General features: G+C 44.2%; 2 protein-coding genes across 4 annotated transcripts; one reads left to right on the top strand and one right to left on the bottom strand.

Moving 5' to 3' along the window:
* Window positions 1-62,833: 62,833 nt before the first annotated feature.
* MORF4L1 (mortality factor 4 like 1) lies at window positions 62,834-80,482 on the top strand. 3 transcript variants are annotated; one of them, XM_065906491.1, is made up of 13 exons: window positions 62,834-62,959; window positions 67,042-67,088; window positions 68,931-68,998; window positions 71,527-71,640; window positions 72,884-72,970; window positions 73,341-73,421; window positions 74,978-75,003; window positions 75,462-75,550; window positions 76,542-76,643; window positions 77,715-77,803; window positions 78,287-78,459; window positions 78,722-78,806; window positions 79,738-80,482. In XM_065906491.1, the coding sequence occupies exons 1-13, from the start codon at window positions 62,920-62,922 to the stop codon at window positions 79,820-79,822; spliced, it is 1,086 nt and encodes a 361-aa protein (XP_065762563.1). In that variant the 5' UTR covers window positions 62,834-62,919; the 3' UTR covers window positions 79,823-80,482. The 3 variants fall into 3 exon arrangements, with proteins under 3 accessions (XP_065762563.1, XP_065762562.1, XP_065762564.1); XM_065906490.1 differs by having other exon boundaries at window positions 62,841-62,959; window positions 71,524-71,640; XM_065906492.1 differs by lacking the exon at window positions 71,527-71,640 and having other exon boundaries at window positions 62,847-62,959.
* Window positions 80,483-87,325: 6,843 nt separating this feature from the next.
* On the bottom strand, window positions 87,326-108,381 carry CTSH (cathepsin H). The gene is made up of 12 exons (XM_065906493.1): window positions 108,224-108,381; window positions 104,098-104,129; window positions 103,331-103,436; window positions 102,007-102,077; window positions 101,257-101,361; window positions 98,704-98,790; window positions 97,870-97,925; window positions 95,896-95,977; window positions 94,286-94,354; window positions 90,482-90,588; window positions 88,482-88,607; window positions 87,326-87,770 (listed from the first exon to the last, which is right to left on the bottom strand). Exons 1-12 carry the CDS (start codon window positions 108,312-108,314, stop codon window positions 87,695-87,697), a joined length of 1,008 nt encoding a protein of 335 aa, XP_065762565.1. The 5' UTR covers window positions 108,315-108,381; the 3' UTR covers window positions 87,326-87,694.
* Window positions 108,382-126,366: the final 17,985 nt, after the last annotated feature.

A 126,366-nucleotide genomic window follows, 5' to 3' on the forward strand; every position in this document is an offset into this window, starting at 1 on the left:
GCAGAAATAAATTGCAAACACAACCAACTTTAAAGAAGCCAATTGCAAAAGGTAAATTTCCCTCACACCCTTAAGGGAAAAAAATCCAAACTGCCATAGGACAATATGCTCAGCATCCCTAATTATTACAGGAGAAATGCCAGTCAAAATGACAACAAGAAATCAAATCCAACCTGTCAGAATTACCATCCCCACAAGTCTGCCACAATACATGCGGGAGAGAGCTGGGTAGTGATGGAACCTACTTGACACAGTCAGTGGGAATGGAGATTGCCAACACCCCTAGAAAGTACAGTCTCCTCATGCTAGAAAAAGACCTTCAGAAAAACTAAGCCTAGAATCTGACATACCCCTAAGTGGGCTTATATCCAAAAAACCACCACTCAAAAAGACACATGCACCCCAACATTCACTGCAGCCCTACTTACAACAGCAAAACACAGACCCAGGAAAATGTGCACTGACAGATTGAAGCTAAAAAAGACGCAGCACATGCAGACAATGGACCATGAGAAACCGCCGCTGAAATTATGGAACTGTGCCCCCGGTTGCCACAGGGATGGACCCTGAAGAATCTTACACCAACCAAGTCAGCCAGTCAAGGAAAAACAATAGTATCCTGTCTCCCTTCTGTACTAAATGAGAAAAAGCAAAGGAACTAATTTACAACACAAAAGAGACTCTGAGAACTCAAACACAAAGTCCCCCTCTGCAAAAAAAAAAAATGAAGGCCAGGGATGAATTAGAAATTCGTGGCTAACATATACACTGGAATATGTATCTTTAATAGATAATCCACAAGGACTATCTCCTACCTACCCTCCTTCCTTCCACATATACAAAGAAATCCGTATCTCTAACATATACACAGAAATCTGTATCTGTAATAGAAAATCCACAAAGATTATTTTCTTCCTTCCTCATATACACATAAACCAGTATCTTCAATAGATAATCCACAAGGAGTATCTCCTCCCTCCCACATAAACACAAAATCTGCATCTCTAACATATACACAGAAATCTGTATCTGTAATAGACAATTTACAAGGATTATCCCCTTCCTTCATTCTTGGCACATTTACAGAGAAATTTGTATATCTAACAGATACTCCACAAACACCTGATGGTCAGCACAGGGAACTTTCCTTGAAATTCTGCAATAACCTCTAGGGCAAAACAATCCAAAAAAGAACAGATATGTTGTATATAATCACATGTCATAACAGAATCAGGTGGTTGTATACTGATGGCAAGCAAAAATGGCAAATCAACTCTATTCCCATATAGTATTATCATTAGATTAAAGAAGAGGAAAGAAAAGCAATGCCTAGTTAATTTCCTCCCACCTCCCCGACTTGTGCTGCTATCCCATCCCTGAAGTCTTGGAACCCTGACGGCCCTGGAGTGGTGTCAGACAGCTGGGCAGGGTGTCCTTAACTGAATACTGTCTGGTTTGCTCTGACTGGGACCAGACACCCAAAGTGTGGTCGACCATCTGGCCTCAAACCCTGGAAAAGTAACCTAGACTCCAGGTCTATTGGTGCTGGGATCCCCAGTTCAAGCCTCCTTCCTGAGCATGCAGTCTCCTAGGCACCTCAGCAGGGAGCGGTGCCCCAGGTAAGCATGAGTCTGGAGGGGAGGGGTGAAGCTTCAAGGGGAAGAAGTAGTAAGACACAGGCCCTTGGGTGTTTGCTCAGGCACCTTCCACTCTAATTCACCGTCCAGGAAGCCGTCTTTCCCTGACTCTGGTTGCACACGGAACCCGAGTTGGACATGAAGAAGTACTGCCGCCTTGTGGACATTTTCTCTAACTACAACTTGACCAGTGGCATCTCCAATTCACAAGGCGCAAGGGGCTGTTAATGATAGCTGCCGCCAGAAAAGGCCCTACGGTAGATATTGCAGACATAAATTCTAAACACAACTGACTTTCAAGAAGCCAATTGTGACAGGTAAATTTTCCTCACACCCTTTAAAGAAAAAAAAGGGAAGAACACCAAATGGTCACGGGAAAAGATACTCAACATCCCTATTTATTACAGGAGGAATACCAATCAAAATGACAACAAGCAATCAAATTCCATCTGAAAGAATGGTTATCCTAACTGTATGCAAACTGTAAATGGGGGAGAGAGCTGAGAGATGATGGAATCCCCCTTCACACTCCATGGGAGTGGATATTGGCAACAGGCTCTAGAAAGGACAGCCTCCACAGGCAACGATGAAAAATTTCAAGAGAGCTAAGCCTAGGATTTTAATATCCACACCTGGGCCTATGTTACAAAAAACCATCATTCAAATGACACATGTACCCCAACATTCACTGCAGTGCTACTTCCAATAGCCAAGATACAGACCAAAGAAATATTCCATCGACAGATTAAATCTTGAAGAAAGATGGTACATATATACAATGGGCTATTACTCAGACTTGAAAAAACCCCATGAAATTATCCCAATGGTTCCCACAAGGAGGAACCTTGGAGGATCATAAACTAAGAAAGTCAGCAACAGAGGAAGAAAATAGCAGATGCTTTCCCTTATAGGCAAAAAAAAAAAAAAAAAAGAGATCCACAGGAAGTATTATTTTACGATATAAAAAGAGACTCTGAGATTCAGACACAAAGAATTAAAAAAAAAAAAAAGAACGGGCCAGGTATGAATCAGGAGGTCAGTACTAACATATGGACAGAAATCTGTAGTTGTAATAGATAATCCTTCCTTTCTTTCTACAGAGGCACTAAGTTCTGTATCTCTAACGTACCCACAGAAATATGTATCTGTGCCAGGTAATCTACAAGGTTTGTATTCTGCCTTTTTTCCTTCCTACCATAGACATATAGACAGAAACATTTATCTCTAACATATACATAGAAATCTGTAGCTGTAATAGATAATCCACAAGATCTATACCTCTAATAAATGTCCCACAGGGATCTGATGTTCAGTACTGAAAACTTTACTCGAACTTGTTCAATAACCTCTATGGCAAAAGAATACAAAAAAGTATAAGTATGCTGTGTGCGTATGTCATAACTCAATCTGTTGTACACTATTGACAAGCCCCAAAGGCAAACCAACTATACTTCAAAATAGCATCGGCATGAGAGTAAAGAAAATAACAGGAATGAAAAGTAAAGCCTAGTTTACTCCCACTGACCTCCATAATTTGGGATAGTATTCGATCCCTGGAACCTGGGTGGTGCTGAGTCCCATGGCTGGACTGGGACCAGCAGAGTGCCCTTCATGAGACATCTCTTAAACCTGTTTTGCCTGGTTTCCCTGGCTGTGACCAGAATCCAGAGTGCACCCAAAGGATGGTGGCCTGACCCTTAGGTCTAGGGGACCAAGGTGAAGTCACCAAGTATTCAGGGCCCCTTGTGCTGGCGACCCCAGCTGAAGCCTCCCTCCTGAGAGCGCAGCCTCCTTGGCCCCACAGCAGGGAGCCGTGCCCCAGGCTGGGATGAGTCGGGGGGGGGGGGGGGGCGTGGTGGTGGAGCTTTTGGGGAAGAAATAGTGAGACTTAGGCCCTTGGGAGTTTGCTCAGGCACAGTCCAGTCTAATTCGGAGCTCAGGAAGCCCACTTTCCCCAAGGCTCTGGGGAATCACAGTTGAGCACAAATAAGTGCTGCCTCCTTGTGGACAGTTTCTGTAACTACATGTTGGTCATGATTGCTTCCCAGCACCTCAGTTCATAAGACCCATGTGGCTCTCAATGAAAGATGCCCTCAGGGAAAGCCCTGCGGCCAGTATTGTAGAAATAAATTCCAAACATAACCGACTGTCAAGAAGCCAACTGGAACAGATAAAATGTGCCTCACACCCTTTAAGGAAAAAAATATAAAAGACCCAAATCGCCCAGGACAAGACGCTCAACCTATGATTACCATAGGAATCCCAATCATAAATGACAAGAAGTGATCAATTACCATCTGACAGAATGGCCACTCTTGACTGTATGCAAACAGTAAATGGGGGAGAGAGCCGGGAGATGATGGAACACCCCGACATGTTCTGTGGGAATGGACGCTGGCAACAGCCCCTAGAAAAGACAGCCTCCACAGACAACAATGAAAAACTTCAAAAGCACTAAGTCTAGGATTTTGATACCCACACTTGAGCCTATATTACAAAAAACCCATCATTCAAATGACACATGTACCCCAACGTTTACTGCAGTGCTACTCCCAAAAGCCAAGACAGACCAAAGAAACGTTCAACTGAAAGATTAAATCTTAAAGAAATGTGGTACATATATACTTTAGGCTCTTACTCAGACATGAAAAACCGCCATGAAATTATGAAATTAGGCCACTGATCCAAACAAGGCTGGATGTTAGAGGATCATATATTTAGTGTAGTCAGCAACATAGTAAAAACATAGCAGACAATGTCCCTTCTCCACAGAAATAAGACATACAGGGGAAGCAAATTACCACACAACAGGAGACCCTAAGATTCAAACACAACTTTTGGGGGAAAAAGAAAAAGGGAGGGCCAGGTATGAATTAGGAGGTCAGTACTAATGTGTACACAGAAATCAGTATCTATAATACATAATCCACAAGAGTTCTCCTTCCTTCCTTCCTTCCACTGAAATCTGTATCTCTAACATACCCACAGAAATATTTGCTAGGTAATTCATAAGGATCATCTCCTGTCTTTCTCCTTACTTTTCTTTCTTCTTTCCCGCCAAGCACGTATACAAAGAAATATGTATCTCTAACATATACATAGAAATCTGTAGCTGTAATAGATAATCCAAAAGGACTATCTCCTTATTTCTTGCATATATACAAAATAAATCTGTATCTCTAATAAATACTCCACAAAGATTTGATCACTGAGAAATTTACTCCACCTTGTTCAATAACCTCTATGACAAAAAAAAAATGTTAAGTACAAACATGCTACATGTATATATCATAACTAGTCCATAGTACACAGCAGACAAGCACAAAACTGCAAATCAACTATATTTCAACATACCATTGGCTTGAGATTAAAGGAAAGAAAAGTAATGCCTAGTTTATTCCCGCCAGCCTCCCTGACTTGGGATGCTCTCTGACCCCTGGAACCTGAGTAGGCCTGAGTCCCAGAGCTGGAGTAGGGTGGGGCGGACACAGCCGCGCAGGGTGTCCTGCATTGAGACGCCTCTTAAACCTGTACTGTCTGGTTTTATCTGGCTGGGACCAGAATCCCTAGTGAACCCCAACGATGGTGGCCTGACCCTCTGGCCTCGAGGACTAGAGTCAAGTCACCAAGTATCCAGGGCCCTGGCCCTGGGACCCCAGCTGAGGGCTCCTTACTGAGAGCGCAGCCTCCTAGGCATCTCAGCAGGGAGCGGTGCCCCAGGTAGGCATGAGTCTGGAGGGGAGGAGTAAAGCTTTATGGAGAAGAAGTAGTGCTTTTTAAGCCCTTGGGTGTTTGCTCAGGCACATTCCACTCTAATTCACAGCCCAGGAAGCCAACTACTCCTAAAACTCTGGTTTTTTCTACCTGAGTTGTGTATGAAGACTTGCTGCCGCCTTGTGGTCATTTCCTGTAACTGCAGCTTGACCACTGACGCTGACCGGCATCTCCACTCCAATTCACAAGACTTCGAGGGCTGTTACCCACAACCGCCCTCAGGAAAGGTCCTGCAGCACGTTTTGCAGAAATAAATTCCAGAAACAGCCAACTTTCATGAAGCCAACGGCAACAGGTAAATTTTCCTCACACCCTTTAAAGGTAAAAAAGAGGGGAAAAAAAAAAAACGCAAACGGCCACAGGACAAGCTCAGCATCCCTAATTATTACAGGAGAAATGCTAATCAAAATGACAAGAAGAAATCACATCCCATCTGACAGAAATGCTATCTGGTCTGCAAACAGTTCATGGGGGAGAGAGCCCGGATATGATGGATTATCTCTACAGGTGTCCGTGGGAATAGACACTGGAAACAGCCCCTTGAAGGGACAGCCTCCACAGGCCAGAACAAAAAATTTCGAGAGAGTTAAACCTAAGATTTTAACACCAACAGCTGGCCTATATTGTGAAAACACATCATTCAAAATGACACACACATGTACCCCAACATTCACTGCAGTGCTACTTCCAATAGTCAAGAGGCAGACCCAAGAAGTAGTCCATCTACAGATAGAATTTTAAAGAAATGTGATACATATATATGGGCTATTACTCAGACATTAAAAAAACCACTAAAATTATAAAATTATGCCAATTTTCCCCACAAGGATAGACCTTCAAGGATCATATGCTAAGTGAAGTCAGCAACAGTGAAGAAAATAGCAGATGATATCCTTTCTAAGCAAAACAAAAGAAAGATACAGGGGAAGTAATTTTTACAGCACAAAGAGAGACTCTGAGATTCAAACACAAATGTATATCTGATTTAGATAATCCGCAAAGATTATCTCCTGACTTCCTTCCACGCACAGAGTCACAGAAATATTTTCCTCCAATATACATAGAAATCTGTCGCTGTAATAGATATTCCACAAGGACCTGATGTTCAGCACAGAGAACTTTACTCAACCTTGTTCAATATACTATGTCAAAAGAATAAAAAAGAGTACAAGTATGCCTTAGGTATGTTTCATAACTTAATCAGTTGGCTGGACACGGAGAAGTACAAAACTGCAAGTCGGCTATACTTCAAAAGAGCATCGGCGTGAGAGTAAAGAAACGAAAGGGAAAGAAAAGCAATGGCTACTTTACTCCCTCCAGCCTCCCTGACTTGGGCTGCTCTCCCATTCCTGGCGCCTGGGCAGGCGTGGGTCTGATGTCTGAACTGGGTTGGGGTCCAGGCACCCAGGTTATGACAATGAAAATGTTAATAGAGACGGGGTAACCTTATGATTTTTGCCCCACTAGGGGGAGCCTGGTGGGCTGCCGTCTATGGGGTCGCACAGAGTCGGACACAACTGAAGTGACTCAGCAGCAGCAAGTACAATAGCCAAGACAGGGAAGCAAGCTAATTATGAATGGAAACAGAGGAAGGGGCACATGTACACAATGCAATATTTCCAACCATGAATAAGAAAGAAATAATGCCAAGTCCAGCTTCAGTAAAGAAAGTAGAGAGAATCATCCCAAGTGAAGGGAGACAAGGACAGACAAGTATCCTATGATGTCATTTCCAGGTATAAACTGAAGATGGATACAAATGAGCTTATTGCCCGAGACACAGCCTTGCAGACTTAGAAAGGAAACTTCTGGTCAGCAAGATATAAAGATGTAGCGCATGGAGGAATGAGTTGCTTCAGACTAATGTATGCACACTACTACTGATAAAATAAGTGACCAGGACCCACCGTGTAACACAAGGAAACTTACTCCATGCTCTGCAATAACCTGTAAAGAAAACATCCCAACAAATCATATACACATCAATGTGGAAGTGAAACAAGTTGTAGTAGAAAGAAACGGAAAAAACAAACCACCCACAAGATTGTAATTCACTGTATACTCCAGTTCAAATGATGGGATGAAAACAGAAACAACAAAAAATACATTCTGACTCTGTTCTCCTCAGGACATACTGACCCGGGCTGGTGTGATATCCCTGGACCCTGACTGGTTTGGTTCCCAAGGCTGGAGTGTTCTGGGGCTGAGGGAGCTGGGAGCATGTAGCTGGAAGTGTGCCTCCAAAAAAGACCTTCTAAAAGGACCTGGTTAGGGACCATCTGGAGAGCCCCCAACCTCCAGGTACATTCGGGATAAATTAAGAGACTGGAATTAACATATTAATATACATCAGTTAATAAAAAGTACCTACTGAATAGCATAGAGAAGTTTATTGAACACACTGTAATCACCTATATGCAGAAAAGAACGCTAGACTGAATAGATAAATGCTTATGTATAACTAAATCGAGTTCCTATACACCTGAAACATACACAATATCAGAATGATATAGGAAATAGGAATAACAAGGAAATTAGAGGGTGCGGAAGAAGAGTGCGCCATGAAGTGCTGCCACCGTGTGGCCATTTTCGGTAACAACACTATGAAGAGGTATGAAGAGTTGTGAGAGCAGAAGTCGCTCAGTCCGTCTTTGCGACCCCACAGACTATACAGTCCATGGAATTCTCCAGGCCAGAATACTGGAGTGGGTTGCCTTTCCCTTCTCCAAGGGGTTTTCCCAACCCAGGCATCGAACCCAGGTGTCCCGCACTGCAGGTGAATTCTTTACCAGCTGAGCCACAAGGGAAGCCCAAGAATACTGGAGTGGGTGGCCTATCCCTTCCAGAGCATCTTCCCGACCCAGGAATCGAACCGGGGCCTCCTGCATAGCAGGTGGATTCTTTACCAACTGAGGTATGAGGGAAGCCCATGAAGAGTTGTGCTGCTGCTGCTGCTAAGTCGCTTCAGTCATGTCCTACTCTGTGCGACCCCATAGATGGCAGCCCACCAGGCTCCCCCATCCCTGGGATTCTCCAGGCAAGAACACTGGAGGGGGTTGCCGTTTCCTTCTCCAGTGCGTGAAAGTGAAAAGTGAAAGTGAAGTCGCTCAGTCGTGTCCGACTCCTAGCGACCCCATGGACTAGGCTCCTCCGTCCATGGGATTTTCCAGGCAAGAGAACTGGAGCGGGGTGCCATCGCCTTCTCCAGAAGAGTTGTGCTGCTGGGCATTTAATATTCACAAGGATCCAGGTGGGTAGTAAAAAAACAGTTGCCCTCAGGAAATGTCCTAGAGGTTATCACTGAAAAAGAATCCAAAACAAGGCAGGCATTAAAAAAAAAGCCTATTTTAAGATGTAAGTTTAAGTCACACCCTTTAAAAAAAACTTATGAAACAATGTCAACATTGCTAAACATTAAAGAAAAGCAAATATACACTATACCCAGATATCACATCACACTGGTCAGAATAACTATTGCCAAAATCTGCACAAACGATAATTGCGGGAGAGGATGTGGAGACCAAGGAAACACTCTTCCACCCGTGCTTGAGATGCAGATTGGTAATAGCCATTATGAAGGCTCTGTGAGGGTTGCTTCAACCATGAGGAGAATGAAATGAGAAAACTCCTTCACACTCTACAGAAAATAAACCCCCAATAATATAAACACCTAAATGCAAAGATGGATACTATGAAATGATTGAGGAAAAAATATAAACAGAATATGATTTTGACATACATGCAGCAAACTCTTTGTGGATCCACCTCTTAAAATAGTGGAAAATAAATCACAAATCAGAAAATGGGGCCAAATTAACCATAAAAGCGTTTGTGTGTCAAAGGAAACCCCAAACAAGAGAGAAGGACAACCCTCAAAATAGGAAGAAATATTTGCAAAGAAAGATACCCACTAGGGATTCCTTTCTAAAACACAGAAACAGCTCGAGCAACTCAATATCAAAAATAAGTACAATCCAAGAAAGAAATGGACCAAAGATCAAAACGGTATTTATCCAAGGAAGGCCTACAGATTGCACTCGGGCACGTTAAAATGTGCTCAGCATCACTAATTATTAGAAAAATGCAAATCAAAGTCCTATGAGCTAAGCACTCACATTGGTCAGAATGGCCATCTCAAATCATCTTAAGGAATAAATGCTGGGACTTCATTGGTGGTCCGGTGAATGAGCCTGCCAATGCTGGGGACACGAATTCGATCCCTGGTCTGGGAAGATGCCACGTACACGGGGCAAAATAAGCCCACGTGCCACAACTGTTGAGCCTGTGCCCTAGAGCCCTTGATCCACAACTACTGATCCCTCACGATGCAACTACTGAAGCCTGGAGCTCTAGAGCTCACGTTCTGCAATGAGAAGCCTGCCCAGTGGAACTATCGAGAGTAGCCCCCGCTTGCTGCAGACAGAGGAAGCCTGCGCTCAGCAACCGAGACCCAGTGCAACCAAAGATAAATAAGTAAAACTATTTTTTTTTTAAAGAATAAATGCTAGAAAAGATGTGGAAACAAGAGACCCCCCCCTACACTGATGATAACATATGAAGGTTCATTTAAAAACATAGAAGTACTTTAGGACCCAGCAATCCCATGCCTGGGCATACATCTGGAGTAATTCCAAAATCTGAAAGACAGGGGTACCCCTGCAATCTTGGCCCCACAAGGTACAATAGCCAAGTCTGAGAAGCAAGCTAATTGTAGAAAATACAGATGAATGGATACAGTTGGGGTGCATTTACAAAATGTAATATTTCTCAACCATAAAGAAGTAGGAAATAATGCCAAGTCCAGCCATAGAAAAGAAAGTAGAGATGATCATTCCAAATGAAGTAAAGGAGACAGGGAGAGGCAGTATCATAAGATATCACTTCTAGGTGTAATCTAAAAATATATACAAATGAACTTCTTTCCCAAAGAAACACAACCTCTCAGACTTTGGGAAGAAATTTCTAGTAAGCAAGAAAGAACAATGTGGGTCAGGGAGAAATGAGCTGCTTCAGATCAACATATGCACACTGCTATTTGTAAAATAAGTCACCACGACCCACTGTGCGACACAAGGAAACTTATGCAACTCTGTAAAATAACCCGCATGGGAAAATACCCCTCCAAACAACATATATACATCTATGGAGAAGTGGATCAAGTTGCATTCGATTGAAAAAGAAAAAACAAAGGTCCCACAAGAAAATAATTCACCAATATAATGCAAGTCAAATTATAGGATAAAAACATTTAAAGAAAATGTCTGCTCCCCTCAGGCCACCATGACATGGACTGGTGTCACATCCCTGGAGCCTCATTGCCTTGGGTTCCTGGCCTGGAGTGTCCTGGGACTGAGGGAGCTGGGAGCACGTAGCAGGCAGTGTGCCTACAAAATGGACCTGGAGTGCCTCTTGCCCCCTGCAGAGACCCCAACCTCCAGATATAGGCCAGATAAATTAAGAGTTTGGAATTAACATGTACACGTTGATACATATAAAAAAGATGATCCACAGTAACTACTAAAATGCAGAGAGAGGTTTACTGAATACACTCTAATCACCTAAATGCGAAAAAGAACCCAAAAGAGAGTAGATAAACGTCTATATAGAACTGAATCGGGATCCTGTACACCAGAAACACAAAAGATCAGAAATCCACTCTATTCCAATGTCAAGTAACAAGGAAATTATAGGGAAAAAAATAGAACGAAGAGTGTGGTATGAAGTGCTGCCACCTTGCGGCCATTATCTGTAACAACACCATGAAGAACTGCGCTGCCGGATATTCAATATTCACAAGGATCCAGGGGCTGGAAGCAAAAAACATATGCCCTCGAAGATGTCTTAGGAGTGGTCATCGAAAAAGAATTCAAAACGAGGCAAGCATTTATGAAGCCAACTTCAAGAGGTAAGTTTAATTCACACCCTTTAAAAAATCACAAGGAAAGATGTCAATATCAGTAAATATTAGAGAAACGCAAATCTAAACTACAGCTAGGTATCACATCACACCGGTCAGAATGGCCACTGCAAACACTCTACAAACAATAAGTGTGGAGAGGCTGTGGAGACCTGGGAACCCTCCTGCACTCTCCTTCCCAATGTCATAGGTACATACAGTAGGAGGAACAGGAGGAGGTTCACTTGAAAAATAACACAGAAGTAATTTAGGACCCAGCAAGCCAATACCTGGGAAAAATTCAGGGAAAATCTAAAATTTAAAAGACAAGGGTAACCCTAGATCTTGGTCCCACTAGCCAAGACAAAGAAGCAAGCTAATTGTAGTAGGGCAAATGAAAGGATACAGAAGATGGGGAATTCTGCAACTATCTTCCAACATGAAATAATAGGAAATTACGGGGGAAAAAAGAAGAGTGAGGCATAAAGAAGCGCTGCTCCTCTGTGGCCTTTTTCTGTAACAAACCATGGAAAGCAGTGGTGCTGGGTATTTAGTATTTACAAGGATCAAGGGGGCTGTACGTAAAAAAACACATGTCCTCAAGGAATATCCTAGGAGTTATCACCGAAAAAGAATTCAAAACAAGGCAGGCATTTAAGTGGTCAATTTCAGGTAGTGGTTTAACTCACACCGTTTTTAAAAAATCACATGAAAAGATGTCAGATCTCTAAATATTAGAAAAATGCAAATCTAAATTATAATGAGGTATTTCTTCACATGGTTCACAATCATCATTGTCCAAAAGTCAACAAACAATAAATGCGAGAGAAAGTGTGGGGGAAAGGGAACCGTCCTACACTTTTCATGAAAAGGTAAATTAGTAAAAGTGACTGTGGAGAATGGTGTGCAGGTTTTATAAGAAGTGATAATGAGAATGCAACTACAATACTCCCTGATGCATACACAAAAGTACACTCCAAATTAAAGACCTAAAGAAAAGGACGGATACAGCGAAACTCTTGAGGAAAAGAGCAGAACACATTTTGACAAAAAATGCAGCAAGTCCTTTCTTGACCCACCTCTTAGAATCATGGAAATTAAAACCAAAATAAATAAATGGAACCTAATTCCCCTTAAAAGTATTGGCACAACAGAGGACACCAGAAACACAGCAGACAAACCTCATAATGGAAATAATATTTGCAAAGACACTCACAAGGAATTTACCGACAAGATGTACAACCAGTTTATGCACCTCAACATCAATGAAAAAACCCAATGAAATAGGGGCACAAGATTTAAGTGGACATTTCCCCAAAGAAGACATAGAGGTGGCCATGAAGCACATGAAAAGATGCTGAGCATCCATAAATATTAGAGACCTGTGGGTCAGAGGTACAATGTGGTATCGCCTCACAAGGGTCAGAATGGTCAGCATCAAAAAATCTACAACAATAAACGCTGGAGAGGGTATGGAAGAAAAAGAACCCTTCTCCCTGTTGGTGGGAATGAAAGTCAGTAAATGCATGAAGGAGAAAAGAAGAAAGGTTCATTAAAAACTAAGAAGTACCACGGGACCGGGCAATCCCATTCTTTGGCACAGATTCAGAGAAAACCGTTATTTTTAAAGACAGCTGCATGCTATGTTTATGGCAGCGCCTTGTACAACAGCCAAGACATGGAAGCAACTACATGGATGAGGACAGATGAATGGATAAACAAGAGGGGGTACGCACACACAGTACCACGTTACTCATCACACTAAGGGGGACATCATGCCATGTCCAGCAACAAGGAAGGAAGTAGAGACGATCATACTAAGTGACATGCTGCTGCTGCTAAGTCACTGCAGTCGTGCCCGACTCTGTGCGACCCCATAGACAGCAGCCCACCAGGCTCCCGCTTCCCTGGGATTCTCCAGGCATGAGGCAAAGACAACTATCATGTGATATCACTTAGTGCTGAATTCTAACAATGGATGCAAATGAACTGCTTTAACAAACAGAAACGCCTCACAACATAGCAAAGCGCCTTATAGTTACCAAAAGGGAAAGGTGGTGGGCAGAGAGAAATGAGCTGATGGAGACCAACATTCACACATTCACACACTACTCTATAAATAAGCAACGAGGACCCCTACTCAGCACTGCATAATAAACCATATGGGAAGAGAGCCCGAAAAATGACATGTACCCGTCTCTGCATAAGTGAACCATGTTGCCGTCCACCTAAAACAAAAACAAATAAACAGACCCTACAACATGGTAAGTCACCTACATACCAATACAAAATATGAATTACAAAGAGTGAATGTCAGCTCTATTTCCCTCAGGCCTTGGCTGCAGTCACATCCCTGAAGCCTGGGCAGGCTTGGTTCCCGAGGATGGACTGTCATGGGGCTGACGGAGCTGGGGAGTGTGCCAGCCAATGAGCCCTGCCCCATGGCCCTGGTGAGCCTGTTCCCCTCTGCATCAGCCCACAAGCTCCAGATGCAGTGAAACTATACCTACTGCACCCAAAGGATGTGGAGCCTCTGGGATGGAAGAGTTTTGAAAAGGCATGGGCTCCATGTCTCCTGGTGTTGGGGTTCCCACCTCCAGCCTCCTTCCTTAGGGTCACCCCACCTATGGACGAAAGCACTCTCCCTAGAGTGGTGTTGCAGCAACTGGGATGTGTCCGGGGGACAGGGGTAAGGAAGGAAGAAGGAATGGGACACAAGCCTTGGGTGTTTCTTTTGGCACTTTCAGCCCTGACTGACAATCCAGGAACAGGACTTTCCCCAAGGCTCTGGTTCCCCCAGTAACCAGAGCTGGGCATAAAGACATGCCGCCACCTTGTGGCCATTTCCCATAACAACAACTCTGAAACCGTTGCTCGTGGCGACTTAATGTTCAAAATGTTTGCAGGACTGTAAGTAAGACACCCTGAAGGAGTCTTTTGGGCCTAGAAAAGAAAACAACAGTCTCAAAGGCCCTTGTTGAATCATCTAACTTTGGAGAAAACAAAACAGAACTTTAGGTCCCGTGCTGATACTCCAGGCCGGTTACATCTGTCTGCGACTTATCACCCCCTCTCCAGAAACCTTCCACCCCCACACCTGCCCAGAAGACTTATCAGCCCCTGCCCAACTACAAATGCCATCTCAAATAAAAAAATACCCAAAGCATCCCGCCTGATTAACGTTTCCATTATCGCTTCCACAAACCTCCCTATAAATATGGAGCCTCCCTGATCCCTCTCGGCACTCAGCCTGGTTGTTAGGCCGACTGTCGCCCCTCCTTGCCTGAATAAAGGTAACCTACTTCTGTTGAGGTCGTCTTTCCTTTTCTGCCTCGGCCCGAACTATACCTTACAACCCCCCTCAAGAAATGTCCTAGGCAAGATCATAGGAAAATATCCAAAATACGGCAGGCATTCAAGAAGCCAGTTTCAGTAAGTAAGTTTAACTGACACTGTTTAAAAAAAACAAAACAAAACACATGATAAGCTGTCAACGTCACCAAATGTGAGAGAAATGCAAATCAAAACTTCAATGAGGTGTCACCTCCCACAGGTCAGAATGGCCATAGGCAGAAACTCTACAAACAATAAATGCTGGAGAGGGTGTAGAGCAAAGGGAACCCTCCTACACTGATTAAGGGAATTGAAATTGGAAACAGCCACTGTGGAAGACACTGGGCAGATTCCTCTGCAATGAAAATGAGAATGCAATTAGATGACTCCCTAACACCGTACACAAAAATAAACTGCAAATAGATTAAAGGTCTAAATAAAAGGACATATACTATGAAACTCATAAGGAAAAAAGCAGAATACACTTTGACATAATATGGAGCAAGTTCTTTTCTCATCTACCTCTTAGAATCAGGACAAATAAAAATAAACAAATGGGACCTAATAAATGTTAAAAGCATTTGCACAACAAATGATACCACCAGTGGTAGAAAAGGACAATCCTCAGAATGGAAAAAATTCTAGCAAACGAAGATCAATCAGTTCAGTCGCTCAGTTGTGTCCAACTCTTTGCGACCTCATGGACTGCAGCACACCAGGCTTCCCTGTCCTTCACCAACTTCTGGAGCTTGCTCAAACTCATGTCCATTGAGTCAGTGATGCAATCCAATCACCTCATCCTCTGTCATCCCCTTCTCCTCCTGCCTTCAATCTTTGCCAGTATCAGGGTCTTTTCCAATGAGTCAGTTCTTTGCAACAGGTGGCCAAAGTATTAGAGTTTTAGCTTCAGCATCAGTCCTTCCCAATGAATGTTCGGACTGATTTTCTTTAGGATTGACTGGTTGGATCTCCTTGCAGTCCAAAGGACTCTCAAGAGTCTTCTCCAACACCACAGTTCAAGAGCATAAATTCTTTGGTGCTCAGCTTTCTTTTTTTTTTTTTTTTTCAGCTTTCTTTATAGTCCAACTCTCGCATCCATACATGACTACTGGAAAAACCATAACTTTGACTAGATAGACCTTTGCTGGCAAATTAATGTCTCTACTTTTTAATACTCTGTCTAGGTTGGTCATAGCTTTTCTTCCAAGGAGTAAGAGTCTTGTAATTTCATGGCTGCAGTGATTTTGGAGCCCAAAAAATAAAGTCTGTCACTGTTTCCATTGTTTCCCCATCTATTTGCCATGAAGTGATGGAACTGAATGTCACAATCTTAGTTTTCTGAATGTTGAGTTTTAAGTCAACTTTTTCACTCTCTTTCACTTTCATCAAGAGGCTCTTTAGTTCTTCTTCGCTTTCTGCTATAAGGGTGCTGTCATCTGCATTTCTGAGGTTATTGATATTTCTCCCAGCAATCTTGATTCCAGCTTGTGCTTCCTCCAGCCCAACATTTCACATGATGTACTCTGCACATAAGTTAAATAGGCAGGTTGATAATATAAAGCCTTGACATACTCCTTTTCCGATTTTGGAACCAGTCTGTAGTTCCATGCCCAGTTTTAACTGTTGCTTCTTGATCTGCATACAGATTTCTCAGGAGGCAGGTCAGTTGGTCTGGGATTCCCATCTCTTGAAGAATTTTCCGTAGTTTGTTGTGATCCACACAGTCAAAGGCTTTGGCGTAGTCAATGAAGCAGAAGTAAATGTTTTTCTGGAACTAGTCTCAGAAAACTGGAATGTAGTCAATAAAGCAAAAGTAGATATTTTTCTGCAAACGAAGACACCCACAGGGAATTTATCTCCAACACATACAAAGAATTTGTGCATCACAGTATCAAAAAACAAACAATCCAATAAAAAATTGCCAAAGATCTAAATGCACATTTCTCCAAAGAAGGCATAGAAATGGCCATAAAACGCAAGAAAAGATGCTCAGCCTCACTAGTTCTTAGAGAAAGGCAAATCAATTGTCCGATGAGGTATCACCTCATATCAATCAGAATAACCACCTCAAAAAATCTATAATAAAATTTGCAGAAGTTGTGGAAAGAAGAAAACCCTGCCAGGGAAATGTAAATGGGTACATCCACTAGGGAGAACCTTATGGAGGTTCTTTAAAAAACAAAACATAGAAGTATGAAGTGACCCAGAAATTCCATGCCTAGATGCAGATCTGGAAAAAACCAAAATTTTAAAAAATAACTGCAACCGAACGATCATGGCAGCACTAGGTACATTAACCAAGACAGGGAAGCAACTTAAGTGTGGAAGGACAGATGGATGGATACAGAAGATGCGGTGCATATATACAATGTAATATTACTCACAAATTAGCAAGATGAAATAATGCCATTTTAGGGAAGAAAACTCGAGGTGATCATACTAAGTGAAGTAAGTGAAACAGGAAAGACAGCATAGGGTATCATTTTGGTGGAATCAAAATGGATAAAAATGAACTTTTTACAAAAGACAAACAGCCTCACAGACTTGGAAAAGAATCTCATGGGTATCAAAAAAGAAAGTTGAGAGGAGGCAGGGAGCAATTAGCTGGTTCAGATTAATAGACACACCATGAAACAGGTGCTGAAGGTCTCTTAATAGTCAGAAGTCCAACAAGGCTATAGATGACACCTGACTCAAGAAATGTCGTGCAGTAAATCATTGGAGAGGAATTCCAAACAGAGCCACCTTTCAAAAAGCCAGTTTCAAGAAGTAAACTGTACTCACAAGGTGTAAAATAATACAAGCACATGGAATGATACTCCACATCAGTAATTATAAAATCAATGCCAATCAAAACTGCAATGAGAAAAAAAAAAAAAAAAAAAAAAAACTGCAATGAGGTATCACCACACACTGGTCACAATGGTCATCATTGAAAAGATCTACAAAGAATAAATACTGCAGAGGATATACAGAAAAGGGAATCCTCCTACAGTCTCGGTGGGAGTGTAAATGGTGAAACCACTGTGGAAAACAGCATGGAGGTTCCTTGAAACACTAAACAGAGAGCTATCATATGACCCTGAAATCCCACTCCCAAGCTTAAATCTGCAAAAATTCAGCATTCGAAATGACACGTGCCCCTCGATTTTCAGAGTAGCACTATTTACAGTAGCCGAGACATAGAACCCACCAAAATGTCCACTGAAGAAAAATGAAGACTACGTGATACAACCATACAATTGAATACTGCTCAGCCATAAAAGAGAAAAAATGATGACATTTGCGGCAGTGTGGATGGCCTGAAGAATTTTCATACTAAGTGAGGTAAGTCAGAGACAACCAGCATATCATATACAAGTGGCATCTGTAAATCCATACAGATGAGCTAATGTACAAAGCAGAAACAGACTCACAGACTGAGAAAACCAAATTATGATCATCAAAAGAGAGCTAGAAGGGGGGGTAAATTAAGAGTTTCAGATTAATACATACACACTAATATTTATCAAATTGATAATCAAATAGGACTTACTGAATACAATCAGGAACTCTACTGAAAAAAAACAGTAATAACCTATATGAGAAAAAAATGGAAAAAGAGTAGATATACCTCTACTGTCCTGCTGATCCTGCTCACATTGCCAACAGTCTCACCATATCTGTGTTTGTTGAACACCGTTCGTTGAGCCCATGGTAGGCAAGGCATGAGAGGGGAGCTGCAAGAAGACACGAGGAGCTGTAGAAACTGCAGACACATTTATTCTCTCCTGGTGAATGCAGCAGCCATAACTTAACCTAGTATAACCGCAAGGGCTTTCCAGATGGAGTTATACATGCTTACAGAACAAAAGTATCTCGTGGTCAAGCGAGTACCTCGTGAGGCACATGCCCAGGTTTATAAGTGATCTCAGCTGTTACATAATTACTATTTACAAAACGTGGAGCCCAGAGCAAGAGGCTGTGGGGTGAGAGAGCCTGAGCACACCATCTTGGCTAATTTGCTGTCTCCCTTTCCCTAGAAAGAAAGAAAGCTGCTCAGTAGTGTCTGACTCTTTGTGACCCCATGGACTGTAACCCACCAGGCTTCTCTGTTCATGGACTTTTCCAGGCAAGAATACTGGAGTGGGTTGCCATTTCCTTCTCCATACATATATGTAAATCAAATTAAGTTCCTGTACATATAAAATCAACAAAACAATGGAAATCAACTATACTCCAATATAAAATAAAAATTAAATCACAAATTAAACTACCTGAGCTTGGTGGAGGGAAAACCAGACAGAGGTATCTCTATGAATTAGATAAAGGATATGCTGTGATATTAATATGACACCTCCAAAGGTTTTCTCTCAGAACAAAGGGTAGCAACCCACTCAAAGGTGCCTGAGCTCATGTGAATGCGACAAGGTGAAAGTAGAAAAAGGACCACAGGTTAATCAGGCAACACCCTCAATTCAGACGTTGGGAATCCCTGAGGGACACACTGCAGGTAAAGAGCAGATATGTAACCCATGTGGATGGGGTGAGACCCACACAATCCCCAGACCCCGCGCCTGGGGACACACTTCAGCACTCTCCAAGGTGACACCACCTCCCCAGACCCAGGACCTGGGGTCCCACGACCCTTGGTTAGGACCCCAGGTCTCTGCTGGTTGGGCTCCTAAGGTGGAAATGAGTGGGTTCCTGTAACCCCCTGGGATGGTAGAAAGAAGTGTAGGGTTGGTCTCCTCTCCCCACACTTGTCCTGAGAAGTCCTTGTCTCCTCCCTTTGGTTCTGTGTGATAGTAACAGTTTTTACAGCTGTCAATAATGTTGAACACACTACCTTGGTTCTGGCAGGCTTGGTCCTTTCTTGTTCCACTGAGGCATTGAGAAAACACGCCAGACGCAGGGCTGGGAGACGAGGGGCAGTCGACTGGAAGGAGATCACAGCAGCAACGTCACCTGCTGCCCATTGACTTTTTGCCTGATCCGTGTGCCCTGCAATCAATTCACAGGTGAACCTGCCTCCCTTCCCACCATGCTCGTGCTGGAAAATGGAATAATTTCCAGGTAGCCACCTGAGGAGTCTCCAGGAGCCCCAGGAAGAGTGAACCTCACAAGGGTAAAGAGGCAAACAGACCCAGGCCTGTATAAAGCGAATACCATGAAATATTAATTCCTGAACACAAGCGAAGCTCTCATTATTCGTCCCTTTTTCTTAGCTTTGTTTGTGGTCTCCCCGCACACTTGATCCTGACCCATGCAGATGGGGTGAGACTCACACAGTGCCCAGACCCCCCAACTGGGGTCACACGTCCCCTTGGTCAGGACACCATGGCTGTGGTCAGCCGGCCCCTAATATGCAAACAAGCCAGGACACTGGGACCTCTGGGGACCCCAGAATGAAATGTAGAATCAATCTCCTCTCCCCACAATTGTCCCTGAGAAGTCAGGCTCCTCCTGTTTTCACTTTGATTCTGTGTGATTTTTGCTGGTTTGAAAGTTCATGTTAGAGGTGAACACACTACCTCGGCTCTGGCAGGCTCCCTCTTTCTTGTCCCGCTGAGGTGCTGAGAAAACAGCAGAGCTGGGCCGAGAGACGCGGGGCAGCTCTGTTCTCTTCGGAGGAGTCGGCTGGAAGGAGACCAGAGCAGCAACCTCACCTGCTGCCCATTGACTTTATGCCCGATCCCAGTGCCCTGGAACCAATTCACCAGGTGAACCTGCCTCCCTACTCAGCCTGAATGTGCTGGAAAATTGGAATAATTACCAGGTAGCCACCTGAGGGGTCTCCAGGAGCCCCAGGGAGGTGAACCCGGCAGGGGACAGACTAGGAGCCCTACAGCACTGACCCCGGGAGGGCCATGGAACCCCACTCAGAGGAGAGCACGGTTACCCAGAGAAGCCCACCTCAGCCCCAGAGCCCAGACATCTGAGCACTGACGTTCAGACGCAGGCACAGAGTTTTCCAGGACAGAGGCCAGGCCAGGTCTCTACCCGGGGCTCCATGTTCTAGTGCACAGAGTACAAGGTCAGGTCTAAATGTTCTCATCGCAGAAAGCACATGGTCTCATCTAAACATTATCAGCGTAGACAGGACTTAGGTCTAAATCTACCACATAGACAGAACTTGGTCAGGTTCAGACTAGTCTAGGGCTGTTCTCCCAGGAGGCACAGGTCACACACATGCAGGGTCTCTCAGCCTTGTACAGGGGGCTCACCCTCGGGTGGGAACTAGGATGTACATTTCTTGAAGGAGAAATCATCACTGGGCTCCACACTTTACCCACATCAGGAAACTGAAAGGATCTGGTGTCATTAAACTTTCAACAGACAAAACGATAACATTACCAATTTCTGTGGCCACGTGATGGTCAGGATCCAGGGGAGATCCAGGAACTTCTCAGAGTGCAGCCCAGTGTCCTGTAAAGACAGACAGGAAGTGGCCTGATTCCAGCATCCCAGGCTTCCAGGAGGAGGTGACCACACTGGAAGCCTTCTGAAAAAGGATATTTTTTATCAGAATAAAAATATATTGTTGAAATTGCAAGCATACTAATCATTATTTGCAAACTTAAAATATTCTTAAAAGCTTGGCACTTTGATCTTTGAGATTTCCATTGTTTCCTTTGATTTTCTAAGTAGGAGCAAGGATCACTTCAAACTACTTTCTTCTAATTCTGTTATTTGTTATTACATGAATAAAAGGTCACACTTAAAAAGAAATAAAAGAAAATTCCTGCAAACAGTGACTCAATGAGCACACGAGCTGCAGGTACTTTTTATTCTCACAGTTTTTCTCCATGAAGAAAACAGAAAACATAGACCCCCTGATTTTTTGCTTTTCTATTCAAACTGAGCTAGATTGAAATTGATATTCATATCAACAAGTAACAGTTTTTGAGGTCTGAAATGTCACACCAGGGCAACAGGATCTGGAGAAAAGGGAATGCTCCTAGGCTGCTGGAGGGAAAGCACATCTGAAAAATAAAGCTAACGTTCAATTTGGATTTAATTATGACAATATGTGCTTCCATGGAGTATGAATAGCAGACAACATGTGAAATCAAATTTGATATCTCAGCTGTAAGAGTGAAGGTTTCCAGTCAGATCCACAGCTGGTGTGCACAAATTCTTTTAGAATACATGTATCTTTTCGAATTATAGCCTTGTCTGGATGTATCGCTAGAAGTGGGATTGCTGGATCATATGGTAACTTTTAGTTCTTTTGAGGAATTGCCATACTCTTCGCTACAGTGACTGCACCAATTTACAGTCCCAGCAACAGTGTAGGAGGGTTCCCTTTTCTCCACACCCTCTGCAACACTTGTTATTTGAAGAGTTTTAAATGATGGCCATTATGACCAGTTTGAGGTGGTACCTCATTGAAGTTTTGATTTGCATTTCTTAAATAATTAACAATGAGGAGCATTCAGGATGAATCTTTAATTTTCAGATGTGCAAAATAAATTAGGTTTGACATCTCAACAATTTTTTCACAGATAAGGATTTATTACATATTTATTTTCTTCTTAGTCTAACTATAGGGACATGCATTATCATGTTAATCAAGGTAATGAGCTCGGTTATGCATCTTTAAGCAGTTATAAAGATATGCATTTGTGTAATGATGTTTTAAATTGATTTAAACTTCAAATATTTGTATCAATGATATGTGGACTCTCTTTTTTCATTAAAACTGGTGCATTTTAATGAAGAATAGTTGTTTCATGTTGTTGTATTAGTTCCAGGTGTATACCAAAGGGATTCAGTTAGATAAATTACATGTGTATTGTATAATATACATTATATTTATTATATATAAACATATTTAACACATATATATAAAACACACCTACATACATGCTCTCAGATTACTAGGCTGTTACAAATATTGAGTCCCCTCTGCTATACAGGAGGGCCTTGTTTGTCTTTGCTGTGTCTTCACTTAATGAGCTAATCTCTATATCCATCCATGTTGCTGAAATGGCATTATTTCATTTTTACGAGTGAGTAACATTCCATTATATATTCTATGGTATATGGACTCTTGATTCAGGCCTTACAGATGTTACAGACAGACCTGTTACCATGAACATCCTCTCATGGTGAGGGCTAAACCACAATTCCCCAGGAGAAACTTACATGATGGTCTGGGCCTCCTGGAAGAATTCATCTGACATGGAGCGCTCCCCGGTCACCTTAACAGAGCGTCACACTGCCCCTTCCACCTGCCCAGATGGACTTCTCCAAATGGGCTACTTTCCAGCTCCTTCAACACAGTAATCTCTTCACTTTGCAGTTCCCAAATTCCTAATAATGCAAGACAGGCGCACTTTAAGGGGAGAATAGAAGGCTTTGGTGGGGCTAACAGCTTCACAAATGACTTATTCTCCATGAGAATTTAACATCGACAAGATGAAGTACAGCAGAACTCTTTTTTAAGTTGCTCATTCAAAAAGAAAACCCTTGTTTTGAAGGGCAGAGGGAGGTTTTGATAAAGCTTTTTAATGAAAACTAAAAGAAAAAAAGAAAACCCTCTGTAATGGGGTCTTAGGGCCCGTTGGACCACACGATATTGCTACCAGAACAATGTTGCTCCTGAAATAGCTACAGACAGTGACAAGAAGGGGCTTCCCTTGTGGTTCAGCTGGTAAAGAATCCGCCTGCAATGCAGGAGACCTGGGTTCGATCCCTGGGTTGGGAAGATCCTCTGAAGAAGGGAAAGGCTACCCACTCCAGTATTCTGGCCTGGAGAATTCCATGGACTGTATATAATCCATGGGGTTGCAAAGAGTTGGACACAATTGAGCAACTTTCAGTGACAAGAGAGGTTAAAGAAACCTTTGCCAACCAGAGTCATCTTGGAAAATCTTGGTGACAAAATGGGCTTAGTGCCCTTAGCTGGGTAAGGTTTAGTGTGAGGTGGATTAATTGGCTAGTCTTGACTAATAGGTTCTTGGAAAGCAAAAAGTATAAGAGTTAAGCTGTTTTATGTGATTCTCAAAATTCTCATCTAAATCCATTATTTGATAGAATCTTCTATTTTTAAAAATTTCCCATTTTTATTTCACTTATTTTTATTCCTTGTTTTTGTAGATAGCCATCAACAATTTTTAAGTTGAAGTATAGTTTATTTACAATACTATTTTGGGATATACAAAATAATGATTCAATATTTTTATAGATTATACTCCATTTAAAAGTATTACAAATAAAGGCTATATTTCTTTGTGCTAAACAATATATCCTTATGGCTTATTGATTTTATACATAGTCATTTCTATCTCTTAATCCCCTTCACCTATCTTGCCCCTTCTACCATCCTATCCCCACTGGTAAACACTAGTTCTCTATGTCTGTGAGTCTGTTTCCATTTCATAGATAAGTTCACTGGTGTCATACTTTAGATTTCACATATAAGTGATATTATATGGTATTGCTCTTTGTCTTTCTGACTTGCATCACTTACTATGATAATCTCTAGGATTATATTGCTGAAAAGGCCATTATGTTAATTGCCTTTATAGCTAATTAGATATATATTTCATATATGAAAACCTAGGTATGTATTTTAAATACGAAATCCTAGGTATATATTTCATATATGAAAACACAGGTATATATTTCATATATGAAACTATACATATATTTGCAGAGTACACTCATTTGCAATTGTTCTGTAACCAAAAGCATGAAAATTTTACTATAATTCATAATGATGTGAAAATTTAACTATAACTCATAATTCGTACAACTTGGGCTTAGTAAAATATGAGTTTTGCCAACCCTTCCGGGGCAATAGTTCTCAAACTTCAGTTTGCTTCAGTGCCTCAGATTCACCTGGAGGGTTTATTAACTAAAATTTTCAGGTGGCAGTTCCAGAACTTCTGATTTAGAAGTTTTGCAAATACCAGGCCAGGGGCCATAATGAAAATCATTACTGTGCCTTTTAAGTAATGCTTTTAGAGACTTAAGATAATCCTTCTAACTCTAAAACACTCTCTTACATCTTAATATGTACAAAAGACTTAACTTGAAACTAGTAGATTGCTGCTGCTGCTAAATCGCTTCAGTCGTGTCCGACCCTGTGCAACTCCATAGACGGCAGCCCACCAGGCTCCTCTGTCCCTGGGATTCTCCAGGCAAGAACACTGGAGTGGGTTGCCATTTCCTTCTCCAATGCATGCATGCACGCTAAGGCGCTTCAGTTGGGTCCAACTCTGTGCGACCCCATGGACAGTGGCCCACCAGGTTCCTCTGTCCACGGGATTCTCCTGTCAAGAACACCAGGGTGGGTTGTCATTTCCTTCTCCAAGAAGATTGCCAAATGATTCCTATTTATAGAGCACTGTGAACTGAAATCACTATGTAGGCATCAAAACTAATGAAAATAAAATGTTTTGTCAGAGAACATTGACAGAAGCATCTTAAGTAAAAAAAAAAAAATTATATTTAGATTAATTGCCTTGACTTCACTGATAAATTCTTTTTAAAGCATAACTTAAAAGAGTGAAACTACCTAATGTGATTTTTAAAAATCTCATTAAAATCAGTATCTTGATGGCATCTATTTTTAAAAATTTCCCATTTTCATTTTGCTATTTCACTGAGTAGTATTCAATATATATTTCATATACGAAGATAGATGTATATATTTCATATATGGCAATATAGGTACATGTGTATTATGTGAAAATATTAGTATATATCCCTTATATGATAATATAGATATATATCTCATATATAAAAATAAAGGCATATATGTCACACATAAAGTAAGGTATCTATTTTTACATCATAAAATTAAAAATTTTCAAAGAATTAAAGCCTTAATTGTGTGAATCACAGCAAACTGTGGAAAATTCTTAAAAAGAGAGGAATACCAGACCACCTTACCTGCTTCCAGAGAAGCTTGTATGTAGGTCAAGAAACAATAGTTAGAACCAGACAGGCACAACGGACTAGTTCAAAATTGGGAAAGGAGTACGTCAAGACTATATATTGTGATTCCACTTATTTAACTTACATGCAGAGTACATCAAGTGAAATGTCAGGTGGATGAAATACAAGCTGGAATCAAGATGCTGGGAGAAATATCTACAACCTCAGATATGGAGATGACACCACCCTAAAGGCAGAAAGCAAATAGTCTATGCTGCAAGGTAGTATTGGCAAGATGTTAAAGAAAATGGAAAGAAAGCAGTGCCTATTGTATCATGTCCAACCTCCCTGACGTGGGATGCTGTCCCATCCCTAGAGGCTGAGCAGGCTGGGTCCCACTGCTGAACTCAGGTGGGGTGGACACAGCCCGGCAGGGTACCCTTCACTGAACACTTCTGAAAGGTCTACTGTGTGCTCTGTCTGCCTAGGACAAGAGTCCCGCCTAGCATCAAGGGCCCGAGGAATTTCAAGGCAAAATTCAGCTAGCCTCAACCTCCCCTGGTGCTGAGGGTCTAAGCCTCCTTCCTGAGAGTGCAGCCTCCTGGTACCTTAAGCACCCTGGGCAGTGAACTGTGAACCCTAAAGGGATTAGTCTGGACCCCGTGTTTGTGTGATGCTTTAGGGGGAAAAGCAGTGTGTTGGAGTCCTTTAATGGACCGGGACCTGGCGGTTCGGAGCTGACAATAAGAAAGTGAAAAAGTCGCTCCTCCCCGGCCCGGCTGCGGCGGCGGCGCGCCTTGCGCTCGCTCGGCGCTCGGCTGGGGCGGCCTGGCCCACAATGAATGGCCGCCGCGGCTACCGCTGCTGCTGAGGCGGAGGCCGCGGAGGCCGTGGAGGCGGAGGCCGAGGCCCCGGCGCAGGGGGGCGCGCCCCGGGCCCAGGCCCGGCCTCAGCTGCCGCTGCGGAGCCCGCCGGGAGCGCCCGGAGCGCGGCCACGGCGCAGGCCCCGCAGGGTCTCCAAGCACCTCTCAGCAACCCCAGCCCAGTAAAAAAAATTTAAAAAAACAAAAAAACAAACAAAAAAAAGAAAGTGAAAAAGAGAGCGGGAGGGATGGAGGGAGGGACAGATGAAAGAAAGAAAAGAAAGACAGACATGGGGACCCAAGCTCTGATGGAGCAAATGTGCTTTAATGATTTTTCTGTGAGTATATATAGGCTGTAGTACAAGAAATTTCTTTCGATAATGATAAAGATTAGAAAACCAAATGTACAGTAACCGTTACCAAGGGAACAAAGGATAGTAATGGCCACAAGGTCAGGAGACAATCCACATCTCAAGAAAAAGGGGGCGAGACCGAGCAGTTTGTAAAGAGAATGTTTACTAAAGGAGACCCAAGCCCGTCTCACACAACGACCTCAGTCCCGAGAGCTGCTTGCAGTTCCACTGGCTTCTAGCAGAAGCTGATAAGGAACAGAGGATTTATGAGAAACGGCTCGTAGGAATCCTCCCGCTAAACATTCCCTGACAGTAGTGAGACTCAAGCCCCTTCCGGTTTGCTCAGGCACATTCCTCTCCATCTCACAGCCCCGGAAGCAAACATGCCCTAAGGCTCTGGTTGCCCCCAGTCACCGAGCTGAGCCTGGAAAGTGCTGCCGCCTTGTGGACATTTCCTGGAACTACAACTTGGTCATTCTTGCTCACAGGCACCTCAATTCCCAAGGCCTGGGGATCTGTGAATGACAGTTGCCGTCAGGAAACGTCCTACAGCCGGCGCCGGAGAGATACATTCCAAACACAGCCGACTTTCAGGAAGCCAGTTCCCAAAGCTAAATTGTCCTCACACTCTTTAAGGAAAAAAAAGGAAACACAAACCCAAACCTCCCCCACCAAACAAGATGCTCAACATTCCTAATTGCTGTAGAAATGCCAATCGAAAAGATGATGGGAAATCAAATCCCACCACTCACAATGGCCAACGTCACAAATTTGCAACAATAAATATGGGATGGAGTCTGGGGGACAAAGAATTGCCCTTAGCTCTAGGTGGGAATATACATTGGCAGCACCCAGTATCATGGTCAATCTCCAAATGCCTGAAAAAATTGATCAAGTCCTAAGCCAAGGATCAGACATTCCCCCACTTTAGCCTGTATCCTGAGAAGGCCATCGATCAAAAGGCACAAGCACCCCAACAAACCTCCAGCACGACTTCCAGTAGCTGAGACACACAGTCACCAAAATCTCCAAGAAGGTAAAGCTTAAACAAGAAGTGTACATTTATATGGCAGACTATTTCTCACTTATTAAAAATCACCACTGAAATTAGGGAATTATGACACTGGGAGCCACAGGGATGGACCTTAAAGGATAATGCCCTAAGGGAAGTCAGGCAGGCAGAGGAAATCTATGGTATGTGATACACTTGCCAGGAAAAATAAAAATAGACATCAGTTCAGTTCAGTTGCTCAGTCGTGTCCGACTATTTTCGACCCCATGAATCACAGCACGCCAGGCCTCCCTGTCCATCACAAACTCCTGGAGTTTACTCAAACTCATGTCCATGAGTCGGTGATGCCATCCAGCCATCTCATCCTCTGTCGTCCCCTTCTCCTCCTGCCCCCAATCCCTCCCAGCATCAGGGTCTTTACCAATGAGTCAACTCGTCGCATGAGGTGGCCAAAGCATTGGAGTTTCAGCCTCAGGATCAGTCCTTCCAAATAACACCCAGGACTGATCTCCTTGCAGTCCAAGGGACTCTCAAGAGTCTTCTCCAACACCACAGTTCAAAAGCATCAATTTTTCGGTGCTCAACTTTCTTCACAGTCCAACTCTCACATCCATACATGACCACTGGAAAAACCATAGCCTTGACCAGACGGACCTTTGTTGGCAAAGTAATGTCTCTGCTTTTTAATATGCTACCTAGGTTGGTCATAACTTTCCTTCCAAGGAGTTAGCGTCTTTTAATTTCATGGCTGCAGTCACCACCTGCAGTGATTTTTAAGCCCCCAAAAATAGTCTGACACTGTTTCCACTGTCTCCCCATCTATTTCCCATGAGGTGATGGGACCGGATGCCATGATCTTAGTTTTCTGAATGTTGAACTTTAAGCCAACTTTTCACTCTCCTCTTTCACCTTCATCAAGAGGCTCTTTAGTTCCTCTTCGCTTTCTGCCATAAGGGTGGTGTCAACTGCATATCTGAGCTTATTGATATTTCTCCCGGCAATCTTGATTCTAGCTTGTGCTTCTTCCAGCCCAGGATTTTTCATGATGTACTCTGCATATAAGTTAAATAAGCAGGGTGACATTACAGAGCCTTGATGTACTCCTTTTCCTATTTGGAACCAGTCTGTTGTTCCATGTCCAGTTCTAACTGTTGCTTCCTGACCTGCACACAGGTTTCTTAAGAGGCAGGTCAGATGGTCTGGTATGCCCATATCTTTCAGAATTTTCCACAGTTTATTGTGATCCACACAGTCAAAGACTTTGGCATAGTCAATAAAGCAGAAATAGATGATGTTTTTCTGGAACTCTCTTGCTTTTTCGATGATCCAGCAGATGTTGGCAATTTGATCTCTGGTTCCTCTGCCTTTTCTAAAACCAGCTTGAACATCTGGAAGTTCTCGGTTCACATATTGTTGAAGTCTGGCTTGGAGAATTTTGAGCATTACTTTACTAGTGTGGGAGATGAGTGCAATTGTACGGTAGTTTGAGCATTTCTTTCGGAATGAAATGGAATGAAAACTGACCTTTTCCAGTCCTGTGGCCACTGCTGAGTTCTCCAAATTTGCTGGCATATTGAGTGCAGCACTTTAACAGCATCATCTTTCAGGATGTGAAATAGCTCAACTGGAATTCCATCACCTCCACTAGCTTTGTTCATAGTGATGCTTTCTAAGGTCCACTTGACTTCACATTCCAGGATGTCTGGCTCTAGGTGAGTGATCACACCATCGTGATTATCTGGGTTGTGAAGATCTTTTAGTACAGTTCTGTGTATTCTTGCCACCTCTTTTTAATATCTTCTGCTTCTGTTAGGTCCATACCATTTCTGTCCTTTATCGAACCCATCTTTGCAAGAAATGTTCCCTTGGTATCTCTGATTTCCTTGAAGAGATCTCTCATCTTTCCTATTTTGTTGTTTTCCTCTATTTCTTCGCATTGATCGCTGAGGAAGGCTTTCTTATCTCTCCTTGCTATTTTTTGGAATTCTGCATTCAAATGGGAATATCTTTCCTTTTCTCCTTTGCTTCTCTTCACAGCTATTGGTAAGGCCTCCTCAGACAACCATTTTGTCTTTTTGCATTTCTTTTCCATGGGGATGGTCTTGATCCCTGTCTCCTGTACAATGTCACAAACCTCCATCCATAGTTCATCAGGCAAGTCAAAGAAGGCTCTGAGTATTCCAAGTCAAACAAAGGGTTCCAGAAACAAAGAATTGAAGAGCCTGAAATGAATTAGGAGGTAGAAGCCTACAATAGACAAGAAATCTATATTTGTAATAGATAATCCACAAGGATTATTCTCTTCCTTCCTACTACATATACACAGAAATATGTATCTCTAATTTACACAAAGAAATCATTTTCTCTAAGAGATAATTCACAAAAATGATCTACTACCTTCCTTCTTGGTATCACAGAAGTGTATCTGAGATAGACATTCCCCAAGGACCTGATGCTCAGCACTTCGCTTGAACTTCTATGGCAAAGGTCCAAAAAAAAAAAAAAAAAAAAAAAAAAATAGAGATACCCCATAGATATGTAATACTGAATCAGACACCTGAACACTGGCAACAATCACAACACTGAAAATCAACTATTCTGCAAAGAAGCATCAGCAAGAGGTTAAACAATAGGAAAGAAAAGGAGTGCCTGCTCTCTTATCTACCTCCCTCACTTGGGATGCAATCCCATCCCTGAAGGTTGAGCAGGCTGGGGTCCAACTGCTAGACTGGGGAGGGGTTGACACAGCCTGGCACAGTGCCCTTCATTGAACGCTTTTTAAAGGACTACTATCTGCTACGTTCTGGAGAAGGAAATGGTAACTCACCCAGTATTCTTGCCTGGAGAATCCCACGGACAGAAGCCTGGCAGGCTACAGTCCATGAGGTTGCAAGGAGTTGGACACGACTAAAGTGACCTAGCATATCTGTTACATTCTGGGGGGGTGGGGGGGATCAGAGTCCCACATGGCATGAAGGCCTCCAGGAATTTGAAGGCAAAATTCAGCTAGCCTCCACTTCTCCTGGCACTGGGGTTCCCAGCATAAGCCTCTTTCCTGAGAGGGCAACCTCCTAGGCACCTAAGCGCCCTCAGCAGTGTGCTCTGGACCTGGAAGGCATTAGTCTGGACAGGATGCTTGTGTGAGGCTTTAGGGGGAAAGTAGTGAGTCTCAAGCCCTTTCCTTCTTGCTCAGGCAGACTCCCCTCTATTTCATAGCCCAGGAAGCCAACTGGCCCTAAGGATATGGCTGCGCCAGGAACCAGTGTTGGGCAGGCAAAAGTGCTGCCGCCTTGTGGACATTTTCTGTAACTACAACTTGATCACCAGGGCACACACGCACCTCAGTCCACAAGGACTCGTGGTTCAGTTAATCGTCAGCTGCCCTCAGGAAAGGCCGTGGGGCAGGTATTGGAGAAATAGATTTCAAAACCAGCCAACTCTCAGGAAGTCAACTGCCAAAGGTAAATTGACGGCACACCCTTTAAAGGAAAAAAAAACTAAAAAACAAAATCAAATGTCCGCCACAAGACAAGATGCTCAGCATCCCTAATGACTGCAGGAATGCCAATCAAAATGACAATGGGAAAACAAATCCCACCAATCATAATGGCTGTTGTCAAAATTCGGCAAACTGTAAATACAGGAGCCAGAATGGGAGGAAAGGAATCCCCTAAGCTGTTGGCGGAAAGATACATTGGCTACAGTCAGTATATGGTCAGACTCCGAACGTTCAAAAAAAGCTTTCAAGAAGGGCTAAGGTGGAAAAAGTGATGCTATCAAGAAGTGTGTGTGTGTGTGTGTGTCTGTCTGTCTGTCTGTCTGTCTGTCTGACGCTTTAAGAGGAAAATGCAGTGAGACACAGGCCCTTCAGTGGTTGTTCAAGCACATTCCACTCTATTTCACAGCCCGGAAGCCCACTTTCCCGAAGCCTCTGCTTGCCCCAAGAACCAGAGGTGGGCATCAGAAAGTGCTGCCGCCTTGTGGACATTGCCTGTAACTACAACTGACCACCAGTGTTTACCCGCTCCTCTAATTCACAAGGGCTGGGTGACTGCTCATGACAGCTGCCCTCAGGAAATATCCTGCGGCAGGTATTGCAATATAAATTCCAAACACAAATGACTTTCAGGAAGTCAGTTGCCACAGGTCTATTTTCCTCACACACTTAAAGGGTAAAAATACCCAACAAACCCCATATCTCCACCTAGGACAGGATGGTCAGCATCCCTAGTCATTACAGGAGGAATGCCAATCAAAATGACAAGGAGAAGTCAAATCCCACCAGTCAGAATGGCCACACTCAAGTCTACAAGCAATAAATGCAGGAGTGAGTTTGGAGTAAAGGGAAACCTCCTACACGATCGGTGGGAACGTACACGGGCAACAACCACAATAAAGGACAATGTCTGCTGAATAAAAGTTATCAAGACACTAAGCCTAGGATCTGACATTATCACAGCTGGGCTTATATTATCCAAATGAAATATAGAAAATTCTATTTTCATATATGAAATATTCAACTGCATTTTCAACTATGATATATAGAAAATTCTATTTTCATATATAAAATTTGCACCTAACTTTTCATTTATGAAATATAGAAAATTCTCTTTCACATATGAAATATGCACCTATATTTTCACCTATGAGATATAGAGAATGCTCTATTCATATATGAAATATGTACCTATATTTACATCTGTGAAATATAGAAAATTCTTTCATATATGAAATGTGTACATATATTTTCATCTGTAAAATACAGAAAATTCTATTTTCATATATGAAATACACACATATTTTTCTCTGAAATGTGAAAAATGTTTTCATTTATGAAATATGCATCCATATTTTCATCTATGAAATATAGAAAATTCTATTTTGATGTATGACATGTTCCCATATTTTCATATGAGAAATATGGGAAATTCTATGTTCATATATGAATATGCACCCATGTCATAAATGAAATATCAAAAATTCTATTTTCACATATGAAATATGCAGCCATGATTTATATATGAAATACAGAAAATTCTATTTTCATACATGAAATATACACCCATGTTTTCATATATAAAATTTTGAAAATTTCATTTTGAGCCATGAAATATGCACCCGTGATTTCATATATAAATTATAGAAAACTATATTTTCACTCATAAAATATGCACCTATTTCTTCATATATGAAATATCAAAAATTCTATTTTTCATCCATGAAATATGTACCCATCTTTTTATATATGAAAATTCATGCATACTTTCATATAATAAAGAACATTATATTTTTAGACATGAAATATGCACACATTTTCAAACATGAAATATAGAAAATTGTATTTTCATTCATTAAATTTGCACTCATGTGTTCATATAGGATATATTGTTATTCAGTTGCTCAGTCATGCCTGACTCAGCAATCCCATGGACTACAGCACGCTAGGCTTCCCTGTCCTTCACCATCTCCAGGAGCTTGCTCAAACTCATGTCTGTTGACCTCTATATGAATATTAGATGCATCCAACAATCTCATCCTCAGATATGAAACATTCACCTGATTTGGGCTTCCATCCCATTCTTGGAGCCTCAGCAGGCTGTTTTCATGGCTGGACTGTGGTGGGACGGTAGCATATCAGGCTCTTCTGTCCATGGGATTCTTCAGGCAAGAATACTGGTGTGGGTAGCCATTTCTTTCTCCAGGGGATCTTCTGGACCCAGGGATTGAACCTGGGCCTTCTGCACTGCAGGTAGACTCTTTACCATCTGAGCCACCAGGGAAGCTCTTGCTCTTCATTAAGGCCCCTCTTAAATTTGTACTTTCTGGTTTGATCTGGCAGGGACCACAGTCCCCAGGACACACAATCGATGGTGTCCTGACGCTTTGGCCTAGATGACCTTGGAAAAGTCACCTAGCTTCCACATCTTCTGGTGCTGGGGTCCCCAGCTCAAGCCTCCTTCCTGAGAGTGCAACCTCCTAGGCACCTCATCACGGTGCTATGGTTCAGGCCAAGATTAGTCTGCAGGAAAAGGGTGAAGCTTTAGGGGGGAGAAGTATTCAGACTAAGCCCTTGGATGTTTGCTCAGGCACACTTCACACTAATTCACAGCCTAGGAAGTCAGCTCTTCCTTAGGCTCTGGTTGCCTGAAGAATGATTTGGGTGTGGAAAAGTGCTGCCGCCTTGTAGACATTTTCTATAACTACAACTTGACCACCCGCGCTTACCGGTACCTCCAATTCAACAGAATTCAGGGGCTGTTAATGACAGCTGCCTTCAGGAAAGGTCCTGGGGAGAATATTGCAGAAAAAAATATAAACACAACTGACTTAAAAAAAAAATCAACTAAACTGGTAAATTTTCCTCACAACCATGAAGGAGAGAAAAACAAAAACTTACTGTCACAGGACAGAATACTGAGCATCTCTAATATTACAGGAGGAATGCCAAAATGACAAGGAGAAGTCAAATCTTACCAGACTGACCATCCTCACAAGTCTACAAACAGTAAATGCAAGCTAAACCTACCACCTGACATTCCCACACCTGGGCCTATATCCCAGGAAAACCATATTACAAGAAGTTGCATGCACCCCAACGTTCACTTGAGCACTAGTTAAAACAGCCTGAACGCAGACCCAGCAAAATGCCCACCTTCAGATTAAAGCTTAAAAACAATGTAGTACGTACAGAAAATGAACTATTACTCAGGAATGAAAAACTACTACTGAAATCATGAAATTATGCTGCTGGTAGTCACAGAGATAGATCTTGGAGGATCAAACACTAAGTGAAGTCAGCCAGAGAGAGGAAGACTAGCACGTGATGTCCCTTCAGGTAAAAGAAAAAAAAAAAGAGACGTAAAGGAATTCAATTACAACACAAAAAGAGCCTCAGGGAATTCAAACACAAAGAACTCCAAAAAATAAATAAATAAAACCAAAGGGTCAGGGATGAATTAGGAAGTCAGGACTAATATAGACACAAAAACGTGTATGTTAGTAGATAATCCACACTGATTATCCTCTTCCTTTCTTTGTTCCTTCCACAGAGATCTGTATCTCTACCATATCCACAGAAATCTGTATATGTAACAGATACTCTGCAAGGACATGATGTTCAGCCCAGGGAACTTTGCTCCACTTTCTGCAATAACTTCTACAGCAGATGAATCTGAAAAAGAAACATATGCTTTACATACATGTCATCGTTCAATCAGGTCCCTGGATGCTGACAACAGGCTCAACACTGCACAGTGACTATACTCCAGCATACCAGAGGCATGAAATTAAAGAATAAAAAAGAAAAGGCTTGCCGAGTTTCTTCCTGCTGACTTTCCTGACCCAGGCTGCTATCCCGTCACTGCAGCCTGAGCAGGCTTCAGTCCAAAGGCTGGACTGGGGTGGGTGTTGAAACAATCAGACAGGGTGCTCTTAATTGAGCCCCACTTAAGCTTGTACCTCTGGTTTGCTCTGACAGGGCCCATAGTCCCTAGCGCACCCAAAGGATGTTGTGACAACCGTCTGGCTTCAAATGCCACCTAGCTTTCAGTTCTCCTGGGGTTGGGGTTCCCAGTTTAAGCCTCCTTCTTGAGAGTGCAGCCTCCTAGCACCTCAGCAGGGTGCTGTGGCCCCGGTTGGGATGAGTCTGGAGGAAAGGGGTGAAGCTTTAGGGGAAAAAGTAGTGAGACACAAGCTCTTGGGGGTTTGCTCAGGCACATTCCACTCTAGTTCACAGCCTAGGAAGCCAAGTCTTTCTTAGATTCTAGTTGTCCCAAGAACCAGAGCTGGGAATGAAAACTGCTGCCATCGTGTGGACATTTTCTGTAACTACAACTTGACCACCTGTGCTTACCTGCCAGGCTCCTCTGAACATGGGATTTCCCAGGCAAGAATACTGGAGTGGGTTGTCATTCCCCTCTCCAGGGCATCTTCCTGACCCAGGGATCGAACCTGGGTCTCCTGCGTTGCAGGCAGATTCTTTACCACCTGAGCCACCAGGGAAGCCTGACCTGTGCTTACTGGCACCTCCAATTCACAAGATCTTGGGGGCGTTAATGACAGTTGCCCTCAGGAAAGGTCTTAGGGAAAACATTGCAGAAATAAATTACAAATGCAACCTGCTATCAAAGAGTTAACTGCAACAGATATATTTTCTTTGCAACCATGAAAGAGGAAAAAAAAGAAAAAGAAAAAACCATACCTTCACAGGACAAAATGCTCAAGATCCTGAATTACAGGAGGAATGCCAATCAAAGCAACAACAAGAAATCAAGTTAAACCAGTTAGAATGACCGTCCTTCACAAGTCTACAAACAATAAATGGGGGAGAGGGCCAGGAGGAGAGGGAACTCCCTTACACGATTGGTGGGAAGGGACACTGGCAATAGCCACTAGAAAAGACAGTCTTCACATGCCAAAAAAAAAAAAAAACAACTTTCAAGGGAACTATGCCTAGGATCTGACACCTGGGCCTGGTATCCTGATACCCTGATAAAACCATCATTCAAAATGACACCCCCCCCCCCAACATTCACTGAAACACTACTTACAAAAGCCAAGACAAACCTCTGACCACAATGTCCACAGACAGATCAAAAAAGGAGATGTGCTACATACAGGCATGTGGAACTTTGCTCAATCTTCTGCAGTAAATTCTGTGGAAAAAGAATCCAAAGAATAGACATCCTGTATGTATATGTCAATACTGAACCAAGTGTTGTACACTGACAGTAAGCACAAAACTACAAACTGACTATACTCCAACATAGGATTGGAATGAGGAAAAGAAAAGGAAAAAAAACAATGTCTAGTTTATTCCTTGCCACTTCCTTCTCTTGGGCTGCTATCCCATCCCTGGAGCCTGGGCAGGCTGTGTCTCATGTCTGAACTGGGATGGGGTCGAGACGGCTAGGTGGAGACAACCAAAATTTTAAAAGAGATGGGTCACCCTGCGATTTTGGCCCCACTATATACCACAGCCAAGACAGGGAATCAAGCTAATTGAAGAAGAACAGATGAATGGATACAGACAGTGGGGTATATATACACAATATTTCTCAATAATAAAGAAGTAGGAAATAAAACCATGTTCAGCCATGGAAAAGAAAGTAGAGATGATCATTCCAAGTGAACTAAGGCAGACAGGGAGAGACAAGTATCATATGATATCACTCCTAGGTGGAATCTAAAGATGGATAAAAATGAACTTCTTGCCTGGAGACCCTGCCTCACAGACTTAGAAATTTCCAGTCCCCAAGATATAAAGATATGCAGCATGGAGAAATGAGCAACTTCAGACTAATATATGCCCAATACTGTTTATAAAATAAATGACCAGGACCCACTGTAAAGCACAAGGAACCTTACTCCATACTCTGTAATAACCTGTATGGAACAAAACCAAAATATATACACACTCATGTGTTAAATATATACACATTTGAAGAAAGTTGTGGTAGAAGGCAAAGAAACAAAAAACACCCACAAGATAGTAATTCACCTACATACTCCCGTTCAAACAGGAAAAAACAGAAAAAATAAAAAAAATGCTGACTCTGGCCAGAGACATAGATGTAAAGAACAGACTTTTGGACACAGTGGTAGAATGGTGAGGATGGGATGATTTGAGAGAGAGAAGAGCAATGAAACATGTATATTACCATATGTAAAACAGATGACTAGCGCAAGTTCGATGAAGCAGGGCACCCAAAGCTGGTGCTCAGGGGCACAGGATGGGGAGGGAGCTGAGGAGTGTTCAGGATGTGGGGTCACATGGATACCTGTGCCGATTCATGTTGATATACGGCAAAAATCATCACAATATTGTAAAGTACTTATTATCCAACTAAAACAAAATTAATTTAAAAAAAAAATAAAAACTTTTAAAAAGCAAAAAAACCCCATAAACTTTAAATAGGAAAGGGTCAAAAAAAAAAAAAAAAAAAAGACTGTTGTCACATCCCTGGAGCCTGATTGGCTTGGGTCCCAAGACTGGAGTGTCCTGGGGCTGAGAGAGCTGGGAGCATGTGGCAGGCTGTGTGCCTCCACAATGGATCTGGAGTGCCTGTTATCCTCCAGATGCAGGCAGGATAATTTAAGGGATTGGAATTAATGTATGTACATCAATATACATCAAATAGATGATCAACAAGTACCTACTGAATAGCATAGGGGAGTTTATTGAACACACTCTAATCACCTATATGAGAGAAGAACCCAGATGAGAATAGGTTAATATTATGTATTAACATTAACTATGGAAAATTCTGAAAGAGATGGGAATACCAGACCACCTGACCTGCCTCCTGAGAAATCTGTATGCAGGTCAGGAAGCAACAGTTGGAACTGGACATGGAACAGCAGACTGGATCCAAATAGAAAAAGGAGTACGTCAAGGCTGTATATTGTCACCCTGCTTGTTTAACTTGTATGCAGAGTACATCATGAGAAATGCTGGGTTGGATGAAGTACAAGCTGGAATCAAGATTGCCAGGAGAAATATCAATAACCTCAGATGTGCAGATGCTACCACCCTTATGGCAGAAGTGAAGAAGAACTAAAGAGCCTCTTGATGAAAGTGAAAGAGGAAAGTGAAAAAGTTGGCTTAAAGCTCAACATTCAGAAAACTAAGATCATGGCATCTGGTCCCATCATTTCATGGCAAATAGATGGGGAAACAGAGGAAACAGTGTCAGACTTTATTTCTCTGGGCTCCAAAATCACTGTGGATGTTGACTGCAGCCATGAGATTAAAAGACGCTTACTCCTTAGAAGGAAAGTTATGACCAACCTAGACAGCATATTAAAAAACAGAGACATTACTTTGCCAACAAAGGTCTGTCTAGTCAAGGCTAGGATTTTTCCAGTGCTCATGTATGGATGTGAGAGTTGGACTATAAAGAAAGCTGAGTGCCGAAGAATTGATGCTTTTGAACTGTGGTGTTGGAGAAGACTCTTGAGAGTCCCTTGGACTTCGAGGAGATTCAACCAGTCCATCCTAAAGGAGATCAGTCCTGGGCGTTCACTGGAAGGACTGATGTTGAAGCTGAAACTCCAATACTTTGGCTACCTGATGCAAAGAACTGACTCATTGGAAAAGACCCTGATGCTGGGAAAGATTGAGGGCAGGAGGAGAAGGGGATGACAGAGGATGAGATGGTTGGATGTCATCACTGACTCAATGGACATGAGTTTGGGTGTACTCCGGGAGTTGGTGATGGACAGGGAGGCTTGGTGTGCTGCAGTCCATGGGGTCACAAAGAGTCGGACACGACTGAGCAACTAAACTGAACTGATGTATTAATATAACTGAACCAATTTCCTGTACACTTGAAACGAACAAATACAAATCACTAGTACAGCTAAATATGAACAACAACAACAAAAAACTCAATAAAAAATCACCCAAAGATCTAAATGCACATTTCTCCAGAGAGGTCATAGAGATGGCCATAAAACACATAAAAAGATGCTCAGCATCACGAGATCTTAGAGAAAAACAATCAAATGTTCAATGAGGTGTCACCTCACACTGATCAGAATGGCCATATCAAAAAACCTACAACAATGAATTCTGCAGAGGGTGTAAAGAGAAGGCAGCCCTCCTACACTGTTGGTAGGAATATAAAATAGTACAATTATCTGTACTTGTAATAGTACAAATTACTTGTAATAGTACAAGCACAATATAAAATAGTACAATATATTCCCACTAGGGAATGCATTATGGAGGGTCTTAAAAAACTAAACACAGAAGTACAGAGTGATGCAGCAATTTCATACCTAGCCTTGGATCTAGAGAAAACCAAAATTTAAAGACGCACCCGCACCCCAAAGATCATGGCAACACAAGGTACAATAACCAAGATAAGGAAGCAACCCAAGTATACTAGGATCCAGGAAATGGGGTACATATACCCAGTGCAGTATTACTCAGACATATATAAGGATGAAACAAAGCCGTTTCCAGTTACAGGGAAGAAACCAGAGGTGATCATACTACATGAAGTGAGTGAGACAGGGAAAGACAGATAATCATAGAATATCCCTTCTGGTGGAATCTAAAAACAGATAAAAATGAACTTCATTACAAAAGAGAAACAGATTCATAGGCTTAGGAAAGAAAGTTATTGTTGTCAAAATGGAAAGGAGGGAGTAAGGAATAATTAGCTGGTTCAGATCAATATATAAACCTTAAAACAGGTGCTATTGTTGTTTAGTCGCTTGGTTGTGTCCAACTCTTTGTGACCCCATGGTCTGCAGCCCATCAGGTTCCTCTGCCCATGGGATTCTCCAGGCAAGAATACTGGAGTGGGTTGCCATTTCCTTCTCCAGGGAACCCTCCTGACCCAGGGATTGAATCCATGTCTCCTGCAAGTCTATATACCTAAATATATATACCTAAAACAAAACACCAGAAATCAACTCTGCTCCAATATAAAATAACAAATTACAAATTAAATTACCTGAGTTTGGTCCGGGGACACCAGGTGGTGACCCCTATGATTATGGGATATGCTATGATACTAAAGACACCATCAAAGGTTTTCACTCAGCAGAACACAGAGCAGCAACCCACCCAAAGGTGCCTGACCCCACAAGGTGAAGGGAAGAAAAAGGAACACAGGTTAATCAGGGCAACACCCTCAATTCAGACGTTGGGAAGCTCCGAGGGGACAGGACACACTGCAGGTAAAGAGCAGATATGGGGCCTCCAGGTACAGGAACCCGACCCATGTGGATGGGGTGAGCCCACACAATCCCCAGACCTGGGGTCCCTGACCCTTGGTTAGGACACCAGGTCTCTGCTGCTTGGGCCCTTAAAGTGGAAGCGAGTGGGTTCCTGTAACCCCCTGGGATGGTAGAAAGAGGTAGGGTCGGTCTCCTCTCCCCATACTTGTCCCAGAGAAGTCCTCGTCTCCTCCCTTTGGTTCTGTGTGATATTAACTGTTTCTACAGCTGTCATGATAGTGTTGAACACACTACCTTGGTTCTGGCAGGCTTGGTTCTTTCTTGTTCCACTGTTGAGAAAACACACCAGACACAGGGCTGTAAGATGAGGGCCGGGTCTGCTTTCTGCTGAGTAGGGATGGTCGACTGGAAGGAAATCACAGCAGCAACCTCACCTGTTGCCCACTGGCTTTTGCCTGATCCATGTGCCCTGCAATCAACTAACCAGGTGAACCTGCCTCCCTTCTCGCCATGCTCGTCCTGGTAAACTGGAATAATTACCAGATAGCCACATGAGAGGAGAAGGCAATGGCACCCTACTCCAGTACTCTTGCCTGGAAAATCCCATGGACGGAGGAGCCTGGTAGGCTGCAGTCCATGAGATCGCTAAGAGTCGGACATGACTGAGCGACTTCACTTTCACTTCTCACTTTCATGCACTGGAGAAGGAAATGGCAACCCACTCCAGTGTTCTTGCCTGGAGAATCCCAGGAATGGGGGAGCCTGGTGGGCTGCCGTCTGTGGGGTCACACAGAGTTGGACACGACTGAAGCGACTTAGCAGCAGCCACCTGAGGAGTCCCCAGGAGTCCCAGGAGGGGTGAACCTCCCAGGGGTAAAGAGGCAAACAGGCATATGCCTGGATAAAGTGAATACCATAAAGTATTGATTCCTAAACACAAATGACGCTCTCATGTATTCTTCCTTTTTTCTTATTTTTGTGTGTGTGGTCTCCTTGCACCCACAATCCTGACCCATGCAGATGGGGTAAGACTCACAAAGTCCCACCCCAGGTGGGGGTCACACATCCCCTCGGTCAGGACACCATGGCTGTGGTCAATGAGCCCCCAATGTGTAAACAAGCCAGGTCTCTGGGACCCCCTGGGATCCTAGAAAGAAGTGTAGGGTCCATCTCCTCTCCCCTCAATTGTCCCTGAAAAGTCAGGCCCCTACTATTTTCACTGTGGTTCTATGTGATTTTTGCTGGTTTGAAAGCTCATGCTAGAGGTGAACACACTACCTTGGTTCTGGCAGGCTCTGTTTCTTGTCCCGCTGAGGTGCTGAGAAAACAAGAGAGCTGGGCTGAGAGACGAGGGGAAGCTCTGTTCTTTTTGGAAGAGAGTCAATTTGAAAGAGACCAGAGCAGCAACCTCACCTGCTGCCCATTGGCTTTTTGGCCAATCCCTGTGCCCTGGAACCAATTCACCAGGTGAACCTGCCTTCCTACTCAACCTGAATGTGCTGGAAAATTGAAGTAATTACCAGGTAGCCCACCTGAGGGGTCACCAGGAGCCCCAGGGAGGTGAACCTGGCAGGGGAAAGACTAGGAGCCCTACCGCAGCACTGACCCCGGAAGGACCATGGAACCCCACTCAGAGAAGAGCACGGTTACCCAGAGAAGCCCACCTCAGCCCCAGACCCGAAACACTTGAGCACTGACATTCAGATGCAGGTTCGGAGTTTTCCAGGACAGAGGCCAGGCCAGGTCTCTTACCCAGGTCTCCATGTCCTGGTGAACACAGAACACGGTCAGGTCTAAACGTTCTCATTGCAGAAAGCACATGGTCTTGTTAAACATAATCAGTGTAGACAGGACTTGAAAAGTGAAATGAAAATGTTATCATGTCTGACACTTGTGACCCCATGGACTGTAGGCTGCCAGGCTCCTCTAAGCATGGAATTCCCCAGGCAAGAATATTGGTAGTAGGTAGCCATTCACTTCTCCAGGGGATCCTCCCAACCCAGCGATCGAACCCGGGTCTCCCGCATTGCAGGCAGACTTTTTACCAACAAGGGAACCCCTAGACAGGACTTAGAGAGGTCTAAATCTGCCATGTAGACAGAACTTGGTCAGGTTTAAACTAGCTGAAAAATGCTCTCCAACGAGGCATAGGCCACACACATGCAGGGTCTCTCATCATTGGACATGGGGCTCACCCTCATGTGGGAACTAGGATGTACATTTCTTAAAGAAATCATCACTGGGCTCCACACTTCACCCACATCAGGAATTGAAAGAACCTTTGCCATTAAACATTTCAACAGGCAAAACAAAACTGGTACCAATTTCTGTGGCCCCGTGATGGTCCAGATCTTGGGGAGAGCCAAGATATTCTTAGAGTGCAGCCCAGTGTCCTGTAACGACCGACTGGAAGTGGCCTGATTCCAGCATCCCAGGCTTCCAGCAGGAGCCACACTGACAGCCTTCTGGAAAAGTTTATTATTTATCAGAGTAAAAATGTACTCTTGAAAAAACAAGCATACTAGTTATTATTTGCAAACCTAAAATATTCTTAAAATCTTGGCACCCTGATCTTTGTGGTTCACATTGGTTCCTTTGTGTTCAGATTTTCTGGGTAGAAGCAAGCCATCATTTCAAATTAGTTTCTTCTAATTCTGTTATTTGTTATTATATGAATAAAAGATCACACTTGAAAAAAAGACAAGGAAATTCCCTCAAGCAATGAGTGACCCAAAGAGCCCACAAGTTACATGTACTTTGTCTTCTAACAGATTCCTTTCTCTCCCTAAAGAGACCTGAAAAACTTGGCCCCCTCACTTTTTTGCTTCTCTGTTCAAACTGAACTAAAATGAAACTGATAATCAAAACAACAAGTAAGAGTTTCTGAATTTTGAGATGTCATACCAAAGTAACAGGGGCTAGAGAAACTGGAATATTCCTATGCTGCTGGTAGGCAAACCACATCCTTAAAATAAAGCTTTGTTTCTAATTGTATTTAATTACCACACTACATGGTTACATGGAGTATGAACCAGGAATCTAAAAATAGCAGAAAATGTGTGAAGACAAATTTGATATCCCATATGTGAGAGTAAAAGCTTCTTGTTTTTCCAGGAGTCATGTATGGATATGAGAGTTGGACCAAAAAGAATGTTGAGCAGTGAAGAATTGATGCGTTCTAATTGTGGTGCTAGAAAAGACTCCTGAGAGTCCTTTAGACTGCAAAGAGATCAAATCAGTCAATATTAAAGGAAATCAACTCTGTATATTCATTGGAAGGTCTGATGCTGAAAATAAAGCTCCAATATTTTGGCCACCTGATTCAAGAGCCGACTCAATGGAAAAGACCCTGATGCTGGGAAAGACTGAGGGCAGGAAGAGAAGGGGACGACAGAGGATTAAATGGTTGGATGGCATCACTGACTCAATGGACATGAGTTTGAGCAAACCGGGAGATGGTGAAGGAAAGGAAAGCCTGGCATACTGCAGTCCATGAGTTCACAAAGAGTCAGACATGACTGAATGGCTGAAGAAACATTTGTCATAGCTTGTCTTCCAGGGAGCAAGTGTCTTAATTTTATGGCTGCAGTCATCATCTGCAGTGATTTTGGAGCCAAAAAAAATAAAGTCCATCACTGTTTCCATTTTTTTCCCCATTTATTTGCCATGAAGTTATGGGACTAGATGCCACGATTTTAGTTTTTTGAATGTTGAGTTTTAAGCCAACTTTTTCACTCTCCTCATTTACCTTCATCAGGAAGCTCTTTAGTTCCTCTTTACTATCTGCCTTTAGAGTGGTATCATCTACATATCTGAGGTTGTTATTTCTCCTGGCAATCTTGATTCCAGCTTGTGATTCATCCAGCCCGGCCCTTCGCATGATGTACTCTGCACATGAGTTAAATAAAGCAGAGTGACAATATACAGCCTTGAAGTACTCATTTCCCAATTTGGAACCAGTCTGTTGTTCCATGTCCAGTTCTAACTGTTGCTTTTGATCTGCATACAGGCTCCTCAGGAGACATAAGCCTGGTATTCCTATCTATTTAAGAATTTTTCACGATTTGTTTTGATCCACACAGTCAAAGGCTTTAGTGATGTCAATGAGGCAGAAGTAGATGTTCTTCTGGAATTCCCTTATTTTCTCTATGATCCAACGAATGTTGGCAATTCTAGTTCCTCTGCCTTTTCTAAATCCAGCTTGTACATCTGGAAGTTCTCGGTTCACATACTGTTGAAGCCTAGCTTGAAGGATTTTGAGCATTACTTTGCTAGTGTGTGAGATGAGTGCAATTGTGCAGTAGTTTGAACTTTCTTTGGCAATGCCTTTCTTTGGGATTGGAATGAAACAGACATGTTCCACTCCTGTGGCCACTACTGAGATTTCCAAATTTACTGGTATATTGAGTGCAACATTTTAACAGCATCATATTTTAGAATTCGAAATGGCTTAGCTATAATTCCATCACCTCCACTAGTTTTGTTCATAATAATCCTTCCTAAGGCCCACTTGATTTCACACTCCAGGATGTCTGGGACTAGGTGAGTGACAATACCATCACAGTTATCCACGTCGTTAAGACCTTTTTTGTACAGTTCTGTGTATTCTTGCCACCTCTTCTTAATATCTTATGCTTCTGTTAGGTCCTTGACATTTCTTTCCTTTACTGTGCCCATCTTTGCATAAAATGTTCCCTTGGCATCTCCAATTTTTTGAAAGAGATCTTTAGTCTTTCCCATTATTTTGTTTTCCTCCATTTCTTTGCATTGTTCACTAATGAAGACCTTCTTATCTCTCCTTGCTATTCCCTGGAACTCTGCATTCAGTTAAGTGTATCTTACCCTTTCTCCTTTGCCTTTCAGTTTTCTTCTTTTCTCAGCCGTTTGTAAGGCCTTCTCAGACAACCATGTTGATTTGTTGCATTTCTTTTTCCTTGGGGATGGTTTTGATCACTGCCTCCTGTACAATGTTACGAACCTCCATGCATAGTTCTTCAGGCACTCTATCAGCTCTAATCCCTTGCATCTATTTGTCACTTCCACTGTATAATCATAAGGGATTTGATTTAGGTCATACCTGAATTGTCTAGTGGTTTTCCCTACTTTCTCCAAGTTAAGTCTGAATTTGGCAATAAGGAGCTCATGGTCTTGTTTTTGTTGACTGTATAGAGTTTTTCCATCTTCAACTGCAAAGAATATAATTAATCTGATTCGATATTGACCATCTGGTGATGTCCATGTGTAGAGTCGTCTCTTGTGTTGTTGGAAGAGGATGTTTGCTATGACCAGTGTGCTCTCTTAACAAAACTCTGTTAGCCTTTGCCCAGCCTCATTTTGTACTTCAAGGTCAAACTTGCCTGTTACTCCAGGTATTTCTTGACTTCTGACTTTTTCATTCCAATCCCCTATGATGAAAAGGACCTCTTTTTTCTGCTGTTAGTTCTAGAAAGTCTTGTAGGTCTTCACAGAACCGTTCCACTTAGCTTCTGTGGCGTCAGTGGTTGGGACATAGACTTGGATTACTGTGATGTTGAATGGTTTGCCTTGAAAATGAAATGAGATCATTCTGTCATTTTTCACACAATATCAAATTTTTGACCCTTTAAAAAGAATATCATGAAAAGATGTCAACATTGCTAAATATTAGAAATGCAAACTGAAACCACAGCAAGTTATCACTTCACACCAGTTAGAGTGGCCATTCTCAAGAAACCCTACAAACAATAACTGCCGGTGAAGGTGTGGAGAAAAGGGAATGTTCCTCCCCTAATGCTGGGAATATAAATTGGTCACAGACACTGTGAAGGATGGTGTGATGGTTATTGAGGCAAAGAAAATGAGGTTAGAATACTCCCTAACTCCATACACAAAACAAACTCCAAAGAGTATAAAGATCTAAATGTGAGAATGGATACTGTGAAAGCTCAAGGAAAACATAGGCAGGACACATATAGACATAAAAAACAGCAAGGTCTTTATGGATACACTTCTTAGATTAATGAAAAATAAACTAAAAGTAAGAAAATGGGACCCATTTAACCATAAAACATTTGTACAGCAAAGGAAACCCTAAATGAAAGACAATCACAACCCAGAATGGGAAGAAACGTTTGCAAATGAAGATACCCACAAGGAATTCATCTCTAAAACATACAGACAGCTCATACAACTCAATATCAAAAACACAAACAAACCAAGACACAAATGGGCCAAACATAGACATGGGTATTTCTTAGAGGAAGACATACAGACTGTGATTAGGCACATGAGAACACACTCAGCATCACTAATTCTTACACAAACACAAAGCAAAGTCCAACCTCACACAGGTCAGAATGGCCATCTCAAAGTTTGTCCAAAAATAAATGCTAGAAACAGTGAGGAGAGAAGCGAATTCTCCCGCACTGTGGTGGGAAATGTATAATGGAGATCTGCTAGGGAGAACAGGATGGAGGTTCTTAAAAAACAAAATAGAGAAGTACCTTCAGATCTAGCAATCATAATGCCTGTGCAAAGACATGGAGCAACCTAGGTGCAGAAGGACCGATGAACAGATAAGGAAGATAGGGTACATAGACATGAAGCAACGTCACTCAGCCATAAAGAAGCAGAGCACAATGCTATGTCCATCCTTAGAGAAGAAAGTAGAGATGACCATACTAACTGAAGTGAGGGACACAGGGAGACATTAGCATATATTACTTCTAGCTGAAATCTAAAAATGGATACAAATGAACTTCTTTACCAAAGAGAGTCAGTCTCACAGACAGAAAAGAAACTGTGGTCCCCAGGAAATAAAGGTATGGATCAGGGAGAAAAGAGCTGTCTCAGTTTAACATAGGGAGGCTAATATTATAAAAGGAAGCTACCAGGAACCACTGTGTGACACAGGAATCCTATTCAACTCTCTATAATATCCCATAATGGACAAGAATATGGAAAAGAACATATGTACAACTATGTGTAAGTGAATCTAGTTGCTATAGATCCAAAATGGAAGAAAAAAAGAACCCACAACCTTGTCATTCAGCTATATATTCCAATTCAAATTAGGGAATAAAAACATAAAAAAGAAAAGAAATAAAGAATGCTGACTCTTGCCCGCACACCATATGACCTGGCCTGGTGTCACATCCCTGGAGCCTGAGCAGGCTTCGGTCTCAACACTGGAGGGTCTCGGGGCAGACAGAGGTGGGAGCATGTGGCAGGAAATGTACTCCCTACGCTGGACCTGGAGGGCCTGTTGCTATCTGCATGAGCACCCAATCTCCAGATCCAGGTGGGCCCACCTGCAGAGAAACCACACCTATTTCACCCCAAAAATGATGGCGCCTCTGGGCCGGAAAAACTTTGCACGGTCCCCTGGGCACCATGTGTCCCCTAGGCTGGATTTCCCAACTCCAGCCTCTGTCCTTAGGGCTGCCCCACTGACAGATGATAGCACCCTCTGCAGAGTGGTGTTCCAAGAACTGGAATGTGTTCTGGGAATAAAGGGTAAGCGGGAGGAGAAAGGAGATCCAAGCCTTGGGTGTTTCTTCTGGCACATTCTCCTTAGTTGACGACCCAGGAGCAGAGTTTTCCATAAGACTCATTGCCTGAGGACCAGAGTTGTGCAGGAAGTAATGCTGTTTCCTCAGGACTGCTTTCCAGAAAACTTTAAAATGGGTGCTGTTAGGCTCTTAAAATTCACAAGGCCTGGAGGTCTGCAAATGACACCTGTCTTTCAGTCATGTCTTGGGGTAAATTATCGGAAAGGAATTCAAACAGGGCCAACTTTCAAGAAGAGAGTTTCAAGAGGCAAACTGTACTCATGCTGTACAAGATCAAAAAACACCAGGAAAGGTACTCTGCTGATTAAGCCCCGGCAAATCAAAGCCACCATGAGAAATCCCCTCACACAGGTCAGAATGGCCACCATCTAAAACATCTACAGAGAATCTGACTGGCAGAGCATGGAGGCAAAAGGGAACACTCCTACACTCTTGGTACAGATGTAAACGGGTGCGGGAATGATAAAAAGCAGCAAGAAGTTCCTTACAAACTAAACATCCAGAAACCATTGGTCCAACAATCCCACGTCTGGACTTAGACCCAGAGAAAATCAGAATTCACAATAACCCGTGCACCCTTCTTTTCAGGGCAGCATGGTTGACAATGGCTAAGAACTAGAATTGCTGCTGGCCAAAATCCTGGCTTTCTCTGTCTGGTGAAGCCAAATAAAATTTGCGGACAGAGTTTGGAGGAAATAGAAAGTGGCTGTAATTCTGAGTTGGCAGAGACCGGAACACAGTAGGCTCGAGTTTCAAGAACTATGCCCCCACCCGCCATGAGGAGTTTAGGGACTTATATAAGCTGAGGGCTCGCAGTCAGGAGTCAGTGATGAGGAACAAAGGTGACAGGATCTTGATTTCTTCCTCTTGCATTGTTTCAAAGACAGTCATAAACTCCCGTCACTAATGCACTAATTGAGTCTGGCAGTTCGGTGGTCTGCTTTCTGAGGTGTAACTACAAGGGGAAGGGTGTTAGAAGAGTAAACACCAGATAGGGGATGTATTTAGCACAGAGTCAGGTGCTGTAAAGACAAATGGGTGGGGGGAACAAAGCAAGATGATTGGCCTGAGGGAAGGCAAAGACCGTGAGAACTACCCCCTTATAAAGGATTTAAACGCTCAAAGGCATGCCTCTTTCGGTAGTTTTCTTTTCAATAAACTTTTTACTTTACTTTTTACCTTCTGGCATACAGCTGTTTAGGATGCAGATTAAAATCAGATGAGGACAGAGGTCAAGAGCAAGGTCGGGGTCCTTCCGGTGTGGACACGCAGAAGTCCAAGCTTGTTTTGCTCCCTGCATGACACCAGGTGTGGAGGCAAGGACTGCATTCTGAGGGCTGGCTGACAAAGAAGATAGCCAATTAATGTCTCCAAATAACCATTTTGTCAGGGTCTGGATGCCAGGTTCTTTCCTGAATTAAAGATGGAGGAGGTAAGGAGACAAACTAAAATGGCCATTAATCATATCTTATAGAACAACAGGAAGCCTCAGGCATGGGATGTGTTAATTTCTTCTGAACAAAGGCACTTTATTTTAACAGTCAAGCAGAGGGGCAGGATTTTCTGAGACGGGCCATTATGTGTGATTGCAGTAACAAAATTAACAGAGAGCAAGTCAAAGAAACAGTTCCAACATGGAGTCAGAACTGGCTTATTCCTGAACATCCTAAAATGCAGGGTTTATTGAGGCCTTCCCATTGCCCTTCCCCTCCCCTAGTGCCTAGCACCACTCACCCACTTCTCTGGGTTTGTCTGTTCTGGATGTTTCTTGTAAATGGAATCATATAGTTTGTGGTCATTCTGGGCTGAATGTTGGTGTCCCTCCAAAATTCACATGGTGAAACTGTTTTGCCCAATGTCTAAATCCCTGAGCGGGAAGAGAGAAGGCTTCCAAGACAACGCAATTCGCAAAAAGGGAAGTTTATTACCGACTCGACCCAGGGCTTCTGCCGCATCCAACGCAGTGGTGCAGGGGCAGAGAGCCCCGAGCCCAGGCTGTTACCCAAATTTATAGGGTATGCATAAGCGGTTGGTAGCTGGCTTAAGCGGATTGGTTACATGTTTGCAAAACAATTTTATTGGTACCAACTTTCGCGGGCTTTTTTCAAACTTGGGCGTTAGGGCTTTTCAGCTTTCCCTTTGTTTCTCACTGGGTGCATATTGATTGGCTGGCTCCAGGCGGCCTGATGGGGGTAGGGAATCTTACCATTTCAGGGGAAACCAAAACTTAGGTCCGGGTTGCCTGTCATAGTGTTAGCCCTGGCAGCCTCACAGAAACCTAACCCCAAGGTGATGGTGGGAGGAGGGGGAGCCTTGAGGAGGTGATGAGGTCATAAGAGACCCCATAAATGTGATTAATGCTCTTATAAAAGAGACTCCCAAGGAGCCCCTCAGCCCTTCCTCCATGTGAGCATGTAGTGAAGACCCCAGCCCCTGTTATAGCCACGCGTTCCGGGAAACAAACTCACTCAGAAGGACAATGCAAATAGTGGAGTGCAGTTTATTACACCAGCGGGCCCAAGGCAGTCTCCTCTTAGCCAAGGACCCCAACCAGCATTTGTGAAAATCTTTTATACCCCATGTGTACGTGTTCAAAACCCACCACCCCAAATTCCTTGAAACTTACATAAACAAAAGAAGGGTAAATACAACTACAATAACCCCATCGTTCACGTGTTTTGTGTTCAAACAGTTAATAATCAATAAGCCCACAGTTACATTCCAAACAGTTAATAATCAATAAGCCCCCCCCAAAACAAACAAACAAACAAACAAACAAAATAATCAATAAGCCCGTGGTCACGTTCCAACCAATTAATAATCGATAAACCTGTGATTACATCCCGATAGATATGGCAAAAAATTTATGACCTGTCTGGAGGCAGGGGTGATTATGATATGTTTCCTCTTAGGCAATGAGTAACCTGGATGTGATCTTCAAGATTCCCCTGCCCAGAGTGGGTCTTATCCTTCCATTGTCATTCCCATAGGCGCTAAGCACAGAGTCCAGAGTCCACTGGAGAGGTGGCCACGCACGACCAGCATGGACAGGCCTGAGATGGAGTCCAGGTCCTGTGAATTCCTTCTTCACCCCCACCAAGAACAGAACTTCACCAGAACCTGACCATCCAGACAGTCTCATCTCAGACGTCTGGCCTCCAGAGCGGTAGGAAATGCATTTCTGTTGCTGAAGCCCCCAGCCTTCTATTTTGCTATGGCTGTCCAATCAGACTAAGACAGTGCATCCTTTTGTGTCTGCTTCTCTCACTAAGCACTGTGTGTTCAAAAGCATCCACGTTGTAACCCGTGTCAGAGTTTCACTCCTTTTCATGGCTGTGTCATATTCCACTGTGAGCATGGACCACATTCTGCTTATCCATTTTCCCACCCATCCCATCTCAGCCTCAGCCTCCCCTCCTCACTCTCATCTCGTCTTTTCCTCCGTTTCCTATTTTGTAGAAGAAGAGACAGCACTATGGAGGTGAGTTACAATAGAGGAGAAAGTTCTAAAGGAACTTCCTCCAAAGATTACACAGAGAATTACCATGTGATCCAGCAATTCTGTTTCTGGACAGACACCCAAAGGAACTGAAAGCAGGGAGTCAACCGGGTATCTGTACACCACATTCAGAGCAGCAGGATTCACAGGAGTCAAAGGTGGAAGCAGGGAACTTCCCTGGTGGTCCAGCGGCTAAGACTACATACTGCCAACACAGGGAGCCAGGGTCTGACCCCTGGTCAGAAACATGCTGGAAACAAAGATGGAAGATCTTCGTTCCTTGACTAAGACCTGGAACAGCCAGATAGGTGGTGGTGGTTTTACTTGCTCAGTCATGACTGATTCATTGGGATCCCATGGAATGTAGCCCACCAGACTTCTCTGTCCATGGGATTCTCCAGGCAAGAATACTGGAGTGGGTTGTCATTTCCTTCTCCAGAGGATCTTCCTGATCCAGGGATCAGATCCGGGTTTCTTGCATTGCAGGTGGATTCTTTACTGCTGAGCCACCAGGGAAACCCCTGGTGCAGCCAAATTAATAAATATTTAAAAAGTAGAATGGTGGTGGCCAGGGGCAGAGGGGGAATAAGGAGTTGTTTAACTGGTGATGGTGGTGATGGTTTTAGTCACTCAGTCCTGTCCTGTCCAACTCTTTTTGACCCCATGGACTGTAGCCTCCCAGACTCCTCTCTCCATGGAATTCTCCAGGCAAGGATCCTGGAGTGAGTTGCCATTTCCTTTTCCAGGGGATCTTCCTGACCCAGGGATGGAACCTGGGTTCCCTGCATTGCGGGCGGATTCTTTACTACTGAGCCACCAAAGGAGCCCTGTTTAATGGGTGAGTGAAAATCTCTCAGTCGTGTCTGACTCTTTGTGACCCCATGGACTGTAGCCTGCCAGGTTCCTCAGTCCATGGAATTCTCCAGGCAAGAGTACTGGAGTGGGTTGCCATTTCCTTCTCCAGGGAATCTTCCCGACCTGGGGATCAAACCCAGGTCTCCTGTATTGCAGGAAGACGCTTTACCATCTGAGCCACCAGGGAAGCCATTTAATGTTTAATGGGTACAGAGTTCCAATTTGGGAAGATGAAATAGTTCTGGAGTTGAGCTGGAAGGTGGTAATGGTTGCACAACAATGTGAATATACTAATGCCCCTGAACTATGTCCCTAAAAATGGTTAAAATGGTAAATTTTGTTTTATTTTACCATAATTTAAACAAAGGAAACACATAGACAATACAGAACAGTATCCAATCCAAGATCACCTATTGCATCTGATTACTATGGCCACTCTCTCTTTTAACTTAGAAGATAGTTTTAGAAAATAAAGTACTTACTTGTTGAAGACACCTGGTTGGTTGTCCTGCGGAATTTCCCACTTTCTGATTTTTGTCTTGTTGCTTCTTTGTACTGTTGTTCATTTGGTTTCTCATCTCTGTTTATTTCCTGTAAACTGGAATTAATATCTAATGGTTCATGGATCCACGTAAAACATTTTTTGGCTACCATAAATAATTACCGTTGAGCTTGTGTACTTTGTTATATCACCACTAAAGACACAATCTTGTTGAAGATTAGTGAACCATTGGCAAAACTCTAATTCCTCAGTATGGTGGTGACAGCCTGATCTCTTCACTGTACAGTTAGAGTGACCCCTTGCATCTAGGATAGTGACCCCCAACCTTTTTGGCATCAGGAACTGGTTTCGTGGAAGAAAAATTTTCCACGGTCAGGGGTTAGGGGGATGGTTTTGGGATGATTCAAGTGCATTAACGTTTACTATTCACTTTATTTCTATCCTCATCGCATCGGCTCAACTCAGCTCATCTGACATAAGATCCCAGAGGCTGGGGATCCTGGTCTAGAAAGTGACCTGTGTAGTGTTGCTTTGACCCTGTGTAATCCTTATTGAAAGTTACCAAAGAGTTTAACTTCAATGGATAATCCTGGGATTTGCCAATTTATGCTTTTTTAATCCTACATTCCCTACCCCCCACCACTCCACCCTATAAAGTAGAACACTCCCTCATCAACTGGGTCTGTTTGATTACTGGAAACTATAGTTCCTACTGAAAAAGCAGAATAAATTTGTCTAATTTTTTTGATTTTAGTGGAGAGAGGTTTGGATTAATGGTCTCTTCCCACACAGAGGTGCTCGCATACTGTAGGGTAAATGGCTTTACCTTTTATTAATAGCTCTATGTGTGAGCAACCATCAAAATTAATTCAATTTATTTCTGAGACTGCATTAGCTTTTTTTTTTTTTTAATGTTTGGTACTTCTATTTGTTTTCCCCTAACTACTGGATTATAGCAATGCCTTTTTTAAAAGTTAATTTTTATTGGAGTATAGTTGCTATACAATGCTATGTTAGTTTCCACTGTCAGCAAAGTGAAGAAGCTATGCGTATATACGAGGTGGTTTTAGTCACTAGGTCCTGTCCAACTCTTTGTGACCCCTTGGACTGTATCTGTCAGGCTCCTCTGTCCATGGGATTTCCCAGGCAAAAATACTGGAATGGGTTGTCATTTCCTCTTCCAGGAGATCTTCCAACCCAGGAACCCACATCTGGGGCATTGGCAGGCAGGTTCCTTACCACTGAGCCACCAAGCAAGCCCCCATATGCACATGTGTATCTTCTCTTTTTTAGAGTTCTCCTGTCTCCCATTTAAGTCACCACAGAGCATTGAATAGAGCTCTCTGTGCTGTGCAAAAGGTCCTCATTAGTTGTGTATTTTATATATAGTAGTGTATACATGTCAATCACTGTCTCCCAGTTTATCATTTTTAATAATCTTCTTGTATGTGAACAATGAGGCACGGCTTCATGGAACCACCCTCCTGCCACAGAAAAATGCCAGAAACCACAAAGCCACTCAGGGCCTAGAGAGGCCAGCCCGCTCTACAGCTGTATTTTGTATTCTGATCTTTTCTAGAAAGTAGAAAAGATCTGTTCTCCTGGCAGTAGTTTAGAATTGTGTGCATCAGTCCGCTTCACCGCTGACCACTAGAGGACTGCTTACATACCTTATTTTTTTTTTAAAATACATTATTAAACAATGAAAATTTATGTGCACAGAATCAGAAATGAAACCCAATTCTGAGGGTAGTAAAAACTTGACCAAAAAAATTACAAGTAAAAAGTTAAATGCAAAAAATAAGTCTTGGAACAAGTTAAACTGATCTTATTACTTAGAGAAGACATAGAAAAAGGACCACTTTTAGCTTCTTGGCTAGCTCAGTTGGTAGAGTGCTGAACTCTTAATCTCAGGGTTGAGGGTTTGAGTCCCACGTTGGGTGGTTGTTCTCCCAAACTTTTCAAATTCACTATCAGTTCTCATCCTTCATAATAATTGATCTCAATCCAGAGGATCTTATTTTCAAACAACTCAACATATAACTGACCTCAGTTCAGAGTTTTTTATTTTCACACAATTTAGTGCATTAAAAACTATTACAACTGAACAAGTTAAAACAGGGAACAATGAAGCTAGTAAACAATTTCATATGATAAAATACACAGTTAAAGATTATCTGTGTAGGAAAATATTTGTTATGGAGTAGTCTATTCCAAGGGCAGCGGAATGCCGAAGATTAGGAGACAGAAGACATGAAAGATTAATGAAATTGAAAGGGTTCTTAAATATTTCTGAAGTGATCTTTGTCAAAATGTTTGAAACACATAATTTTAACTATATGCTCTCAATACTGAAAATTAGTTCAGAGACCAACTCTATCTCACAGAGTTTATACTATGCATATTTATTTCATATCCATGAATTCCTCTAAGTAAATCAATTTACTTTATGCCTTTGGAAAGGGATAGTGACAATTATAGGCTGTTTAAATCACTGTGAGATTATTTCATTGTTTCAGTGATTAATCAGGGAGCTATTAAGAACAGACACAGGGCTTCCTTAATTCTTTTTTTCCCCCTAAGTTTTTAACCCAAACCGAACATATTTCCAGCAGCAATACTATAGTCTCAAAGCATATCTCATTTAATATCCTTTGATGAACCATATGGAAAAGAACATAAGAAAGAATATATATATATATATATATATATATATATGTATATGTATATGTATAACTGAATTGCTGTAGAGCAGAAATTAATACATTATAAATCTACTAGGCAAATAGATGGGGAAACAGTGGAAACAGTGAGAGACTATTTTTGGGGGCTCCAAAATCACTGCAGATGGTGACTGCAGCCATGAAATTAAAAGACGCTTACTCCTTGGAAGGAAAGTTATGACCAACCTAGACAGCATGTTAAAAAGCAGAGACATTACTTTGTCAACAAAGGTTCATCTAGTCAAGGCTATGGTTTTTCCAGTAGTCATGTATGGATGTGAGAGTTGGACTATAAAGAAAGCTGAGAGCCAAAGAATTGATGCTTTTGAACTGTGGTGTTGGAGAAGACTCTTGAGCATCCCTTGGACTGCAAGGAGATCCAACCAGTCCATCCTAAAGGAGATCAGTCCTGGGTGTTCATTGGAGGGACTGATGCTGAAGCTGAAACTCCAATACTTTGGCCACCTGATGTGAAGAGATGACTCATTTGAAAAGACCCTGATTCTGGGAAAGATTGAGGGCAGGAGGAGAAGGGGATGACAGAGGATGAGATGGTTGAATGGCATCACCGACTCAATGGTCTTGAGTTTGTGTAGGCTCCAGGAGTTGGTGTTGGACAGGGAGGCCTGGCATGCTGCTGTTCATGGGGTCACAAAGAGTTGGACATGACTGAGTGACTGAACTGAACTGAACTGAGACTTCAATTAAAAAAAAAAAATCTCAAAGCATGCTTCCCAGGTCTCTCAGTGGTAAAGAATCTGTCTGCCAATGCAGGAGACCAAAGAGACTTGGGTATTATTCCTGAGTCAGGAAGATCCCATGGAGTAGGAAATGGCAAACCACTCCAGTATTCTTGTCTGGAAAATTCCATGGACTGAGGAGCCTGGTGCATTACTGTCCATGGGGTCGCAGAGTCAAACACAACTGAGCATGCTTGCAAAGCAAGTAATTATCTTTTCCTTCATATGTTTTCCTGAAATCACTCAATTTCTTAGGGCAAAACTATGCTTTTATGTTCAGAACTATAAATTCTTTTCTTATCTGAAATATTTTCTGTCATTCCCAGTAATTATCAAACAGTCTCCACAATTATCATATGCTATTATCAGCTGTTCAAGATACAATTTCAGACTTTGAAAGAAACACATGGAAAAATTTGCAATTGAAAATGAAGATCCCTAAATACTCCTATTATTACAAAAGAATCCTTTATCTCCAGGTGATGGGAAGTAAGGTACAATTTTTCAAAAGGCAAACTCTGTCAGAGAAAAAGCAAACTGGTAAACTAATGAGAAGTCAATTAAGATAATATATTACTTTTAAATATACATCCATTTTAAATTGAAGATCAGTGATACGGGTTAAATTTGTGTTCTCCTGATAGTCATTCATTGAAGTCCTAACCCCTAATAGTTCAGAATGTGACCTCATTTGGCAATAGAGTTGTTGCAGATGTAGTAAGATGAAGGCATATCAGAGTAGAATGTACACTTAATCCAATATGACTGGTGTCTTTATAAAAGAGGGAAATAAGGACACAGGCATGCCCCTAGAAATGCATGTTTGGACACATAGGAGAGTACTATATGCAATGAAGGCAGAGATCAGGTGATGAGTTTATAAACCAAGACATGATAAAGATTGTTAGGAAAAAAACACAAAAGCTGGAACTTCCCTGGTGGCCCAGTAGCTAAGACTCCAAGTTCCCAATGTAGGGGGCCCGGGGTTCCATTTCTGGCTGGGGAAATAAATGCCAAATGCTGCAACTAAGGATTCTTCATGCCATAATTAAGATCCAGCACAACAAAAATAACTAAATAAATATTTTTTAAAAGTAAAAAAGCTGAGGGAAAATGCTGGAACAGATTTTCCCTCAGGGCCTCCTGAAAGAAGCAACCCTACCAACACCTAGCTCTTGAACTTCTATCCTCCAGAACTGTGAGACAATACGTGGGTTGTTTAAGCCATCCAGTGTGTGGTATTCTGTTATGGTAGCCCCAGGAAGCAAATGCAGTCAGTGTTTTACTGGGGAAGTGATTTTTATTTTAAATTTATTTTAGGATACCTTACATTAAGTAGTTGTTATCAACTTCAGCTTCCCAGGTAGCTCAGTGATAAAGAATTCGCCTGCCAAGCAGGAGACTCTGGTTCCATCCCTGGGTTGGGAAGATCCCCTGGAAGAGGAAATGGCAACCAACTCCAGTATTCTTGCCTGAGAAATTGCATGGATAGAGGAGCCTGAAGGGCTATAGGGGTTGAAAAGAGTTGAACAGGACTCAGCATGCACAGGCAAGATCTAATAACTTTAGTAGTTTCAAAGCAATGGTGACTGTAAATAATATCTCTAAGATATAGGCAAGAACTAAAGTGATAATGAAAAAACTTATTTTTATTGTGAGAAAACCACAGGTGATGATTTTATCATGGTTTGTTATCTCTATTTATAATGAAAGGAAATGCTAAATTTCACCTTGAATTTGATGACAGTAAAATGTAATTTTTTTTCCCATCCAAGTTCATGGACCTTTTGATGGTATCCATGGACACCTACATTAAGAACTTTCTGTCTAGGTTAAAAGATTTAAGAAACAGCCAAATGCAATACATTGTCATTTAATAGATCCTGTTTGGGGGGAAAAAAAAACAAGCAACAAGAAACAAAAATTTTGGGGAACAGGTGAGGAAATATGAAAGAGGAATTACCTAATTTTAGGGAATTATGGTTAATTGGGTTGGGTGTTATAATGGTATTGTGGTATGCAGGACAATGCCTTTCTATTTCAGAAGTACGCACCAAAGAAATCAGGCATAATAGGTCCTGATGTCTTTATACACACACACACACAACACACACACACACACACATATATAAAGCAAATATGGGAAAATTAGCACAGTTGAATTAAAATGATATGTAATATCTTGTTCTATTTTTCTGTACATTTGAAATTTTCATAATAAAATCTAAAATAAGGTGATTTTTTAAAGGTATTTTTATACGATATAGGTATGGTTTTCCTCTGTTTCTTTGCATTGATCGCTGAGGAAGGCTTTCTTATCTCTCTCCTTGCTCTTCTTTGGAACTCTGCATTTAAATGGGTATACCTTTCCTTTTCTCCTTTGCTTTTCGCTTCTCTTCTTTTCACAGCTATTTGCAAGGCCTCCCCAGACAGCCATTTTGCTTTTTTGCATTTCTTTTCCATGGGGATGGTCTTGATCCCTGTCTCCTGTACAATGTCACGAACCTCTGCCCATAGTTCACCAGGCACTCTGTCTATCAGATATAGTCCCTAAAATCTATTTCTCACTTGCACTGTATAGTCATAAGGGATTTGATTTAGGTCATACCTGAATGGTCTAGTGGTTTTCCCCACATTCTTCAATTTAAGTCTGAATTTGGCAATAAGGAGTTCATAATCTGAGCCACAGTCAGTTCCCGGTCTTGTTTTTGCTGACTGTATAGAGCTTCTCCATCTTTGGCTTCAAAGAATATAATCAATCTGATTTCGGTGTTGACCATCTGGTGATGTCCATGTGTAGAGTCTTCTCTTGTGTTGTTGGGAGAAGGTTTCTGCTATGACCAGTGCGTTCTCTTGGCAGAACTCTATTAGCATCTGCCCTGCTTCATTCTGTACCCAAAGCCAAATTTGCCTGTTACTCCAGGTGTTTCTTGACTTCCTACTTTTGCATTCCAGTCCCCTATAACGAAAAGGACATATTTTTTGGGTGTTAGTTCTAGAAGGTCTTCTAGGTCTTCATAGAACCTTTCAACTTCAGCTTCTTCAGCATTCCTGGTCAGGACGTAGACTTGGATTACCGTGATATTGAATGGTTTGCCTTGGAAACGAACAGAGATCATTCTGTCGTCTTTGAGATTGCATCCAAGTATTGCATTTTGGACTCTTTTGTTGACCATGATGGCTACTTCATTTCTTCTAAGGGATTCCTGCCCACAGTAGTAGATATAATGGTCATCTGAGTTAAATTCACCTGTTCCAGTCCATCTTAGTTTGCTGATTCCTAGAATGTCGACGTTCACTCTTGCCATCCCCTGTTTGACCACTTCTAATTTGCCTTGATTCATGGACCTAACATTCCAGGTTCCTATGCAATATTGCTCTTTACAACATTGAACCTTGCTTCTATCACCAGTCCCATCCACAACTGGGTGTTGTTTTTGCTTTGGTTCCATCCCTTCATTCTTTCTGGAGTTATTTCTCCAGTGATCTCCAGTAGCATAATGGGCACCTACCGACCTGGGGAGTTCTTTCAGTGTCCTATCTTTTTGCCTTTTCATATGGTTCATGGGGTTCTCAAGGCAAGAATACTGAAGTGGCTTGCCATTCCCTTCTCCAGTGGACAACATTCTGTCACATACCAAGGGAATATTTCATGCAAAGATGAGTTCGATAAAGGACAGAAATGGTATGGACCTAACAGAAGCAGAAGATATTAAGAAGCGGTAGCAAGAATACACAGAAGAACTGTACAAAAAAGATCTTCATGACCCAGATAATCACAATGGTGTGATCACTCACACTGCCCTAGAGCCAGACATCCTGGAATGTGAAGTCACATTCCAGGGCCTTAGGGAGCATCACTACGAACAAAGCTAGTGGAGGTGATGGAATTACAGTTGAGCTATTTCAAAACCTGAAAGATGATGTTGTGAAAGTGCTGCACTCAATATGTCAGCAAATTTGGAAAACTCAGCAGTGGCCACAGGACTGGAGAAGGTCCGTTTTCATTCCAATCCCAAAGAAAGGCAATGCAAAGAATGCTCAAACTACTGCACAATTGCACTCATCTTGCACACTAGCAAAGTAATGCTCAAAATTCTCCAAGTTATGCTTCAGCAATACATGAACCTTGAATTTCCAGATGTTCAAGCTGGTTTTAGAAAAGGCAGAGGAACCAGAGATCAAATTGCCAACATCTGCTGGATCATCGAAAAAGCAAGAGAGTTCCAGAAAAACATCTATTTCTGCTTTATTGACTATGCCAAAGTCTTTGACTGTGTGGATCACAATAAATTGTGGAAAATTCTTTAAGACATGGGAACACCAGACCACCTGACCTGCCTGTTGGAAATCTGTATGCAGGTCAGGAAGCAACAATTAGAACTGGACATGGAACAGTAGACTGGATCCAAATAGGAAAAGGAGTACGTCAAGGCTATATATTGTCACCCTGCTTATTTAACTTATATGCAGAGTACATCATGAGAAACGCTGGACTGGAGGAAGCACAGCTGGAATCAAGATTGCCGGGAGAAATATCAATAACCTCAGATATGCAGATGACACCACCCTCGTGGCCGAAAGTGAAGAAGAACTAAAGAGCCTCTTGATGAAAGTGAAAGAGGAGAGTGAAAAAGTTGGCTTAAAGCTCAACATTCAGAAAACTAAGATCATGGCATCCAGTCCCATCACTTCATGGGAAATAGATGGGGAAACAGTGGAAACCGTGGCTGACTTTATTTTTCTGGGCTCCAAAATCACTGCAGATGGTGACTGCAGCCATGAAATTAAAAGACGCTTACTCCTTGGAAGGAAAGTTATATTTTGTACTCAAAACGTTAAAACAAGACGTGTACTTCAGAGTTTTGGTGTGGTGGTGGGGTCGGCAGGAGGCCCCTGCCCCTTTCTTCTTTATTTTCAGGAGCAATGCAGAGCAGATGCTGTACAGACAAATGGAGTGAGGTTTCTCTGTGGGTTTCTGCGGTTAGGGAAGGGGCTGTGTTAAGGGAAGGTTGAAGGAGAAACTGCAGTCAGATAAATGGAGAGGGGTCTGAAACCCATGGGGTGCACAGTCTATTCACGGTGATGTGGGGCAGAATTTAACAAGGTGTGGGGACAAGTATAAAGCCTGGAGGGACGGTTGGGGGCTGTTTGTGCAAGGACTTCAAACACCAAGGTAAGGACTTTGGGATGTATCCTCCTTAACCGTGTGTAGAGCACCAGTTCACCATGCAGCCTGTCTGTGCAATTCTCACCCGATGGGAAGGTGGTCTTATTCTCCCCCTTTTGCAGCTAAGCAAACTACAGACTTTTTGAACAGGTAAACGATGGGAGAAAATTCCTTTAAATCATGTGTATATTCAATAGTCAAAGCTCAGTCTTTCAGTCTTTGGAACCCCATGGCCAGGAGCCCACAAGGCTCCTCTGTCCTTGGAATTCTCCAGGCAAGAATACTGGGGTGTGTTGCCATTTCCTTCTCCAGGGGTCTCCCGACTCAGGGATCGAACCTGCGCCTTCCGCGTCTCCAGCATTGCAGGCGGACTCGTGTATATTCGGTAACAGCAACTAACTGTGCCCTAATAACAACTAGGTAACAAAAAATTGCACAAATAGGGCAGGTGCAGAACCCCGACGTCGCTATGGTGTAGTGTTATTCACGGTCGCCTCTTTCGGGGGCGAGTCGAGCTCCAGCATCTCTAAAAGCCAGACGTCGATCTCTCAGACTGCCCAGTGTCGCCCGCTTCGTCCCATTTCCGCAGGACTCGGGTGCGGAAGGGGAGGCACAGGACCCCACAGATGGCCGTCAGTCCCACCAAACAAACTTAGTGAGCTTGCTGAACGAGGAAACATCCACACGCAGACTCCATGACCCTTTCTGGCCAAGATTGCTGGCCCTGAAGCTTCCCTGTGCAGAAACTGCTCAAGCTGCTAATGCTAAGTCGCTTCAGTCGTGTCCGACTCTGTGCGACTCCATAGACGGCAGCCCACCAGGCTCCCCTGTCCCTGGGATTCTCCAGGCAAGAATACTGGAGTGGGGTGCCATTGCCTCTTCCGAAACTGCACAAGATGCTACTGAAAAGGGGCTTCAGAGGCCGCCATTTCGCTCTGGCCATTCCCAAGCCCATATCGTTGCGGCCCTATATTGCCCGTGGACCTCCGCAACTGGGCCTTTCCCCTTCTTTTGTGTGGGCTAGGCAAAGCCCTGCTGTCCCTCGCTTCGAGAAAAACGTAAAATCAAATCTAGGAAGTAAAAACTCTGCCGCCCCCGGGGATGGGGGTGGGGCAGGGTGTTAGGGGTGGGGGAGGGGAGGAGGCCACCGCCTCGCCCCCGCCCCCGCCCCCGCCCCTCGGCGCCCTCAGCGCCTCGGAACTACCAATCCCGGCGTGCCCCGGGCCGGCGCGGGCGCAGGGGCGCGTGCGCGCCAGGCAGCCGTTGGCTGGAGAGGCAGTTGCGCGGGTCGCGGTGCTGGGCGGTCTGCGGACGCTGGCAAATCGGGCCCAGGATGTAGAGTTGGCGGTGCCTGACGGCGCGTCTGACGCGGAGCTGGGTGGGGTAGAGAGTAGGGGGCGGTAGTCAGGGGTGGTGGGAGAAGGAGGAGGCGGCGGCGGTGAATCTTTTATAAATGGCGCCGAAGCAGGACCCGAAGCCTAAATTCCAGGAGGGTGAGTCTGATCCCCTGGGGACAAAGCATCTAACGGCCCGGAGAGGGAGGTGGTCTCGGGGCGGTTCAGATTTGGGGGCCGGGGGTGGTGAGGGCCGTGCCCCGAGGAGGCGGCGGGCAGGGCTTTGTGTGGAGAAAACGCAATGCGGCGAGGTTTTTCTGTGCGTCGTGAGAGTAAAAACACTTTGGGAGGCGAAAGCGTTAGGCAGGCATTAGAGTGTGAGAGGGAGCCGTTGCCGCGTGGCACAGTTTTAGTGCTGTTTGTTGTTGAGAGGAAGAGGGCGCGGAGAAAGTAGCCTATTGTAGGGAGGCGGCGGGCGCGCCATGGCGGCCGTTAGGGGAAGTGATGTGGCGTGGGGGAGGGGGGGAGGCGGCGGCGGTGGCCGTTTCAGGCGCCGTGCGGGGTTTCCCCATCCGCGTGGGCGTCCGAGGGTTGGCACTCCGTGGCGACCTTCGAGCCGCGAGCGAGTAGCTCGCGGTGGAGCCGCAGAGCAGCGGCAGGAGGGGGTTGGCTTCGCGTCTCGGGGCGGGAGAACTGCGTTGTAAGATGGCCGCTGCAAGATGGCGGGCCCATCATGGCCGCCGGCGCCTGGGTCCCGGCTCGCGGCCGCAAACGCCGCTTTAGGGCAGAGGAGCGCCCCCTTCTTCCCCTGCCACCGATCTGGAACCGCTTTTTCGGCGCTGGCCCCGGGGAGGTGGGTGGGGATGGGAAAAAAGCGCGAGCGTCCGGGTCGGCTTTGTGTCGCCCGAAGGCATCCCTTTGCTCTCGGAAAAGCGGTATCGGTGTCCTATGGGAACGTGAACGCGCTTTGGCTGCGCGGTGGCTTGTAAAGCAGTAATTAAAAACTGCCTTAATGCGGTGTTACGTCCTCATTTATGTGAAGTCCAGTTGCCTCGATGTCTGCCTTTTAAGTACGGCAGTGGTTTGGTTAATTGTAGTAATTGATTAACAGTGATTTGAAACTTGAGTTTTTATTGTCTCTGATCAGTGTGTAGGCTGACTGTAGAGAGCCTGATTTCCAGAGGAAGACAGCTCTAATTTCCACAGTTACCATATCTATTAATTTATATAGTGGAGGCTTAACAGTAAACTAAAGTGGACATAAAATTATGTAAGGCAAGCAAGAACACTTTAAAATCCTCATTCACATTATTGTGGTTGTACGTGTTAGATACCATGGATGTCGAGACGTCTTCAAAAAATTGTAGGGATGTTCAAACTTTGATGTGCGTTAGAACTAGTTTGAGTCATACACACAAAACCCAAGCCTATTGTAACAGTATGGAATATTTAAAAGATTGCAGCGGTGTTTTCCTTGTAACTGGCTTTTAATACCTGCTTTCTTTCACCCTGAGAAGCTCTTTGAAGATGACTGTGGATTGCTTGGGTTGCTTTTTTTAAACCAGATGTTTTAGAGCAAGGATTCTTGATCTAGGGTGTTTATAATTCAGAGCATCCCTTGTACTCGGACAGGAAAAAGTTTTTTTCTATTTTCTAACTAAAATTAATAGTTCAGTTATGATAGTAGATTTCCTCCCCCACAGAAAAGCAAAACAAGACCTTCCCGCAGTAGTAGTAGCTGTAATTAAAGTTGTAGAAGATACATTCAGATGTAATGTATTCTTTTCGTTGTTTCAGAATTGTGGTATAGTTCCCTGAATAAGCAGATAAATGTTTATTGTATCAATTAAGGAGCTCATATAATACCATGACACACGTTTTAAATGTTTTTATCTGTCTCAGTGTAGTTCGTTTCTGTTGCAGTACTGTTTTACATGTTTGTAGAAAAATTCTGAGAAAAGGCCCAGAGAGGACTGAAGGGTCCATTGCACAAAAAAATTAATCCTCACTGTAGGACATCAAAGGAAAATAACAGACTTGGGACAGTTAAGGATGGCTTTCTGGAGGAAGTGCTTTAGTTCTAAACTGGAGGGGATGGTAGAGTGAAGGAGAATCCATATGCTGCTGTAGCAGTGAATTGGAGAAGAGGGCGGCAGAGGATGAGATGGTTAGATAGCATCACAGACTTCAGTGGACATGAATTTGCGCAAACTCTGGGAGGTCGTGAAGAACAGGTAAGCCTGGCGGTGCTGCATTCCTTGTGGTCGCAGAGTCGGACACGACCGAGCGACTGAACAACAGACGGAGCCAACGTATCTCTATGGTTTTGGAAGCTACCTAAGAGTCTTTGCACTTTGCAGACATGTTTTCTAATCCTGGGTCAAAGTTGAGTTGTATAACCATCTTTTAAGAAATTATTATTTTGGGGCTTCCCAGGTGACCCTAGTGATAGAGAATCCATCTGCCAGTGCAGGAGACGGGGAGAGCTAAGGGTTCTCTGCGTGGGTAGAGACACTCCCCTGGAGAAGGAAAAGCTCCACTCCAGTGTTCTTGTCTGGAAAATCTCCATAGACAGAGGAGCCTGGTGGGCTACAGTCCATGGGGTTGCAGAGTTGGACAGGACTGAGTTATTTAGAAGAGAATATCTTGTAAGGAAAAAGAAATAATACTGTTGAAACTAGCAGAATTATATTAAAACACTGCAGAAGAATTGAGCTTCTGTGATGGTAAAAATATGAATGATGGTAAAGTTTTTTCCCTGATTCTTTTAAACTTGAAAATTTCTCTTGTTAAATAATGGTGCAACACATGTTACAAGCATTTTTTCAGCACAGTGATTGTTCTGCACTGCACTTGGTCTTCCACTTGAAATGTTAAAGCAAAATGTAAAGAAAACTATTGGGCATCTAAGCCGTGTGGTAGGGGGAGGGGAGGGGAGGGGAGGGGGAGACCTTTTGGCTTGTCAGGAGGGTGGCTGATGCTGGAATTTGAGTAATGTTCCTAGTAAGAAAACCAATGAGAGGATGAGGAATTGGAATCTCATCACCTTTGAATTTGAGAGCATTGGGCAAAATTAGCTTTGCATTTTGAATACTACTAAGGATTAAGGATTGAAAAGTTCAAACAAAGTGAGACAGTGGTTTGCTCCTTCCCCAATTAACAGTCTTTCCACTTCCAGGAGAAATTAGGCACTTGTTTTGCTGGGTCATATTCCTCAACTTACTGTATATTTCAGCGGGATATTAGGGACAGGTAGCTAGAATGGAGGTCAAAGGGCCTTAGCCTCAGTGTGGTTGTCTTTGGTGGCAGCAACCAAAAGGAGGGAGACACTGGTAAGACTATTTTCAGGGTGCCTTTGAAGAAAGACTAAAATTAGGCACACAGGTCTTCCATCTTAGGTGCTTCGGAGTAGACTCTACCTTTCTCTGTCCCTGTGGTCTCATTCTTGTCCATAGTATTCAGCAGTGGCTCCAGCCCAGCTTTCTTGGGAGCTCCAGACATGTGTACTCTACTGCTTACTAGATGGCTCCAGTTTGGGTCCTGTAGTTACTGTAACTTATTCCAGAATTGATCTGAAACCCCCTCTCCATTTCCTTTTCTGGATAATACTTCCACCATGCTGGAAGTCAAGTTTAAACTTTCTACTTTGGCTTAGCTGTCCTTCTCATCATACCTGTTTCTGTTCTTATTCCTGACTTTGAGAGAAGTCACTGGTTTCCTGTTTCTAGTCTCCACTTAAGTTCGGCATAGACTTAGCATCAGGCAGTGGTTCCTCACAGTGGGCCACTGCACAAGAATTTATGTGTTTCATCTGTGCTTTTGTATTATTATTTCCTCAGCTTGGGCCCTTTCCTTTGATGGGTTGGAAGCACAGAATAGGTAGAGCAGAAGGTTCTAAACTTAAAATTTCTTTAAATCTCAAATGTACATTGAAAAATAAATCAACCCTGTCAGTAGATAGCTACAGTAGATTTTATTTGCTTAGCAGGTGATAGATGATTTGATGATTTAAATAGATTGATATCCTAATCGTTTTTGTTTCCATCAAATGCCGAGGTGTTTTTTTGTCTTGAAATTCCATCTGAAGTGTTGATGTATACATTCCCTTATCCACTTGCTTGTTAGTTTTTTGAGGAACACCATAGTACAAGGGTGACGGCTCTCCCAGATGTGAATATTCTTATATATGAAGAGAAATCACAACTAACGCAGTGCTTTTTCCCTGTTTTTTCCTTTTACAGGTGAGAGAGTGCTGTGCTTTCATGGGCCTCTTCTGTATGAAGCAAAGGTACAAAACCTGTTTCCTTTTAAGAAGTTAGTTGAAACTACTGGTTTGATAGTTGAAACTACTGGTTTGATAATTAGATTTCAGTGATGGGTAGCTTTAGTGAGAGGTACTTTTTCCATAGATTTTCAGGTTCATAGTTCCTCATCTTTTTTGTCGTTGTCTCACTGCTTGTTCAGCGGTTCACATAAAGCATCCTGCCATTCGTGTTACCGATCTGCTAAAGGCAAGTAGTTGGAAAGTGAACAGAAAGGTAGAGGTTTGACTATGGAAACAAAATAGCATTGTTAGTTAATGACTTATGAGAAAATACTGCCAAAGTCAATTTTATTGGCAAATGTAATATGCTGAGTAAGCACTGAGTAAAATTATGTTGAGGGTAAAGCTAACATTTCAAATGAGTACATTTAACTTTTGTTAGTTTTGTCTGGCAAAGTTTGAATCCTGGGGCATTCCTTTTCTGTGTATCAGTGTTGCACTGAGGTTATAAAAAACTGATTTCACATTTAAACAAAGATAAATTGGATGCTGCATTAATGTTTTTAGTGTCTTATTTCTGTTAACTTTTAGCACAAATATTTAAGCTGTGTCAACTATTTTTGACAATTGTTTTTAAAAAAAATAAACTGTAAAGGTACTTTCTATGTAAGTTCTTGGTGAATACTTTTTGTCTGTGAAAAAGTCTTTAACAGTTGTAAAGTGTCAGTGTTGCTAAGCATTTTGCTTATTTTGAATACATAATAGGTGTATGTTTTTAAAGTTCTAAAATGACTGAAATTGGATTTCTGAGATGGTCAAGAACTTCATGTATGTGTACATACATCTTAATGGATAATACCAATACAATTTATAAATGCATTTTGAGTCCCTAGTGATCATTTCTGTTGCTGAATGTTGTTTCTGTTGTTAACTAGCTTCTAGCAGGCTCTCCTAAACTGGCAGCTTTTTCTGCTCTGGCAGCAAAAACACACCAATTTCAAATGGCAGTTGGAGTAACTTAAACTATTGTGGTTCTCTTGATTTGCCTCTGATAAAATTTTTTAAAATCCAAAACCAGATAGTCATCACCTTTTCATGGTTAATGACTTCCACTAATCAGTTTTAATTTGTTTGGCTGCTTTTAAGAAGAACACGGGGCTTCCCAGGTGGCACTAGTAGGAAAGAAGCTGCCTGCCAATGCAGGAGACATAAGAGGTACAGGTTCGATCCCTGAGTTGAGAAGACCCCCTGGAGAAGGGCATGCCAACCCACTCCAGTATTCCTCCATGGAGAATCCCACAGACAGAAGCCTGGCGGACTATGATCCACAGGGTTGGGAAGAGTTGGACACAACTGAAGTGACTTAGTACAGAAGAAGACAAGATGTAAAAAAAAAAAAAAAAAACGAGGTTTTTCATCTGTCACTCAGTTGCTGATAATCTGCAGCAGAATAGCTTATTGCCTTGTGTAAACTGATGAGCTTTTAAAATAATGTGGTGTAAATGTTTTTCCTGAGCTGAATTTGTTTATCCAAATGTAGCTTTTGACTAGCCGGACTTTGAGAAAGCACAACTACAGCTTTCATTAGCTGTTCTTGGATAGCCTATCTAGCCCACTGATTCAAGGTTTAGGGTCACCTTCAGTGCTTATGGTTCTTGAGATTTGTTGGACTAACTCCCAACAAATGACTTTTAACTGTTTGGCAGTATAACTTTGAATACTAGTCTAAAGGCTTAAATAGTGTTCAAGGGTCTCACCAGGTTTTTTTTGGCCACCAAACAGTTTCAGTGTTGGATAGTTCAAAATTATCCAGGTAGTCTTTTTCTTCCATTATTTCTAAATACATTTGTTTCTTTTTTATTTCAGTGTGTAAAAGTTGCCATAAAGGATAAACAGGTCAAATACTTCATCCATTACAGTGGTTGGAATAAAAAGTGAGTATTAGATTTTTTTAAAGCAATTTTAATTTATAATTAACAAGTTAGCTGTGTGTCATAAACTGATAGAAGTCTGTGCTTTTTAATTCTTGTACAGTTTTACTGTAAGTACATATTGGGGCAAAGGTGAACTGTTTGTAATGTTGAACTATAATAGAAATTAGGGTTTACTGCCATTTTGTTTTACATTCTGTGGCCTAGTTCTTGTGTTCTGGTATAACGCCTAATATTCATTAGCCAGACTATTTTCTAGTTTTGGTATGTTTTAGGACAGCTTGAGTTTTTTTTCTTATAACACAGACTTTGTGACTACAAATGGTATTTCAAGCAGTTACACTCAAAACTAGTTGTGTTTTTCTACTGAGGAAGGGAGAAAAGATTTAAAAATTGCTTTATTTGGTTGATGTATTGACCAAATCATGTTTTGAACTTTGAAAGCATAATTATATACTAACTGAATTCATGTAGTTCACTTTTAGCATATGGTTTAACACAGGTACAGAAATGTAATTACAGAACCTAGTTTTCCATTCTGAAGAGCTTTTTTTTTTTTTAATAAAAGCAGTGATGTATTGATGTTGCTGGGGATGGACAGTGGTTGCAGACTGAACACATTCTAGAATATTCAGCCTGTGGAGCTCTGTCAGTGGTGGGTCTTCTTGGATCTTACAAATACCACATCTGATAATTGACTCATTTTTGGTGCTTGTGATTGAATAGCTTGTAATATTTAGTCTGAGAGGTTTTTAATTTTACTAATGGTGTTTTGTCCTTCAAAGATAGCACTGCCAAAAAGAGTAGTTCTTGAGGTTTTTTTTAAAGCTTTACGCCAGCTCAGCCATGCCATCTGATTTGATGTGTACTCTTGTTTTGGAAGGGTGTTTTTTTTTTTTTTTTTTTGACATTTACTGACTGTTTTTGTGGTCTTTGACACAGTCCCTTAGCCAGTGACCAACTCAGTTAATTTTATTAGTTAGAAGATTTTTTCACAAGATAGTTATAGCTAAGAAGTAGTATCAGATCTTTGTCTTTTCTTCTGTAACTGTAGAAAAGTGGAAATCTAAAATGTATAGAAGCACATTCAATAAGTTGGTTTTTCTTCCAGTTAATAATTAAAACATTCCTAGTAGTGATGGTAATATAGTAAGTCAAAGTGACCCTGTGAGCTTTTAATCCCTTTGGTCTTAACAGAGGTAAACTTGTCTCTGATTTTAAATGGGGTTTCGGGATTAATACTAAATTGGTTCAAATATCCAGGAACGTTTATCTTCTGGATCTCCATTATTTTACAGCTTTCCCTTCCCTTTAAAAAAAAATGTTGAAACTGTGTCTTTCATTACACTTATGTTTTATATAAAAACATCCTGGTAAAGTTGAGAGTGTGTTAGATACCATGAAAATCTTAATTCTGTATAGGAAAGCAAATATTTATGCATATCATGAATGGGAACTTTAAAGGAAATAAAAGAAAAACAAATAGCAGATTCATGGACTAGATCTGTGCCCCATCCCCAGGTACACTTTAAGATAATTTAGGATTACATCTTAATAGCTGTGGACACAACTTTTGTGCTTAACTTTTTCATGTATAGTATTTTCTATTAAATTCCTTGCAGATGTGTACAACTTCAAGACTGGGTTTTAAATGACATTTCCAACTTAAAATTGTGGAAATACATAAAAAGCTTGTATTTTTTGATAATATTGCCTGAAAATGTTTTTTCGTTTGTTATATTACCTAATAACAAATAAATGATAGGCTGCGTAGTTTTTTGTGTCTTTGTAGAGGATATGTTTTTTGTAGTTGTCTTGGTATGTAGATAAATATATGTAATTTGTAATACTGATCTTTAATAAACTATTTAGAGGGGCCTTTAAATCTGTACAGAATATTTTTTATTTAGTGCCGTGTAAGTTAATGCCATGGATCATTGGAATTAATGACAAGCTACCTTTAGAAAGTTCTGAAATTCTTCTGTTTGAGCTGTATGGAAGAATTTCTGGATGTTTGCCCCCCCCCCCCCCCCCCCCATAGTGATATTCCTCAGAGCAAAAAACATCATTTTCCTGTGGGTCAGCAACTGTTTTCAGCGCCTGGTGTGTAAAAGAAACTCAGAAATGGACTTTTGTTTTTAGATCAATGTTCTTATTTAGATGCATTTTTTATGAGAGGAAAGGAATTTTCACAGTTCTCAAATGGAACTTTTTAGTAAATAAAAATTTGCTAACTCCCTTTAGAGAGAATAGGAACAGATATAACTAGCAGTAGGAATAAGATCCTCAGTTTTGAAAATGGTTTATAAGATACCATGCTTTTAGAAAAGACTACGATGGAAGCCCAATCTGCAAATTGGAATTTTCTTGAACTTCAGTAAACATATACTTCTTCAAAAGCACAGTAGGTACTCGATTTGTTGACACAGACATTTAAATATTCCATTTGTAAATAAATCTTAATAAAGAGTAAGCAGAATTCTACACCTAGTTACTGAGATTACTTTGTACTATGCTGTCTGTATCAGAAGTGCTGTGAGGCCCAGGCGCTCTGAAAAAACTTTGAAGACACATGAGGATATTGTAGCCCTTTTTCCTGTTCCTGAAGGAGCTCCCTCAGTACACCACCCCTTCCTGACCTCTAGGTAAATGCATGTTTTAAAGTTTTCTCTAGGAAATCATGTTGAGGGTTGCTTTTTATTATTTATTGTTCTTTTGGCTACCTTGCATAAGAGGTCAAAGGTGGGAAATCGTTAAATAAAAGACTTTGAGGATACAATCTAATTGTGTCACTAAAGGAGCTCCATCAGCAGGAGGAAAAAAATTACTTTGCACAAAAAGTTCAGCACTGCCTAGGAAATACCCTCTCTTTCTCTTTGGGGAAAAAAGCCACATAGAAGTCTTGTTTTGAACAAGATCCTACTGTGTAGCACAGGGAACTATATTCAGTATCTCATGATAAACCATAATGGTAAGAATTATGAAAGGAGTGTGTGTATATAATGTATTATAGAATCAACATGCTGTATAATAATAAACATAAGTCAGTTTCATATCAAAATAATTTTTTGAAATCTTGTTTTGAAGCTTTTCTGAGTGCCAGAATGCTTTAGCAACTAGATATTTTTACAAGAGTGGATGGTTCTACTTTTTGATGTTTAGAAAGCCAAGAAGATTTTGCCTTGGAAATTACTAAATTCATTTGTGAGTGAGTGATAACCATTGTAACAGTTTAGTCTTAAGTGAGTTGATGCAGGTGATATTGTTTTGTAGACCTTCTAGTATGTTTCTCATGGAGCTTGAGTGTTTATCTTCTATGCATCAAAACTCTGAAGTATTTTATATCTATTATTTAATTCTCCTAACAGTCCTGTGAGATAGATGGATGTTTATTCCCATTATATAGGTGAAACTAAGGCACAGTGAGTTTTGAAATTCTGTATCAGAGATAACCAGTTGGTTTTAGTTCTTTTTTTGGTTTGTTTTAGTGCTTTAAGAAGTCATTTTATGGATTCCTGTGCTTTTTTTTTTTTTTAAGTTTTTCAGGTGCCTTTATTCTGTAAGGACAATTACTTAGGGGCTCTTAGGTTATGTGCTATTATATGCTGTACTCTTAAGCCATTTTAACCAAACGATTTGGATAATCTTTTGGACTCTGGCCCTTTCGATTTGGGGTATTGCTTCTGAGAATGTTCATATTACCATTTTATAGAACAGATTTTCTCTAGACTTTCAGTCTAGTTGAGAACAGATATGTGATGCCAGTTCTTGAACTTAGTTCAGAGAAGTCCAAACTCTTGCCTCTTGGATTTAAAAGAAAAAATTGTAGAACAGAGTCCGTATGCTAATGAAATATTTTTGAATGATATTTTAACTTTTGTCTTTCAGTTGGGATGAATGGGTTCCAGAAAGCAGAGTACTCAAATACGTGGATACCAATTTACAAAAACAGAGAGAACTTCAAAAAGCCAATCAGTAAGTTTGTTTGCAACATGAATAGGAGGAGAAATGGCTGTAAGTTAGTTTATGGAAATGGCATCCACAGCAGAAATCATGTTGGCTGCCTGCTTTTAAAATGATTCATGGTATCTGTCAGCTGCTGTTAGGATTTTGACCTCAGGTGATCAGAGCGGCCTTTTGTAGCCTTTTTACTCTTCCTTTCTTGAATTGATTTTTGTAAATGTGTTATCTCTTTGTCCAACTTGTTAATAAAAATTTCTTACCAGAATATGTATAGCCTTGGAACTATTCAATTTGAATATAAATTTCAAAACTGAATCAAGCTATCAATTATTTTTCTATATAAATATTTTATGATGATATATCATTGAAATTATTTTTGAAGGGAACAGTATGCAGAGGGGAAGATGCGAGGGGCTGCCCCTGGAAAGAAGACTGCTGGGCTACAACAAAAAAATATTGAAGTGTAAGAAGCTCTTTAATTTTACACTGAAATTCAAGCTTGATACACTGTGTATTAGAATTTGTTGAAAGTGGAAACTGGAACATTGTTGTGATTTGAAAAATGCCAATGAGAATCCCACTGGTATTGGGTTATTGAAACTACATACTGATTCTTTAATTTTCCTTCGCAATTTTTTTTTTTTTTTTTTGCCACTTAACTCATTTTTAAGTGTACAGTTGGGTGGCATTAAGTACGTAACCAACCCCTCCTTTGTTTAATCTTTGCTTTTTTGGCCTTACTGGGTGGCATGTGGGATCTTAGTTCCCTGACCAGGTTATCAAACTCTTGCCCTGTGTAATTGAAGTGTGGCGTCTTAACAGCTGAACCACCAGGGAAGTCCCTTACAGTCATTCAAATTAGAACAAACGTGTGCACGTAATGTGTTTTTCTTTTACAAGCATTAACATTGGATTCTCAAGACACAAGTTTTGAGATTTGAGGGGTAGATTTGCTTTTTCAGTATCTTTTTCCTTGAGATTAGATTCTATTGCTTTTAGACCATGACTAGTCTGACTTTACTACCTAAAAATTAAATGACAGTATTGAAGATAACTATGCGTTTTGAAATGTTTGCAGTTTTATTTTTTGGGGTAAGAAGATAATTAGGCAAGGATTAATGAATTTGGCAAGATAATTGATTTAGTAAGATAATTGATTGACTTGGCAAGGGTTACTATTTGAGATTGATTCATAGCTTTATTTGTTAATAAGTAGTAATATACTTCCATGATCTGGATCTTTGAAAAACTTAGAGTAAACACAGGTAATTAACATTTATTAATACTAAAACTGTAGAAAAGCAAACACATTCAGGTGTAATGTGATGGTCCCTCCAGGCATAATCTATAATCATGGCATTATAAACTTTTTTCTTTGTGCTCCAGAAATAATTAGATATTATGTCAGGATTAGTAATTTACTGTTGGTGCATATATAAACAGCCATGAGATAAGTTACTGTTAGACATAATATCTAGACACAAGCTTTGTTCTGAGAGGGTGAGCAGAGTGTTTAGTGTTGTAAAGAAAGTAATGTAGCTTCGAGAAGAATAAAGTGAAACAATTTGACCAGTGAAAGTGGAATAATGCATTGGTGTGAAACATAGTAAGTCTAACGTCAAATTATGCTGGTTCCAAAGTAATTGAGGAAAATATTTTAATCTTTGGATCTTTTTTGTGTTTGTCGAACTAATAGTCTTATGAAGCAGGTTCTTTTTAATATAATTTACATGCTATAAACTTACTAATAGACATAAATGGTAAAACTCTGGGAGAAGATCTCATGATATGGTTTTGATTTTTCTGCTGTCTAGAGGGAGATGTGGATTGAACCAGCTATCAGTAAAGAAGTCCTTAAGTCTTGAGTAGTAAATAAGAATATGCAGGAAATAAGATCAGGCAAAGATCGCTGCCTGATCTTACCATCAAGGCAGTATTTCTCTATGGACTCAACCTGGTAGAAGGGAATTTAAACTAGAAACAATAACGACAATTAGCTTTTTTCTTTTTTCCTTTCAGGAAGACAAAAAAGAACAAACAAAAGAGTAAGTATATTTATTAACTGCTTGAATTAATTATTCTGCCTTTATAACATTTGCATTTTGAATTCATTGTTAAATTTTAAGTTATGAAGTTTTAGAGTAAGCGTATGTTGATGGTCTCATGAGTCACAGCAGTGTTACAGAGTTAGGTACATAGCCATAGAGAATGGACATTCTTTCTACTGTGGAGAAACATGAGCATTTGTTGTATTTGTGTTCTTTAATGACTGACCCTGAGATAATTATATTTTAAAAATACATGGTAGAAAAAAATACATGGTAATATTAAATATTGCTTTGTACTAGATGTTTGGTTAAAGCTATTCATGAGCGGTATATTTTTGGTAGGAATATGATTCTTCAGTGTAGATTTTAGTAATATCTATGTAATGGAAGGGTCAAGGAGTAAAGAGTTACTCATTAAGCTAACAATCTCCCTTCCTTACCCCAAATTTTTACAGCACCTGGAAATGGAGATGGTGGCAGCACTAGTGAAACACCTCAGCCTCCTCGAAAGAAAAGGGCTCGAGTAGATCCTACTGTTGAAAATGTGAGTTTTTCCTTAAATTTATGTTAATAGCATGATAGAATTTTTAATCTGTCCTGTTATAGCACAGATAAAATAGTCATAGAACTTTTGAGTCTCAGAAGCATTGCTATAGCATGCTTTAATTACTGAGGTGAAAATATTCTCCTTTTTAAGATAAAGGATATATTTGTATACATCTTTATTTCATGTGTTGCACTAGATGTATTCCTTCCAGCTTTTACCCCTAACTCATCATCAAATGTTCGTTTTAAGCCCTGTGTTCTTGTATAAGGCTAAATAGTTCTTTGGTATTAAGATTGAATTGACTTCCTAGGTCACTTTAAACTGATTTACTGATTTAATAAACCCACAAAAAAATGCCAAGAAAGCCTATCAGTTACATGTGTATGTGTGTGGGTATAATAGTTTAGAATTTTTACATAAGTGAATTATATGTTTAATTTATTATATTTATAATCTCCAGAGTTATGAATTTGAAAAGAGAGGTTTTAAAAGTGTAACTGACGGTTTATGTTTCTGAAGCTGAGGTTAAAACACTGGTATGTTCTGAAGATTAGACATTTTTAGGCAGTTACTGACAAATGAAAGATATATCTTATACATTAAAGATGTGTAACTTTAAGATAGTCGTGTTTGGGCTTCATTATTGGAGATGTCGCTATTCGAATTGATTAAATTTTGAAAATGCTAAGTTAAAATGCAGCAAGGTGGAGAGACTATTTATAGAAGAAGGGAAATTTGTTTTTTTTAAAAAAAAAAAAAATGCCTTCACATGAAAAGACATCAAGTAGACAATCAAGATTCTTTTCTCCCAGGAGTTACCTGTGTGATCTTAACTCATTTTACTATTTCCAAGTGACAGTTCCAGCTGTCCGTTTGAGTAAAGAATTTATCCCAACTGCCTCTAAAGGTTCAGAAAAGCTTTTAGAAAACTCTTGGAGCTGTTCTTCAGCTAGAAAGAACAGTGTTTAGTACTCTCCTTTTTGTTTAGGAGGAAACATTTATGAGTAGAGTTGAAGTTAAAGTCAAGATTCCTGAAGAACTGAAACCATGGCTTGTTGATGACTGGGACTTAATTACCCGGCAAAAACAGGTAACTTGGTGTTGCATAGATTGTAATCTATATGATAATGGTCTTGCTGTTGTAAAATTTTTTTTTCTAAGAGAAAAGGCTATAGACTTTCGTAGACATCGAAGGTATGACTGATGGGAATTTTAATTCAGGGACTAGACTGAGCACTTTGACTATCAGAAAGGACTGGGAGAGGAATAAGCAAGATACATGTAAAAAAGACCATGTGTTTACAGTTACTTTTATAAAGGTTTAGATAACTGTTGGCAGTGGCTAGGACACGAATACATCATTCTGAAAATAGATTAAAAAAAGAACCATTTTATTTCCTGCTTAATATCATTGAAAGTGGGACATTGTCACATACAGTGCTGCTGATGGAATGTAGAAATAGGAAGCACACAGATGCTACCTGCAGGTATTTGTGATTTCCAAAAGAACCTGAATCTGATCAAGCTCCTAGGTTTTAATTACAAGTGTACAGGAAAGAGAGACGTTGTGATGTATGTATGTAACATCACAATGGTACAGCCACCAAAGTCCAGAGTGAGGGATTCTGTAGGACAGAAGAATCAATTTCTTAAAATAGCACAACCAGGGATAGGGGAGAAATGGGGACTGTGTGGGATAGGCACCGTCATAGGCTGTGCAGTATGTGGACTTTGATTCTTGATCTGACTCTGAAACTAAATGGCTAGCTTTAGCTCCGTTCTCCCACTTTGTGCTTGGCAGCTTTTTGTGTTTTAGTTTTTACGTTTAATGGAACACTGGGTCCCAACCTTTATGTGAATATTAAGCTAAGTGTTTCAGGCAGAAAGATACGTGGTGACTTGGTAACGCGTCAGAGGTGAGTTTATGTGCAGGTGTACTCCACGCATAGTGAGTGTGTCTGTCGAGTGTGGCAGCCACTAGCTGCATTTGGCTGTTAAATTTTTAGTTCCTCAGCCACATGATTCATGTTTCAAGTGCTGAACAGTGCCCTTTTCTTTTTGGTAATACTATTAGGTGATCTTTTAGTGCATTAAAACTTTTCCAGTGTACTTTCTCTTTGAAAAAGAATGTTAGTATTCAAGTATATTTTTGTTTTCAAAGCTCTTCTATCTTCCCGCCAAGAAGAACGTGGATTCTATCCTAGAGGATTATGCAAATTATAAGAAATCGCGAGGAAACACAGATAATAAGTAAGAAAATACATACATCTTTGAAGTATACTAAAGACATTTTAAACATTATTTCTGGATAAATTATCTGAAACATGTACTTTAAAACAATACCATCAGAAACTAGCCAGATAGAATTTCATTGCTTAGACATAAGGTTTAGCTGGTAGACATTTATTAAAGGGCCAAGTCAGTAAATGTTCCAGGTGACATTGAAAAAGCTATTCTAAGTAACTATGTATATAACCATTCAAAATACAGCTGTTTGAAAATGTGAAAACTAAAATCCATCCCTAACCTGTGTGTTGTAGTGTGCTCACCAGTGGTTTGTTTCTTTGAATTAATTTCTTACCTCTTATTAAATCTCTCTTGTGTTTAGCAGCGTTTCATTGTCATTGGTTTAGCATTTATAATTTCTTACCCTCATGTTGGTTGACTGAATCTTCATCTCTCAGTTCTTTCAGTGACCTGCTCTGAATGTAGATACTTTTGTTCCCTTGTCAGGGAGTATGCAGTCAATGAGGTTGTGGCCGGGATAAAGGAATACTTCAATGTGATGTTGGGCACTCAACTGCTCTACAAATTTGAGAGGCCGCAGTATGCTGAGATCCTTGCGGACCACCCTGATGCACCCATGTCCCAGGTGTATGGGGCACCTCATCTCCTGAGACTGTTTGGTAATAACCCCTTCTAGAAAATATTTTTACTTTCTCGCCTGGGGCCTTTGGTATCCTGATTTATATTAAGGGGTAACATAAAATAACATTCTAAAAGACTGTTTAATTCCAATTTGAACTTCTATGTCATGTAAAAATATAAAGTCAGTTTCTAAAATCATGCTTTAAGGAAATTAGTGATGGTTGCATTTGCTCACATAATTAAAGTATATGCTCATAATGCTACCTTGGATGTAACTTTGACTTCATTCTTTTTAAATAGTACGAATTGGAGCAATGTTGGCCTATACACCTCTGGATGAGAAGAGCCTTGCTTTATTACTGAATTATCTTCACGATTTCCTAAAGTAAGTCTGACAATTAATGCTTGAAATTAAAAAACATGAATTTGTTTAGTGTACTGCAAATTACTCTTGATAGATTGGCACTGAAGATACTGTAATAGAACTAAAGTAAAACAGTGTATGTTTAGCATAGTTAAAATGTCTCCTGTTATTTTGGGGTTGAACTAGGGATGGCTTATATTTTTGGGAAAATGGAAAGTGCAATCCTGGTTTTTACAGTTTTCTGGAGGGCACTTTGGTAATATATATAAGCGTTTTAAATGACTGGCAGTTAGGCTTCTGGAAACTTGTCCTATAGAAATACTTAATATGCACAAAGATCTCCAAGCATGTTTATTAAATTGCTATTCATGGATAAGATAGGTTTATAAATACTGATCAAGAAAGATGTCCGTGGTGTGTCAATTTAAAAAAATTAGATTGCAATTGAGTTTGGTATGATTCCTCTTCTACAAAAAAGTGATGAATCTACCAGTGATGAATATTCTCTCTTCCCTCAATTTCTTTATGAAGTAAAAGTGCTCTACTACTTGACATTTTAGGGCCCTTTGATTTTTATGGTGTTACTTTCAAGTTGAGATTTACTTGTCAACTTCTGAATCTGTAGTATGATGGATTTCAAAGAGCTAAAGAAGACATCCTAGCTGTTAACTCTTTCAGGGTAATGATACCTGTTAAGGGTGGTCCAAGCACTCAGGTTGGTATTCTAGTGACTCCTGTTTTTGCTTCTTTGAAATAAGGGGAGTAACTATAGACTTCCGTCTTTTTTTTTATGCATTGTCTGGTATGTAACCCTATTTATCTGAGTTTTAATTACGTGGTTGTGATATGTATTTTAAAGTGCTTTGTGTGGCTTCTGTATGTAATTGATAAGAGATTAGGTTCAAAATACAGTTCTTTTTCATACTTGTAATGGATAACATTTCATTTTTAGATACCTGGCAAAGAACTCTGCAACTTTGTTTAGTGCCAGTGATTATGAAGTGGCTCCCCCTGAGTACCATCGGAAAGCTGTGTGAGGCGCGTGCACCCACCCATGTTTGATCTCTGTAAACACCTTTTTGTTTCTTAGTCCTTCTCTTGTACAAACAATGTACTTTGGAAATGTTCGTGTATAACAAAATTGATGTTTGTTTTGTTTGATTTTAAACAGAGAAAATAAAAGGAGTTACAGCTCCTTTTCTTTCCTTTTTTTCATTTCAAAGTTGCTACCAGTGTATTCAGTGATGGACAACAGAGAGACATACTGTAGAGTGTTTTATTGCTTCGTTGACAAAGCTGCTTTTGAACGCTGGTGGTTTCTATTCCTTTGACACTACGCACTTTTATAATATGTGTTAATGCTATATGACAGAATGCTCTGATTCCTAGTGCCAAAGGTTCAATTCAGTGTATATAACTGAACACTCATCCATTTGTGCTCCCCCCCTTTTTTTTTATGGTGCTTAAACTAAAGAGCCCATCCTTTGCGAGTCATCCATCCATGTTGTTCCTTAGGCATTTTATCTTTGCTCAGATTGTTGAAGAACGGTGGCTTGTTTCATGGTTTTTGTATTTGTGTCTAATGCACGTTTTAACATGATAGACGCAATGCATTGTGTAGCTACAGTTTTCTGGAAAAGTTAATCTTTTAGAAATTGTTTTTCAGATCTTCAATAAATTTTTTCTTTAAATTTCAAGGAGCAGTGTACTTGTGTGGATGCATTACAGAACCTTTGTATGTTGTGTGTGTCTGCTCGTGTTCATTGATTTTTCTTTGAGGCGAGTGAGTGTCTTGTTTTCTGTGGGATGAGAAGTTTGCCTTCCTGATCTGTCCTTATTATCTACCTTCATCTGCCAGAGCAGCTTTGGTTGTCTGCTCTCTTGAGTTCTGGCTGAAAAGTTAGACTATAATGACTATTTCTCTACTTTTCATGGAATGTAAATTTTGAGCATTGAGGGAGTTTTTAGCTGTGTGACAGCTAGTCTTTTGCTAATTGTTTGAGGTGTTTACCAACATTATTCACAGTGCCTAAAATTTGAGCTCCTTCCCCCAACTTAAATACAGACCTCCTGGAGAGGGTTTGACGTGTGTTTCCTTGACCTCCCTCACCTTTGTTCTGTGGAAGTTCTTGAAGTTAAAGTAATCTCATCTCTGCTTCTAGGAACATCCCATGATTTCCTTTCTGTTCCCCTGTACAGTCCATCCTGCCCCAGTGCCCAGGTATTCTTGGGAATGGTTACAAACCATAGAATCTACTGGCCAGAAGCTGGACTCTGAAGCAGAGAGCTGGGCTCAGAGCTGTTTTTATTCTTTCCCAGCTGTGTGACCGTCACTCACTGTCTGAGGCTCAGTCTGTTTTTGTCTGAGAGATGAGATTGACAACATACCAGATGGTGGTTATGTACTGTTGACAGATGAGTTGTCACTGTGATGAAGGAGAATGCTGTACTTAGTTGTTCAGTCATGTTTGACTCTTCTTGACCTCATGGACTGTAGCCTGCCAAACTCTTGTGTCCATGGATTCTCCAGAAAAGAACACTGGAGAGGGCTGCCATGCCCTCCTCGATGAAGAAGAATAGCTCTCATTTTACCCTGGTTGTCCTGGGACAGAATCAGCTCTGGGATCTTTTTCCCTCTTTTTGTGACTTGGCAAAAAGATGCCTCAGCAGATGTGACTTTGCTCAAAGGAAGAACAGGCTGAGACCGGATGCTGAATTGCAGAGGTTCCCCCACTGCTGACAAGGCCACCTCGTTAGCCTGGAAGCACCACTGTCAACACAGATGCCTCGAGGTTCCCAGCCCTGCCCCATCTACATGGAACCCCTCGGTGCTTACCCTCAGCGTCCCCTGGTGAGTCGGGAAACCTTAGAAGGTTGGCACCTTTGCTAGTTCGAGGTTTTCCTGTCACCTAAGCAGGTTAGAGGTGTGTGTGGGTGTCCAAAATGCCTCTGCATGTGAGCTTTCAACTGTCACTTGCACAGTAACCTCACGTTTTCTTTTACCCATCGGAGACTTCATTGTCCAGGGGAGCAAGGGAGATTCTCTGCCAGCAGGCTCAGCATGGGGTTCACACATATATCTTCAAAGTTTTCGCAACTTGTTTTCTTCAAATTCAATCCCACAAGAAAGTTGCCATAGTAATAGATGAGTACTTCTTGTGTGCTCTTCGCCTCTCAGATTTACCTCTTGTGTCTTAGTCACATTTTTGTGCACACGTGCACTCTCCACAGAAAATCACTTTTATTTCTCTGAATCATTTGAAAGTAAAAATAATTGCATTTATAAGTCTCAGTGCAAGATCCTGTGTGAGAAAAGCTGGACTAGAGAGTTCATTATACACTAATTTATTGGAGGGGGAGGAGATGGAGAGGGTTGATAATATTCTCTGTCCAGAAATAGGGCACTGTTACTTGTGAAAAAGATAAGCCAGATCAAGTTCACACTGATATAGGAGCCAAATATTGAGCTAATTGGTTGAACTCAAGAGGGTTTTAAATGCTCATGTGCAGTGAAGAGTACTGGGGAGCCTCCCTTCTCTATTTCTCTGGCAAACCCTCAGAATAAGTAGAAGGGAGCAGGACCTCTTCAGGGGGTTCACAGGAAGGGGACAGATACATAGGTCATGTAAACTTCCCAAACAACTTTGGGGAAAAAACACAACTCCTTAAATTCAATTCTAAGGGGAGGCTTCTTTATCCATAGAATAGTAAGAGGTGTTGCCAACTGGTGTGACCCACTTGGGCAGTTTTGGGAAGGAGAGCTGTGCCTCCCTCACCCCTCACTCCCCTGTAACACATGATCATGTCTTTCGTATTTGTCTTGATTTGTCCAAAGTGACAAGAAGGTCATTATTCCAGCTGACTCTGACCCCTCCATCATGCTCAGGTTGCTCTGAAGTCCACTGTGTGCCCTGATCCCCGCACCCCTGTGTTTGTAGCGCAGCCTGGGGGGAAGGCAGGTGGGTCAAGTGCCCCCTTGGCTGTGAGATCGAGCAATAAGGCAGATACTATATCTTAGTCCCTACAATGCCTTTGCTTATTTCTTAGCTCAACACTGGAATTGGAGAGGGATGCAGTTAACAGCCCCAGGACTTTAGTTACAAAGATGTATGTGCCTTATTGAAGGAAAGTTGACCCAGATTGACAGTTTTGATTCTTCTTCACAACCATTCCAAGTTAAATGCTGTTAGCCATGTGGTGCAGGTCCTCCTGTATCTTTTCCTGTGTACAGACGGACACGTCTTGAGTTTCACTGGGGCCAGGGCCGAGGGGACAGATGAGCCCCGAGGGGACCCTGCCGTCCTGTGGTCTTGATAAGCCAGTTGTCAGATGGCCATGCAGGGGGGTTGCCAGGCTGGGCTGGTCCCAGCACCCTCAGGAGAATCTGGTTTGGGAAAGGTGCAAAAAAAAAAAACCAAACTGAAATAGTCGAAGTATTGCTTTATTCATGTTGCAACACTTAAATGTTGAGAATAAACAGAAAAGTAGGAATCGAAAATGAGGAAGAAGAAATGAAAGATGGGTGAATGGCCTCAGAAGAACAGATGGATTGTGCTTTGTCACGCGGCCTTTGGGGAGACTGGAGGGCAGCTGAGCCTGGGGGGATGTCTTCTGCCCCCGGGAGGGGTTGGGGTGGAGGTGGGCCTCAGGGTGCTGGGTCTGGGAGTGATGGACAAACCTGAGGGCTGGTGTGTTCTTTATCTGATGTTCTGTAGCATGAAGTTAACCACGGGCAGAGCCGTAGCTCTGATCTGAGCTTGTCCTCTGGGTCTGGCAGTGGTGGCGTTATGGTGGGATTGATGTCCCCACCGTCCCCACCCCGTCTCACCCCTTTGGTGAGCATACACAGGAAAGACCACATGCTTTCCACCATGTGTACGGCTAGGAGACTGCTCTGTGCTTTTATTCAGGGACCAGATCATCCTACCTTTCCTGGTGCCAGAGCTGGAAACACAAAGATGCCCCTATGGGTGGGTTGGTCTGGGACCCCAGAGGTTCCTGGTAGGACCTGTGTTACCAGCTTGGGACATGCTGTTTCATCTTTACTTTTCCAGTGATGCCCAAGCCTTTATGTTCATAAGCAATGAATCTTACATCAATGCCTTCCTCTTAGATCACCCATCCCCTAAATGTCAAGAGAATTCCAAGGGTCAGTTCTTCCCAAGCTGGACTGGGACACCAGAAAAATGAGGCATGCACGCTCACTGTGGTGAACACAAGTGTCGCTGACCGAGAGTTCGCTGGCCTGCCTGCGCCTGGGGACATGCGTAGGGGGCTGCGTGGCCACCCCGCTCTGGGCCCTGGAGCTGTGCCCCTTGGCTGTCACTGGTTCAGCCTTCCCTCCCTGGAGCAGGACATCTGCCAGGGTCCTTGGGGGCTTCTGTCAGCTGTTCCTTGGACCTGTTCATCCTAATCTGGGCCAGCCACCAGGGTCTCTCTGCCATTCTCTGGGGGAGGGGAGGGCACGGGGCGGTGGTGGTGTCCCCTTCAGGGTCTTTCCTGCCATGTGCCTGCTTCAGGGCCATCCCAGGCTGCCCCCAACTTCATCCTCCGGTTTCCTGTGCAGACTGGTCCACCCTGCCCCCTGGAATCCAGAGAGAGGCAGTCTTTGCTGAACCTCACAGTCTCTGCTAAACCTCACACAGCAAACCCCTTTCCTCACCTGGAATAGCTTGCTGCTCTTAATCTCACATAGTCATAGCCAAGGGATTCTCCCATAATAGTGAACATCTGTTCTCTGTCTCTAGCTTAGACTCAAATTCTCTATCACTTCATGTTAGAATAGTTATTTTAATATGTTAAAAATATATATACCAAGAATCATAGAAAGTAGATGGTACTACCTTTCACATACCCCCCTTGTATTAATACCAGCCAGCATCCCTACACGAGAAAAGGGCCACTCAGTGGGGTAGTTGGAGGAGAGTTTACGAAAGGCTTGTCTGCCAAGGAGGGAGGAACTGAGTGGAGTTAGGTGACTGAAGCCCCAGCACGGAGCCTGGCCTGCAGCAGGTGCTTAATCATGAGGTACTGATCTGCACAGGTGAAACCTTCACAACAGTTGCACGTGAGACCTGGCGGGGTGGTTCTTGGCTATCTTCAGAGAGGCGAAAAAGGTGACTTGGTTGGAAGCCTGTGGGCTTGTGAATGTAGCTCCCAAACCTGACTTGAACGCTTGGGAAAACGAGTGGAGATAACCCTCTTCTGAGCACTAAGGGCCAGATGTGACACTGGCTTCTACAAATGCCACCTGACTTATCTCACTCACCAACAGACATGTTCTTATGGGGAGAGGCCTTGTTTACTTAATGGTGGCAAGCGTGGGCCCTGGTGTTCCACAGTTCACGTGTCTTGACGTTTCTAGGTCTTGAGTACACACAGACATACTTGTCTGAACATAGCCTACTGCATTCATCAGGGTGGTTTTAATTGCAAATGATAGTTGTAACTCAGAACTAGCTCAGAGTTCATTGGCTTATGTAACTGAGAACTCTGGAAAGGCTTCAGGCATTGATCCAGATGCTTAAACCGTTTTCTCTGGAATATTTCATCCCTTGACCCTGTTTTCCTCTTATTTTTGGCTTCATTTCAATTTTGGCATTTTCACATTTCAGCAGAGTGGCCAAACAGGAGGCTGTAAGTTATGTCTTAGTAACTTGGTCACCCAGGGAAGAGGCCCCACTCCGCCCTGCCCCTCTTTTGGCTTAAAGCGCCACACACACATTCATTATTGACAGTTTGGGAGGTCACTCTCACTGAAACAAATAAGTTTTCAGCAGGCTGCATTCATTCTGGCGGCTCTAGGGAAGAATGCATTTCCAAACCCTCTTGTTTTTTAACTTGAAGCATAATCGACCTGTATTAGACTTAACACTGTGTTTGTTCCAGATGTACAGCAGGCTGATACAATATTTTTATATGTTACAAAGTGATCACCAGAAGAGCCTTTTTGATGCTTGCCACAAAATCCCACATTCACTGCTTCTGACTGACCCATCTTGAGCCCTGTGCTGCTCCCTGGACCAGTCACCATGACTGGGAGGGTGAAGCGTGTCATCCACAGGCCTAGGTCACATGGTTCTGGGGAGTGGGCGTGGGTGAAGACAAGTATCCTTCCAGTAAAACCTCAGGGACTCACAGGGGTACAGGTCGTACCGGAGCCTGTCACTCTCCGGGTTTTCCAGATTCACTGGTGTGGCGTTTTCCTCCTCTCACCTCCCCGACTTGACTCCGCCACATAGAGGCCTCCACACAGAGCTGCCCCGCCCTGCTCTCTGCCTCTCCTGAGCTCTTGACATCTTCTGCCCTTTACGAGGAATGCCTTCACTGTTCCTCATTAAATAAGCCCATTCAGCTCAGTGCAGAAATCTCATCTCTGGAGGGCCTGGTTTCTTGGCTTCAGAGCCAGTGCCTAGCTACATGGGTAGCCTCCCGTGGAAATCCCAGACAACACACAATCCTAGACAGGCTTTTCTTAAGAAGAAACAATTCAGGGACTTTGGTGGGCAGTGGTTAGAACTCTGCACTTCCACTGCAGGGGGTACTGGTTTAATCCCTGGTTGGGGAACTGAGATCCCACATGCCACTTAGTGCAGCCGAAAAGAAATTCACATACCGTAAAATTCACTCTTTAAAAGTATAAAACTGGATTTACCAGCTTTGGACATCGTAGGTGGATGGAATCACACAACGTGTGGTCTTCCACTGACACACTGTACTGTTTCTGAAGTTTATCCCTGTGGTAGCCTGTATCAGAACTTCTTCCCTTTTATGTCTGAACAACATTCCGTCATACGCACAGACCACATATTCTTCATTTCTGTCAGATGATGAATGTGGTTATTTCCACATTTGGGTAATTATGAATACAGTTGCTGTAAATGAAACGAAAGCTTTTTTTTTCTCTTTTTTTCTTTTGCTGTCCATGCAGCATGCAGGATCTTCATTCCCCCACCAGAGCTTGAACTCACGACCCTGCACTGGGAGTGCAGTCTTAACCACTGAACCGCCAGGGAAGTCTGGAAAGCTTTTCTCGTTAGGAAAGTGTGACCTGTAGAACAACAGCACCAACTCATGCTGCAGACCCTGCTCCCCAGGGGCCAGAGGCTCCACAGCTACATGTTGGGTTGAGACCACATTTTCTCTAAAGAGAAGGGATGGTGGATGTGGCAGGAGGATCAGGGGAAGGAAGGGGCTGGTGAGGGAGACATGAGGGGCATCCCAAGGGGCGGGGCAGGCGAACGGGGAGCAGGAAGCTGAGCATGGGGAAGCCACGTGGAGAGTAAGGCCTCCTAACCGATGCTGTGGGTTGAAGTCACGCTCTGCCAGAGCCTGGTGTATTTCTTCCTCCCTCCCCAGATACTCAAAGCATCAAGCAAAACCTGCTCTTTCATCCAGGGCCCCCCACCTGGGAGACAGCTGCACCAGCACCCTTGCATGCCATCCTTCCAGCCAGAGAGCCAGCCACCCCTGGGTGCCTCCCTCTTAGGAGACTGGGCCTGGAGACAGACCCAGAACCCAGCCCACAGCACAGACCTGGCTCAGGAGGTGCCCACTGTAGGTTTATTAAAGACCACAGAAGAGACAGTGGAGCTTCTCCCCAATGTGAAACGCAGCCCTTCTGGGAAGAAAGAATATTCCTTGTCCACAAGGAGTTGATCAGTGAGAAACCACATGTAAGGCACATGGCTGGTGGAGACCCCTGTGGCAGAAGACGTGGGCAGGCTTGTTGCGCTGTGGGATTCACCTCCCAGTTTTCTCTCGGTTTCCAGGCGTAGCGTGGGGGTGAGGTGCAGAGTGCAGGGCCACGGGTTGGGGGTGGTCTCCCAACACGTCCTCCAGGGCAGGATCTTGGGCCCCCGACTGCCTGGTCCTTGCTTTCTCCACCGACCCGTCATTGCCGCCGGGGCTCACACCAGGGGGATGGGGAAGGAGGCACAGGCTGCAAGGCCGCACATGTTCTTCCCGCGCTCAATGAGGAAGTACCTGGGCAGAGGGAGGGGCTGAGGCCTGGCCAAGATCTGACTCCAGGGGCTAGGCCCTCCCATTTATTCACAAAAGAGTAGCGCAGGTTTACTGGTCTCCAGGAAACCTCTGACTTGGCCACCACATGAACTCTCCCATTATTCTGTCCCTGCTTCACTTCTCTCCAGGATCTCCTGAGGGCCCCGTTCTCAGCCTTGCCTAGCTGGCCTCATGTTGGGGACCCTTCCTCAGATGAGGACATCAAGTCTGAGACTTGGAGAGACACAAAGTCACATTGAGATACGTCCCCAGGCCACCTGTTTGCAGCCCCTTCTAGAAGGAGGGGCTGTCCACCATTGGTAAACTCGTTCCTCTAGTTTCTCTCCCTCAGGGCCTCCTAGACATGGCTGAATCCCAGCTGGGCCCTGTGTTGTGGACTGTCTCCTAGTGGTGGTCACAGAACCCACTGAGCCAAACGGACTCCTGTGCCTGGATACAGTCATTATAATCTGGGGTCTGGGATGGGAGAGGGGCTGCTGGAGGGTTCTTGAGGGGTGTGAGGGTTACATCAAATTCCCCTCTTTCTGGCCTGGGTTAAGGCTCCGTTGAGCAGCCCCTTCTCAGAAGCCACACCGAGGCGGAGGAGACACACACCCTCCCTCCCACCGAGGGCCCCCCACACCTGGGCAGTCACGTCTCCCTCTCGGCACACGGGACCTAGAAGCTGCTTACCCCTTCATTCCCCACTGGGGGCCCCAAGAGTTCTTCACGATCCAGTAGGGTATCCCTTTCTCTTCTCCGTACCCAACAGCCAACACTGCGTGGTTTACTTTATCCGGAGTCTTATGACAGGAAGTACTGGAAAAGGAAAATAAATAAAGGTTTGAAAATATGGAAAGGGTGGGATTTCTCTGGTAGTCCAGTGGTTGAGACGCTGTGCTTCCAATGCAAGGGGTGTGGGTTTGATCCCTGATCGGGAACCTAAGATCTCGCATGCCACATGGCCGAAAAAAGGATGAAAGGATAAAAGATGATTCAGTCACACCCAACAAGTGATTTAGAGCAATGTTTTCCAGAGTGGGGACTGGGAGGCACTGAAGGTGGTGAGTTAATGTTGGTTTAGTCACAGGGCAGGAGAAGTGTTCTTTTCAGCCCCTTGGGTTCTGTTGACCCAAAGGAGCGAGATGTAGCATGGAGCTGGCTGGGCCTTGACACCTGATGCTTTCCAATACCGCTCACAGTACAAGGAGCGAGCTGCCCCCCTCTGCGCCTTCTGAGGGCAGCACTGTCCAGCTAGAGCTTCCCATGACACTGCTTTGTTGCCACTAATTTTTATGATTACTCTATTTAGGGCAATTATACAGGCTTCTCACTTAAGATAGTGAACTAGTTCTCATGAGGAAATTCTGAGAATTTCAAGCAGACGAGCTGCAGTGGTCATGCAATCATTCAACCGATATGTAACTGAGCTGTTGACACGTGTTAGGCGTGGGGCAGGGTGTGGGACACCAGCAGCGTGCCCAACTGTGCTCCTGGATTTAGGAAGCTCCCTTTGGCAGGGAGCAGGCGGGCAAAGAGGCTGGTTCTATACAGTGACAACTGGGGGGCTGACAAGAGCCCAAGGGAAGCGGACCCGACCCAAGTGGGAACAGAACGGGCAGGGTGTGGGGGCAAGGAAGGCTTCCCTGGGAAGGTGGGTGCTCAGTAGAAAATGGCGCCCCGCTCTGGTATTCTTGCCTGGGAAATTCCATGGGCATAGGAGCAGGGTGGAACAGGGAGGACGAGGGTGGCTCTGATGGGATTTGAGCTTGGAGAAAGAAGGACAGATGCTAGAGGCTCCCCGAGCCAAGCTAAGATATGAGACAATGGGTGTGTGTGTGTGTGTGTGTGCAGAAGTGGTGTGGCGAGAAGGGTGTTCAGAAGCTGACTGGCTCCGGGTGAAGGGTGGACCATTAGTTGGGGCACAGGAACAAAGCAGTAAGGAGGCAATGGTGAGGAGAGATGCAGGGAGAGAGAGGACATGTTTCTGAGCAGTGATCATGCAGCAGCCTCTGATAAGGGGGAGGAGACAGGCAGGATCTGAGGTCCCTGTGGGCCGTCCAGCTTCATGTGGTGGGGAGGCCCTTGCCTCTCAGGGTCTAATGCTCAGGAGACCCGCTGGTGGAAGGGGGCTTGGAGACTCAGCTAACAACTGGCCGTGGAGTTCAAGGCATGTATGAGAAGAGAGCAGAGGAGAAAGTCCTGGAACACACTTGCATTTAGGATTGGTCAGACTGCAATTGAGGCCATTGAGGAGACGCTGGGCAGCGACTGGAAGTGGCTGCACTCACTCTCATTGTAAAACAGGCAAGAGGAATGGATGAGAGGAAGCCCACGCTAGAGAACTCCTTGTTGACCCTTCAGCACGGGATTCTGGCATCTGGGAGCAGCTACTTTCCCTTCCCTGTTTCATATCTTCACAGCTTTGAACACGGGTGTTCATCACCAGAGGCAGCTCATCTGCTGAGTGAGGGGGAGCTCTGGGCTCAAACGGGGGCCCCTGACCTGCTGTGTGACTCTCCTCCTCCCCAACTAGGGGACCAGGGATCCTGACCCTCAGGGCTGCAGGGCGATGTGATAGGCCAGCAAACGTGGCATGGGTGGAGAAATGGTCAGGCCCGAGTGAGTCCCGGGCCCAGCCATGGGGAGCTCACCTGCCCCTCCTTCCCTGAGGATGTTGGGTTCCTGCTCACCTGGAGTAGATGCCCTTTCTGTACATCATAAAGTCAGCAGTCACCTCGAATGCGAAGCTCACGGGGTTGTATAGGGCCACCGCCTCTACCATCGCCTCCTCGTCGTTCTGGGGACAGAGGGGCGGACAGGTGGACACACTTGTCTCTGCCACTTATCCACCCCACGTGAGAAATGTGGCCCTTTGCCCCAAAGTAGGTAACAGGCACAGAGGAGGGAAGAGAAGGGTGTTAGACCAAAAAGCTGCCATGCCCTTCCTTATAAGCAGAGCCTGCCGTAGACACTGGGGGCTGGTGTGGGGTCCCCTGCCAGGTGGTGCAGTGGTAAAAAACCTGCCTGCCAGTGCAGGAGATGAAAGAGACACAGATTCGATCTGAGTTGGGAAGATTCCCTGGAGAAGGAATCGGCAGCTCACACCAGTACTCTTGTCTGGAAAATCCTATGGACAGAGGAGCCTGGTGGGCTACAGTCCACAGGATTGCAAAGAGTCAGACACGGCAGTGATTAAGCACAGCACAGCCCTCTTGTGCATGAACGGCCAGGATCCTTTGTGTTTTCTATTTGCTTACGGCTCCTCCTCCAAAATCCTGGCTCCCCTATGACCTCCCTGGACCTTGCCGGGCCTCCCTGCTTCGCTCCAAGAGAATCCCGCACCCCTTGGGTTTGAGCCCAGGGTACAGTGGGGACTCATTCACTCACTCACTCACTCACGATCACATGCCACGGCCCTTCCGTGCACCAGAGACTTCCGGGGGTGCAGAGGTGAGTGTCACTCCCCTGTTCCCATCCCCAGGACCCCTGCGCCCACAAATCTAGTCTAAGGAGCTTTCACTGTTGTTTTTGATAGAACACTGGGGTTAGAGGTCCGTGAGCAGACAAGGCTCAGATGGTGGTATAAACAAGACCTGGCAAAGGACCGTGTGCCCGAGAAGGACTCAGCCTCGTCAGCGTGGGGTCGGGTGGGGCAGTGGGAGGAAGTCCGGGGCTTCCTGGGGCCGCAGCTTTGAAGCGGAGCTGCGGACAGCCGCGGTTGGAGCCGCCTGTGCTTGTGCTCAGTCTCTCAGTGGCGTCGGACTCTCTGCGACCCCCTGGACTGTGACCCACACTGGTGTGGGTGACCATTTCCTCCTCCAGGGGATCTTTCCAACCCAAGGCCTGAAACCGAGTCTCCTGCACTGGCAGGCGAATTCTTCACCACTGCGCCACCTGGGAAGCCCCTAGAATTACCTGGGGGGGCTTTAAAAAATCCCAGTGCTCAAGTTGCACCCCAGACAATAATGTTAGCATCTCTGGGGTGGGTCAAAGGCAGGAGGATTTCTTAAAGCATCTGTTCTGGGAAGCACTGGGCTACCATGAGCTGAGGAGGCCACTCCCCTGGCTAGACACCTTGGGGAGTTGAAATAAGGAAGAGCTGAGGCCAGGGCTCTGCTGAAGGAGGGGCAGGCTGAAGAGGTCAGGGTACCAGCCTTCCTCCGTCCTCTCTCCCTGGAGAAGGGGCAGAGACCTGGCTGCAAAGGGCAAATGACTGCCTGGAAAGCAAGCTGCTTCCTTCCCAGTGCTCAGCAAAGGTCTTGTCAGGGCCAGTGAGACCAGGAAGGCCTGCCCACCAAGAGGTGGTGGGCGTCATGGGGCTGGCCATTCCCATGGCCAAGGAGGGCTGGATGCCCATGCTGGCCTGTTCCTCAGGGTCTGCACGTGTCACAGACAAGTTTCTCTTGGGCACCAGGCAAAAGGGATTGGATTGACCCCCAATCCACCTCTTAATGGGCTTCAAATGGGCCAGAGTGGGTCAGCCCCTGGGGAGTGTGTCTAAGTGAAACCAGCTGTTATCTCAAGATAAACGTATCATAGTCAGAAACATCCCAATTAAAGGTTCTGGAATGCCATGATCTCTGTTTCAATCCAGTTTACACTTCTAGTTCTGCAGCCCTGGTCAAATTACTTAACCACTCTGAACCTTTCTTCATCTATAAAATGAAGGCAATAATGACCATTATCTCCTAAGGTTGTCTTGAGTCTATAGGAAATAACACAAGTTAAGTGGTTAGTACACTCCTTATGGCAGAAAGCAAAGAGGAAGTAAAGAGCATCTTGATGAATGTGAAAGAGGAGACTGAAAAAGCTGGCTTAAAACTCGACATTCAAAAAATGAAGATCATGGCATCTGGTCCCATCACTTCATGGCAAACAGATGGGGAAACAATGGAAATAGTGACAGGCTTTACTTTTTTGGACTCTAAAGTCACTGCAGATGGTGACTACAGCCTTGAAATTAAAAGACACTTGCTCCTTGGGAAAAAAGCTATGACCAATTTGGACGCATAATCAAAACCAGAGACATAATTTGTCGACAAAGGTCCATCTAGTCAAAGCTATGGTTTTTCCAGTAGTCATGTAGGGATGTGAGAGTTGGACTATAAAGAAAGCTGATCACTGAAGAATTGATGCTTTTGAACTGTGGTGTTGGAGAAGGCTCTTGAGAGTCCCTTGGACTGCAAGGAGATCGTACCAGTCAATCCTAAAGGAAATCAACTCTGAATATCCATTGGAAAGACTGGTGCTGAGGCTGAAACTCCAAAACTTTGGCCACCTGATGTGAAGAATTGACTCATTGGCAAAGACCCTGATGCTGGGAAAGATTGAAGGCAGGAGGAGAAGGGGATGACAGAGGATGAGATGGCTGGATGGCATCACTGATTCAAAGGACATGAGTTTAAGTAAGCTCCAGGAGTTGGTGATGGACAAGGAACCCTGGCATGTTGTAGTCCATGGGGTCGCAGAGTCGGACACACCTGAGCAACTGAACTGAAGAGAACACTCCATAAACTGCCTGTTTACTACTAGTTCCGACTGCATGGCACGTACTTTGATTAGACAGAAGCTACTGTTGGGACTTCCCTAGTGGCCCAATGGCTAAGAATCCATCTGCCAATGCAGGGGACATGGGTTCAATCCCTGGTTCAGGAAGATAACACATGCCATGGAGCAATTAAGCCCAATGCACCACAACTACAGAGTTTGTGTGCTGCAACTACTGAAGCTCATGCACCTAGAGCCTGTGCTCCATAACAAGAGAAGCCACTGCAGTGAGAAGCCCGTGCACCACAACAAAGAGTAGCCCCCACTCGCTGAAACTGGAGAAAGCCCGCGCGCAGCAATGAAGATGCAGCGCAGGCAAACAAGTGAATTTGGAAAAAAAAAAAAGTGAACCAGACTCATAGCCATAGATGCATATATATCATTTCACTGTTAAGTACAAGTAATCTTTGAGTGACTGTAATTTAAAGTGTTTAATATTGGGACTTCCTTGGTCATCCAGTAGTTAAGAATCCGCCATCTAACACAGGGGACACAAGTTCAGTCCATGGTCCCACGTGCCATGCAGCAACTAAAACTAAGCCTGAGCACCACAACTGCTGAGCTCACATGCTGTAACTACTGAAGCCCATGCTCCACAATAAGAGAAGCCACTGCAGTGAGAACCCCACACACTGCAATGAGAGAAAGCCAGTGTGCAGCAATGAAGGCCCAGTGCAGCCAAAAATTAAAAATAAGAAAGAATGAAGACTTGTGCAGACTTGGGCCAGGACCAGAGCACCTGACCGCCGACTCCTGCTCTGTCCCTTCCGACTTACACCCTGTTGCCATCACGGTGACTGACACTCATTGATAATCAAAAACTTTTCAATCAAAGGGATGTGCTGCCCAGAAAGGCTGCCATGCCATGCCCCTTGGCATCCGACAGCAGTGGAGGCTGCCACTTGATCAGGACGTGTTCCCCATCGCAGAGAAGGGTTGGTACTCACCAGTGTGATGTTGGCTACATCCTTGACAAAAGCGATGGCCTTACTGGGCTGGTACTTGCAGTCACCATCCTGTTCGGGGGGCAAAGGTCATGGGATACAGGTTGGGGATACTCACCCAGCCCTCACCACCCCGTGCAATTTGATAACATTGACAAAGCAAAAGCTACAGGTACCAGGACTTGGGTGAGGGGGATCACTTAGGAGAGAATCAGAGGCATCCTTGTCCCCGAGGATGTTATAGTCCAGTGGGAGGAGACTGTGCTGGCTTTGGCAGAGGTGGGCTCGAGTGGCCCCTGGTGGGAGCATGAGGAAGGGGCCTGACCCAGTCCAAGGAGGCTTGCCGAGAAAGGAACTAAGTAAGAGCCTGCACGGCAGGGGAGGGAAGGCCAGTCTCAGTCCAGGGAAGATGACCAAGAGGCAGGACACGTGCAGGGAAGAGCAAGACCCTCTGAGACGGAGAGACAGTCAGGATTGTCACGCAGGACCTGAAGTTTAGGAAGTAGCAAGCGGCTGGGTGGGAGCGGAAGGTTTCCAAGGGGAGAGTGAAGTCTAAGACAAGACTGGGCAGACAGATTCGGGCAGAGGGACTTGGAAGGCAGGCTGGAGACTCTGGAGTTTATCTTGCAGGCCCTGGGAAGCCTTTGAAGAGTTCTGAACTGATTGTACTCAGAGCTTGGTCTAAGAGGCCACTCTGGCAGCCCCTGGGGTAGGGTGGCCCCAGGACAGACCACCCTCAGGGATCCAGAATGAAGGGGGACCAAGGGCTGAGGGGGGGAAGGGACACAGGACAGACCAAGGAGCAGAAGCAAGAAGGTCTCTGTGGGGGGAGGGCTTGGGCAGGGGGATTGCCCTGAGAAAGGGACACAGGTAGCCAAGAGGTTTTCAGAAAAGGTGGTGCCTCCCATTGTTGGGAGGGGAAACACCAGAGGAGAGTCCTGGGTTTGGGGGCAAGTCAGGGTGCCCAGCTGTGCACAGGCGGGGCTGAGGTGAGAGCAGGGGAGGCCCTGGGCCCAGGAGCACTGTCTGCACGGACACGGAGCGTAGAAGCCCACAGATGGCACTCTGGCGCACCCTCAGCAGAAGGTGCGGGCCAGGCCATGAGCAGAGACGGTGCTGCCATGGACAGGGCGAAGAGCCCCCGGACAGCTGAGCACTAGAGCTCAGACGAACAGAGGAGGCGAAGCAGTGAACTTGAAGAGACAGCACTGAGAATTCAGGAGGGAGTAGGAGTCTTCAAGAGGGTGCAGGGGAGGGGTGTATCCTGAGGCTGGGAGAAGAACAGAAATGGGGACCCTGCAGACTAAGAAGATAGAGCCCAGGCTGGGAGAACAAAGATGGAGGGAGCCCAGGGAGGCCCTACAGACCAAGAAGATGGAGCCCGGGCTGGGAGAACAGAGATGCGGCACTCTGCAGACAAAGACGACGGAGCCCAGGCTGGGAGCACAGAGATGGAGCGCCCTGCAGACCAAGAAGATGGAGCCCAGGCTGGGAGAAAAGAGATAGGGGGCTCTGAGGGGCCCTGCAGACCAAGAAGATGGAGCCCAGGTTGGGAGCACAGAGATGGAGCGCCCTGCAGACCAAGAAGATGGAGCCCAGGCTGCCCGAGTTACCTGGCCCCTGTAGGGGTAGGTGTCTTCACCCATGATGCCCTTGTTGTACCGGATGTACTCGAAGGCCTGGCTGGGGAGACCCCTGCAAGAAGCACACACAGCTGTGCCTACCTGGGACCGGCCCCGATAGAGGTTAGGGCCTGCAGGGGCTGGGACGTGCAGATGTCTGCCCTGGCGGGGCTGGAGGGCCGTGGTAGTGACTTCAGCCCCGAGTCCCAGGACGAGCCTGAGCGTGGTTCCCTGCAGGAGACCCCTGTGCTGGCTGCTGCTGAAGCAGGACTCACCTGGGAGAGGACTGGGCCGCTGGGAGGGGGCAGGAGGCAAGGCTGGGAGCCTGCTCTGGGGGAACACGAGGGGCCTGGCTTTCTACCTGTGTGCACAGGAAAGGTCTTAGAGCACTGCACGTGAGGAGGAGATGAGGGCTGGAGACACTGGGAACCGTGAGTCAATCCCTAACAACCCGCTTGAAGAATAGGCCAGAAGGCAGGTAAGACAGACTGGGAGTTTGGGGTTAGCAGATGCAAACTGGTATATCTAGGATGGATAAACAACAAAGTCCTACTGTATAGCACAGGGAACTATATTCAATATCCTGTGATAAACCATAATGGAAAAGAATATGAAAAATAATGTATGTATGTGTATATAACTGTTGCTGTTCAGTCGCTAAGTCATGTTTGACTCTGTGACCCCATGGGCTGCAGCACGCTAGGCTTCCCTGTCCTTCACTATTTCTTGGAGTTTGTTCAAACTTATGTCCACCAAGTCAATGATGCTATCCAACCATCTCATCCTCTGCTGCCCTCTTCTCCTCCTGTTTTCAGTCTTTTCCAGCATCAGTGTTTTTTCCAATGAATCAGCTCTTCGCATCAGGTGGCCAGAGTATTGGAGTTTCAGCTTTAGCATCAGTCCTTCCAATGAGTATTTCGAGTTGATTTCCGTTAGGATTGACAGCTTTGATCTCCTTGCTGCCCAAGGGACTCTCAAGAGTCTTCCCCAGCACCACAGTTCAAAGGCATCAATTCTCTGGTGCTAAGCCTTCTTTATGGTCCAACTCTCACATTGGTACATGACTACTGGAAAAACCATAGCTTTGGCTATACAGACCTTTGTCAGCAAAGTGATGTCTCTGCTTTTTAATATGTGTATAACTACGGGGTTGCAAAGAGTCACACACGACTTACCGACTGAACAATGATGTGTATAACTGAGTCATTTTGCTATATGGCAGTAATTAACACAACACTAGTTCAACTAGACCTCAATAAATAAATAAATGGGCCAGGAGAGCAGGCCCGACAAAATACAGTGTTTCTGCCTGAACATGGCACCTCATCTATAGAAAAGCTCCTTCACACAGCCTGCTGAGCTGGGGCAGTCAGAGCTTTAGAGTAGGGGACCCCAGTCTCCTGGCCACGGACCAGTACCTCCTGTCATCATCAACATTAGATTAGAAATAAAAGCACAATAAATGTACTGTACTTGAATCATCCTGAAACCATCCCCACTCCATCTACCCCCCCACACCCCCAGTCCATGGGAAAATCGTCTTCCATGAAACCAGTCCCTGGTGCCAAAGGTTGGGGACTGCTGCCCTAGAGAATTTGCAGACAGCAGACCAGACACCTGTGTGTGGGTCTTGCTCCTGCAGGACGATGTGCTTCTCATTCTGTGAATACTTTTGGTCACTCACCCAGAGGCCCGGGTGGTGGATGAGGCCAAATGTGCTGAGGGGCGACAGCCAGGTGACAGCAGGGAAGAGGACAGATTCTGGGAGCAGACAGGCCGGGGCCTGGCGTACAGCTCTGCCCACTCCAGCTGAGGGACCTCGGGTATGTGGGGTGATCATCCTCTTTAAGCGGGGCCAATTTTGCTCCCACTCAGGACAGAGTCTCGGCCCATTCTAGACCCAAAGAAGTAACCCCAGGAAATGAGAAGGGGCTCCAGGTCTCCCCACCCCGGTCTGGGACGTACCCTTTGCAGCCGTGGTTATTGAAGTTCTGGGCGCAGTCCACCAGCTGCTGCTCAGCCTGGAGAAGGAACACATACCCAGTGAGCTATGTGTTTACCGGGAGAGCTCCCAGCTCGGCCCCCTGAGCCGACCACACCCACGGCCCCGCCAGCTCTGGGTCAGGAGGATCAGGTTATACTCATCCAGGGCAAGGTCCATCTCTGTGTCCGAGGGGCCAGCCCAGAGCCAGCGCCTTTTGGGGAAGAGCTCAGTGATGACCTGGCAGCCAAGCCGGCATGTGAGAGGGTGAGGAGGGGCCTGAAGGGTGCACGTAGGTGGGCCCCCATGGTGCCATATGGGAGGGAGGGGACAGGCCTTCCCTACTCCCGGGCCCTGGTGGCCCTTGCCAGTCTAGCCCTCTCTTCCCCCGCTTCCCTATGCAGGACGCCGTGGGCGGACAGTCACCCCTTGCTCTAGGGGTGAATACACATGTCCCCGCTCTCCCCTGCAGGAAGATGACCAGCCTGGGAGGGGGTGCAGCTCCTACAGGGCTGCCTCCCAGACAGGCTCTGCTTCCTGAAGGCCCTGGGTTCTCAGACCAAGGAACACCCAGATCCGCTCAGGAATGAGCCTCAGTCCTTCCAAACCATCAGGGGAGGTTTGCACGCCAAATGTCCATGAGACTGGACACAAAGTCCAGCTGACATGGCCACTGTCACCTAAAGCCCTGAAGAAGCCTGAAGGCCTGGCCTGCCCCACCAAGTCAGGGCTCGGAGCCAAGCTGTGACCCCTGCAGGAGGAGACCCTGACCTCACGGCTCCCCCACATCCCAACCCGCCCCGTGGCTGGTCACTCACCAGGAAGGGCAACTTCCCCGTTGCTATGGCAACAGCAGACTCCAGGGCCCCGGTGGTGGAGAAGGTCCAGCAACTGCCACAGCCACCCTGGAGGCCAGAGTGGAGAAGAGGAGTCCCTTCAGGCTCCCGAGAACCATCTGGTCCCCTCAGGCTCCTGAGAACCTCAGTGGACCAAGCCCCAACTCACATCTGTCTGTGCTGATCCTCACAAGCCCCAAGTGGCCGACATCCTTCTCCCCATGTTACAGATGAGAAGACTGAGGCTTTTAAAAAAGGGGCAACAGCAGCTGTGCACTCCCCATCTGGCCCCTCGCTGACCAACCCCTGCTGTCCTGCAAGGGCCGGAGTTCCTCCCGACTCCATTCTGTGCTGTTCTACATGTCCTTGCACCACGAGGCACAGGGGATCTTAATTCCCCAACCAGGCATCGAACCACACCCTCTGCAGTGGAAGTTCGGAGTCTTAACCACTGGACTGCCTGGGAAGTCCCTCTGGTTCTGAATCTCCTGCTGGTTTCTCTTCCTACTGCTCCCAACAGAAGGACGCACCAAAGTCCTATTTTCAGAAACTTCTCTTTCACCTTTCCCCCTCCAACCTCACCCACAGTCCTGTTAAACTAACAACTTCCCAGACCCCACTTCAGCCCTGACCTCTGCCCAGACCCAGAACACCTGTCTCCCAGAGGACCCCACCTGTATACACCCCAGATACCATAGACCCTGTGTGTCCTGCCCCAGCCATCCATCTCCCCATCCTCTACCATGATCACGGCCACTGACCACTCTCCTGACACCTCACTGGGGCCAGGAGTCAGGTGCTGGAGCCTGCCTGCCTACTTCAGATCACAGTCATGCCCCCACCCACCATGTGAGCTGGGCAAGGGGCGTCTCTCCACCCCCCCAGTTTCATCACTTGTAAAACGGGAACCACCATGCTTGCCCCACGGAACTGTCAGAAGCGCAGATAAGATCCTGCCAGTCATGCAGTTACCCCACGGGTTCAGTAACACCAGCTGCTGTTAGCATCTTTCTCTCATCCCCATCTTTGTCTCTTTTCCACCCTTCACTGGCTCAACCGTCCATAGACTACTTCTGAAATGTCTCCTAAGATCCTTTCCTCACTGTTTTTGTCCACTCCTCCTCGCTTGTCTCCTGGAAAGAACCTTCACTCTCCCCCCATCCCCAGTCTCTTCCTCTCAAATCCTTCCCTTGGCAGCAGGAGGGGAGGGCCTGATCAGAGTATCTCTGGCTGGTCAAGGAGGTGGGCTTGGCCACTGAAGAAAGAGACAGACAGAGCAGATCTGAGCCGCCAGCCCTGGCCTTTAGCAGAGACCCACTTGCTTTGCACCTTCAGCATCTCCTCCTCTGTAAAGTGAGAAACCCTTGAGGTTGCTGAGCTAAAGTCAGATCCTGTTGCCACACCTGTAACCATATGGCGGCTACAGTGAGAGACCATACACACCCACAGGGGTGACCACCTTGTTCTGGCCCCTCTGCTCAGGGGTCTCTCTCCTGCCTGATAGTTAGCTAACGAGAGGACCCAGAACATTCTTGGCAGACCTCTGTTTCTTCTTTGCCCAGAGGGTGAGGGGGTTCAGGCTTCCACATTGAATACCTGTTGGGCTTTGAACTGTCCTGGGATTCTCAGATGGTTTAAAAGCCACCTTGGGGTCTTGGGGGAGGGGACTGACTTCATCCTATCCCTCTGCTGGAGCAAAGGCTCATTTTGGCTTCTTGGTTCTGGTTGAACTGTCTAGATCACTAGGCAGGCTCTGGGAATCCAGGGAGCCTGGGGGCATCATGGCTGCATCACATGGGTTTCAGGAAAAAGAGAAAATGTTTCTCATGGTGAGTTTCAGCGGAAAGCCAAGTGCTGCCAGGAGGGGAACCTTCACCCTTGTGTTTCCTGGGAGCAAGAGGTGGGAAAGCTTCTGAAGATGGCCACTGCACTGTCGCTTCCAGGGACACCAGGCCCAGACTCTCCAGGACCCAGCAGTGTGTGGGACCCTACAGCCAGCCGCCCAGCCCTCAGCTCTCAGTGCAGGACCGTGCCACCACTTGCCTTGCCTGGCACGCTGTGCCCTGCAGGAGGCGCTCTTCAGAGCACATCTGCAATGCTGGGTTCCACGCTGGTCCTTGACCACCTGCAGCTCCCTTGAGGGAGGCAGAGGGCCAGGGAGGGGCTGGACCTGGTGCCTTGTGGAGTGGATGGAGGACAGGAAGAAAAGACGTGTAGGAACGGGGTCTTGTATCCAGTTACAGAAGGGCACAGATATTCAGGGTGACTGTAGGAAACACCTAGGGTCAGTGGGGAGCTTCAGACAGTGCAGTGGAGTGGGAGGGAAGGGGTACACTTCAGCCCAGAGAGGAACCTACATCCATAAAGACAATGACCTCCTGGCCTTTTGGAGGAAGGTAGCTAGAGAGATAATGAAAATGATGGAGTGGGGGATATTACTCTTTGTGTTTCAGGATTCTCTTGAGTTTTTCTTCCTGGCATACTGTCTGAGAATGTGGCTGTTTTGGAGGAAAAACTGGGGACCATCATGCATACCTGATTTTTCACTGGTGTGACAAAATTTCCTTTTTTTCGCCAGTCCATGGAGGTTGGGTAGGGACCAGTACCTCGAAGGTAGTTACTTTTGGTGGCTGAGCAATTCTGAAATGACAAATTACAATTTTTTCAGGGGAAAAAAAAAACCATTTCTGATGGAAAAGTATGTAATTAAAATAGTCACCACAAGAGAATGAGAAAGATTATGGTTGTCAGAGCCATCCTATCGCACCCTATAAGTTCCAAATGCTAAGTGACAGGTCCTTTGGGGGGCTCAGGTTGGGGCAGTTAGGACAGGGAGGGCAGATTTAGCAAATAAAAATACAGTTCACCCAGTTAAAAGTTGAATTTTAGATCAATGATGAAAAAGTTGTAATGTATGTCCCACGCAATACTTTGGATATCACTTATGCAAAAATATTATTCATTGGGACTTCTCTGGTGGTCCAGTGGTCAAGAATCTGCCTGCCAATGCAGAGGACCCAGGTTTGATCCCTGTTCCAGGAAGATCCCACATGCTCCGGAGCAACTAAGCCCAAGTGCCACAACTACTGAAACCCATGCACCTTAGAGCCTGCAACAAGAGAAGTCACTGCAAGGAGAAGGCTGTGAACCACAACCAGAGAGTAGCACCCACTCGCTGCAACCTAAGAAAGTCCCCTCAGCAAACGAAGACTCAGCACAGCGAAAAAAAAAAAAAAAAAGTCAAACAGAAAAGACTCAGATTTGGTCTCGATGAATAATACCCACCTGAGGCTCTGACCAAAGATACTTGCGTTTTAATTCAGCAAAGCTCATGTCTGAAAATTGATTTAGTCCCACTGAAAAAAGAGAAGGCAGAACAGTAAACAATCAAACAAAAAACAAAACAAAACAGAGGTGTTCAGTAGATCACTAATAAAGAAACAGAAAAAAGAATGAAATCTCATGTTCCCTCATGTCCTATTTACAGGCCCTTCAACTTGGCTCCTTTAAATTTTTAAACGGAACGGACACAGTTGAACTGTTTTAAAACAATTTTTTAAATTTATTTTTTTATTGAGGTATAGTTGATTTTACAGTTGACCCTTGAACAACATGGTTTGAACTGGGCAGATCCACTTGTACATGGATTTTTTTCCAATAGTAAATACTACAGTGCAACATGATCCCGGGTTGGTGTAAACATGGGATGCAGAACCGTGGATACAGAGAAAGTGCACATATGGAGGAAATGCATATATGGAGGGCAGACAATCAGTTATACTCAGATTCTCAACTGTGCAGTCGGTGCCTCTAACCCCACACTGTTCAAGGGTCAACTGTAATTTACTACACCAAGGTCAGCCTGACTGTGCTTCGGAATTCCCTGGGGAGCTTTGCAACAGTACCAGTGTCTGGGCTGCACCCCAGAGATGCAGACGTAGTGGGCCTGGGGTGGGGCCTGGGCACCCATTCTTTAGATGCCCGGTTAGTAGGTCTGGTGGACGTCTGGGTACAGAACCACCACCTGTTACCTCCTTCAGTCTTCATAACCTGGCGGGGGGAGCCCTATGATCTCCACTTGACAGTCAAGTGAAACTTCAGAGCTGTCAATGCCCCCCAGGGTTGACACAGCCAATATTAGGCAGGAAAGAGTTTCAAACTGAGGTTTCCTTCCATTTCACGCTTCTGCCCAAGTTACTCACTTAGTCGACAGTGTCGTCACTTCTGAGTCCTCAATGTATGTAGCGCGTGTTTCTAGTGAAACGAACCCAGACTGAAGGCAGATGTCCTAAGGAGCTGCTCATAAGTACAGAAGCACTGCTCCCCTTGGCAGCCCAGGGGCTCAGTGTCTGGGCTGGACCCTCAGAAGGCAGGAACACCACAACCCTTCGGAGGGACACCCTAAAGTTACAACCCCTTGAATCTCAGAGAACAACAGCAGAGCTGGAATGTGAGGTCGGCCAAGCCCAGCTTCAGAGCCTGGGTGGCTGCTCTCCTCTTGCCCTGCTCCCAAGCCCAGTGGACCCTGTAATCATTCATTTCTTTCCAGATCTGAGCTTCTCCCTCCTCCCAGGGACAAGTGGCTTGGAGGCAAGGTGTCCCCACATACTTTTAAATGTGTGGTTCCTGGCGTTGTGGGTATTGATCTCCCTCAAGTTGCTGGCAAACACCTGCAGCCGGTGGCGGTACTCCTCTGAGCTGTATTTCTTTTGATGCTGAAACAAACACATCAGCAATAAGTCACGAAAACAGGACGCTGCTCACCAGAGGGTAACAGTTTTGTCTTTTAAGAGGAGGAATGGAGGTCTTCTTTCTGCCATGATTCTCAGGCCAAAACTGTATTAGAGGTGGGGCACTGCCCTGGGTCTCTGCACAGCATGGGGAAGTTTATATAGAAACCCCTCTGCCTCCAGGGGCCTGTGGCCAGAATGAAGCCTATGCAGCTGCCGTAGAGTCAGTCAGGAGACCAAGAAGGCCAGGCAAATGACCTGTCACGCTTAGGTCAGCCCTGGACGCCGCAACTGGCATGAGGTCAAGTTCATGGCAGATATCACCATTTTTCAAAAATACGCACACCAGTGTTTTTCGATTGATTTTGCAGGCAGCTACACAATGTGATTTGAATACAAAAAATGTAAATGAATCTGAAGGTTTCCAAGGCTGCTAGCCAACTTCACCACTGGGGACCAAACCACTGTGGGAAGGAACTCACTTAACCAAATCTTTTTGCAGCGTTTGACTCATCCCCATGTGAGAAAGACCCAGGGGAAGGGGGCTGGTAATTCCTCCTTCATCGTCTCAAATCTAGGACAGTTTGTTCTGATAACAGAAAACAGTGAAACGAGAAACTTCAGAAAGAAGAAGTTGGACACTGACCTGCACCATCCATAACTGAAAGTGAAACTTCTCTGCAAAAAGAAGAAGAAAAAATTAGGTCTGTGTGCCTTGTGGTCACATCTATAGCCAAGTGGGGCACAAGAGAACTGATTCGCATTTTAATAAACTGGGTTAAATTTAAAGCACCAAAAATGGTGGTATATAAGGCAGAATTTGAAAAAGAACTAAATTCTTACTGCTTTTGTGCTCCAAATTAATTTTGAAAAAGTACATGCCATTAACCTATGGTATTAAAAATCAGGATAATGGTAATGCTTAGTGAGGAGTCAAAGGGGGCTTGTGGGGTGCTGGTAATGTTCTGTGGCTTCATTTGGATGCCAGTTTCAGGAGTATGTTTAGATGACGAAAATTCACTGAAATGCATATTTAATGATTTGTGTTCTCTTCTGTGTCGTATTTTAAGAAGTTAATTTAAAAACCTATATGCCAGGATGTCCCTATTGATCCAGTGGTTAAGACTGTAGTTCCACTGCAGGGGCTTTGATCCCTGATTGGGGAACTAATCCCACATCCTGCATGGCGAGGCCAAAAATAAATACATAAAATAAAAACGAAAGGTTTGAATTTAACAGAGAGCTAGTTATTCATGATAACACAAATAAATACTTAAAAAACCCTTATATACCCTGTTACAGCAATTTTTTTAAAAGGGACAGATGGTAAATATCATAGACTTTGCAATCTCTACAGTCTGTTACAACTACTCAACTCTACCCTCACGTGTGAAAATGAAGGGGTGTGACTGTTTCAAGAAAACTTTACAAAAACAGGCTGCCTAGTTGTTTGTAGACTCTTCCTATATCCACCCTTGTACATTTTTAAATGTAAAATTGCATTTCAAATTTAAATAGCTGCAAAGGAGGTACTCCAGTTTATTGCAATTGGTGACATTTAAAAATACAACTGTTCCATCGTATTTAAAGGATGCTAGCCAAAGAATTCCATATACCATCATGACGTGATACCCACTATCAGTAACATGAGCAAGCCCTTCTATAAGAGCTGAATATTTCATATAGTTTCTTTTTCTCCTTGAACCCCCATCTCCATTCACATCTCACAGAATTTTATCCTAAGGGAGCATCTGTTTAATTTATTTTGGGGGGCTACATTGCAGGGCATGTAGGATCTAGTTTCTTGACCAGGGATCAAAACCCATGCCCCTGCACTGGAAGTGCAGAGTCTTAACCACTAGACCACAATGGAAGTCCCAGGGAGTATCTGTTTATACTTAATTGCTCTAGTATCCTTTTACGCAGTGACAAGCACAGAAAGTATAAATTTAAATTACTGTTACTCCTGGTGACCCATATATCTCTGGATATTATAAAAGTTCATTCTGAATGAAGTCATCATCATTATTAAGACTCCAACTGATTAAAAACATGTCAAATATATTACACCTAATGAAAAGTAATTGTTAAACATAAAAAGCAAACTTGCATTGGAGAGGCATCTCTTAATGAGGTAAATTAAACTTAATTAACAATGCCCTCCCCATGGATTTATATATTCGTGAGTGATTATTACCTGTTTTTCTGAATGGTTTAGCATTAAATCTGATCTTTGTCTCAGCCCTTTCAAAGGGTTGAGAAATTCTGCTTAGATAAACAGGATTGCTTATTGCTTCTGGGAACAGAAGGCAAGTTTTAGAGCAAAGTCACGCAATTCCTCCTACTCCTTTCTACACGCTCACATCACATGGCACTCTATTACTAAACATTATTTCTAGGACCCCAGCAGCTGATACTTGGAAGTAAAGGGTGTGGAAATGGATTTATTGTCTGTACTGGTATCACTTGGTACTTTTCTGTGTTCCTCTACTGGTCCACGGGCTTCCCAGGTGGTGCAGTGGTAAAGAATCCGTCTGCCAATGCAAGAGACAGAGGCTTGATACCTGGGTCAGAAAGATCCCCTGGAGGAGGAAATGGCAGCTCACTCAAGTATTTTTGCCTGGAGAATCCCATGGACAGAGTAGCCAGGCGGGCTATCATCCATGGGGTCACAAAGAATTGGACACAACTAAGTACACACATGTGTGCCATCAATTCACACCCTGCAGTTCAAAGATCACAGTTGTATGGAATTTAGCTCTCCCCTGTGGGTCATAGATCTGTTCCAGAAACCAAGTAAGTGACAGCCAGTTTTCCTGACAAAGAAATGCACATTTCTCCAGGATATGCCCTGCGTGGGGTTTAGAGGACTGCAAATCTTGGTTAGCCATTATAGCTGATGGCTTCAGAAGTGAAAAAGTGAAGTCAAAGTTGCTCAGTTGTATCTGACTCTTTGCGACCCCATGTACTTCAGCCTGCCAGGCTCCTGTGTCCATGGATTTCCCAGGCAAGAATACTGGAGTGGGTTGCCATTCCCTTCTCCAGGGGATCTTCCCAACCCAGGAATCAAATCCAGGTCTCTTGTACTGGCAAGCAGACTCTTTACCATCTGAGCTACCAGGGAAGCCTGATGGCTTTAGAGGAAGACAGATCTCAGTTTAGGACCAGGGCTTGAGGCAGATGGAGTTTAGGACAACTGACCAATGTTTGCCTGCAGAGGTTTCAAAAGCTACAAACAGGTGTGAAAATCCAGCACTACTTCTCATTTGTTGGAGGTCAGAGGGAAAAAAAGCCAGAGGTGATCTTGGGATGGGGCCAGAAGGACATCTGGTGACCCTTGCACACTAAACTCAGACCCATTTCAGTCCATTGTGACTTTTGGAAGAAAGCATATATCCTTTCTTTATGTGCTGTTTCAGGGAGCACATGGTACTATCTAGAACAGGGTTCTAGAACTCTGACCTGCCACTTGTTTCTGTATGGCCCACGAGCTAAGAATGTTCACGTTTAAAAATGTTTTTTGAAAACCACATTGTGTAGCACTTTAAAATCATCTGAATCCAAACTTCAGTGTGTCTAAGTAAAAGTTTCTGGGAGCACAAGCGGCTCATTCATTTACATACCGCCTTTGGCTGCTTTCAGCACAGAATTAAGTAGCTTGATACAGAGACTGTGTGGTCCACAAAGAGCCTAAAATATTTACTATCTGGCCATTCACAGAAGCATGCCAAACCCTACTCTGGAAGAACGGCTTCCAGCACCAGCCCTCCTCTTCCACGCAGGCCACACGGCCTTGGCTTGCGGGCAGCTGGGTTTCTTAAAGTTGGGACTGAACTGAACTGGGCGATCTCCCAGGTCTGAAAGACTGGGGGGCTTCCTTGTATCAGTGGGTCTGGAGGAATGAGGCAAGATTCTAGTGGAAAAGATTCAGCCTCAGGGAGCTTTGTCCTATCCCCAGGCTGCTCTTTGGCTACAATTCTTTGTCCTCAGGGTGAGGATGCAGGTGGTCTTGGAAGGTCAGAGCCTGTGGGTGGTGGGTTGAGGCTGAGGGTGGTGGGCAGCACGCAAGGCAGGAGGGCCTTCCGGAGAGCCTTTAGCTTGGGGAGGTGGCTGGACCTGCAGCAACAGAAGGAGGGTAAGAGCAGCAGGAAGCTGGACTACTCAGCTTCCTGAGTGGAAGCCCTGGGGCTGTACAGGGGAGCCCTGGGGCTTGACCTTGGGTCTTTGGAACAAACAGCCTCAGTTTTCAGGGGCTAAATCTGCTATGGCTCTGCACAGTCATTCCTTGAAAGGGCAGGTCCAACCTATCTACAGGCTCTCAAGGCACGCCTGGGGACGTCCCCTGTGCCCAGTCCCTGGGAGCTGCCAGAAAAGGCTGGAAAGTCCCTGCTAGCTTCTGGCAGGGGCAGATCCGGGTCCTCTGAGTCTCCAGGTACGGGGTGGAGAGAAGAAGGGGCCACTGGGGCGTTTCCTCTCAGCTCCCCTGAGCAAAGGGGGCCCCCCCGGGCACCTATCCATTGGCTCCTCGGGTCCCGCAAGACGCTCACCCTCCAAACCGCCCCCTCCTCCAGCCTACATCCCCCACCCATCACATAGGCCACGGTTCCTGGACTCCGATCCCGACCCACAGGGCCCCAGGGCCTCGGGCCTGGGACGTGCGCTGCCCGGCTCCTCCCAAGCGCGGAGTCCCCACCCGCCCAAGTTCTCCAGAGTTTCCGACCTGCCGACTCCTCTCCGGAGGCGCCCCGTCCCCGTCCCCGGAGACCCCGTACCTAAAGAGCTCACGGCCAGCTCTGCGGCGCCGCAAGCGGGGGCGCCCAGGAGCCAGGCTCCCGCGCAGAGCAGCGGCAGGACGGCCCACATCGCGGCGGCTGTGACGGCTCGACCCGCGCACTGGCTTGGAGGGCAGCGCGGCAGGCGGCCAAAAAGTGCTCGGGACGGCGGGAGGGGCGGGGCCGGGAGGCCGGCGGGGCGGGAGGAGGGAGGGAGGGGGTGTGGGAGGAGGAGAGGAAGCGGGGGAGGAGGAGCGGGGAGAGGTGGGGGGTGAAAACAACCCGGGGAACCCTTGCTCCTTAGAGATGGTGGCCTTCGACTTCCCTCGGTCTCAGTCGCCCCCTTCTTACCCTCTTCTCATCGTCCGCCTCTCCTCCGGGGACATCACTCCGCTTTCTTCTCCTCTGCAAGGAAGAGCAAGTTGGACCACTCAGTCTGCAGAGGTCTTGCCCATCTGCTTATCTGCCAGGACTGGCCGGATGGGCCAGGGTGGTGCCTGTCCTCAGCCCAGATTCCTCATATCCTGATCTCTCCTCACGCCAGGGCTCCCATCTCCCACCCTCATTATTCACCTTACCCTGATGGGCCCTTCAGACTTGGGATGAACTCAAACTAGAGCAGTTAGACCGCTGTTTTTATGACTGTGTTCCAAACCTGCAAGCCCCTACCCCAAGGAGTTTTAGTCTTTCCGTCGAGAAAATCATATTAGCAGCTGTAGGGCCATTTTCTCTATTTTGCAAATCTGAAAAAAAAAAAACAAGAATAGGATGTGTAAGAGTCCAGGTGTGAGATAAATAGAACAGGGAACATTTCCAACTAACGCAGTGTGCTCAGGGATTGATTGCTTCAAGGGAGAGGAGAGGGCAGTTAGGCCTGCCTGCAACAACCTGTCAAGCACCCAGTGGGGCCGGATTGTTCACTTACATCATCACCTTGCCAAGGGGCAGGTTGTTGCCCTTCCATTTTACAGATGGGGAAACTGAGGCTCCAAGCATTGATGCTAATGTTCCCAGTAAGTGTGCTTCCCAGTACCAGGATTGCTCACTCTGCTCTTCTGGAGTCCTAGACCTTTGGTGCGGCAGAGCCTGTTGACACTGGCCCATCAGACCTGAGCCCTCTCCCTCCCTCAGACAGGAGGAAACCTCCATCTCTGCCTGACTCTGCCTGTGCGGCCCCCCAGGGGAGCAGATTCCTGGAATTCTGTCCTGGATTTGACCTGTATGGGTACAGCTCGCAAATTTGCACTTACAGGGCCTCATGGTGGTGGCTCAGTGCCTCTGGGTGGACACTGAATCTGCATGAAGATTAGCAGTGCCACAGGACACTGTCTTTTCAGATAACGCAGATCTTTATCGGTTTATAAATCAGCCCTTGTCTGGATGCCTCTTGGGCCTCCCCTTGGGTATGCTTTAAGGCAACTGTCTGAGGAATGACCCTGCATGGTTGCTGCTACTTGGAAATTTAGGCCCCTGGCCTTGGGATAAACCTGGCCAGTCTCTGCAAGGTTCTATCCTTCAGGTGTGAGGAACTGCTCCTCTTTCTGTCCATCCAAGCCACCCAGAGAGTGGCAGGACTGAGGGCCTTAATATTAGACTTCGGACCCCAAACTTGTTCCCTGTGCTGGGTCCCCAGTGACCCTCCTTGGTGGATCATTCGGGAAGGCCCGAAACATGAACGGCACTGGCCTGATGAGTTTTAGAGTAATGTTTGGTTCTAGTCCTATCACACATTCACTGTATGACCTAAACTGGTAGTTCTCTCACATGGGGTTTCAGATTCCTCATCTGTGAAATGGGGGTAAGTGTGCTGCCTTCCACAGTGGTTAAATACAGGTTTACACTTTGTGTGTTTGTTCAGTCACTAAGTCATGTCTAATTCTTTGCAATCCCATGGACTGCAGCATACCAGGCTTCCCTGTCCTTCACTCCTCCTGGAGTTTGCTCAAACTCCTGTCCATTGAGTGGGTGATGCCATCCAACCATCTCAACCTCTGTCGCCCCCTTCTCCTCCTGCCCTCAGTCTTTCCCGATGTCAGGATCTTTTCCAATGAGTTGGCTCTTCCGCATCAGGTGGCCAATGTATTGGAGTTTCAGCTTCAGCATCAGTCCTTCCAGTGAATATCAGGGTTGAATTCCTTTAGGACTGACTGGTTTGATCTCCTTGCTGTCCAAGGGATTCTCAAGAGTCTTCTCTAGCACCACAGTTCGAAAGCATTAATTCTTAAGCGCTCAGCCTTTTTACGGACCAACTGTCACATCCATACACTTTAGTTATAGGTGAAACACTGGCCCCTGTTAGAAAACGCCGCGGGAAGAAAGAGCCACCTCTAAGGACCGGTGGTAAAAGGCCTTTATTGGGCGGGCGCTCTCGGGCAGAACTCCCGGGGATGGGCGGGTGAGCGAGGAGACAAAGGGAGTCTGCGAGGAAGGAGAGGTGGGGAGAGGTTTTTATAGCCCGGGCCGGCGCCCAGGCCAGGTCTTTCTATATAAGGAAGAAAGCGCGGGCTACAGCGGCGGTGGGTGTCCAAGGGCTCTGTGTCGGCTCCTGATCGGACCAGGCTGCAGGGGGGGTTGGTCCCCGGAAGTTTAGCCAGCCTCCGGAACTTGTCTGCGGCACTTTTCCCGGGGCATGCCTCAACATACCCGACCTTTCATCCCCAAACGTGGCACTGTAATAGTGATTCACCCAGATGTGGGCTCAGTTTTGGGTTCTGTCTCTGCCCTTCGCTGCCTGCACCCGCTTGCATGGTGAGTTCATCGGCTCCTCTGGCTCCAGCTGGGCATCAGCTCTGCGAGGGCTTCTCTGCAGTCCTGGTTCTCTGTGCTCCTGCAGAAGGAGGTTGAGGACTGGTGCTGGCAACAGAGCCCTGAGCCAGGGGTGGCAGGCAGAATTCTAGTTTCTGTGCCTTGGTTATTGGATCAAGCATGATCTACACAGAGCTGGGAAGGGACTTTGCAGGTGGAATGAAGGCTTCCAATCAGCTGACTTTGAAAGATTATCCTGGATTAGCTGAAGAGCCCTGATGTAATCATGGGGGTCCTTCCAAGCAGCAGAAGAAAGCAGAAGGGTCAGAGGAAGGAGGCAGGGAGAGGTCAGAGAACTTCGAACCATGAAAAAGACTCTACTGTGACAACCTAGTGGAGAAGGAAATGGCAACCCACTCCAGTGTTCTTGCCTGGAGAATCCCAGGGACGGAGGAGGCTGGTGGGCTGCCGTCTGTGGGGTCGCACAGAGTCGGACACGACTGAAGCAACTTAGCAGTAGCAGCAGTGACAACCTAGAGGAGTGGGAAGGGGTGGGAGGTAGGAGATAGGTTCAAGATGGAGGGGACATACACATACCTTTGACTGATTCATGTTGATGTATGGCAGAAGCCAACACAATATTGTAAAGCAATTATCCTCCCATTAAAAACAAATAAATTTAAATTATAAAAAAAGAAAGAAAGAAAGACTGTCCCTGCCATTGCTGACTTTGATGGGGCCCATGAGCCAATGAAGGTGATTGGCCTCTAGGAGCTGAGAATGACCCCAGTGCACAACCAGTAAGGAAATGGAGACCTTGGTCCAGCAATAATGTGGAGCTGAATTCTGCCAATGACCTGAATAAACTTGGAAGCAGATTCATCTCCACCACTTCCACTGGAATAGAAGGCAGCCTCAGTGATCCGTTGCTTTCAGCTGTGTGAGACCTGGAGAGGAACTGGCCAAAGTCATGTGGTTGACTTAAAAAAAAAAAGCACAATATGAGAATTGTGAGTTAAGCTTAATTGGGGTCTGGGAGTCAGCACCTCAGATAGCTCTGAGAAACTGCTCCAAAGAGGCAGCAGGGTGAAGGTCAACATAGACATGATTTTGGGGAAGGGGGAGTATGTGCAATCAAGCATATATTTTTTTTGCAGAAGATTTCTGCTAGTCATGGGGAGCAGATATCACCATGAAGGAATTTACTGCTTTTCTAGATATGAGACGACACAAGAATTGAGCTTATCAAAATGGCTCCTGAAAATATTTAACTATGGAAAGACCTGTCCTGCCAGTTTCCACCCTCCACCCCCAAGTACAGCATGCCTCATTTCTGCTCTCCACCCTGAATGCCTTCCCGGGGGTGTGGAAGGTCAGCAGCTGCAGAAACACATGATTTAATCCTTGTAGAGGTGGATGGCAAGTGCCAATTTGTAGTTGACAATGTGGACTTCTCTACATGTGAGGTCATGAATTTGCATTGTTTTAAGTGCCTACATTTGTGGTGATCTCGTGCGCAGCAACCGGAAACTAGTATAGCAGGTGACATGCCAGGCTGACTGGTGCCTCTGGGGACAGAGGGCTGGGTGTGTGTGGTCTCAGGCTCCGGTGCCAACTTGCTGCATTTCTGGAGTCTGGGCAGGCTGAGAGGGGACAGCAGGTCTCATCCTCCACACCCAGGAGTCATTACCTTGAGAAATGAAATATTTCCTGCCTTATCAGTAAACAAGGATATCACAGTCTGGTGTAAGCTGGTGAGCCTTGGGAAACTCAGGAAGAAAAGAACATGTGCCATCTCAAAGCCATCAGACTGCAGCCCTGGGAAACAGGATGTTCAAACACAGGATACTGGCCCTAGACAGCTGAGGTGCTGTCAAGGATGATTTCAGTGAGCCCAGACTCTTGCATCTCCCCATACATGGAAAACCACTTAGTTCCTTAACTTGGGATATCTGTTTTTTCTTTCCTTTTGACTTCTGATAATCTGCCCTTTGTTGCAAAACTTCTGTATAACCTGGCTCCCTCCCCGCCTCCTTAGAGCAGTTTCTCGGAGCTCTGAGGTGCTCTCTCAGGCTGCAGTCCTCATTTTGACCCAAATAAAACTTAACTTCCAACTCTCATGTCGCATAAATTTTTTTCAACAACCTCCTTTAGGGATGTGTTAGACTCAGTGTGCGTACTCTATGTGAATAAACTTTCTTAATTCTGTTTCCTTTCCCAAGATAGAGATGAGATGACAGAGGCACTTAAGTAGCTATGGCCCCACAGCTAATACCTAAGAGTGCTGGGGTTTGAACTCCAGGCCAACTGAGTCCAGAGTTCTCCACAAAGTGGGCATCTGGGGCTTCCCAGGTGGCTCAGTGGTAAAGAATCTGCCTGCCATGGCAGGGGACATGGGTTCAATGCCTAATCAGGGGATTAAGATCCCACATGTCTCATGTTGGGGCCAAAAGAAAAAAAAAGATTGCCTCCTGCTTACTGTTCTAGGGATCACTGCTCAATCCACCTTCATTTGTCCCTTTTCTTAAACCAAATCTGCTGGTCACTCCTCTCATCCCCTCAGAATTTTATACCTTCGTAACTGTTACTTATGGCTTTAACTGGTTTTCCAGATCACTTGTCAGAGTGAACATCTTGGCTGGAAAACTGGGCCCCTCATCAGATTTATTTCTTTCTGTCTTTAGCATCTTACAATAATAATAATTGCCATAATAACATAATAACTACCATGTACATGGATCTTGTTCTTTCATTCTCATAGCAACACTATGAAGGTTCTTTGAGAAGATACACACCCACTTTCTAGATGAAGAAATTAGATTTGAAGAGTTAAGTAGGTGTGCTGGTAAGTGATGGGGCTCTTTTCATACCCACATGCTGAGTTTGCATAGTAGGTAAGCAAAGGGTTGATTAAGTGGTTTGGGTGGATGATGGTATGCATAAATGGGATGAAAGGATAGATGGATGGATATATGGGTAAATGGCTTTATGGTTGAATGACTAAATGGATGCTTGGTTAGAAACAAGGATGTATGGATGGATGGGTGGATGAATGGATAGATGGATGGGTAGGTAGATGGATGGAGGAGTGGAAGGATGGATCAGTGGATATAGAGATGAGTGACCAGAGAATTTGTAGAGTGAGAAAGGTAATGAATGCAGGAAGTGTATAATTCTGCATCAAAGAGCAACTTCGATTGGATTGTAATATGAACTTGCACCTCTTGTTAGTTTCATTTGTTTTTTTTAAAAAATTTCATTGAATGTAGATAGTTGATTTACAATATGGTGTTAATTTCTGCTGTACAGCAAAGTGATTCACTTAATGAAAGTGAAAGTCACTCAGTCGTGTCTGACTCTTTGCAACTCCATGGACTATACAGTCCATGGAATTCTCCAGGCCAGAATACTAGAGTGGGTAGCCTTTCCCTTCTCTAGGGGATATTCCCAACCCAGGGATCAAACCCAGGTCTCCTGCTTTGCAGGCAGATTCTTTACCAGCTGAGCCACAAGGGAAGCCCAAGAATACTGGAGTGGGTAGCCTATCCCTTCTCGAGTGGATCTTCCCAATTCAGGAATCGAACCAGGGTCTCCTGCACTGCAGGTGGATTCTTTACCAACTGAGATATCAGGGAAGCCCCAGTGAGTCACTTACACACACTTATACACATATACATACATTCTTTTTCATGTTGTTTTCCATTGTGGCTTATCGCAGGGTATTGAATATGATTCCTTGTGCTCTAGAGTAGGACCTTGTTATTTATCCATCCTATGTATAATAGTTTGCCTCTATATTTTTATTTATTTATTTAAATTAATCTTTATTGGAGTATAGTTGCTTTACAATGTTGTTAGTTTCTACTGTATAGCAAAGAGAATTAGGTCTATCTATCTATCTGTCTATCTATCTATCTATCTATCTATCTATCTATCCCTGGGCTTCCCTGGTAGCTCAGATGGTAAAGAATCTGCCTGCAATGGTGGAGACTGGGTTCAATCTCAGGAGAAGGGCATGGCAACCCATTCCAGTATTCTTTTCTGGAGAAGCCCATGGACAGGGGAGCCTGGCCAGCTACAGTCCATGGGGTCACAAAGAGTCAGATATGACTGAACAAGACTGAGCACTTTCACTTTCACAGAAACAGATATTCCAAGTTCCATTGTTGACAAGGAGACATCCTGTTTGACCATCTTGGTTATTTCCCTTGCCTTGAGTCAGAGAAGTGGGCCTGAAAAATGTCCTCCAGCTGCTTGAGAAGGCATTGTTTGTCCCCTAAGAAGTGAGGGAACACGGGAACCACCACTGGCTTGGTGAAGTCCTAAAGATGCTGCATTCACATCCAAGAAAGTGTGAGGGCTGGTAGAGAAGTCCTGAAGCTATATGTCATTATGGCGAGGATTTGGGAGAATACAGTAAGGCTATGCTGAATGAGTACAGGGTTTGATCCTGTCATTGTTTTCTTTATTAACATGTGATACGTTACTCATCAAAGATTTTTGCATTAATTTCTGTTATTTTATATATTGTATTAAAATATTATGTATCTTGATGACTGAGTTTCCTGACATTCCCTTAAAATTTGTGGGCTTCCCTGCTTGTTTGGTGGAAAAGAATCTGCCTGCCAGTGCAGGAGATGCAAGTTCAATCCTTGGGTCAGAAAGATTCCTTGGAGGAGGAAATGGCTACCCACTACAGTATTCTTGCCTGGAGAATCCCCTAGACAGAGGAGCCTGGTAGGCTACAGTCCATGGGGTTGTAAGAATCGAACAAGACTTAACGACTGAGCACGCACATCCTAAATTTTGCATCTGGGGTGTATGTCTCACTTCTTTCACCCTTGTCCTTGCCCTGTGAGGGAGCACCAGTTTCTGGACTTTTCTGCAAGCCATTCCTGTGTGGTGACGCTTATCCTTGTTCAGTTGGCTTCACTCCTGCCCCTGGCACTTGGGGGCTGGAGCCCAGAGCATGTCAAATTGTCATGGTCTGCGCTCTTTTGTTTTCCCTTAAGACCTTCTTTGATATATCCCTATTCTGCTTGCAGTGTCCAGCTCCACTGCTCTCCTCACACCAGTCCATAGCTGAGCTCCTTGTCCTGACTCAGCCCAACCTCCAACCCCTTCCTCCCGCCTCTGCATGAACTTTCTCTTCCCCAACTCCTGAATTCATCATCTGTATCCGCAATGTGATGCTTTAGCCTGTATGACTTTGGAGGGTGCCCTGCAGAACTGGTTGATTTTCAGCCAGTTTGCACCCTCTTGGCCGTTAGTCTTGGTGGTCAGTACTCATGCCATAACTCATGGCAGTTAAATATTTTGAAAATCAGGTTTCCTGTGTCTTGTCCTCCTCTGTGAAATGGAGGTTAAAAACACCCGGGAGTTCATGCTCAGAAGCAGAGCCGGAAACGCTGCAGGCTGGACAGAGGTGGTAGCAGCAGTAGTCATTGCTATTTATTCTGAGTCAGATGATAAAATGCTGGTGGCATTAATGGTGGTATATGAGGGGCTTCGGGTCCTGGCTGAGAGAGGCTTGGAGGTTCTATGCTCCTCTCCTGATGAGGCTTCCAGCGGCCGTGAGAGACGTTGTTGTTGTCTCTCAGTTGTGTCCGACTCCCTGTGACCCCATGGACTGCAGCATGCCAGGCTTCCCAGTCCTTCACTATCTCCCAGAGTTTGCTCAAACTCATGTCCATTGAGTCAGTAATGCCATCCAACCATTTCATCCTCTGTCGCCCCCTTCTCCTGCCTTTAACCTTTCTCAGCATTGGGTCTTTTCCAATGAATTGGCTCTTTGCATCAGAAGGCCAAAATACTGGAGCTTCAGCTTCATCATCAGTCCTTCCAATGAATATTCAGGATTGATTTCCTTTAGGATTGTTGCATGAGACCCCTGGGGAGTAACAAGAATGGGTGTAGGGAGTTTATGGGTGGGCATGAAGCTTGGAGGGGCTGCTGGGAGGCTCTAGATCTGGAAGAGGAGCAGCCGGTTTGCCTGGACCCTGTCCTGTGCGAGCAGGATTGACTTCCCCTCCCAGAGACGAGAAGTGGACCCTGACTGCTCCTGGGCTGGGAGTCACTTGATCTGAGTGTGGGCAATAATTGCACAGTAAACATACGTTACAGCATATGTGTGATAAGTGCTGATAAGGGGCTGATGGACTGAAAATAGAATCAGGCTGGGCCACTTCACCATCAGGCCCTGCATGACTCCCCGGCCAGCTGCTCAGGGACCCCCGCAGGCCCCCCACCTGCCCCCTGTCTTCTCTCTGGGCATCTCACCAGACATCTTCAGCCATCACTCAGGCTGTCCCTCATCAGAGACACTCAGGCCCCCCTCTTCTCTCAGCCAGAAAACTTGGGGTTTCCGGTCCTTCAAGGCCCAGTTTGGGACACTTGGGAGAAGTGAGAAGCTCTCTCTGACCAGCCCCTTTCCGTTTTATTTCTTACTGTTTTTTTTTTTCAAATGAAGTGAAATCTATGTAGTATATATAATTCACCATTTTAAAGCATACAGTTCAGAGTTCTCCCATTAACTGATATAATTTCTGACACAATAACTGATAAAATTTACATCAGGAGTACTTTTTAGTGAGCACTGAACTTGGGCAAATTCTGGGAGATGGTGAAGGACAGGGAGGCCTGGTGTGCTGTAGTCCATGGAGTCGCAGAGTCGGACACAACTGAGAAACTGAACAATAACTACAGTCAGTTCTTCCTCTCTCTTTCTGAGGTAAATTTCACATAACATGAATTGACTGTTTTATTTGTTTTTATTTTTTTGGTTGCACTGCACAGCATGTGGGATTATAGTTTTATGAACACGGATCAAACCCATGCTCCATGCAGTGGAAGCATGGAGTCTTAATCACTCGATGGCCAGGGAAGTCCCATGAATTAACAATTTTAAAGTATAGAATTCAGCAACATTTAGTGCCTTCACAGCATTGTGCAAGCGCTACCTCTCTCTAGTTTCAAAACTTTTAAAAAACCCTCTGCCAAAGAACAGCTCTTGTCCTTTAAGTAACCACACTCCCTCCCTCCATCCCCAACCCCTTGGCAACCATTAATCACTTGCTGTCTCTATGAATTTGCCTGTTCTGAACATTTTATATGAAACAAATCATGCACCTTGTGATCTTTTGTGTCTGGATTCTATAATGTAGCATAATGTTTTCAAAGTTCATCCAACTTATGGAATGTATCAGCATTTTGCTCCTTTAAAAGCTGAAATATTCCATGGTATGTGAACCATGTTTTGTTTATCCATTTATTTGTTGATGGGTATTTGGTTTTTTTTTAACCTTTTGGCTATTTTGAATAATGCTGCTGTAAACATTCACGTACAAGTTTCTGAGTGTACATACGTTTTTATTTCTCTTGGGTATACACTAGGAGTGGAATTAGTGGATTATATTGTAATTCTGTGTTTAACTTTTTGAAGAAATGCCAGACTGTTTTCCACAGTGACTGAGTGGCTGCACCATTTTACATCCCACCAACAATGTATGAAGATTCCTATTTCTCTTTCAGAGAATTGTTACTTTCTGTTTTGTCTTTGTTTTGTCTTTTATCATCACCATCTTCAGTTCAGTTCAGTTCAGTCACTCAGTCATGTCCGACTCTTTACGACCCCATGAATCGCAGCACTCCAGGCCTCCCTGTCCATCACCAACTCCCGGAGTTTACTCAAACTCACGTCCATTGAGTCGGTGATGTCATCCAGCCATCTCATCCTCTGTCGTCCCCTTAGTGGGTGTCAAATAGTATCTCATTGTGGTTTGGATTGGCATCTCTTTAATGACCAATGTGGGCTTCCCTTGTGGCTCAGCTGGTAAAGAATCTGCCTGCAATGTGGGAGACCTGGGTTTGATCCCTGGGTCAGGAATATCCCCTGGAGAAGGGAAAGGCTACCCACTCCAGTATTCTGGCCTGCTGAATTGCATGGACTATATAGTCCATGGGGTTGCAAAGAGTCAGACACAACTGAGTGACTTTCACTCCCTTACTCACTCAATGACCAATGTATATCTTTCCTTTTCTCCTTTGCCTTTCGCATTGTTTCTTTTCTCAGCTATTTGTAAGGCCTCCTCAGACAATCATTTTACCTTTTTGCATTTCTTTTCCTTGGGGACGCTTTTGATAACTGCCTTCTGTACAATGTCATGAACCTCCATCCATAGTTCTTCAGGTACTCTGTGTATCAGATCTAATCCCTTGAATCTGTTTGTCACTTCCACTGTATAATAATAAGGGATTCGATTTAGGTCATACCTGAATGGTCTAGTGGGTTTTCCTACTTTTTTCAATTTAAGTCTGAATTTGGCAATAAGGAGTTCATGATCTGAGCCACAGTCAGCTCCTGGTCTTGTTTTTGCTGACTGTATAAAGCGTCTCCATCTTTGGTTGTAAAGAATATAATCAATCTGATTTCGGTATTGACCATCTGGTGATGTCCATGTGTAGAGTCTTCTCTTGTGTTGTTGGAAGAGGGTGTTTGCTATGACCAGTGCATTCTCTTGGCAAAACTCTGTTAGCCTTTGCCCTACTTCAGTTTGTACTCCAAGGCCAAATTGCTTGTTACTTCAGGTATCTCTTGACTTCCTACTTTTGCATTTCAGTCCCCTATGGTGAAAAGGACATATTTTTTGGTTGTTAGTTCTAGAAGTTCTTATAGGTCTTCATATAACTGTTCAACTTCAGCTTCTTCAGCATTACTGGTCAGGGCATAGACTTGGATTACTGTGATATTGAATGGTTTGCCTTGGAAACAAACAGAGACCATTCTGTTGTTTTTGAGATTGCATTCATATAATCATTTGAATGCAGAGTTTCAAAGAAAAGCAAGGAGAGATAAGAAAGCCTTCCTAAATGATCAATGCAAAGGAACAGAGGAAAACAACAGAATGGGAAAGACTACCAAGGGAATATTTCATGCAAAGATGGGCAAATAAAGCACAGTATGGATCTAACAGAAACAGAAGATATTAAGAAGAGGTGGCAAAAATACACAGAAGAACTATACAAAAAAAAAAAAGATCTTCATGACCCAGCTAACCACGATGGTGTGATCACTCACCTAGAGTCAGGCATCCTGGAATGCGAAGTCAAGTGGGCTTTAGAAAGCATCACTACGAACAAAACTAGTGGAGGTGATGGAATTCCAGTTGAACTATTTCAAATCCTAAAAGATGATGTTGTTAAAGTGCTGCACTCAATATGCCAGTAAATTTGGAAAACTCAGCAGTGGCCACAGGACTGGAAAAGGTCAGTTTTCATTCCAATCCCAAAGAAGGGCAATGACAAAGAATGCTCAAACTACCACACAATTGCACTCATTTCACATGCTAGCAAAGTAATGCTCAAAATCCTCCAAGCCAGGTTTCAACAGTACATGAACTGTGAACTTCCAGATGTTTAAGCTGGATTTAGAAAAGGCAGAGGAACCAGAGATCCAATTGCCAACATCCGCTGGATCATCGAAAAAGCAAGAGAGTTCCAGAAAAACATCTACTTCTGCTTTATTGACTACCCCATCTGCTTTATTGACTCTGACTGTGTGGATCACAGCAACCTGTGGAAAATTCTTAAAGAGATGGGAATACCAGACCACCTGACCTGCCTCCTGAGAAATCTGTGTGCAGGTCAAGAAGCAACAATTAGAACTGGACATGGAACAACAGACTGGTTCTAAATTGGAAAAGGGTGCATCAAGGCTGTATATTGTCACCCTGCTTATTTAACTTATATGCAGAGTACATAATGAGAAATGCTGAAGCACAAGCTGGAATCAAGATTGCTGGGAGAAATACCAATAAACTCAGATATGCAAATGACACCACCCTTATGGCAGAAAGCGAAAAAGAGCTAAAGAGCCTCTTGATGAAAGTGAAAGAGGAGAGTTAAAATGTTGGCTTAAAACTCAGCATTCAGAAAACTAAGATCATGGCATCTGGTCCCATCACTTCATGGCAAATAGATAGGGAAACAATGGAAACAGTGGTTGACTTTATTTTTGAGGGCTCCAAAATCACTGCAGATGGTGACTGCAGCCATGAAATTAAAAGATTCTTGCTCCCAGGAAGAAAAGCTATGATGAACCTAGACAGCATACTAAAAAACAGAGACATTACTTTGCCAACAAAGGTCCATCTAGTCAAAGCTATGGTTTTTCCAGTAGTCATGTATGGATGTGAGAAGTGGACTATAAAGAAACTGATCATTGAAGAATTGATGCTTTTGAACTGTGGTGTTGGAGAAGACTCTTGAGAGTCCCTTGGACTGGAACTAGATCCTACCAGTCCATCCTAAAGGAAATCAGTCCTGAGTATTCATTGGAAGGACTGATGCTGAAGTTGAAGCTCCAATACTTTGGCCACCTGATGTGAACTGACTCAATGGAAAAGACTCTATGCTGGGAAAGACTGAAGGCAGGAAAAGGGGATGACAGAGGATGAGATGGTTGGATGGTATCACCTACTAGATGGACATGAATTTGAGTAAACTCTGGGAGTAGGTGATGGACAGGGAAGCCTGGTGTACTGCAGTCCATGGGGTCGCACAGAGTTGAACACGACTGAGTGACTGAACTGAATGACCAATGTTGTTTAATATCTTTTCATGTGCCTATAGGCCATTTGCATATCTTCTTTGGAGAAATGTCTATGCAAGTTCTTTGTCCATTCAAAGCGAAAAACAACCCCCCCCCCTCCACCTATTTATTTATCTATTTGGTTGGGCCAGGTCTTAGTTACAGCATGTGGGATCTAGTGTCCTGACCAGGGATTAAACCTGGGCCACCTGCATTAGAAGTCTTAGTCACTGGACCCCAGGGAAGTCCCATCTTTGACTATTTTTTATATTGGTTTGTTGTCTTTTTGCTTTTGAGTTGTTAGAGTTCTTTATATATTCTGGATACTAAATTCTTATCCAATATATGATTTGCAGAAAGATTCTCTTTCATTCTGTAGGTGGTCTTTTAACTTTCTTGAGAATGTTCTTTGATGTGCAACCATTTTTAATTTTGATGAAGTTTACTTTACTTTTCCTTTCACTTCCTTTTCCTGGCAGCCCCACCCTGAATCAGACCTGACAAGAACATCTCTCATGGGCTAGGTGTGGTACTGGGAGCCGCAGGAGACATGGGCTGAATCAGACCACCCAGTCCTTGTGGAATCTCACAGGAGGGAAGTGACACAGGTCCTTGACGTGAGGCAGAGATCAACCTGAGATGGGTACAGATGAAGCCCCTGATTGGAGAAAATTGGTAAAGACTTCTGAGAAGGACATTTAAAGAACAGTGGAATTGACTGACATAAAAATAAAAAATTGATTATGAGAGCAGTCCGTAGTTTGGTCTAACTGGCATAGAGGGTGGTACAATTGGAGAGGTAGTGTACGGACATATCCAGGGACTGGAATGATGTGTGCTTGGTCAAATCCAGTGCTTCTAAAATGGTCATGTGCTCACATATCACTTGGAGAGCTTGTTCAGATTCAGGTTCAAGAAGTCTGAGGTGGGGCAATCTTGCTTTTCTACCAGATTCCCAGGCAATGTTAGTGTTGCTGGTTCAGGGTTCACAATCTGAAGAGTGAGGTGGTTCATTCATTCAACAAACATTCTGTGCAGAATGTCATGACATGCCAGGCTTGGTGCTGAGCAGAAGTGGATGAATGAACCATGTTTTTGCCTTTGCGCAATTTAGCATTTGATAAATGATTTCTTTAAAGCAAACATGAAGATCCTGTTAATTTATAATTTATTAAAGTGTTATTGTTGTAATTGAAAATGTCACAGAGACTTTTAAATCACTCTTGTGTAGAAAGAAATGTATTAAGGAAAATTATGTGAATAAATAATCCCATGAAATACATCTGAATGGTTAAAAAATGCTGGAAAAGAGCTATCAGATAGTGAATGTCTTTTTTTAAATATTAAAAATTTCAACAACAACAAATGCTAGTAACCACCATTTTATTTTCTATCTCTATGAATTTGACTGCTCTAGGGACCTCATATAAGTGGAATTGTACAGTGTTTACCTTTTTATTAGTGAGTCGCTCAGTTGTGTCTGACTCTTTGCGACCCCTATGGACTGTATGGTCTCCAGGCCAGCATACTGGAGTGGGTAACCTTTCTCTTCTCCAGGACATCTTCCCAACCCAGGAATCAAACCCTGGTCTCCTGCATTGCAGGCAGATTCTTTACCAGCTGAGCCACAAGGGAAGCTCCAGTGTTTATCTTTTTGTGATTGGTTTATTTCACTTAGCATAATGTCTTCAAGCTTTATCCAAGTGGTAGTGTTGGGGTTGCTGGGAGGAGGGCAAGAGGGATTCCATCTTGAAGACTTAAGGCAGGATGTGAACTGGGCCTGAATTCTGTTCAGTTCAGTTCAGTTCAGTTCAGTCACTCAGTCGTGTCCGACTCTTTGCAACCCCATGAATCGCAGCACGCCAGGCCTCCCTGTCCATCACCAACTCCTGGAGTTTACACAAACTCATGTCCATCGAGTTGGTGATGCCATCCAGCCATCTCATCTTCTGTTGTCCCCTTCTCCTCCTGCCCCCAATCCCTCCCAGCATCAGGATCTTTTCCAATGAGTCAACTCCTCGCATGAGGTGGCCAAAGTATTGGAGCTTCAGCTTCAGCATCAGTCCTTCCAATGAACACCCAGGACTGATCTCCTTTAGGATGGACTGGTTGGATCTCCTTGCTGTCCAAGGGACTCTCAAGAGTCTTTTCCAACACCATAGTTCAAAAGCATCAGTTTTTCGGTGCTCAGTTTTCTTCACAGTCCAACTCTCGTATCCATACATGACCACTGGAAAAACCATAGCCTTGACTAAACGGACCTTGTTAGCCATCATTAAAGAAAAACCAGGAAACCCCCTTCTCACAGGTGGCAAACAATGATTGGAAGCAAGGGTCAGGTTGTCTCAGATTAATGATAGCATCTGCACCTGCATGTTGTAATTGTTAATTCTTCCACGCCTGCATGTTGTAAAACTAATTACTAACGTGTAACCAGTCATGTAGTGGAGGGTATAAACCCGAGTCCTCTGAAATCAGCATAGGCCTTCTTGGGAACTGATTCCCCTTGGACCTGCTGGCGTGATAAACTGTTCTCCATTGTCTTGAGTGTCCTCTGAGGTGTGTTTTGTGACTTCAGATTCTACAGCAATAATTTGTGTCCTTTTATTCATTTTTAATTTTATTTTTGGGAGGGCATATAGTGCAACATGTGGGATCTCAGTTCCCCAACCAGGGATTGAACTAACTGAGCCCCCTGCATTGCAAGCTCAGTCTTAACCACTGAACCACCAGGGAAGTCCTAGAATTTCTTTCTTTTGAAAGGTTGAATCCCATTCTGTTGTTTTTCTACCACTGGTTGTTTATTCATCTGTTGATGGACACTTGGATTGATTATACCTTTTGGTTATTGTGAATAAGTTACTATGAAAATGAGTGTACAATTATGTCTTTGAGACCTTGTTTTCAATTCTTTTGGGCAAATACCCACAAGTGGGATTGCTGGTGTTACTGCTATTTTTAAATGAATTAATAATTATTTTAAAAATTTCCTGAAGTTTTTCAAATAAAATAACCAGTAATACAATTATACCTACTGGTGTAACCCACTTATATGGTCTTTTTCTGGGAGGGGTCCTTGATAGTTTTTGCGAGTATAGAGGGGTCCCTTAGATAAAAAAAATCGGGAACTGCTCATCCAAGCTAGTGGCAGAGGCGACGAAGAGCTGTGGCCAGTGTGGAGAGGTAATTAGGGGTTAACAGTGCCCGGATCAGGTGACCCTTTAAAGAGAGAGTCAGGATGACCTCTGGGTATCTAGCTTGTACCACAGGGAGAGGTGCTAAGGAGACCCAGGGCAATGGGGGAGTTGATGAGGTCAGGTTGGTCCAGTAGAGTGAGGGGCCCTTAGGGCACCTGGTGGTGGCAGTTTCTATGTAGTTTGTTTATTTATTTGGCTGCACTGAGTCTTTGTTGCTGCAAGTGGTGGCTATTCTCCAGCTGTGATGCGTGGGCTTCTCATTGCAGTGGCTTCTCTTGTTGCAGAGCACAGGCTCTAGGGAGCGTGGGCTTCAGGAGTTGCAGCTACCAGTCTTTACAGCACAGGTAGTTGTAGTTGTGGTGCACGGGCTTAGTTGCCCCATGGCATGTGGGGTCTTCCCAGATCAGGGATAGAACCTGCATCTCCTGCATTGGCAGGCAAATTCTTCACCACTGAGCCACCAGGGAAGCCCTCCAGGTAGTTTGTTTTGAGGAGCCTGGAGATGTGAGCTGCAGTTAGGAACATGAGGGTTATTTGCTTTGTGTTTCTTCTCTTCAGCCAGGTCATGAGCTCTAGGAGGTCAGGATCAGGGCAGGCTTATAGTTACTGAGGTACGCATGCCCAGAGGTTAGATATAAATTCGTGGGGGGCTGGTGGGTGCGTCACCACCACCATTGGTATGGCCATACTCCTGAGACAACTACAACCCATCTCTCCAGACACTCCTTCCCCAGCAGCTGATGCAGGGGGTGCAGGTTCCATCCCTGGTCAGAGAACTAAGATCCTCACCTCACAAGGGACCCAAAGCAAGGACCACCAGTTGGACCCAGACAACCCACAGAATTGTGCAAAACTGTTTTCAGCCATTAAGTTTTGGAGCTATTTGTTCCTGCTATAATAGAAAACTGCAACAGTCTCCCTCATCAGACTATGTTGTTGTTGTTCAGTTGCTTAGACTTTTGTTTGACTCCTTGCAACCCCATGGATTGTAGCACACCAGGCTTCCCTTGTCTTCCATTATCCCCCAGAGTTTGCTCAAATTCATGCTGTTTGACACCAGACTATGAGTTCCCCCAAAAAGCAGGAATGGGTGCCCTGATGACTCCAGACCTCTGGTCTGAGTCCAGGGGCTGAGAAGGACCAAATGTTCATCAGACATTCCTCGAGTGAATAAATGAAACCCATCAAAATTCCACCGTTCACCCTGAGATAGAATAGATTTATTAGCAAGAGGTAATCAGGAAACATATATTTTTACAAAAATGGAAATTGTTTTCCAAACAAGCTGTAAGTTGAAATATTATAGGACTTGAAATAGAATTCTCATACCACTAGGTATTGCTTACAGCAAAAGTTGTCTGTTTGTCGGAGTGGAGCATGCCTGCCACTTCAGAGTTGACCTGTGTTTTCTATACTGTACAATGTAAAAAATAGATGGTAGTATTCACAGAATAAGCACTACAGTACTATATTCCTGCTAGAAGGCATTTAGACAGGACTACAGTATATGCAATAAAAACACTTGGTTATTGAGTTTCTAAATCTACAGTGTGGTACTATTTTTCACAAGGCATACAGACTGGGAGCATCTCAACGTAAGCTTTGTCGTGACC

This window comes from Muntiacus reevesi, chromosome 15 (genome assembly GCF_963930625.1).
Source record: "Muntiacus reevesi chromosome 15, mMunRee1.1, whole genome shotgun sequence".
Classification (NCBI taxonomy): domain Eukaryota; kingdom Metazoa; phylum Chordata; class Mammalia; order Artiodactyla; family Cervidae; genus Muntiacus; species Muntiacus reevesi.

What these genes read in the sequence shown, in the direction of transcription:
- MORF4L1 (XM_065906490.1), top strand. Translation starts at nt 62,920, where the DNA reads ATGGCGCCGAAGCAGGACCCGAAGCCTAAATTCCAGGAGG. An exon ending in CTCTTCTGTATGAAGCAAAG is followed by an intron (nt 67,089 to 68,930) that starts GTACAAAACCTG and finishes TTTTTATTTCAG; the next exon opens with TGTGTAAAAGTTGCCATAAA. An exon ending in CGAGGAAACACAGATAATAA is followed by an intron (nt 77,804 to 78,286) that starts GTAAGAAAATAC and finishes TTCCCTTGTCAG; the next exon opens with GGAGTATGCAGTCAATGAGG.
- CTSH (XM_065906493.1), bottom strand. Translation starts at nt 108,314, where the DNA reads ATGTGGGCCGTCCTGCCGCTGCTCTGCGCGGGAGCCTGGCTCCTGGGC. An exon ending in ATCTTTGGTCAGAGCCTCAG is followed by an intron (nt 101,362 to 102,006) that starts GTGGGTATTATT and finishes TTGTCATTTCAG; the next exon opens with AATTGCTCAGCCACCAAAAG. An exon ending in CCTACCCCTACAGGGGCCAG is followed by an intron (nt 94,355 to 95,895) that starts GTAACTCGGGCA and finishes CCCCCCGAACAG; the next exon opens with GATGGTGACTGCAAGTACCA.